This window comes from Epinephelus fuscoguttatus, linkage group LG6, assembly GCF_011397635.1.
Source record: "Epinephelus fuscoguttatus linkage group LG6, E.fuscoguttatus.final_Chr_v1".
Classification (NCBI taxonomy): domain Eukaryota; kingdom Metazoa; phylum Chordata; class Actinopteri; order Perciformes; family Serranidae; genus Epinephelus; species Epinephelus fuscoguttatus.
Genome location: NC_064757.1, coordinates 24,454,747 through 24,580,869, shown reverse-complemented (window position 1 = coordinate 24,580,869; position 126,123 = coordinate 24,454,747). Strand labels below are relative to the sequence as shown.

General features: G+C 40.1%; 2 protein-coding genes across 4 annotated transcripts; one reads left to right on the top strand and one right to left on the bottom strand.

The window, feature by feature from the left end:
• Window positions 1-42,650: 42,650 nt before the first annotated feature.
• stpg2 (sperm-tail PG-rich repeat containing 2) lies at window positions 42,651-123,443 on the bottom strand. 3 transcript variants are annotated; one of them, XM_049578709.1, is made up of 15 exons: window positions 120,377-120,456; window positions 117,814-117,935; window positions 114,822-114,925; window positions 114,517-114,684; window positions 112,302-112,469; window positions 107,562-107,677; window positions 105,566-105,677; window positions 100,427-100,534; window positions 92,656-92,815; window positions 90,405-90,568; window positions 90,183-90,275; window positions 60,752-60,917; window positions 57,781-57,896; window positions 44,673-44,873; window positions 42,651-44,011 (listed from the first exon to the last, which is right to left on the bottom strand). In XM_049578709.1, exons 2-14 carry the CDS (start codon window positions 117,917-117,919, stop codon window positions 44,706-44,708), a joined length of 1,749 nt encoding a protein of 582 aa, XP_049434666.1. In that variant the 5' UTR covers window positions 117,920-117,935; window positions 120,377-120,456; the 3' UTR covers window positions 42,651-44,011; window positions 44,673-44,705. The 3 variants fall into 3 exon arrangements, with proteins under 3 accessions (XP_049434666.1, XP_049434665.1, XP_049434667.1); XM_049578708.1 differs by lacking the exon at window positions 120,377-120,456 and having other exon boundaries at window positions 117,814-118,059; XM_049578710.1 differs by lacking the exons at window positions 114,517-114,684; window positions 114,822-114,925; window positions 117,814-117,935; window positions 120,377-120,456 and adding an exon at window positions 123,347-123,443.
• LOC125890196 (bri3 binding protein) lies at window positions 120,430-125,642 on the top strand. The gene is made up of 3 exons (XM_049578711.1): window positions 120,430-120,753; window positions 123,377-123,479; window positions 123,584-125,642. Exons 1-3 carry the CDS (start codon window positions 120,577-120,579, stop codon window positions 124,003-124,005), a joined length of 702 nt encoding a protein of 233 aa, XP_049434668.1. The 5' UTR covers window positions 120,430-120,576; the 3' UTR covers window positions 124,006-125,642.
• The last annotated feature ends 481 nt before the right edge of the window (window positions 125,643-126,123 follow it).

The following is a 126,123-nucleotide window of genomic DNA, read 5'->3' as shown; positions in this document are numbered from 1 at the left end:
CTCTGCTGCCATTTAGCAGCTAACCAGCAGAGCTGCTAACAGCCAATGCTGCAACTAACAAACTCCACAAATCAAATCTGATAATTTACTGCTGAAATTACTTTAATTTACTTTACAACTCACAACTCGTACCAACAGGTGACACTCCTCTGTGTTTTTGCTAGCTACCAAAACATCCTGGTTTACCAGCCTTTCGCTCATGTGGCTTTTTAAGATAAATGTACACACAGTTGTTCTCAGCTTTTAATGTCCGATAGTCCACCACTAACATTTTTGTCACGTCTTGTCTCATCAACAAAAATGAAGCACAGATTTCGTCTTAGTTTTTATCATCAAGATCTAAATTTAGCTCGTCATCGTCCCGTTTTCATCATGGAAAAAAGGTCATTGATGAAAAATGTCATCATAGTTCTCCTCGACGAAATTAACACTGGCTGGTACCAGTGTAGCGTTTCGACACAAAATGAGTCTTGAAACCATTTCAAATAATCAGAATTAAAATGATTGATAATCAATATTTACAGCAATCAGTATTTACTACAAAGTACCACCACTTCTTGTTCTTCCATTATGAATAATGTTTAAGTGGCAGTAAGACAAACACACTGACATCTGTGTCAGTGCTCATAGCTTGAAAATGGATGTGAAGTATCCATGCACTACAGCATGATCCTAGATTGTGTCACCACCTGTAAGACATTGGTGCGACCTTCCTTCCACTTTTCAGGCCTCATTATTTGACCTTCATTCATCCAGCAGTGATTATTTCAAACCAGGAGCCACATTAAATGTTAGTATTAAAACAGACTAAAAGACATGTTACTATGGTCACCATCCAGCAACTATCCAGACTGAATGTGACCCAATTATTCTAATCATTGGTGAGAATACCTCTTATCATGCTGTTCACTATCTGTCATAATCGCTATCATTATCATTTTTCATTATGTATGAAAAAAATGCAGAAGATGCAAATTACTTTTACAATGAGGTATACTAATTATCATGGCCAGAGCTTGATGACACTCCAGTCATTTGATCCGCTGAATCACGTCCATAACCTCAGAGCTTATTTAAATTTTAATTCACAGAGTTCTAGGTTTAGATTTTATGCAAGGTTTCATTTACTTCACTTCTGAGAGCTGAATTCTGTCAGATGGTAATGTCTTAATGTTATCATGAATTAAATTATAAACTATACACTGCTCTCTGAAGTGAAATATGCCATACACTTAAAGTAGGCCTGTGTTAGATAATGTGAGGATACACAGTATAATTCCAATAGTGGGACATGGAATTAATCACATTTCAGTCCACTTTCATGTTTGATTTCTCTACAGCGGACTAAAGTGTAAAATACAAACTTGAGTAAGTACATAAGATGCACAGAGAAACAGACACTTTTTCAGTTGAATGAAGCGTAAATTACTTTATCAAACTGTATGACGGGAATCTTCAAGGTTGTTGAAGGAATATGGAAAAGAGCTCAGCATGCAGTCCAAAGCCATGGGAGGATGTGAACCTGTGTGCATGTGTGTGTGAGGGTAAGTGTGAGCCTGCGAGTGTGAGTGAGAGAGACGCAGTGTAATCTATCTGAGAGAGACAGGTTTGGGGATTTACTCCACACTGAGCTTAGCTCTGCAGGGGGTTCCAGGGGCCTAGAGACACACTCCCTGCTGCACCACTGGCCATGATGAAGGAGGCAATTTGAAGTTACAGTCTTATTTTTTGTGCGTAGCACAATATGCAAGGGGGAACTGGACAGAGGTGCAAATATATTTGTCCAAATATGCATAAACAGTGGGTGAAAGAGGGAGAGGGAGGGGAAAAAATAGATGAAGAACAGAGAGATGCAGGCTTATAAATATTATTGAAAATGTTTTCAAGAAATAAAAAATAACATCTCCTTCACCTCTTGCACTTCTGCAGTTCACAAAGAGTAACTTTATTCTTAAAGACGAAAGCAACACAAATCATTAAGTGTTTCCCAGCACGAGTTCCGCTAGCTACTTTATCATGCTAATCTTGTCTGGATGCTTTACGCCACACTGCAGATTTAGCACAGCAATGAAATGCAGCAAAACTATGCTGGGTCAGTGAGTGTCTGATTGACTGTATAGTAACATAGCCTATGTGCAGGAGAGTGAAAAAATTATATAGAAAAGGAAGTGTGAATACAGTATTTTGACACAGAGTATCGTTAGCAGAGCTGTTGTTAGTTGAGGAAAGGCGATGAAAATTCAAGGGATGAGTAGAAAGAACACCCACAACTTCAGCCCTGATCAATGTCGACACATATTAATGCTTATAAATGTCAAATCAGAAGCAACAGACAAAGGCTAAAGCAGTTGATGAATACTTAAATTATGGCTCCATTATTTTTTGTTTTTAGGTTTTTATATAAGTCTGTAGCTTCCCAGTGGTGTTCCTGATGTATTTAAATCTGAAATTTAAAATTTTGGTCTAAGTTTGTATGTTTTGGGGTCAAAATGCTATTTTCCTGTACCCTTCCAAAAACTTTTCCCAGGTGACATGCCTTAGGTTTCTGCCTTATGACACTGCCACATACAAAAACCATGCACTGATGTGGACACCACATTAGATTAGACAGTCACACAGTAAAATGAACAAACTAAATGATTGAGGCAGCAGGTAGACCAGCACCTCCTGTGTGCTGTGAGGTAAAATGACTTTTTCTGTCAATGAACTCTGGTGGCTTTACAGAGAGTGATATAAAAACTTCAGTTCCACATCGGAGAGGGCTGTCTGACAGCAAGATAAAATGATAAAAATATTCTAAATAGAGTATACTTGAACTGATGTTTTTTTTTTTTAGGTAGCTGAAATGTTTTGCTGCTGCCCCCGTCTACAGACACCAGACTCCTTTAACAGAAATGGTAATTTCACCTTGCCTCTAATCAGTCTAATTGGTTACGCTATTGTGTGACTTTCATAACTGAACTAATGTGGTGTCCTCAGCAGTGCACTGCTTAGTTTGTGTGCCACACTGCTCCTGTCTGCTTCTCCAAACTGAGAGCATGCAAACATCATCAACTGTAAGTTAAACACTGACAATGGATTTATGAATGTGTTTATACAGTACAAATGCAATATTATGTTATACTAGTTTCAATGTGTCTTTGCTTGGTGCTATTTTATCATTATAAAACCTTTATTAAACCATCTTAATTTGTGCATTTAGTCCTTCTAAGGCAAGCTTAGGGGTTTAGTGTTGCCGGAGCCCACAGGAACAACGGAAGTCATTGCATTCTGCTAACTGCTGATTGAGAATTTCTGTTTAAAAAACACAGAAAAGAACGCAGATGAACACACCCCTTAAAATAGCAGGACTTGTGTTACTGGTGCCAGTAGTAGTGGTATCATTTTTAGACGTAGTATAGCAACCATAATGTTAGAGGTATAACAGCACTAGTAGCGGAGTCAAACAATTCTCTTCATATACAGTCCCTATAGGACCAGTTACTGCAAGAATCCATTACGTCATTTATCACATTTACCAACCTTCAACTGAAGCAAACAATGCCTCATTCAGCTGTTTCCAAATGCGCCTGTGTATCTGCCCCCACCACTCTTATGGAATGTGGCGTATTCACAGTATGTGGTACGAGAGGTAGAGCTCAAACAGACAACTGGTCAAAATGTTAAAGGGTCGCTTCCCTGGTCACATCATTAAATTTCCAGGTGCCCAAGAACACCTGGCTGGAGGTGAACACTGGGTGGTCCCACATCAGCTATTATTGCAAATGTTGTGTTACAGCTGCTTGGGGTAGTAAAGGGCAGATCCCACATCAGATCATTAATGCCTCCTGCAGAGCCGAACCAGAGAGAGGAGGTGGGAGTGAGAAGGAGAAAGAGGGCGTGAGCTAGTGAGGCACATAGACAAGAGGATGATGCCTCTTGAAACCTCTTCTCTCACTCTCCTCTCCTGTCCTCTCATCCCCTCTCCTATAACCTTCAGTATTGGCTGGTGCGAAAGACCCAAAAAACCTATTAGCCTGCCGCAGGATTGGGGACATGTGGATGACTGGCTGGTGAGAGATCACCAAGGTTCTTAAGGTTCTTTATCATGGTGAGGTTCAGTTGCACCTTTTGTCACTGACACTGACCCTTTTGATCACAAAAGAAGAGGAAAAAAGTAAATGGGAAAGAGCACATGTGAGGTCAGCACTGACAATGAGAGAATAACAAGCATGAAACCAGCCAGTCGCACTAATGTCATGTTCAGACCTAAATCAGACCTGCATTAAAACACCACAAGGGGCTGTGGTGGTGGGGTGTGCTGTTAAACAGTGACTTATGAGTCCAGAATAGAGGTGGGCAATAGGGCCCTAAAATAATATTGTGATGTTTATAGTATTTTTGTGATAATGATATTCTTGACAATATGACGAATTAGTAAAAATAAGTTTTATTATTACTCTACGAAAATAAAATTGCAGCAGAATAAGTGATATAGTTTTACAGTTTGCCTTCAGATATTCAGTAAAAACTAAACAGAAATGATCTCTCATTTCTTTAGTTTGTGAACAACAACAGTAACTCAGAGTGAGATTCAGATTCTGTATACACCCTAAGATCTATATAGATAATTCATTAGGTGATTTCCTTCTTTTAGCAAAACCCTAAATGACTGAGTTGGAGTTTTTTCCCACCTGGCCCTTTATGCTCTGCCATTTCTCTTCCAATCATCACTCTGTAACCTGTGACAGGCTGTTATGATAACACAACTATAACACATTCACATATATGCAGTGTTTTGTCGAGCTGCGAGCAACATGTAGATTGACATCACCAAAGGTTTATGACAAAATCACTTGATGACACCTCCATGTGTCCACAGTGAGAGAGGAGAGGGAGAGACGCTATGCTGCTGCCAGAGGAGCCGAATGAGTTCCCTCTGAGCAGTAACTCACTAAAAGAGTCTGAGAAGTGCAGGGCTGTTCATAATTATTCAGGACGACACAGTTCATTCCACACTACTGAAGCTGCTCCTCTTTTTAGAACCACTGCGGAGTCGGTAATACCTTTGCTTTCAGCCATGCTTGTTGTTGCAGTGGGTAACAGTATGACATTAATATGTCAACAAGTCGAAATATCACAAGTACCACAATATGAAATTTTCATATATTAAAAATTATTACGGTACTCACAGCAGTTTCTAACACTAGGAGAAAGGAGTTTCCTACTCTGCAATTTTTTAATCTTATATTGTGACAATCTTGAGGTAAACAGTAGAAACACTGTGTCTGCACTGGCATTCATTTCATTGGCCAAAACCTGAAGCCTGGCTGGATGATGTCCCACTGTGTTGCAGCAAAATTTGAGGCAGGTTCAATGTTTTTTCTAGACAGCCCTTGATTTTTTTCTTTTGTCATCAGAGCTGTCTTCGTTGGTTTCCCTGCTGCTTCACTGGGCTGGCCTCATTCAAATAAGAGAGGGCTGCATTTTTGTTGTCCTCAGTGTGGCCTAATATTGTGTCTATGTGTCTACTTAGCCATTCTACTGTATAGGGCTGCCCACAATGCCATTTTTGCGGTGTCAGTGATAATTACCCTCAAATATTCAAATTTTCAACAGGGGCTGAGGGGGTTAATAGTAATCAGTCATATTCATATACCCTAATCCCATGGTTCCCAATTGTCCAGCCACAGGGTCCAAATCTCTCCTTAGTAATTAGTTCAAGATCCACATGGTTTAATACATTCAGCACCATACTTGCGTTTGGATATGTCATCAACCTAGTAGCTGTCCGTTCGCCACTCACTGAACAGCAGGAAACAGCACTTCAAAATAAAAGCTCTGTGCCGGCACATAATGTTTCTGTAAGTCATTAATAACTCGGAACACCATTGCTGGATGCAAAGGAAGCGCTTCACTACAGTTGCCAGCCACAGAGACCCAGACAGCTCATTTACTTGCTTCAGGCGGGGGTCAGGTGACTGTGCCGAAGTCCTCCACTCGTTTACTGGTGGAGAAAGAACACCAACAAAACTTAAGCATTCGAATACAGATTTGGATGTTGATTACCATGGCAACAACTGAAGCTTCAAAGTATTTGGGTCACCCCTACTACTGTATATAACAATGTTCAAACTAAGCTACATTCACGTGTCCCCACCTGTGTATTCTGTGGTTGTATGCTTTCATTTGAAACTGATTTGCATACCTGTACACATGTGCTTCCCCAACTGAGAAACTTGATTTACATGCAAGAAAGTAATTGCACACTTGGACAAGTACCCAAATAATTAATATGCCTGCCCGCCTGCCTGTGATTGGACAAGCACCATCTTCCAGCTAACATACATGAGTCCATGAGTGGCTACAATTTACAGCTGACAGCTGAATTTACAACTGAAGAATGGCTTCAATGTGACTTACAGTATTTTAGCTACAGATGCTGTAAAAGCCCCTACAGTGATCAGTAGGGTCAATGAGTGTGCGTGTGTGCATGTGCGTGTGCGTGTGCCGTGTGCATGTGTAACTCACGATAAAGATGGAAATGGAGAGAGAAAGAAAGAAGGTGTTGGGGGGGGGGTTGGGGGGGGGGTGGAAAGAGAGAGACATCAATCTTCCCGGTGCCCCCTGTGGTCTGGGGTACCTGTCCTGTTTCTGACATCAACAAAGCCAAGCCTTCTGGGTAGTAATCAATCAGTCACACTCCGACAAGCTGGCGGAACTGAATGGCCTGTGTGCGTTAGTGTGAGTGTGTGTGTCTGTGTGTGAGTCTGTCTTTCTGTGTGAGTATTTAAGTGCGTATTGAAGTGGAGGGGGCACATTACCAGGCAAAGGATGAGCAGAAACAGAGATAATGGAGTGTGGAGGGCGGGGTATGAGAGAAAAACAGAAGTGAAGGAAGACATGTGAAACAAATTTACAGTACAGTATCACGTCTGATAAATTACATACAAAAAGACACTGAATTAATGTAAAGGTTAAGTTTTCCAAAATGTCCCCTGGGAAGAAGTATTTCAGGATCACACCGTCAGTTTTAATTTTCACTCCCATCCTGGTAAAGAGACTTGAAAAAGGTATTGGCTGCGTCCTCTGAGTGACCTCAGCTGTCATGAGAGAGCTTCCTAAGCTCTCGGACAAGACACATGAGCAGCACGGAGATCAGAGATTAATGATGATTACAGCTTTAACATGCAACATTTGGGGATGTTGTATCAGATCTTAGAACAGCTGCTGACTAGTGGCTATAATCTGACCATGTTAACTTCTTATTTTTCTGTGTGCAGGTGAAGAAGGCTGACGGTGTGGATGGACAATGACATAGGAGAAGCAATAAAACTTTAAAGAATAATCACAAAAGCTGTCTCATTGTGTCATATGGATTACTGTTAATTTATCATGTTGATCTGTTCTGTACGACATCTGTTGCACGTCTGTCCGCCCTGGAAGAGGGATCCCTCCTCAGTTGCTCTTCCTGTGGTTTCTACCATTTTTTCCCCTGTTTAAAGGGTTTTTTGGGGGAGTTTTTTCTTATCTGCTGTGAGGATCCTAAGGACAGAGGGATGTTGTATGATGTAAAGCCCTGTGATGCAAATTGTGATTTGTGATATTGGGCTTTGAAAATAAAATTGATTGATTGAACTGATTGAAAAGCGCCTTTAGGGTGCTTCCACACCTGCCCTGTTTGGTTCTGTTCAAGTTTGTTTGCCCTCTAAGTGCAGTTCGTTAGGGCAGGTGTGCACACCGCAGTCTCACTCAGGTGTGCACCTAAACATTAAGGCGAAAACCTTCTTGAAGAGGTGGTTTTGGTCCAATGAACTCTGGTGCAGTTCATACAAATTAATATAAATAAATAAATAACCAAATGATGAAATCAATCCATTAATAAAAAAACTGATTTCATCATTTGGTTATTTATTTATATTAATTTGTATGTTGCCATTTATCGTGCAACCACTGAAAAACTGCGTCAGAGGAATGACTTTGAAAACTGCCTGTAGGGTTGCACTTTTTCAATTAATCAATCCTGGTTCGATCCCGGGTGCGGGAGCCCTTCTGTGTGGAGTTTCCATGTTCTCCCAGTGTCAGTGTGGGTTTTCTCTGGGTACTCCAGCTTCCTCCCACAGTCCAAAGACATGCAGGCTGGGGATAGGTTAATTGGTGACTCTAAATTGTCCGTATGTGTGAATGGTTGTCTGTCTCTATGTGTCAGCCCTGCGATAGTCAGGTGACCTGTCCAGGGTGTACCCTGCCTCTCGCCCGATGTCAGCCGGGATAGGCTCCAGCACCCCAACGACCCTCAAGAGGATAAGCGGTTAGAAAATGGATGGATGGATGGATGGAATAAAAAAAATTTTTTTTTAAAAAGGTAAGAAGCTAGTACATTGCATAGTGATCTCTTTGCACTGTGTGCAGTTAGCCAGGAGGGCTATTATTTTTTTGTAAGAACACTTGATGAATGTTTTAGCAATATATTATAAAAATGGTTTCTTTTTTCAATGCATTAATAGCTTTTATATTCCCATACTTGGTAATTGTGGTTTTTTTTTAAATCTATAGCTCAGACCATGGTATGCTGTGATAATGGCACAGCTAATGGGTGTTTTTCACCCCAACACGAAGTGTCACAACATACCACAGCCTATCATGAGCTATTGCTGAGATTTATCCCTAATTACAGGCCTTTTTTTTTTTTTTTTTTTTTTAAACACATGGTAATGACTTTACTTTAAAATGACATTTTAAGTAGGAAAAGCACAGGTGTTACTACTGACTCAATGATGGCTCTGTTCCCAGTTCCTAGTGTCCTAGTAAGCCATGAAAGTATGATTTCAAGTACGTCATCCAATTAAAATACTGCCATCTCTGTTTTACAGAAGTTCTGCTTGTTTTTTTCTGCCTTTATCTCACTTTGTCTTCGATATGTTCCAGAAACACCATTTTTATTGTACCATAACTTCATTTTATCCATGTTGTTCTTGGCTCTGACTCTTTTTCTTTTTTCTTTACTACATTTTTTTCTTTTAATAGAATGTGCTCTGAACATGATCAATGGGTTTCTGGGTAAAGAGACCAATAAAAAGAAAGCTATAAACTGTGAATGTAAAAGTTAGTTTCCAGTTCAAAAGATTTTAGAAAATGTTAAAAGGCTGTCAGATGTTTATAGTGTTGTGTTCTGTTGAGAGATGTCAGTTCAGATGTTTCCTGAGGTCTCCTTAAAGCCTCTTAGTCATCTCCCAGTGGGGCATTGAACCTCCCAACCCAGCACAACAATAAACTGTCCCTCGTAAATCACCAAGGATCTCTATTGAATTAGCTCTGCAGATCAAATCTAGCATAATTGGTTAAATGCATTATGTTGATTAATCGGTTCCGCTATCTGTAATAAAGTAACAAGCAGCACGAGGAGAGCAGATCTTTGTTTTTCTGTTTCTTTCATCTGTCTTTCGTACTGAGAAATCTTTACAAACGACCTGACAAATGAGAGCTGGTTTCCCCCTCCTACTTTTACTGTCAGCCTCTCACTCAGTTCTCTTTTTCGATTGTTCTTCCATTCTGTATCTCAGGCTTCTGGTAAAAGCTCATTCACCCACCACCCCCTTCTATCTCATTATCTTCCTCTATCTTCTGATGCACAGGCTTTTAGGAATGAAAAACTTTGCAGAGCAACAAAACTGTCCGTTCTAATGAAGAAAGTCACATTCTTCTCTCTAATCACAACTCCTCCATCAGTGAATGCTACTCACATGCTGCCTGTATTTAAAGGAATGCGATTGTGCTTTGAATAATGCCATAATTACGGAGCACTTTTTAGAATAACAGCCAGCAAATCTTTTATTCCAAAGACACTCAATTAATTTGTGCCAAAGAGGAGGAAAACTATTTACAACTGTTAAATACCTCTTCAGCAAAAACCACCTCGTCAGAAACAAGCAAAAAAACCCTTGTCTTTTCACCACTGGTTTGATACTGCTGCTCTATTAAGTGAATGCGGTGAATGCTTATACAGCTAAGTCATGGCGGTATGAGCATCTGCGACTTAAAGCCTCTGGTGATCCAACTTTTACTTCTTGGACTAAATGAAAATCAGCTTAAAACTCTGACGAGTGGCTGGAGCGTGTGTTGCCCAGCAACATTACTAATGGGAGCAGTTGGGGTATCAGCATTTTGGAACCAACCAGCTGGTTCACGAGCCAGTACCAAGGCGCATGCCATAAGGCCTGGCTTACAGCTGCAGATTGCTTAGCAAAATTTGATAGATGGTCAGGGGCGATATGACAACATACTCTGTCATAATGGTTGTATATGAGTAGAGCAGCACCATCATTGCCAGGTTTAGGGGGATTTCGTTACCGCTTCAGGGCACCCAGGCTTTAAATGAACTGTAAGCCACTTCGAATAACAGCATCCACTAAATGCCATATGTTATATTAATGTGGAACAGTTGAGCATGCTGCAAAATTAACTGCAACATTTGCAGAAACATTTCATAATGTCTTTAGAGCATGAAACATTTTACGGCTCCCTAAGGGTATTTTCAGAAGTCAGTGTAAATAAAGCCAAAATAAAATGACAATGTAGTATCTGACGTGCCACATGTTATGTGATGACCAGGGTCTTATATGATCAGTTAAGGGCCTAGGTCAAGATTTTATCATGGCTTAGGTCAAGGATAGATAAGCTAGGTGAAAGGTTGGATTCCATCTAGATTGTCTCTCTGTGACTTGTCAGATTTTGTCTCAAAGTTCATCAAAACAACCAACCTATATATGCAGGGTAAATTGAGCCGTTAGGCAGAGCTGTTCATATTCGCTTTGAACTCTCTCTCAGGCTTCCTAGGTGCTTGATTTGATGCTGTACTTCTTGTAATAAACCTTTTTATATACAAGCAAGACGGTGTCAGCGGAGTGTCCTTCATCATCTTCACATCATTGCTATTTAATAAACAACAACAATATGCCAAAATGGAGAGAATGTACAATACTCAAGGCAAAGGTTTGTATGACTTGGTTATTTACTGTAGCTGTATTTATTCTAATGGGATGCATCTGAGTCATTTACTTCTCGTTCAGGGGCAAGAAGCAAATCTGGCCTCATTTATTGCCTTAAAACCGCTGCTGTACCGTTCCCATTAGGGCACATTAGAATGAATATTTATCATGTCTGTGGAACATGTCCCTCGTCCACAGTGACATTACATAGTCTGTTCCCCCAGCAATCATTTAGCAGCCAAACACCAGGGCCAGTAACCAGCATTCATCCAAAATATCCATCTCTCAGCCGACCTGGAGCTGCAGTGCTGTTACTCCAATGAAACACACCTTTCTCTGCACCACCTTCACAAAAAAGCCTATCTCTACACCATCACCTCTGTCCGCGTCCTCACACAGTCGTGATGCTATTTGATAGATAACGCTTTTACCAGAGTTCTTTGGCGAGATACCAGAAGTATCTATTTCCTGAATAAAAGCTTTAACAGAGTGTCCTTGCCCACTTCAGTCCATATGCAGCTCTTCAGTGAGATCACATCAGTGCTTCCTGTTTACTGCTTTCCAATTGTTTTACTATTTTGAAGCAAAACAAACGAGGACTTCTCATTTGTTGCAACACACACATCTGGGCCTGGTGTGCTCCACATGTAAAAAGCTTATCCCATTGTGTGGTGTCTCTCCGCACCATAATTGACTGCTTCGTAGACTGTTAACGAGCAGTTCGTTTTCACATCACACTGGATGTCAGGAACACTTTAAAGTACTGTTGCTCACATGTGGCTCAAGTTCACAGCCGTGGCATGCTCTGAACTAGTCATGTACAACACCCTTCCATTACTTCACACCATAAAAGAAAGTATGAGCAGTGACCACTGACTGTTTTATCATTATTTCTTTGTGTTTGTATCAAAAACAGTACACGCTCTGAGGGAATTCTCCACTAAAAACTTTTGAGTATCTGACACTCACTCCTCTGTAGCATTCAGAGGTGGCTCTGAAAAGTTTGTAGCAGCTGTATTCATCTTAGTCACCACACAATAGTTACAAAGGCTTCAGTGGCCTAGATTTCACATTTTAAAAGTATTAAAATGTCTATCAAAAATTCTTAAAACAACTTCTGGAGGATAACCCACTTCTCTGCTGTCCAACTTAATGCTCAGTTTATTCTAAACGTCTACGTTCTTGCCAAATGTGCTAAAATTAGCAAATGCACAGCATGCCTTGTTACAACATTTTCTCTCCATCGCTGAAACACTTCAGCAATATTGACATATGTTTTATTTCATTTACTGTTGGACTTGAGTCTCTTTATTATGAGTCCTTAGATTTAGATTTTATAAAGCCTGTAAACAGATCCAAGAGGAGGTGTAGAAGTCTAGTGTCTGGACTGCTGCAGGTTTATCATGGGATTTTTGCCCTGTGATGCCAAAATTAAACTGCCTACCCCAATTTTAACGGAGCTAAGACATGAAAGTTTAATGTATGTTGAGTTATGTGCATGTACTGTACATCTGTGTGTAGACATCTGCTCACACTAGAGGCACCCAAAAGTGAGTGGGTACAGTGACATTCATCCTCTGCACCTTGAAAACACGATATCCCTGTGTGTATACAGCTTGTACACACTGCCCAAATTGAATTTTGACATGCCTTTTTCTCAGAGAGAAAAACAGAGGAACACACACACACACACACACACACACACACACACACACACACACACACACACACACAGCACCTGTCCCTGATCCTTAGTCTTAAGGATGATATATGACCCGTCAATGCTCAGTCAATACCTTGTCTTGTTAGCTAAATAAATGTGGTAGTCAGCCAAATGATGACTGCAGTTGTAATAAAAGCTGATATTTTCACAACCATTAAGTCTAAAAAAAAGTCTCTTAATTAAAACATATTTTTCATTATTCAAAAAAACATAGCTTCATTGCCTGCCTCAGCAGACATGTACTAGTGCAAGACATGCCAAAACTGTAATTGACATCTGTTGTTTGTTTCTCCTTTAAATCTATTCTATTTTTGATGCCTCAGTTTCCTTGATTCTGTCTCAATTTTATCAACTGATTACAACATGAACAGAAACATTCAAACCAGAAACACATTTTCTCTAGTCTTAGTTTTGAGACAGCATTATAAGGAATGCATGATTGGGAAATTCTGGGCCGATACCAGTGTTTAAAATGACAATTCAGACGATAGACACTTTTGTTTGTCTATTTTGTTTTTGTTATCTACTCCCCCTTTTGTGCCAGTTAAACAAAGACATTTTCATTTAAACATTATTCAGCCTTTCATTACACCATCTTTAAATGAGCACAAACCTTAAGGCATCAACGGGAAGATCTCTGTTTTTTTAGGGGGTTTTTTGTCCTTAGGACAACAGGACACCTTTAGTCTGGAGCTTTTAATCCTGCACAAAATTGCATTGGCCATTACCATTGCTAAGTGTTATCATTGATAGGTCGATAGCACTCAAAGTGAATTTTGGCTGATACTGATGTTCAGCTAATAAACTACTGCATTACTAATATCTTTTGTTGTTTTCAGCTTATGTAGAGTAAAGTTTGGGTTAATCAAGTTGTGACTGTTGAACTACACACTGTCTTCTCATTTAAAGATGTCTTAACTGTCCAACGGTCGAGGCTGCTGGGTAAGGGAGTTCGTACCTTTGCGGTAGCTGTTCCAAAGCTCTGGAATAGCCTTCCACTCAAATGCTCCCCCTCCATTGACACTTGTAAGACAAATCTTAAAACGTATATGTTTTCAATGGCCTTTGGTTGTTTGTAGTGGTTTTAATATATTACCATTTTATAATCTTTTTTACGTGTGAATTGTTCTTACTGGTTATTCTGTTTTACACTGAACAAAAATATAAACGCAACACTTTTGTTTTTGCTCCCATTTTTCATGAGCTGGACTCAAAGATCTAAAACTTTTTCTGCATACACAAAAGACCATTTCCCTCAAATATTGTTCAGGAATCTGTCTAAATCTGTGTTAGTGAGCACTTCTCCTTTGCCGAGATAATCCATCCCACCTCACAGGTGTGATATATCAAGATGCTGATTAGACAGCATGAATATTGCACAGGTGTGCCTTAGGCTGGCCACAATAAAAGGCCACTCTAAAATGTTCAGTTTTATCACACAGCACAATGTCACAGATGTCGCAAGTTTTGAGGGAGCGTGCAATTGGCATGCTGACTGCAGGAATGTTGCCCGTGAATTGAATGTTCATTTCTCTACCATTAGCCATCTCCAAAGGCATTTCAGACAATTTGGCAGTACATCCAACCGGCCTCACAACTGCAGACCACGTGTAACCACACCAGCCCAAGACCTCCACATCAAGCATGTTCACCTCCAAGATCGTCTGAGACCAGCCACCCGGACAGCTGCTGCAACAATCAGTTTGCATAACCAAAGAATTTCTGCACAAACTGTCAGAAACCATCTCAGGGAAGCTCATCTGCATGCTCGTCGTCCTCATCGGGGTCTCAACCTGACTGCAGTTCGTCATCGTAACCAACTTGAGTGGGCAAATGCTCACATTCGATGGCGTCTGGCACGTTGGAGAGGTGTTCTCTTCATGGATGAATCCCAGTTTTCACTGTTCAGGGCAGATGGCAGACAGCGTGTGTGGCGTCATGTGGATGAGCAGTTTGCTGATGTCACCGTTGTGGATCGAGTGGCCCATGGTGGCGGTGGGATTATGGTATGGGCAGGCGTATGTTATGGACAACGAACACAGGTGAATTTTATCGATGGCATTTTGAATGCACAGAGATACCGTGACGAGATCCTGAGGCCCATTGTTGTGCCATTCATCCACGACCATCACCTCATGTTGCAGCATGATAATGCACGGCCCCATGTTGCAAGGATCTGTACACAATTCCTGGAAACTGAAAACATCCCAGTTCTTGCATGGCCAGCATACTCACCGGACATGTCACCCATTGAGCATGTTTGGGATGCTCTGGATTTGTGTATACGACAGCGTGTTCCAGTTTCTGCCAATATCCAGCAACTTCGCACAGCCATTGAAGAGGAGTGGACCAACATTCCACAGGCCACAATCAATAACCTGATCAACTCTATGTGAAGGAGATGTGTTGCACTGCGTGAGGCAAATGGTGGTCACACCAGATACTGACTGGTTTTCTGACCCCCCCAATAAAGCAAAACTGCACATTTCAGAGTGGCCTTTTATTGTGGCCAGCCTAAGGCACACCTGTGCAATATTCATGCTGTCTAATCAGCACCTTGATATATCACACCTGTGAGGTGGGATGGATTATCTCGGCAAAGGAGAAGTGCTCACTAACACAGATTTAGACAGATTCGTGAACAATATTTGAGGGAAATGGTCTTTTGTGTGTATAGAAAATGTTTTAGATCTTTGAGTTCAGCTCATGAAAAATGGGAGCAAAAACAAAAGTGTTGCGTTTATATTTTTGTTCAGTGTATATTTGAGTGCATGTTATATTGTTATATATTAGTGTGCGTTTCTTTAACTTGTACAGCACTTTGGTCAACTGCAGTTGTTTTTAAATGTGCTATATAAACAAACTAGATTTGATTTTTTGTTTCTCTTTTCGGTGTTAAAACAATTTATTGAATTTTATGAAACTTCCCTCCAAGGTTTAAAAAACCAACCAGCATTGAGCAACGGAAGAGATATTTCCCTCAGTAGTTGGTGGAGGCCCAAAAAGAGCTAAAAGGAGAGCAATAAATGGCTTTTGATTCACCAGGAGATCAGAAACACAACTTTGAATAAATGTCAATGTTGCTTTTATCTGTTGGATATGAAAATATCAGCAACAGTTTGCTAGCATGTTCCCCGTATTAGCTTAAAGGGTCATAGTATTAGCTCTTACGTTTGGTATAGTCATAGCAAAAAGGATTATTTTGTGAGAATGGAAGTCTGCTTCCCCTCCTCGCTTTACAAAATGGCTCAATGACAGTTTCTTGTCTACATCTTGAAGAAATACAGTACACTCTGTCTAACTCGCTCATCATGTTTTCTGAAATCTGGAGACCCTTTATGGAACATACCAAAAGGATGAGGAGTCAAAGTGACACTGAGCTTCGATCTGCCAGGACACTAGATCTGTTGGACCATCCCTGACCACTCATGATCTTTACCCCATGGATGCTTTCTTTCTGCTTCAACCTTCCTGTGGACACAGTATGAACTGGTGTATAATCACACTGTTTTTCCTCTCACTGTGTGATATCCTCTCTTATAATTTCGCATCATTATTACTACTATTCTTTATTATTATTTTGTTTTTGTCACCATCTCTTTTTTTTCTGTCCTGTTTGTCTTATGTCTGTGTTTGTGCATTGTTAAAGTGTTAAAAACAAACCTGTATGGAAAAAAAGACCATGTGATCATGTGTCAGTCTTGTGTTGACAGGTTGTTTTTTTTCTGCTGCACCCAAGTGGCCAAAAAAAAAAAAAAAAAAAAATCAGTCAATGCCAGTTTAACGCCAGACTTAACATGGCCCTCTTGCATTCAACATACACTCATTGAAACATTCTATTATTAATGTAGCTTGTATTATGTATTAAAGTCCGTTTATCCTCCCAATGGTGATCGATCACACAGCATGCTCATACTGTATTCATCCGACATCCCTCAGTATACTGGTGTTGCCACTGACGGACAGACAGACGGGAGAAATATGAAACCTAATGAACAGATACAAAGCAATGATGATAGCTTTGAAGTCTATTTCACTGGAGAGCCTGGCATGATTAAAAATACCAACATTTCTACCAGCAGATCATGACTGCGAAACATTAGAGGAATTAAATACAGTGTACGCAGTATGACAAAATCTGCATGGAAGTTTGTCCTAGTTGTTACAATTTCATGCTTCCATTGTTTTATCAAATTTTCCTAATTTATTTATTTCTCTAAGATGAAAGTCAAAACTCAATCAGCATTCATCTCATCTCCATCACAAGAGCAGCCAAAAATCGTTGGGTGGTGTCACATCAATTGCAGAGACAGAGTGAATGAAATGAAAAACATTTCAAACAGAAACGCCATCTGCCAAAAATCAGGGTTTAGAAAGTGCATTGTTGTGACACTGATGTAAATTATGTAGCGGCTCATGTCAGTACTTCTGGCTTCATAATTACGATCACAAAGGCAGTGTTTATTTACTGTTAATCCTGGAATCAACTCACACATGACTGCACGAGCACACACACACACAAACACATCCACAGGTGAAATCAAAGTGTAGCTGGGAGAGAAGGAGTAATTCTGATTGCTGACAGCAAAATTGAATAATCAGAGAAGAAGAAGAGAAAATCACATCTTCCGCATAGCTTGGATGTGAAATAATGAAATCCACTTGACCTTCAATCTGTCTGGTGCTTTGAAGCCCTTCATCTCTGTCCATCAATCTCACAGAGAGACGGAGGAATGGATTAACTTCACATTTCTTGTCAAGCACATGTTGCTATGTGTTTCCACAGAGGCATTATTGTCTGGCAAAAAAATGACAGTGAAGTCAGATTTTGACACAATTTCACACCGAGATGGAGAGGTATCACACATATGGCAAATAAATACCAGTTTCCTCTGCAGGTTCGGTGCCTTTTGTCTTCAGTTTAAACCTACAAAGCGCATGTAACCCACTGGTTCAGTCTCATTATTACAGAGGCTAAAAGAGCTGCTTTTCCTCTCCAGCTACAGATTCAGCTGACCCAGCTTTTCAGATATTTGATATCTTTTATTGTCCTTTAGCCTTGTGCACCTGCCCTCGCTGATTCCTCTAACTCCTGCTCATATTCCTCTCTACAAAACTCTTCCTCACCCTAAGATCTGAAATCAAACAATGCATCCGTGCTCTCAGCGAGGCATCCTCGCTACACTGACACACGCTCACCTCTCCCCTGTTTATCGTTAATTAATATGATTTGTTCTCCCACCTGTTTTCATCATTTCTATTATTCAAACACTCTTCGCTGCATCCCTCAGCAAATAGTGCGACTGTTTGTTGTTTTGACTCTGAGCGTGAACTAAAATGAACTTTGTTTCCTCACTGAAGAGTTCCATCTGTCACCTATCTCACTTCAACAAGTCTAAAAAGAGCTTTTTATCTGAATGGCAGATGAAAGTCGTGTTGAAAAGGGACTCCACATATACTGAACTTCAGAAAACGCACATGCACGCACCGTCAAGTTCAAAAATGAGACGTCTAACTTCTCCCAGCCCTTCCCTAAAATAAAGGGCATGTGAGGAGCGTGCAGCAAAAGTGATGATACAGACGTCGGTCGTGCGTCTGTGGAGAATCAGATAAAAGGTTTTCAGGATATTCAAAGCAAAAGCTAATCAGAAAATGCTAATCAGGGTGCTGTTTTGTTGTCCTTTGTCGCAACACAACCCTGATACAATCTGTTTGACAAGACGCTTTGATAATGAAATTGAGATGAACACAGAAGACTGCAAATGAAATCAGACCTCTATTCTTTAACTAAGGTCTCCTGATGAGGGAAGACAGAAGGAGAGGGAGGGGAGTGACGAAAGCAAACAGAAGTACACACATACTGCTCATGATGTGCAGCACTCGACCAGAATGAGTGAAACACAGTAAAAACAGGGTCAACAACATAAAAAGCAAATAGTAACAGTTTGTGAAAACATGACTGGATCTATGAAATCTCTTTAGAAATGTTGGAGAAAAGATGCATTACTGCTGAAATGGTTAATTCATTAAATGATTGAGAGAACATAAACCAAAAAACCTGGTCACAGCTTCTAAAATAATAATGATGATAAAATTAAACCTGTTGTATATCACTTTCAAAAACACAGTTGCAAAGTGCTTCCTGGGGCCTGTATCACGAAGTGAGATCAACCTTTCCTGGGTTACCTAGACCTATCCTGGGTTGACTAACCCTAACAATGGCAATCAGGATAATCGGTATCACGACGCTGGATATCAACTCGGTAACTCAACCCAGAGTTGCTTTATCAAGAGCCGTGAACACGCATGCAGCGGACCAATCACAATCATGAGAAGCGCAGCGTCACTGAGCGTCCTCACAGAGCACCGTGTGTGCGGAGGAAAAAAGTATGTGAGTATCAGAGATTAATTCTACTAAAATATGAGGAGGAGAAAAGCAACATTACAGAAACGGCCAACACCGTGGCAGCTGCAGGAGGAGGAAACATGCGTGGCAACGCATAACGGGATGAATAATGTTTACTTTTAGTTTAGATTAGTTTATTTGCACATAATGTTAAAAATAAAATTTACAAGATTAAAAAAAGAAAAGTGCTGGAGAGGTTAGAAGCCACTAAAAGCTTATCAAAGAAATTCCCCTGTCAAAACATCAATGAAATCACATAATAGAGAAGGAAAAAAAACGAGTAAGGAAAAAAGAAACAGGAGGAGAGAGGGAAAAATCAAGACAAAACAAGGTAGCAAAAAAAATGATGTGTAGGTTAAATTACTCATCACTGGTTCAAGTAGCTACAGTAGGCCTACCTGTACCTGTACATCTGACACTGATCACACCCTTGAATCCCATGAAATCAATGCTGCGCAGATGACTTGCGTGTATTATAATTATCGTCTAACATCATTGCGTCTGATAAATTGGTCTTCTTTGTCATAACGTTATATATGCTACAATAAAGCTTAAAGCTGACGCCACAATTAAATCATATCAACACCAAATTGATAGTCTGAATAAAATCATCCTGATATTAAGATGTGTTAGAAATTAACAGCTGCGCAAAAATATACCTCGTCTCCCTGTTTAAAAAACAAAAAGGAAAATCCCTCAAACACCATGAAGTGTAGACATGATAGGCTACTTTCCACATTTCCAGCAGCAAAGCTGTCAATTAGGCCCATTATCTTTTACAGGGATCGTTTCCTCCAACAGCAAAAAAAATGTTGGCACTAATTAATGGTGCTATTAAGTGTCCACTAATGATCAGTTTCTTTCTTATGAAGGGGTGGGATGAAAGTTCCACTTCTTTCCACTCCTTTTTGAACAATCTTTTCATTGTCTGTTGTTGTTGCTTTCTTTTCTTTTTAAATGTTCAATATAAACTTTCAAATCAAAATCAATCAAATGAATTAAACTTCCCGTCATGACTGGGCTGCATTTCTGTCAGCGGAGTCATTTTTTTCCAAACAGCTGATTGGCCAGTGGGTGGTGCTTTTTATAGGATCAGATTCAACCTTAAAACTTACCCTGCTCCAGAGCAAGTTACCATGGTGATCTACCCCGATAAGAACTGAACCGGCTTCGTGAGACCGAAAACCCAGGGTTAACCCTGAAGTTAAAAATTACGAGGGGGCAAATCTTTATTATGCAACACAGGTTCACACAGTGAGTTATAAAGAGTGCGTAGACGTGCGTAATAGTCGCGCGTAATGACAGCTCGTCGCCGGTGAAACACAATAAACTGCACGTCTTCTTTCATGTTTGTAGACGGATGGACGGAGCAAGTGGCAAATTGGTATGAAAGCTGGTTCAGGGCATATTCGTCCATTTATGAATAAATATGGAGTGGAAACGCTCATGCATGTGCACCAAGTTCCTGTGTTGACATCCTGTTGCTAGGCTACATCATCATCATCTTCTTTTTCTTCTTCTTCTACTGTTTAATGGGGACCCGCGGCGGGACCCAATCCCAATGCAACCCTCTATGTCAGAGTACAAAAGTTACCCGGGCCATGGCCCCCCTGGCCCCCCCCCCCCCGGTTCCACGGTCTATGGGGAGTATACAGATTTATGGTCAGAAAGTCTTCCAGTTTTGAGGAGTGGTTTCTAAGACGGCACTGAGTTTGTGTTTAATGCGAATGTGAGCATTTGCTGCTTTCTCCGGTTTTATATCTTTTGATATTGAATATCCTTGGGTTTGTGGCTACTGGACAGACAAAGCAAGGAATTAAAAGATGTCACCTTGTTAGGCATTTTTCACATTTCAATAGACAATTTATCAAGAATTAATGAAGAGATTCATTAAAATTGTGTTTGCAGCCCTAAAAGAATTCCAGTGTTATGCAAGAACTTATAATTAAGTTTTACCATTATTTTGTATTCACCTTGTAAATTTCTTGTCCTTAGAGAGACTGCATTTAAGATGAAGCATAACTCCTTGAAAAATAATTAACACTATACAGCTGAACTGATGAATCGTAGTACCTGAGGTGTTTAAAGTAACTGAAATACTTGCGTAACAGTAGACAAAGAGGTTGAAGGGATGGTTCAGACTTTTTGAGGTGGGGTTGTATAACATACTTACACCTCATTTCCATTTACACAACCAGAAGTCCATTCATTCCTATGAGAATGACTTTAGCAGGAATGTCGGATATCACGGAGATTCCCTCTGTAGTATTTCGGTACTGAATTTGAACTTTTGCAGTGGATTTTGGAGAGATTGTATGACAGTGTGCTAGCTTAGCTAAGAGGCTGCTAACTGGCAAGTCAGTTGCATGTGTTGATTGTCAAGTGAGTTTGTCTGATTAAAAAGAGCTTGTTTCTCTCGTTGTGACAAATTGTGAATGTGAATAATATTATTTTGATTGTCATTATGACTCATTTAGCCATTCATACCTCTTTTTAATTAAATATTTCACAAAACATGCTCAGTAGATGGCCAACATTTCATTTATTTGTTGCCATGCAATATTGGTCCTGTTTTTGTCCTGGTAATGTTCCAAGCACATATTCTAAACTACTAGATGACGAAAAAATGACTCTCGCGCATGGTTACAGGTAGCTTCTATCAGGTTTCCATCTATCCGTAAAGAAATGCACTTCCTTGCATTGGACGCTAGAGGCATTATTCGTTTAAATCACTTAATGTATGTACTGTATCCTATATGTCTCTTCCATAAACCACTGAAAGTCTGACCCAGTCAGCTGATCTGCAGCGTAATACAGTGTGTGCCATAGTTGTACTTATGTGAAGAAGTATGGGAGTTCCACTGTTGAGAAAATGCAGTGCAAAAAGAAAGAGCGGTCTGACAACAAGGTGAAAATATTCTCAATATAGTGTTGAAATGATTTTTTTTTTTGGGTGGCTAATACGTTGCTGCCGCCCCCATCTACAGCATTACACTGCTGTGCTTCTGTGTCTGCACTCCTGCCTGCTTCTCCAAACTGGGGGCGTGCTGACCATCATGTACTGTAGGTGTTAAATGACTTTGGATAAGTAACTCCCACAAACCCACTTTTAAAACATCTGAACTATCCCTTTAAGTAAACTGCTTTACAAAACAAAATTAAAATGACTACAACGGGGATTGGTACTTATCTAGTCAATCAGCAACTTTTAATATATTGCATTTTACAGAAATGTCCCAAGTGCTGACTCATAGAGATGAGAGAGAGCAGCAGTTTTCACAATCATGTCTATTTGTTTGTCTGTTGTTATGCTGCCATCCCAACCTTACACCTAGAAAACAGAATCTCTCTCCAGTGATTCACTGCTTTGCATGATTTGCAATGATACAACGCTGCTGCTATCTGTCTGAGAATGAGCCCAGATAATGACACCGAGATGAACGCAGCAAAATGTGGAAATGAAATCAGACATCTATTCTTGAACTACAATGCCCTGATGGGGAAAGACAGGGGAGGAGGGGGGAGAGAGGAAGAGTGTGCACAGGTAAATTAGATTGAAAGGGAGAGAGAAGGCCAGGCAGCAGAATGTGGTAGAAACAGAAATAAATCAAAAGTGTGAAAAAGAAATGATATACTGTGGTAAGATGGAAAAAAGAGAGGAGCGTGGTGAGGCGATGGCAGAGGGAGGGCGGTGAGAGAGCTCTGAAGAGGAAATCAGCTGCTTTCTAATGGGCGCTGATTACATCTCCTCCTAAATGTCAAGTACATTTCCATTTAAAGTGCCTAGCTGCTTAAAAAGGCATGAAGAGAGGCACACCCAGACCACACACACACACACACACACACACACACACACGTGTAGGCTGATACATATAGCCACTCAGTCCACAGATGCACAGGTACATACAAGAATGCAAACACACATGAGCAAACAGCACAAACCTACACACACAGTTGACTCAGTATCTGAATGAGGACTGTGACTGTGCGCAAGAACATATGTGCATGCGTCATTTCTCCAAACATCCCTCTTTGTACACCAATGAATCATACCAAAGAGGCACAGTAGCCAGAGTACACCTTAGCATCATCAATAAAATCTACGCATGCACACACACTTCTTTATCCTTCATTTTGACTAGCCCTCAAATCTGCTCCGAACCAATGAGGCGTGTCCTCCCACCGGGGTTCGGTAATGACTGCCAATCAGGATCACCGTAGCCGTGCCCAGCAGCAAAGACCAGGAAGATAGATGAATGGCCCCGAGGCCCGCGCTGCACTGGAGCGAGCAGAGCTTAGGGATGGATTCAATATGTCACAATAACATACACATGCTCCAGCACACACATGGAAAAAGGCTGGTGTGTGTGTGCGCGGCTGCAAACACAAGAACACCTCGTAGCAGTGTCTGCAAGGGCAGCAACTCTCTCATCTTGTCTCTCACATATGCTCAACACAGGAAACTCACAGGCATTCATGAATATGCACAAACACTGCAAACATAAGATGTTTTAAATAAAATACATTCAGCGTTTATGTGGACAGATGTTCCTTTAGAGGGGCCAGTAAATGAAAAACAACTGGAGAGGTTCAGAAGCCGAGTCACACAGGTCATCCAGACAAGTTAGTGTGTAGGACAATGTGTTGTTTTACCAATTAGGTGAACATATTCAGATTTGTAACGCCATTTCATTGTGGTCTTACATGGCAAATCACATAACGTTCAATTAATTGTTAGACAACAGATTTACACTCAATGTGACATTAAAAATATTTCTTAATAAAATGCAGTCAAGTCCATAACGAACATCGCTCTAACGGTGTCAATTAAAACTAATGGTCCAGTGATTCAGAGAGATAAATTGTCATAAACCTGAAAATAACTTGTGTTTTCGTTACCTGCGAATGAATCACATACATCTACAAAGAGAGCAGGTCCTCGTTTATGGAGATGTTGTTTCCACAGTAACCCAGACAAACTTAACACTGGCTACAGACAGGGCTATTCATGTTTTTAGCATTGGCCCCTATACTTAAAAGTAATGCTGTACGATTTGCTAAAAATGTGCGATTACAATTTGACCGGACAATATCGCGATTACAATATAATACATAAATGGTATCATGAGTCTTCTTGCTTGATTCAGTGTTTCCCCTACATTATATTAGGGAGGCACTGACCTGACCTGACATAGTTATTGATATGGACAGTGTGTAAATAACCATCAACAGGCTGCTGTTATGTACCGTCAAACACACTGCTCGCACAGCAGTGCAGCACGGCACTGTACACACAGCGGAGCATTGTCATGTAAATGACAAATTCCAGCACGCCATTAGCCTGAGTGTCAGACTGAAGCTCCCAGAACCTTCAGTCTGACATCGCCTCCTTTGAAGGCGATTTACAAGGGGGAGGGAATTTGATTTTTCCCTAACCAATCAGTAGAGATCAACGACTCACCCAGAATCTGATGTCATTAGTATCCATGCCTCGGGGGTGCCGAAAACAAGCGAGCATTGCCCGTTTAAAATGTCTCCGTCGTCGTGCACACCGAGCTGCATCACTGTTAAATCCAGTTTAGCAGCTTCCTTAATTTGGTCCTCCATTAACGCGAGTAGTGGCGAAATACCTCGATAGCATCGTTAATGTGGTCTGTAGGATCTGTAGCGGTCGCCATTTTTGCTATCCTCACCAGTTACCCACCGGCGTACAGCTTGACATTAGCATGTCGCTGATTGGCTAATCGCTAGACCCACCCCCACCCCCAGCGTTCATTGGTCCGTCCATCGTTTGGACGAGATAAATCGCAAATTCATTGTAGTATGCCAGACCAGAGATGCAAGCCTACTCAGTTGAGTAGGCGGGGTCTATGGTCTGGAACCAGGCTAGCACGCCATAGCACAACACAGCAGCATGTCAGGTGGGCCGTACCCGAGCAAAATTTTGTTGTTTGTTTGTATAGTTTGTTATGGAGTCCGTGATTTCCCTGTGACACTTAAAAATGTTTGCGTAACTGTGCTTGGATGTTGTTTTATGAGGCTCTGGCAGCTTTCAGTTGTCTCTTTGTCTTTTAACGTTACTCAGCTTTTCGCCACCAACTCAGCCTGTTCTTGGTCGTGCTCATGCTCTTCTTCAGCATCTACGTTGGTCACTGCTGCACGCCAGGTGGTCACCTTACCATACATGCTGCACACACCAGGATAGCTTGTGGGCATAATGTGAATAAACTCCACACACTACAGGAGAGGTATTCACGTTCACAGGCGCACACATTAACATTTATTTACATTAAATCACAAATCACAGCCTTTTATTCGATCGCACAGCCTGACATTGCGATTACAACTGCGATTAGATTAATTGTGCAGCACTACTTAAAAGCCCATCTGCAACAGGTAGCATCAGGGAAACACTGATTTATGACGTGAAACTGCTTTATTCTGTGTTTTCACCGGTTTAAATCATGTGGCCCGTTTGTTTTAAAGAGGAGGAGGCCTCTGTGGATAATTCATCTCACAGTAAAAACCTTCTGAACATCTGGATCTTAAATTATCAGAGAAAAAAAGTTGAGCACACAATAGCATGAAGTGGGAGAGCCACCAGTCTACGACATGCCAAACAGCATCAGAGATACTGATCTGTAACGTGAAACTGCTTTATTCAGTGTTTTTAAAGGTCCATTTGTCCATGAAGAGACCTCTGTGGATAATTTGGCCTGCAGTCAAAACCTCCTGAGCTATCAACACTGAAGGAAATCTAACCAAGAGAAGTTTCAGCTGGTTGCAACGTGCAACCCTCACTGCCAGATGCCACGAAATCCTGCTAAATTCAACACACTTAACCTAGGATGTCTTTGTAAAGCGAGAATATGTACTGAGCTGTTATGGATTGCATTAGAGTATACACGAGTACTCAATACAGTGGTATTTGAGTGTATGTTCTCACATCAAAAAGAAACCTCACATACTGTACCACAAATGCATGACTTACTGATATGTCTTTTGCATTTTCTTAGCATACAGCACACACGTATACCACACTACAAAGAGTACAGGCCTGCTCTTCAGGTATGAATCTGTACTAAATGCTAAAAGGGATTTAACGCTGATTACATCATTCACACATCTATGAAGTCACACAAAGACAGCCTGTGAGGCCTGTTCTGTGTTTTTTCCTCATTAAAGAGCACAGCTTAAAAACAAGCATGCAGGAATTCTCATGAGCAACGAGCAGATCTGTTCAAGGTCATTTATAAATCACAGTCAACAGGTACAACAAATAAATGTCAGTGAAGACAGCAGCTTTGAAGCAGCTCTGCAGATACAGAAAGCAGAATTAGCCACACAGAGATATTAAGCTAACCATCAGCAAAGACACCAGAGAACAAAGATGAGACAGAGACAAATATACAGATAGAGTGAGACTCACGTTATTTGACGTCGAAGTTCAGTCCCCTTCATCCTCTTGTCTCCTTTTAAGTACAGTTTAAAACTTGTTTCAGAATAACTCAACTCGTTTCTTCATCAGAGCCCATTTACATTTCTGAAACCGTGTGACAACGACCGCATCAAACTGTTTTATAATTGCACCAGGTGTGTTTTAATCACAGCACGCCAGCTTCACCTGGTGTCCTCTGGGATGACGTCGGTAAAGCTGCAATACCGTGTTTGACCACATAGACTGCTTAACATGGAGCAGACATAACAGCACAGAGGGGCGCTGTTTCCCCCATTTCCTCGAGTATTAAAGACCACATTTATTTGGCATCGTTTGAGATCCTTGATTTGCAATTAGAGCAGCCTGGGTTACACTGGCATTGATTTAAATATACCCCAACATAATAAAACAAAAAATAGTTTCAATATTAGTAATGCTTTTTATGCCATACTCCTATCCTACCTACAGTATTCCAGACAACATTTGGGCTGAAAAATGGGTCCTACATGGGACTGTCCATGGGTTCAGTAATGGCCCCGTGCCAATTCCCCTAATGGATAGGTTTACCCAAATGGGCCATGCATGGGTTATGCTAGGGCTACCTTATTTCCTCAGGCAATTTGTTCCATAGTTCTGGGGCCCGGACTGACTCTGTCCCCCTTAGTTTTCAGTCTGGACTCTGGGACGCATAAAAGGCCTTTGCCCGAGGATCGTAAAGTGCAAGTAGGAGCATATGGTGTTAAAAGGTCTGCGATATCGGTGGATCTTTGAAATATTTCTGAGCTGATAAAAACATGATTGCACTAATTTTGTGGTGTGATATTTGAAGGTAAGATTACTGTCAAACCAGATGCCGAGGTTCCTTGCAGAGGGCTTGACGCATTCTGCAATAGATGGCATCAGTTTATCCTGACTGCTGCAATCCTATAACCAAAACCTCAGTTTTTGCCCCATTCAACTGGAGGAAATTCTCCAACATCCAGTTTTTTATCTCCACAATACAATTTTTCATAGCACCCAACATCCCAGGATCAGTGGTTTCAACTGGTAGATACAGCTGTATGGAGCTACATTAGGGTCAAATGTTTTGTACTTGAAAAAATAAAATCTGAAACTGGAAATTCATGTGTTGATCTTGAATTTTGAAAAATACAACAATGTATTCAAAATAAAAATAAGTGTATGAAACATTTTTTTCAGGTTAAATATAATTTTGATTCACTTTAGTAATTCTTTTGAATGAATAATTTATTTTCACTTTTCACTTCCATATCTATTTTAACATTTGAGGTCTTATTTTTTTCAGTTGCATGTTTTATCTTTTCAGATTCAGATCTTATTTTTTAACAGTTTCAAATCTTATTTTTTCACTTTCAAATCTTATTTTTTCACTATCAAATCTTTTTTTTCAGTTTCAAATCTGTTTTTTTGAGTTTCAGACTTTTGACCCTGATGTGGCGTGGGGGGCGTGGCATCAACTGAGGGGGTGTGGAGTCATGAGTGACAGTGCCTTCAGGGAACGTAGGAACTAAAAAAATTCTGACTCAACACTTATATACACCATAGTCATGTGACTGGCAGTGTAAAAATTGATGCCAGTGACAAATTTCCATTTAGAAATCTGTTTGACAGTACTGAGCACCAATTACGGTATAAGAGCGATAAATTATGCCAGATTTTGCAGATCAACAGCCACATTTTAAGTGCTGATATGTCCGATTTCCACATAGCACTGTGAACGCAGCATAGTGTCCCTTTTGCTTGCGATGATGGCGTCCAGTTGGCCGGTGTTGTGTCCCTACTGGTTTCCAATTTAACTGGTTTCCTTACCGAACAGCCGCAGATGTGCTGCGCCTCCGTCAGCAGATTCGTCACAAATTCACAAACATACACAACATATTACTGGCGATTTTAAAGTCGCAGCCCACATCTACCACAGCGAATATGCTTCTGTAAGTGAGCACTACATACCAGCGACATTAAAAAAAGAAAGGAAAGAAAATATGATATACACAAATTTGCTTCAAGCTGGACTCGATATCACGTCAACAAAAGACAATATAACACTAACCACACGTCTACCTGTGGTAACATTTTGATTTGGACTGACCTGAGACAACTGGTTACCCTCGGCTTGCCTTGAAAATATCCAAGCATATTTATCAGTGTTTCTTGTTCCTTTTCCACGAGTCTACAAACATATTCAGTGATGAGTGATGAGTGTTACATCAGTATGTTTTAATTTAAGTAGGATATTATGCTTCGCTGCATTTTAAATGACTTCATGATCAGTTGAAAATAAAATCATATATATGTATATATATATATATATATATATATATATTTATATATATGATTTTATTTTTTATATCATATATCATATGATATATATCATATACTGATGTAACACTCAAATTAGGTTTTTAAAAAGTGCAAGTACACAAAAAACTAAATGTCAGTCCTTGCTTTTCACCTGTAATGATCCAGTTGCTGTAAGTGCTTGGTTTTTATTTACATATTATTTAGCGTATTTGGAGAGCATTTTCCGAGTTAGATCGTCACTTTTTAAACATGACAGGCTTTGTCATAGTGTGCAGTGTTGTACAGACTGTAATGTGGCACTGAATATGTTTGTAGACTCGTGGAAAAGGAACAAGAAACACTGATAAATATGCTTGGATATTTTCAAGGCAAGCCGAGGGTAACCAGTTGTCTCAGGTCAGTCCAAATCAAAATGTTACCTGGATGCTGACGTAACTTACTAATACCCGAGGAAAGCCATGCACTCTGTGTGTCTCAGTGGCTCACACAGGTAGACGTGCAGTTAGTGTTATATTGTCTTTTGTTGACGTGATATCGAGTCCAGCTTGAAGCAAATTTGTGTATATCATATTTTCTTTCCTTTCTTTTTTTAATGTTGCTGGTATGTAGTGCTCACTTACAGAAGCATATTCGCTGTGGTAGATGTGGGCTGCAACTTTAAAATTGCCAGTAATATGTTGTGTATGTTTGTGAATTTGTGACGAATCTGCTGACGGAGGCGCAGCACATCTGCGGCTGTTCGGTAAGGAAACCAGTTAAATTGGAAACCAGTAGGGACACAACACCTGGTCAATCTGCTGGAGCCCATACATCCAGCACACAGGTGAGAAATGTTATCTAAGCTTTGGGAAATCACAACAAACATTAAGGGGTCGTTTTTGTGACAACATACTTTTTTGTGACGTCTTTCAAGTGGCGAATTTGTCAGAGCTGGAAAGTGTGATTGTCCACAGCTCCATCATCCCGACCCTGTTGATGCTTCCTCATCCAGTAAACGTCTCCCCTGGATGAAACCTTTGAGCTTGGGGAAAAGGAAACAATCCTGAAACACCTCCCTACTCACCTGGTGCCACAAAAATCACCTGGAGCCAGGTCAGGTGAGTAGGGAGGTGTTTTTACTGGATGAGGAAGCATCAACAGGGCCGTGATGATGGAGCTGTGGACAATCACACTTTTCAGCTCTGACAAATTCGCCACTTAAAAGACATCACAAAAAAGTATGTTGTCACAAAAACGACCCCTTAATGTTTGTTATGATTTCCCAAAACTTAGATAACATTTCTCACCTGTGTGCTGGATGTATGGGCTCCAGCAGATTGACCCGACCGACTGGACGCCATCATTGCAAGCAAAACGGACATTACGCTGCGTTCACAGTGCTATGTGGAAATCGGACATATCAGCACTTAAAATGTGGCTGTTGAACTGCAAAATCTGGCATAATTTATCGCTTTTATACCGCAATTGAGTACTGTCTAAAACAGATTTCTAAATGGAAGTTTGTCACTGGCATCAATATTTACACTGCCAGTCACATGAATATGGTGTATATAAGTGTTGAGTCAGAATTTTTTTAGTTCCTACGTTCCCTGAAGGCACTGTCACTCATGATTCCACACCCCTCTCAGTTGATGCCACGCCCCCCACGCAACATCAGGGTCAAAAGTCTGAAACTCAAAAAACAGATTTGAAACTGAAAAAAAAGATGATAGTGAAAAGATAAAACATGCAACTGAAAAAATAAGACCTCAAATGTTAAAATATATATGAAAGTGAAAAGTGAAAATAAATTATTCATTCAAAAGAATTACTAAAGTGAATCAAAATTATATTTAACCTGAAAAAATGTTTCATACACTTATTTTTATTTTGAATACATTGTTGTATTTTTCAAAATTCAAGATCAACACATGAACTTTCAGTTTCAAATTTTATTTTTTCAAGTGCAAAACATTTGACCCTTATGTAGCTCCATACAGCTGTGTATCGTCCATATAAAAATGGAACTGAACCCCATGTCTTTGTATTATGTGCCCCAGGGGAATAATCAACCATGTGGGCAATCGGCATGGGGCCATTGTAGAACCTGTGGACAGTCTCACATAGGGCCCATTTTTCAGCCCACTTGCAACCCTCATGGGCCCCACATAGAAATGAATGCTTAGCTACACTTACCTGCAATTACCCTGACACTCACTCAGAGGCACACATCTGAATTATGGGGAGATACGCAATTTCCAATTTTATGGGGTGTAACACAAAAATAGTAGGGTATAACAAGTAGTGTAATGAATTGCTGTTGGCAGGGAGTGATGGGTAAAGTAATATTATTACTTTTGAAAAGAGTTATGAGTAATATATTACATTTTTAGAGTAACAGGCCCAACTGGGGGCACCCTGAACCAGTCACCAGACTATCACAGGGCTCACACACAGAGACAGACAACCATTCACATGCACACTCACACTTTCAGGCAACTTAGAGTCACTAATTAACCCAACCTGTATGTCCTGTTTTTCACCTGGAGAAAACCCATGGTGACACAAGGAGAACATGCAAAATCCACACAGAAGGGCTGGATTTGAATCTGGAGCCCTCTTGTTGTGAGGCCATAGTTTCCTTAGCAAATATGGGGATTTTTATTTATTCTATTATCTTAAATGGCTTGAAAAATAGTGAATATAGCTGCCATAAATGGGGAAAATCTCCCCGGGGAGCATGCTAAGCCCTCAATGTTACGTCAGGCTCAGCCCCTGCAGTGATCTATCCTGAACGTCCAAATGGCAAGTGCGTTTGGAAGAGCTTTCTTTGACTAAGCATCAAATGTCAGACACTTATTGTAAATATTAATCTTGAGATATAAAGTTGAAAATCCCCCTCAAGTACTCTTTTAAATGTTCACCATTGCTCCACACACATACAGTAGGGATGTGGACTGTATGCGTAAGAGCTGTGTCACATGGAATCAGTGTATCGAGAGCTACAACACACTGTGATTCTGTTTCACCAGTGGTTAAAATAATTACCTCAGTGGAGACATGGCTTTTAATGTGTTGTCACATAAATGTAAGCTAACATGACACATCTGTTGACACACTGTGGAGATAAAGATCGCACCTTGAAGTGACAAAAACAACAAAAAAAGAAATAAAGCCAGGCAAATCCAAAGACAAACAGGGTGTAGGGTGCACATCCAAAACTTTGACAAATCTGCACAATGTATTCAAAGCTTTAATATCCATCATCATGCAGATCACAATCACCTGAGTGATGGATGTATTTGTGTCAATATGTTGCTTGTTCTGCTTTGTGATGGTGATTAGACAATGCCTGATGGAGATCTTTGTTAGATCAAAACGCTGCATGTTAAAACTGCTGGAAGCTTTTAGTACAGTGTGGCTCTCTTGTCCTGTTCATGCATCAGAAATCCACCTGAACTGTCTTTAATTGAAGATTACAGAATGGACAGAAAGAGCACCCTCGGGACCATCACATGAAAAGAAAGGCTTTTAATACAGGCTTTATTTTAAAATCTGCTCTCTAATGTGTATTTGTTTGATTGCTAGGACTAGTTGTCAAAGTGTGAGTAGATGAAATAAATAAATTAAGCATCTCCCATCCTCTTACCACTATGTCTGGCACAGTCCCAGAGCAGCCCACTGAAGCTACACACAGGCCATGTGAGGTCAGATGATGTAAGTTGTTCTAGTTGAGAAGCTCTACTGAAATGTATTAAACTGTGTAAGTATGAAAGCCAAACTCAGCTTTTCCTGGATGAAATAAAGGGAAAACACACATAAGAGGTATTGGTAGCTGACTACTGTAAACCTTTATTGCCTCTGTGTTTGCTCATCAGAGTGTCAATTATTAATGTGTCACTTCTGTGGTACGGGGTTTAAGAAAAATGAAAAAATATTGTTCCAGTCTTTTGGAGTCACCTCAGAGTCTGAGGTCAGCAAACAAAATGTATTGTACAGGAGTTAAAAACGTCCAAATGAGGGAAACAGTTTGTCTCAAGACAAGGGTTTAATAATGTATCAGTAACTTGCAGCTATGGTGGGAAATGAGGAGAGAGTGTTTTTGAAGACTTCTGATGAAGTGATTCAGAGATAATGTGTGTGTGTGTGTGTTTGTGAGAGGGAAGCAGAAAAAAGAATAAGTGCAGCCAAGTGTATAAAATATATTTATTTTAGCTGAGATTTTTGGCCAGCTAGTGTTTGGCAGTGTGTGAAATATGTCTGTATTTTTAACTTTTTAATTAATCAGAAGATTGCTCCATGTACCTGCAACAACAACACGTTGAGAAAGCAGAACTTTTTATCTTGCATACAGCAGACGATGGCGCAGAATGACAGGAAACACAAGAAGCGACAAAGGGACAAAATCAAACTGGGAAAGAGTCACTGAAAACTAGTCGTTGGGCAACTTTAGTATTTTTCTACCTGGACCCTATTTTCCAATTGAAGGATATATCCAGGATGTCAAACTGACTCAGCAGCAACAACAGGTTAAAAAGACAAAGATAGTTAGAAGCTAAAGCCGAACTATAGGCTAGAGATCACAGTGTAAAAGTGAACCACGACATCACTGCTGATCGCCACACAAGACAATGAATATAAAGGAAAACTTTGCTGATATTGAACCAGCTGTGTGGCATCGCAGTGTGTGCAGATGAATGGGGTTTGGCTTCACCCCTGTGCCGCTGCCAGCACCTGGACCTTCGCCACTGGATGGGCAGGGATCTCCAGGGGAAGTCAAACAACGTTTAACTCTGCATACAATGCGATGACACACAGCTGGTTGAATATCAGCAAAGTTTCCCTGCTTCCCTTCACTGGTTCCTGTACAGCAGGGTCGGCCTTTGTTTCACTGTTATAATCATTAAAAAGCAAAAGCAGCATGTGTATACATTCAGTAGGCTATATCTTCAGTAGCTAGCTAGCTAACCCTACACTTTTCAGGGTTTGATTTTGGTTTTGGAACAGGGAGGAAACGTATATCTTTTTCCAACCTCTCCAGGTAACAAGTATCATTAATACACGACGTGCCCCAGGCACAACATTTAGCTCCAAATCCACAAAACCAGCCTGAAAATGAAGGAAATCCGAAACGACTGCATTAGAGTCATAAAACATCATAAAACACATTTAATCTAAAGTTGACATAATCAAAATAAAAGTCACAAAAGTTGTCTTGGTTGGTCTTGTCACTGAGCAATAACCAAACTGCTGTGGATTGGTTGAAATAAACTATTAAGTCACCCAGTTAGATGTGAAAATGTGCTGACTCTTTACAAGCTAAAATAAAATGTTTATTTGAATGGAGTCACATGAGTTTGGCGAGAGCAATTTCAGGGCTATTCCTGGTTAAACAACAACTAACTCACTCGTAACAAAAAGGTCTATCTCTGTAGGGATCCTTTCCTTAATGTTTTCAGACACTTAAAATAATAATCTGAGCCTGTCAGAGGCAAAAACAAGCACTTTTAGTGGAGGTACATTATGGTGTGCAATTGGCCACAGGAATTACAGTGGAGCTGGTTTCATGGCCACCGCCAGCAGCCCTCTCGCTTAATATGGGACCAGTTTCAAAAAGAGTTTTTTCCATGAGTCACTGAGACACAAAAACACGAGAAAACAGGGTCCAGGTTGAAAAATATTGACAACAAACCTGCATGAATTTAAGTCCTTTGCTCTCAAAAACAGGAGTAATCTTTTGATAAATCTAATTTCTACAAAAGTTTGGAACAGCTGCTCTCAAACATGGAGTACCCATAATGCCCTTGTGCACTGCATCAAGGAAAAAATTATCCACGGCAGCTGAAGGCCTAAAGGTGGATAGATATAAGACAGAGTTTAGCAGCGCCTGCCACTGATTGTAACCCTGTCTGGTTCTCCTCTCTGTATCTAAATAAGGCCTCGCTGTCTCTTCTGCCCTTGTCAGCACTTGTTAACCTCCACATTGATTCTTCTACACTACTGTACATCTCCTTTAATTAAAGACACCGGCTAATCTGCCTCTCACCAAGCTGTGTTTGCAAGCGTGAAGCTGTCATCTCAAGATGATTGCGGCTAAATATAGCACTTTACATTTACATGTATTGACAAAATGAGCCATAAAGGTCAGCAGAGGATTGATGAAACTAGTTTCACCTCCGCCAATGACTTCCTCTACTTGCACATACATGTAGCAGAAAAATATTATATATCATTATTATTATACCACCTCTGCGGCACGCTCCACTGTCAATACACATGCTCAGTACCATCCAAACGCTCACAGATGCACCAAAAATACCACTAAATAAACTGCCTCCATCTCAGTCTTCGACATGGTTTGAGCACATTAGTGCAGCCGCCTCATGCTCCCAACTTAAGCATCTGAGTGTCTTTAAAATTCTGCTAAAATCAGTGCACATGTGGAAAGATATGGACAAAATGTCATCTGCACAGCTATGCATCATAATATTTTGGATTTTGAAGCAAAGCTACAAGTTACTGGAACGAAACTCAACTCTAAGCAGAACAAAAACAACATTAAATGTGAGATTTTATCACTTTAAAGTGCAAAGGAATAACATCCATACAAACCATACATACCATTTTGATGAGCTCTAGATAGGTGAACAAGGCCCATACTGTTAACACTTAAAAATCTTCTACAACAAGACAAAATACAGAAGATAGAAAAGATGAAATACAGACTTTAAAGGAATACTCCACCCACAAAATGACCATTTGTAAATCAGTTATGCTGTGTTACCTTGACTTTGTGAAGACAACTTTGTTTTCCTTGCATGCCTCCACAGAAAACGAAAAAATATTGATTTAATGATAGATAAGGAACCACATTTAACAACAGCAAAACTATGTCAAAACATCCATTTACAAACTCTCACACAACTCATGCAGTATAATCCAAATCTCATTTATCCAGTTGTTTGCTCAGTATGTCCATGAGCTGATTATAAGACACAGACATGCAGAGGGCCCCATGGCCTTTCCAGGAGCGTGACACATGATCTTTATATGTGATGAGCCTCTTTTCTGTTGTTGTTTTGTGTGTCCCAACTGACACTACACATCTCCTTGTGGTAATTTAGTGTCTCTTTGTAGCTTTTTGTGTTTGTGGTTATGTTGTGACTTTATGGAGTTGTTTTGGATCTCTTTGTAGTTGTTAAGTGTCTCTTTGTGGTCATTTTGAATGTCATCTTAGCCAATCTGTCTCTCTTTGTGGCTCATTGTTTTGCCCCTTTTAATAGTTTTGAGTCTCTTTATGTCAGTGGTTCCCAACTGGTCCAGCCATGGGGTCCACATTTCTCCTCAGTCAAGAGTTCAAAATCCACACAGTTTAATGCATTCAGTGTCATACTTACATTTGGCCATGTCATCAAGCTAGTTTGCTGTCTCTGTCAAGCAGCTGTCTGACAGTCACTCACTCTACAGCAGGAAACAGCACTTCAAAATAAAAGTTCAGTGTCGAATATTTACTACACTTGACCCTACTACTACCACTACTTCCCAAACACATGCATTTCCACTAAAATCTTACTATTTAAAACTGAACTGAAAGTGCAACTTATCCATGCCCTCTTCAAAGCCAGACTCCAATACTAAGGTTAAGGCAACGCATTCTCACTCCGACCTTGTCACATATCGACGTTTGGTCATGGACCTTCCACGTCCATATGCAATGTGAAAGGTATGAGTGTATTGGTTGTTGATGTTGATGTTCCGTGTAAAGTTCTACCTATTGCATGCATTGTCTTCTTTCAAGACTCCTCCTCCTTTCACAGGAAATGTATCATTTACATACAGTCTCTTTCAAAATAAATGCACTACGTCAGTAATAGGTGGTTGGGTTTAAGCAACAAAAGCATGTGATTAGATTTAGGAAAAAGCACAGGGTTTGGCTTTATAATCTCATGGGATGCAAAGACCACTCTCCTGGTAAAAGTTGGTATTTGTTGGACCCATTCACAAACCCCTCCCGCCCACGCTACTCAGACTTTCAGAACCTTAACTTGTGTTCTTGTCCCACTGCGTTTCCCCCTTATGCCGCAGGGTGCCGTCCAGCCGCTTATCAAGGACGCTTTTTTCGTCAGTGTCTGACGTCCAAAAAAAATGCTTGTTTGAAGTACTGTGCAGAGGACTGGATGAATGAGTTTGCCGTTTTCCGTGGAGGTATGGGAGAAAAAGTTTTCTTCATGAATTTAATATAAGACGACATGACTTACTGATATAATTTGGTGGATATTCCTTTAAATTGTCAGAACAGAAGCCGAGTTACATCTTCAAACTCACCAACTGTCTTTGCCATAGCATTTAAGTGCTGTCATGGGAAACCTGTTAAAAAGCATTGGATCATTTGAAATAAGTGCCAACAACTGCAAACAATCCACTAAAACTCTGCTGGTAATAAAATAATAGAGTGTTTTCACAGAAGATATTGTAACAAAACAATGAAAAAACCCTATCATAATCATGGACTTACAGTAATCTGGGTAGTTATGTATTTTTTAACAGTTGAAATGTTGAAATCCCTTTTAAAACTATGGATATCATGGATTCTGAATATTAATTTCATGCTTGGTTTGGCCAAAAAATTACATTTGCTAAAAACATATTTGGACAACATATGCCCAAACAATTATCTCCCAGCAGCAGTGGTTTCCTGGAAAGAAACTGCAGCTTTTAGCAGCTGCAAGTTGTTTTGAATGTGTTTCATGCAGCAGAGTCTCACTGTACCTGATAAAACCACTGATCAACTTACCTCTGTTTTACAATTATCAAGAGATCTCTCAGGGACCGCTTCAAGGTTTGGCAGAGCTAATTAGATTTAATAATGGCTCAACAGCAGAGACAAAGTGCTTTAGCAAATGAGGTAATAAAAATGCCTTTTGGATGCCTGGGCACAAAGACAATGAAAATGGCCATCATGAGGGGACAATGTAAGGACACAATACAATACGTCTTCATCCCACACAAGACATCTGCAAGTGACGGCGCTTGGTGCTGCGTGAGAGATGAGAACAGAACAGAAAAAAGAGCCCATTTGAGCATCGATCACTTTTATGCCCCTGGTCTGTTTGCATATTTTAGACCTATAAACAACATGAATGATGTGCCGTGTAATGCACCATAATCAAGATTTATTCAATCTCGGGTGGAGGGGGTAGTGGGAGGAGATGTTCACAATCCCAGAATCAGGAGGGGCTGTTGTGGCTGTGTGTGCGTACTTCTGTGTGTGTGCTCTGTGATTTATTTGATTTAATTAGATCGCCGATGTAAAACAGCTCGTGGGGGAAAAAAAAGGTAAAGACGAGTGCCGAGGGAGGCATAAATAACACCAGGCTCCCCTTCCTCTCTGCCTTTCTTTCCTCATCTGCCTCTCGTTTTCTTTCAACTCAGATTTCTCCTCTGCCCATATACAACCTCTCATTTTTCTCCATCTTCCAACTTGCCTTTTTCCTTCACCTCCTTTTTTTTTTTTACTTTGCTTTCTCCTGTCCCCATTTTGCTCTGTAACTCACCATCCTCTCTCTACCCCCTCCCACCTCTCCCCTTCTGTCTCTCCCCTCTCCGTCTCCCTTTGCTCCGCTCCCAGCTGAATAATGATAGGGGGTAAACACCTCATTAGGCTAAAAGGCCCACAGGAACAATCAGAGACATGGCGCTCTGTCGAACCTGTTACTCTGGACGCTCACAGAGACATTTTGAACACAGCATGGAGGGATCCAACACAGGCAGTAAGGGGAGGTAGGGGAATCATTAAACGGGAAAGGTTATTTCAAATCAGCTATGACCAACAACATCAAGATCTACCTGCATTGTGTCATCTGTGCATCTTCCGCACTGATGCCTAAACACTTGTCTTTAAGGAACGGGAACACACACATCCACACACAGCCCTGAATAGCAGATTTACGGTGAGTGATCAGCAGAGAAGAGGAGCATAAATCTATGCTCTCCAGTGGTAACAGCCAGTAAAAGTGGTTTATCTGACACTTTGAACCCCCTGCATCACCTCGTCACAGCCAGCCATCTCTGCCTCTCTGGTGCCAGATGCACAAGGTCAGTGATAGTCAAATAGTATAAGATGATCAAAAGAGACGTGTATATATATATACATACAGTAAGGTAGATGTTAATTTCAAAGCAATACACATTTCTTGATAAGAGTTATTTGAGAGGATTGACACTAATCCCATGTCTGTCTGGTACTTGAATATGAAGCAGCCCACAGCAAATGGATGGATTACTGAATGGGCCTACCTTAGGGGCAAAAAGTGTCAGGGGGGCCCCCTAGCCTTCACATGCAAAAAGTTGGTCTAATTAACAGGTACTGGCCAGGAAGAGACTCCAAATGACCATCAAAAAGACACAAAATGATTACAAAGAGACACAAACAACCAAAAAAGGACACAAAATGACTACAAAAAGACACAAAATGACTTCAATGAGACACAAAATGACTACAAAAAGACTACAAAAAGACACTAACGACCAAAAAAGGCCACAAAATGACTTCAAAGAGACACAAAATGACTACAAAAACCCCAAAAATTACTACACAGAGACACTAATGACCAAAAGACACTAACAACCAAAAAGACACAAAATGACTACAAACAGACACAAAATGACCACAAAAAGACACAAAATGCTACAAAAAGAGACACAAAATGACTACAAAAAAACACAAAATGACTGCAAAGAGACAAAAATGACCAAAATAAGACACAAAAGGCTACAAAGAGACACAAATTATCTACAAAAAGACACAAAATGACAACAAAAAGACACAAAATGCTATAAAAAGAACACAAAATGACTACAAAGAGACACAAAATGACTACAAAATCCCCAAAAATAACTACACAGAGACACTAATGACCAAAAAAGACACTAACGACCAAAATGACTACAAAACTAACACAAAATGACTTCAAAGCAACACAAAAAGACACAAAATGACCACAAAAAGACACAAAATGCTATAAAAAGAACACAAAATGACTACAAAATGACTAGAAAAAAACACAAAATGACTGCAAAGAGACACAAATGACCAAAATAAGACACAAAATACTACAGACACAAATTGTCTACAAAAAGACACAAAATGCTACAAAAAGAACACAAAATGACTACAGAGACACAAAATGTCTACAAAAAGACACAAGATGACTACAAAAAGAACACAAAATGACTACAAAGAGACACAAATTGTCTACAAAAAGACACAAAATCCTTCAAAAAGAACACAAAATGACTACAAAAAGACACAAAATGCTACAAAGAGACACAAAATGTCTACAAAAAGACACTAATGACTACAAAAAGACACAAAATGCTACAAAAAGAACACAAAATGACTACAAAGAGACACAAAATGACTGCAAAAATACACAAAATGACTACTAAAAGACCCAAAATGCTACAAAAAGACACAAAATGCTACAAAAAGAACACAAAATGACTACAAAGAGACACACAATGACTACAAAAAGACACAAAATGCTACAAAGAGACACAACATGACTACAGAAAGAACACAAAATGACTACAAAGAGACACAAAATGCTACAGACACAAAATGTCTACAAAATACACAAAATGACTACAAAAAGACACAAAATGCTACAAAGACACAAAATGACTACAAAGACACACAAAATTACTACAAAAAGACACAAAATGACTACAAACAACATAAAATGTTACAGAGACACTAATGACCAAAAAAGACACAAACAACCAAAAAAATACACAAAATGACCTCTAAGAGACACAAATGCTACAAAGAGACACAAACTGCTACAAAAAGAACACAAAATGACTACAAAGAGACACAAAATGACTACAAAAAGACAAAATGTTACAAAGAGACACAAAATGTCTACAAAATACACAAAATGACTACAAAAACACAAAATGCTACAAAGACACAAAATGACTACAAAAAGAACACAAAATGACTACAAAGAGACACAAATGCCCAAAAAAAGAAACAAAATGACTATGAAAAGACACAATTACCACAAAAATTGCATAACATCTATGAAAATACACAGACACATATACAAAAGAGACAAAAACAAAGAGAGAGAGTTGGCTTAGCTTAGCATAAACTGGAAAAGAAAAAAAAAAGATATCCTGGCTCCGTCTGAAGGGAACAGAATCCACCAGCCAGCACCTCAAAAGCTTGCTAATTAACACGTTTATATCATGTTTGTTTAATCTGTACAAAAACTTAAGTGTAAAAACGCCAAGTTGTGGTTTTACATATGTGCCGGACTATTTCTTGGCAGGCAACAGTCATCACTGTGTGTTTGCCAGGAAATCAGCAGAGACTCACCCCATTAGGCTGCTGGCTGAAGCTTGGAATTTAACCGCCATATGAAATACGAGATGTGTTATAATATACATTAAAATATACAACATACAATTATACAGCTTCTAGATCTTTCAACTATTGGCAAGAAAGTACATACGCTTATTTCCCTAAAGGCTGAACTGTTCCTTTAAGGCATAGTCTCCTCCATCACTCTTCCACAAAACTTTTCTTTGACTCTCCAGCCTCTCTCCTCTTAAAGGTGCGTCAGAGCATTGCACACTTAATATTTCATGCTGTGGTCACACATCAGATCTCTCCTCTACATGCTCAGTTAAGACCAAGTCTAAAGCTCCAAATAATGCCACTGGCTATCGCACCTACAACTCATGTTTGTATTTATAGGCAGAATGTATTTTCTCATGCAGCTGGATGTGTGTTCCTGTATGTTGTGCAGCATGAGTGTGTGTGTGTGTGTGTGTGTGTGTGAAACTATCTGGCAAACACTAAGACGTTAAATAACCAACATCCAATTTAAACGTCCAATAAAGTCATCCTGCTATGATTCAAAGCTATTTCCAAAATTAAAGTTGTGTTGACTTGACGGTAAAGGTCCAGTGTGTAGGACTGAGGGGCACATATTGGCAGAAATGGAATACAATGTTCATAACTATGTTTTCAATGTTTATAATCACCTGAAACTATGAATCGTTGTGTTTTTGTTACCTCAGAATGAGCCGTTATATCTACATATGTAGCGGGCCCTCTCACTCAGAGTCCGCCTTGTTCTACAGTAGCCCAGAACAGGCAAATCAAAATCTGTCTCTAAATTAGGCCATTCGTGTTTCCGCATTTCCAAGTTGGCCACCATAATTCTTCTACAAGCATGGCTCACAGGAGACATTTCAGTTCTGCAACCTCACCAATAGAGACCACTAAATCCTACACACTGGACCTTTAACACAACCGAATAATAAACAACTTCTGATCCACCTGGGACTCAACCCACACTCTCCCCGACAGAAGACCTGCTTTACCCACCGCTTTCTATCTACATGGACTTTGTTACTCTTTATACTACATCACCTGACTTTCTGCCAAAAAACTACAGGCTACTTCTCTCTTGTGCGATTAAAGACAGGACTTTTGGCTCTCACAAACACCACAGGCTTTAAATGATTAGACAGGAATATTATTTCAATTAATCAATCAATCAATCAATCAATCAATCATTTATTTGTCACATAGAATTATACAAAGTACAACTCCAGTGAAATGTGATCACCAAGAACATGGCTGGTTGGTTCTCCTCCCAAACTCGGGCAGTGACTCTGCTGTACGCCAGCTCTGCACAGCGTACTCCTATAGCAGTGATCCAAAGCAGAAATGGAACAGCACCTCACAATTCCACTGTCACACCAGTCCTTATTCACCATAAAGCACAAACCTCCTATTCTTTTCTCTCTACAGTCTTCTGCTCTGTCAAATCGGAATATAGAAAAAAGAGCCTCCTAACTGAATGGCACTGTCCAGGAAAGTTTCCAGTGAATCGAAGGATATTACAGTTCCTGATATCCCGCTGGGAACTGATGTGGCACGAAGTTTATTTTCCAATGCCTTTCCAATTCTAGTAGCTAGCTAGCTAGAAGTCTGCAAAGGAAGACTTTACGGACTGGTGAGATAATTTCCTCACCCTGATGAGTGACCAGTGGCCACATGCCACCAACGTCAAAAGTCAACCACAAAAAGCACCAACAAGACTTGAAAAAGAGACATAAGGGCCTAAGTTTGGCACAAATTTAGCACAAATTAAGCAAAGCTGACAGATATGCAGCTCGAAGCATCTGGGCCTACTTTCGCCAATACAACATCATATTAACGTACGTGCATTTCCTTTTTTTAAAAATTATATGACTAATATTTCCCGGTTTTTAAGAGAAGGTCTGAATGGACCAACAGTGGATGTACTAACAGCATCACCATCTGGCCATCTGCTTCATAACCGCTCTGCAGTTTTTGGCATCCGACCAAACCATTTTTGGTCAGGGACACGACATCACCGTTAGACCAATGTTTGCTGGGTAAAGGTGAGGCTAATTTGATTAATGAGCAAAGCATATCAGTGTACAACAAACCTGGAACATAAGTTATGAGTCTTCTATATGACTTTCACACCTGTTTCTCTGGTAGTCAGCACAAATATACATAATGAATGGCTTCATGATTTATGCATGCTAAGCAATAATGTATAGCTATGAAACCTTTTCTAATTCTTTTTTTTCTAATTGTCTCCTGCACTGGCTCACTGTCATTAAATAAAATATGATTTCTGACCATCCCAGCCTGCAGAAGTTAAGACGTCGACTGTGTGAGTTCAAGTCAAGCTTGAAGCATGTGATCCCGTGCCATCACTGGCCCAGCTCTCCTGTCATAAGCCAATACGAGCAGCACAGTAAAATCTATAACGCAAAACCTTCCCATCATTTTTTATCTTTGTCTTATTTATGTCAGATTGGATCTTTGATTGCTGCTTTAAGAAAACAAAGCACTCGAGGGACGAGATGTCCTTTTAAAGAGTAACATGCTTTTGAAAGACCTCAGGCGATATTCATGCTAATAGCTTTTTAATTGTTATTGATTAACGAAGAGGTTTATACACAGGGAACCAATCCACAAAAACAGCTGAATCAGTGTGTTGAGCTTGTCATTACTGAGAGTGAGGAATGAGGGAACCATCAGCTGTAGACGCAGGCTTCATTGTAGGTCTTTCACTTTGCAACACTGAATAAAGAGCAGTCATCCTCCTCCAGACTGCTGCCTGAAACAATGAAAAAAAGAAAGAAGTTAATCAGTCAGCATTTTGCTTCGATAAATTTTAAGGTTTGAAAAAGTCACAAGTTATTAGCTGCTCTAATTTGTAAATTAACTGTGAAATTAACTGTGAGGGCAATTTCTAACACTTGAAATACTGAAGACTATTACCAAAACAACAGCTCTAGGGATCTGCTGTGTGTTGTTATTTGATAGCAAATTTTGGGCTAAGACACACACACACACACACACACACACACACCAAAACAAACAGAGATTGGACAGACTACTTAAGTGAGTTTTCAGAAAGTGGCAGGGAGCAGAAATATCGCCAACAGAAAGACACTCAGACAAGCTATAAAGTGCTTCAGTGATTATTGTCATTATCGCAATTCATCTAAAAACAGCTTGTTTAGAAGACGTCCTCAAGCTTTATTTTGAATTGCTACACATATTACCACTGCAGTATCCAGATCTCACCACACTGCTGTTCATTCAGTTAATAAACTGAGTAAAGTTACAATTCAATAATTGAAAATAAGCTCACTCATTATCTATTATACATTTAACAGTAATGAACAGATCCATAAATATTCATGAAAATCCAGCTTTCCCCAGAATATGAATTCAAATGTTATGACCTTATGTTAACCTTTTACCCAACTCACCTTTCACCTCTGAACGTTGACCCACAAAGAGCTCTAAGAAGTGTTGGCGCTGATGAAGGTGTTGGGCGCAACAGTCTCATTGGTCTTACGGGCTGTTAAAGGGCCAGAGGCCACACGGGGGGAACAGCAGGGGCCCAGAGGGTTGTTGAGTGTCACATTGAAGGTGCCCTTCAGTACTGTGTTCATGATGCCTTGACTCAGCTGCAGAGATACAAACAGAACAGAGATAAGGGGTGATTAGGGAGGTAATATAAGTCTGTGTCAAATGTAAATACTGAAAATGTAATCAGCAAAATGTGCACAAAAGCCCTGTTCTGAAAATGTTGGCATGCAACCTCATTCTGTGGACGATAAACGAGGTGCAGACTGATAAAGAAGGAAATACAGTGAGTGTTTGATGGAGCAGTGAGTGACAACAACCCTGCCCACATGAAAGAGTACTGACACCAAAAGTGTTTGGTGGAAACGAGGCTAAAATGTGTTGTTTTATACTTGTGTGACATCACACATGTCAGTCCCTTTTTTGCAACCCTCTGAACAGTATCAGATGTGAGACTAATGTTAGGCTGTAGTCGGGTTTCTGTTGAAATGAGGTGCAACTTTCAAACCAAATTTTCAGAAAGTCTACAAAAGAAAATGCAAATGTATGCGTTTTTCTATCCATTACTGTTACGCAAATATTAGGAGTTGGTATTGGGCGCAACAAGATGAATGTAATTAAGTGAGTGCCAGTCAAGCTCAAATGAAGTAAAGCAATGAATGTGTGATAACAGAGAGCACAGTTGACAATGTAAATAGGGAGTTTTGAACAACTAATATTACAGCTCTGTGCTCTTGAAAGATAGTCTGGTAATAGCACTGTGTGCATAAATGAGCAGGTTAAAAACCATCCAGAGACGACTACGAGAGATTGTAGTGGCCTATGCAATGATGGTAACATTGCGCCATCATTAATTTGCTGAATCTGTTTTGATTGCACCAAATCACATTTACCTTTCATTGATAACACATCTTACAAAACAGGCCAAAGAAAGTTGGTATGAATGGAGAAAAATTTGTTTATGGTTGCAAAATGGTGTTGACAGAAACTTTGTTGGACCTACTTTATGACAATGGAGACTTAGAAATATAGAAGCAAACAAACAAAGCTAAACGAATGCATGAATAAATTAGGGAATGAATGGAGGCTATTATGATGCACAGAGTGCAGAGTGATGGGTGGTGGTCCTTTGACTTTAAAACTGGAGTAATCAACAGTTCTTGGCATTTTCCACCAATCATCCTGTTTTTTACTGCGTTTGACTGTCCAATAAAACTTCACATAAACTGTATCCCTTGACAGAGTATGAACCTGTTTGCTAAAGCCAGCAGCTTCATGTCAAACAGATTTACAGTGTCTTCCAGGAAGCCACAAAAACACAGGACTTTTTGAAGAATGGAACCTCGCAGTAGTTCGGGCAGGTATGAAAGTCATTTTTATAGTTGCATGTCCAGTAATACATGTCTACGATCTATCTTTCAGATGCTCCATCACTCTCTTCACTTCACAAGTCTCTGTCTGTATTAACGTTTAGTTGTACATGAATTTTGAATTTCCTTTAAGATGCATTCATGTTCATCAAATGTTCATGAGCAAACCCACTACAAACCCTGAAATTAGTGTCTTGACTGAACTGAAAACTTATCTCTGACTTTATGTGTCACAGTGTAAGCCTGTTATTTTCAACAAATATATATCAACAGTTATTTTCAGACATTTTTTCTTTGTCTTCTTTGTCTGGTCTCTGTTCAGCTCTTGACACCGCTGGGTGTTTGTGGTGTCAGCTGAAAAGGTCACTGGTCTGTTATTTTAAGTAAAAATGACAATTTATTGATCGCTTTACAACCTTCACTTTAAACATACCTCACACCCAAACAATCATTCAAACACACTTCTTTCTGCCATGATTCAAGAGAAAGTGGTCGTTAAGGCTGAATTCACAAACTGTAACATGTAACTGACACACAGTAACACACAAAAATCACTAGTCTGTCTGTCCTCAGTCTTACCGATGGGAACACAAAAACAAAAAAAGAAAATCCTACATGCACTTCAAACTGCCTGAGGAATCCACCTCTACTATGTTAGAAAAGCTCCCCCTCTCTCTTTGTTTCTCCCCCAACCTCCTCCCCTAACCTCCCAGCACACATGCACACATCAGTATGCCAGAGCTGCCACAGTAGGATTTAGGCGCATCGGCGGGGCTGCTCAGATCTCAGTATTGATCCTAATGGGAAAAGGGTTGTGGGTTCAACTCCAGGTCACCCTCAGGGTTGCCCAGGAGGTCGGGGAGATGGGGAAGAGCCCTTGGAAGTGACGACACCACCGGCATAGCAATAATGAGAGAGATTATGGGATGTTTCACTAGGTCATAGAGGAGAGGAGGAAAAAAGGATCTGTGCAGGGCGTTGGTGATGATGTTGCTCAGTATGTATGTAGACATGTACAGGTGTGTGCGCAGGCACAAAGGAGGCAAAGTCTTTCCCACAACACACATACATGAAGCAACAACACAAGCTCCATCCTGTACAAGCATACACATGCCAGCAAAACAAGGGATAGAAATTCTCTGCAGAAATTTGCAAATTCACCAGACAAAAGGAGCTGCCTTTATTCTGCTACATGCACACAAATCTCATTCGTCAGTCCTTAACCACAAAACAGGTTTTTCCTAAGCACTGTCTGATTTGCCACCTCTATTGGTAATGCTGCGTTCACATACAATCACACAAATGGTAAATTAGATATGATTTTAGTGTACCAAAGCAGGACAGTAAAATTAGGTGAGGCTGGCAGAGAGCACTAGCAACGGTAAGGGCAGACTGCACTACTGTCCAAACTTAAAATATTTTAATTGTTGCCATCCACTGCGACACAATTTACAACCGGATGTAAGGTAGATGGCTCATATAAGGAAAAAACATAGGTGATCTGGATAATTACTAGAATTACACAAAATAATAGTTAAGAAATAATTTATTTAATATATTTTATTCCATTCTTTGTTAACAATACGACATCACATCTCAACATATTGTCATTTCGTCCTGCCATTCCATCTGTTTGTATTTCCTGTGCTGTCCAGAAGGTGTTGTCAGTCTGCCATCGGATTCTATGTGAACGCAGCATAAGATGTGGTTTAATAAAGGCAAATTAAACTGCCTGGTTAGCAAAACATGGCTGTTGTGGTTAAAAGAATGCTGCCTCAGCCTTTGCTTCCCCAAAACAGTCATTAGGTTGCGTTTCAGGAACATGTTAACATAGGCAATTTAACATTTTAACAATTATTATGGGGAGAGCGTCATCAGAAAAGCTTTTAGTAGACACAGATGGTTTGATCTCATCAGCAGTTCAGTCAGCAAACATATGAAAAATAGTTCATTATGAGAATGTAGACCAGTGATTCCCAACTGGTGCAGCCACAGAGTCCCAGATTTCTCAACAGTCATTAGTTCAAGTTCCCACAGTTTAATACATTCAGTGTCATACTTGCATTGGGCCATGTTGTTGAGCTAGTGTGCTGTCTCTGTCAAGTAGCCAATGGTTGGTCACACACCCTACAGCAGAAAGCCACACTTCAAAATAAAAGCTCTGTGCTGGAAATTCACTGTACCTAAAAATAAAGTGTGGTGTTTTTTGTTTGTTTTTTTACAAACATGACAGATTTGCAAGTCACTTTTGGTCCATTCAAAATGGGCTCGCAACCCACCAGTTGGAAACCACTGATGACTATGACTAGACTATGTACAACTGTGATGACTGTCATCTAAGCCCTGACCTCCTCACTTCCCAAACACCAAGCTCAGTACAGCAGGAGGTAAGGATTAAAGATAATCATTTCCTGCCTAGCCTTCAGGTGGATGCTGGGGTGGAGGTGGGGCTTATGAAATGCTGTATGAATAGCCACAAATGACAGCATGGCTTTCAAGCAGCAGCATGGCACCGCAGTACGGATGGATTTAAAACAGCATGACTGAATACATCCTGCAGTGAGAAGAGTAGCCATGTGAGAGGGGTGGCGGACTCAAGTTGGTTCAACCTGGTGTATCTCCCATAGAAGTGTCCACTGTGGCTTTATTGGTCATGCCAACTTTACACGCACCATCTTGGTTGTAGTTTTGGTGAAACAAGGACTTGCACAAAATGACGTATATGAGGCAATGTGCATGGCATGGCAAGTTGATCCAGGTGTAGATCCCTATGCAGCTCATCATAAAGGCTTTTCCAGTGGACTTCTTTTTGTGTTTACTTTCCGTATGACTCAGAAACAAGTTTGAAGTGATTAATGTAAAAATCATGTCTAAAGTTGTGGGAGGTTCGGGCAGCTTGTTTCGATATGAGTCCTTGTTTCCCTGAAACTCTGCAACAGAGGTGGTGAGTGCAAAGATGGCATGACCCATGGAGTTACAAAGGCCACATTTCTGGGAAATAGGCCAGGGTAAAAAAAAAAAATCCAGAAATTTTCTTTAACTTTATAATGAAGCTTCAACTGATATCGACCATACACCAACAATTGTTTATTTACTTATTTTTTCCCCATCCACTTTAATTCACCTTTTCAGGGTCCATGCACACACTTGACAGGGACACACACACACACACACACACACACACACACACACACACACACACTGTATAGTCATGCAAACTCGTACATATCTGTAGCAAGTTGGAGTTTTCAACTTTCCAAACACAGTAACAAACAAACACAGAAAGTTTGTACAGAGTGGGAGTGATGAATTGAGATGCAGAAGTGGGGAGACATTTTTGCATTTTAAATTATAAGGATTACCTCACTGTCCTCATCAGAAAAAAGATGAGAACATGATGAGACGATCAGGTGGCAGTGCTTCCCACTTAGAAGCATTAAAAGTAGAACTCCAAAAACTCTCAGACAGAGAGAGCACATGTAGAGACAAAAAGCTCACACCCTGAGGACAGTTTGATGAAATGTCAGCTGTGTTAAGAACACCTTCTGTTCTGACTCATAATGAAAATTACATTCACTCGAGCTTCTTCCTTTTTTTAGCTCTGTATGTGCTGTGCACTCTGCGGCTTTACATATCGGCAAAGATCACAGCATTTAATTAATATTTGTTTCTGCTTGACGTCTGCTCCCGTGTCTTTTTATACCTGTGTTCCAGCCTCTCTCTGTTAAATTAAGCTCAACCAATAAGTGCAGTGTCGTGCGTGAAGAAGGTAATCGAGCCTGCTCTCCCAAAGTATGCACCTCACATTGTGCATTTAATGGCAACACTAAATGAGTCTTCAGTGTGACCTAATGCTGCTCAAGTAGACAGCTTTGTGACATTGCAGGCACATGTATGGATGGACGCATATGTGAACAAACTGATGCTGAAATAGCTACTATTCCATTACGTGGCCGTCTCCCTCAGATTGCAGGCCCTCAGAACACATTTTCAGCTGTTGAATTTAACTACCCTCTTCAGCTGCTCGATTTGCTGCTGTCTGTCTCTCTGCTTCTCTTCCTCAATGCTTCTCCACCACCTTTTCATCACTGTCTCACCTCTATCCCTGTCTCCCCTTTCTCTCATTGCCATCATCCCATTCTCTCAGCATGCTCGTCTTCAACACTCTCTAACCTCTCTCCCTCTCTGCACCACTTCACACCATCTTTAACTCTGTATGGCCTATGGTGTCATATAGATTCAGTCACACAGCTAATTACTGAGAAGAGAACTCAGACATGTATTCCACTGAAAAAAGAGAGAACTGAACCTCCTGAAGCTAAATTGAATCCTGACATGTCACACAATGCGAGGCTTTAGTCTCCATGGGACATGAAGCACAAAATGTTTCTTTGTCAGTATGAGGGTCTTTGTACATGTATGACCCACATCTGGGCTCAAGACACAAAGTTAAATTGTTCGCAGTGCTTCTGTTGGACTAGTTGAAACATGCAACACAAGTTACATTCCTTAAAAGTTGACTCACATTGTCACAAACCATTAAAATGTACATTGTGTGAAGTGAAAGTATGCTGTGCATGCCATTGATTCTACCCATCGAGTTCAGTTTACTCGTCACGAAGAGCATGACTCAGCCTAGAAAACAGCTGTATAATGTCTTAAGTGGCTCTGGAGGGAGCTTTTCAAAGTTTGAGAAAATTACCCTGATGATGTCATCAGCTTAAGACTTAAAATATCTAACAGAAAGCAGCTCAGAGCGTCATTTCACACAGTACGTGAACAGTACTCCCTGCTCCAGGGAAAGTCACTTGAGGTAACTTCCCCTCCTTCATTTTGAAAACCTTGCATCCTCACCAACACAGACATCACTTCCACCTTATGTTACCCTGGTAACATAAACACCATGGATACATTTGTTGAAGCACATCAGCTGTGTTTTATTGTTTGTTCAGTTCTTCTCTACACAGTTCACAGTTCACTTTGAACTGAGCATTTTTTTACTTAACATGGCTGAACACCCTTTGCAGTCCACTTCGCAGGGAACTATTAGGTGTTACAAACTGTGTGGCGTTTAAAGTTATTGGGGGTTTCCAGTCACGAAAGGTCCAGTAAAAAGATACAAAAGTTAGATCGCAGGAAAAGTAGGATCCAGGGTGTCTGGGGCGTGATTCAAACTAGTGGTTAAAAGTCTCTACCTCGGACTCTGCTGCTTTGATTTTGACAGCAATTCTCTAAAACTCTGTTTCTCACAAGCCTTCAACTTGATGAAAGTGCAATATTTGGTCACTGAAGTATCCCTTTGATAGTACATCGGCAAAGACATTTGTGCTGCCATTTGTAGTTTAGGAACTTTCATTAGCTCCACTCAGATGTTCAGTGGATTCACAAGATAAGTTTCTCCATCCATAATCTACAGAATACACACTTATCCTGCTGAGGGTGGCTGAGGCCTCTTCAAGCACACATTGGGCACACTGGGCAGGTAGCCAGTCTGTCAAAGGGCTGACACATTGAAACAGACCACCATTCACACCTACAAGCAATTTCCAATTCACCAAATGTGCATGTCTTTGTACTGAGGGAGAAAACTGGAGCATCCATATAAAACTCATCTAAAGATGGGAGGAACATGCAACTCCACACAAAGAGCCCCCAGCCAACCAGTGGAGTCAAAACCAGCACCCAGGGCCTGAAGCCACATTTCTACCAAAAACATTGGCCATAATAACTTTAGAATTGTATGTAACCTGCAAAGATAGTCCTAGATATGTTTAGCATTTCCACCAGACACACTACTCTTACATAGGTGGGGTTGTTGTCACTCACTGCTCTGGAGTGACAGTCTCTCTTAATGGGATACTTAGAAACAGCAGGTGTTTGCATTAGTTGTGGAGCAAGAGCCGGGGTGTATTGCTGCTGGAGCACTCAGGAACAATGCCCTACCACATTTTGTATTCTCCAAGTAAGAAATACAATATATTTGCTGTTCATATAATACGGATGAAATTTTTTTTAAGCACTTGAAAATCCAATCATCAATAAAGCGTATGTCATCCAAGACACAACAAAAACAAGTGGAATGGTCAAAGTTGTCATACTGACATTTAAAGCAGGATTTATACTTGCGCATCAGCTCTATGCATAGCCTATGCCGTAGCCTACATACGTTGCCTACTTGTGCATTTATACTTGTGGTGTGTCTGTGTCACTCTGCAGTTACACTTCCAAAACACTAGTCAGTGGTGGGGTTTCTGTGAAGTGCTGTAAAGTTTAGTAGATTCAAAACGCACCCAAAACACACATTAAACATGGCTTAATAGAGACAATTTCAAACATGAGCACACAAATCAGCTTCACTATAACTCGCAGCATTCACAGACAAAGCACTTGTCTTTATCTGAACACATTTTCCCCACAAAATACAACATGGTAATATTTTAACACAAGCCTATGGCATTTTACATTGTATAAATTAGCCTAGCGGCTAGTGGACTTTTCCTCTACTCATATGAAGCCAGGGACAACAGTAACATTTAACAAAGGTAACGTTACAAAATTCAGCTCCATTTCAACTGACAAGGTTCACCGACAAAACAACTCCCTTATATTAAAAACGTTTTCCAAACAAATATAACACGGTAACATTATTAGCACAAGCTTATGGCATGTACATTACACTGTATAAATTAGCCTAGAGATTTCCTCTGCTCATGCGAAGCCAGGATAAATCACACACATGACTAATAATGCTATTTTGTGGAGGCTTTATTGTCTTCATAATTTATTGTTTCTTATCTGTGAAATTAAAGTAAATAAAAGCTGGTTTCAGCTTCCAAAAATAGACAGGAGGTCTGTGTCACAGTGACATGTAGTTACATTTCTGGGGAGGTGCACATCAGGCTAAGGTGTAGGGTATGATGTAGGCTGTACGTCATGCAGTGCCTATGCTGTAGGTACGGCATCAATTTGATGCAATAGCGTGTTTATAGACTCACGTCATCAACTCATGCATTGAGTATCATGCAAGAAAACAATCCACTTTGTTGCTGGTAGCTGCCTGCGGTAGCCTTTGAATGGTACAGTGAATTAAATGAAAATTTTCTCAGCCTATAGCTGCTACTTATTAAGTAGTAAAGCTCAAAAGGCAGCAAATCATCCATTAATTTTATAGTTATATTTTACTAATGTATGAAAAGCTTGCCAAGGTATAAACAGTGGTTACATAAGTTTCAAAACCAGCCATAAGTCACCCCTAAGCAATGGTGATGGTTCTCTACTGACCAATTAACAGACTGCAGTGCTTCTAGCTTCACCTTTTAGTATCGGATGTGTGTGCTAGGTACCCCAGCAGAGGGGTGATGAAAAACAGTGTTGTATGGAACAGTTCTATTGATACCATCCACAACTTTTCATAATAGAAATGAGTTTTATTGAGTACTGAACTGAACTGAACAGGACTGCATGGTGGAAAAGAGGCTTTATTTTTTAGTTATTGGTCTGAAATTCAGTCCTGCAGCAGGATGCATTATTATTAGCTTAATTCCACAAACTACCCCATTTTTACTTTGAGGCAATTATCTCCAAACATTAACTCTACTCAGTGCTTTGACTGAAGTGGCTGCAAACACTTAACATGCCCAAATGGAGAATATTGATTTGACTTTTAATTTAATGCCTTAGTTGAATATCTTTTTTTTTTACCTTGCCATACCCTGGGAGAGGAGAGGACAGAAGAGGAGAAGAGGGGAGAGGAGGTCTGTATGAGATACTTCAACAGTTTTACAAGCTGCTGTCATTGGAAATATTCCCGCAGCTACAGTTTCCCCTTAACGCAGAGAGAAATGGAGCAGAGAGACAGTGAGAGGCAGAGAGGGACATGTAGAGCAGATAAAGAGAGGAAAAACATGGCATATGGTGATGAAAGAACAACCACAAGCATACGTCTACGAAGGGTGATAAAGGTTTTAAAAATGTATGTGGAAAAAATATGCACTGCATTCTGCCTACATTACCGAGGTTTAGTACTTACAAAGTGATACACACTGCCACACTCACACACTGGGACGGCTGTGCAACATTAGGATATCTGAAACCTAAAAAGACTTGGCATGTTCCTAACATAACAACTATATTTGCACTAATTACCATACACATGTAGGATTTTTTAAGTTTTGACAGTCAGAAAAAAAGCACAATTTGAATTAAACACAAATTTCATGTTCCTGTACCAAAACAGAAATGGGTGATGATTATAAAAACAGTTTCAAAATGAAATGGAAACATGCAAACTTCAGATGAGATGGTGGATGGAGAGATGCAGGCAAAAAGGATGGTAGGCTCTGCAGAAGAGAGAGATGTAGAGGAATGAACTTCATAAGAATAAGGTGAATTTCAGGTTAGCTGAAACCTGATGAAACCTCATATACAAAGAATCAAATCCAGCGAGAACACATATTCTCACATGTTCCTAAACCAAAATGGATATCCATCAAAACCAGTTTGCCTTGCTAATTTCTGATGCAATTTACGGAGAAAACCAGGAAAAATATATGAGAGAGAGACTGTAGATGCTGAAGAGAGAAGAACTTGAAATAGGTAAACTTCATATGTAGAGGTGAAGTTCCAGTGAGCTCTGGCTATGTACTGAAACCTGATGAGGTGGAATGGAGCATAGTGTAAGTTCAGGCAGCACTTAAGTTGCACTTGCATCATTTAACACCATTTAACCTGACTGGTAATGTCCAATTATATTCAAGCAGGTATACAGCGGAGCCATTATAACCTGACATCTCTCATGATTACTGTGCTTCGCTGTATTATTTTTCCCAATACACAACTGTAGTGGTCCCAAATGCCATCATCAAAATTAAACATTTTTAAAATAACCTGCATGAGAATAATGGGAAGGCAATAGTTCAACAACACACAGTGTGTGATTTTATCTACCAACTGTCAGCACAAACTAAGATTGATCATAACACCCAAACCAAGTGACAGCCTCTGGAACTAAAACATAAAGTCAACGTCCAAATACCAAAAACTACAGTTCCTTGAATGGCCACTTGAGGCTGGCTTTAGAGGCTAGTCAATCAACCAAATGTTAGAATGCCCAACTTTACACCAAAAATAAACATATTTACAGCCTGGTAAAAAAAAAAAAAAAACAGTTTTGGTCTCTATAGATAATTTCCCCCTTCATCACAGCTGTACAGTGGGGTGAATTTTTCCTCACCCGCCTCCATTTTATTGAGGCTTAAAGTTACCAATGATTAAGGCTGTGGCCGTTTTGACAGGCTGTCTGCGGATAGTGTCCTCGGAGTTCTCAATCTGATACACACCTTGCTCCTCCACAGCTCCACCCTCTTGTCCAAACATGGTCACTTCTGGCTCCAAAGCCCAAGATGACTATGGCCAAAATGCCGAATTTAAGGCTTCAAAACGGGAGTCCATAAACCAATGGATGACATCATGGTAGCTACTTCCATTATCATTCAGGCTATGGCCAAAAACATATTTACAACCAGCCCAATAATCATTAGATTTTGCATGTAACTCATTAAACAGTCTCATCCCCCAATCACAGCGTAGGAATAATCAGGTGTTTAAAAATGTGGCAGCTGAAAATAAGCGTCATGTAAATTTCCCACTTCATTAAATTCTCGGTTTAGAGGCCTAGCCGTTAGCGTTTACGACATGGAAAAGAACAAGTAGAAAAACTTCTCTTAACTAGAAATAGAAATGCTGATGTCCCGGGTCTGATTTAAACAGTTGGTTCTATTTGGCAGTCTGCAAAGTGCCATCAAAGGAATTCGGAAAAACGCAGTATGGAGAGAAATTACTGCTGTGGTCCACAGCATTTTAGTGGGCAATCAAACTCCAGCTGAGGTTGTAATATTTAATTTATACAGCCATGACATGAACCAACCTTCAGCCTATATATATCTATAATATTTGTCAATATATTTTATGATATTTATATTGTTATAATGTTTATTTGAAGGTTTATATTTGACCAAGGACGAGGAGCGCGTGGCCTTGCTCTTTGAGTCTGCTTCCATTTCAGGCGTAACAGATGGCAGAGGAGACTCGACAACGACAAAATGTATCACCCAGCCTACAAGTATTTGATTATTATTACAATTATTACATCATTGCAGGGTTTATCCATTTATGCTCTGGCTTGTCAGTGTTTTAAAAATAAAGTTTCAGATGATCAGCCTTTGGTCAGCCTGTAGCCTGTCCCACAGAGCCAGGCAACTACAAGCTAGAACAGAGAGCGCATGGTGATGTAGGCCTTCACAAAATCTAATCTTTCTCATAGGCTACACATTTTTAAGTGATTAATATGTGGTTTCAAATACTTAGATTTGATCGTAGCCTCCACTCATGTCTACACTGATAAATGCCAAGGTTTGCCTGAAAATGGCCGTACGCCCAGTTTTCTGTCATACATTGGTTTCGTAAATAAAATCAATTGTGTGTATGTAGCTATAGGTACTGTAAACCCAGCAGCTGCAGTTTTTTGCTAAATAACCAAAAGAAATCTGGGAGACTGAGAGGAGAGGGGCATGGAAGTGGAAAGAGGTGAAGGCAGTGAGAAGAGAGACAGAGACAGTGAACTGCAGAAGAAAAGAGAGGGAAAGTTGAGGAGATAAATCCACACAGAGACAGCAGACAGATTGGGAGACAGGCAGACAGAGAAGAGAAGAAAGAGCCCTGTGATAACATTACACCCATGGACATGGACATGAACATGACGATGAACTCTGTAGCGAGGTTTAAATCAAACTCAGTGGTTTTGTCTTTGATGTTCACCACTCAAAGTCAGCAGGGACTGGAAGCAACATTAGCTCTTTCAATCATTTCACACTCACGCGCCCGCACAAACATGCACACGCACGCACACGCACGCACACGCACACACACACACACACACACACACACACACACACACACAGATTCACCAGCAGCTGTAACCCAAAGCTGTAATTCCTATTAAAACACACTGAAATGGAGCAGGGAGAGATTAGGTTCTGGTTAGTTTTCATTACAACTGTATTATGCTTCAACCATAAAGTGCATTTTTCTCCGTCAGCAGTCTGGGGTGGCTGCATTAAACAACATAAGACTTAATAAAAATGCATTCAATTTCCCCAGTTTAATTCAAGCAGGCAGGTCATTTAAGAACAAATTCTCCCGCAAAGTGAAAAGCTGCCTTGAGCAGGAAACGGGATCATTCAGCCTCGTGTTGCATCAGTGCAGATTGGATGAAACCACAGAAACTTATTGAAGTTTGGATTTTCCTTACAAAGCAATCAATTTCTTCCGCACAGCTCAAGGTCAGGGAGAGAAATTTGATAGATTCTCTGAGGATCAGAACATGAGATAATGTCAGGCATATATTTGTGGCCTATCATGCAATACACCCGACACACAAACAGGATCTGTGCAAGCACACTCGCGACTCATCATGTTCTCACTCTTAGCTGTACAGAGACACTTTAAAATTCAAGGACACACTAACAGCCATACCTACACTGATGTCGGTGCATGTTGGCTGCTCAAGGAGTCATACACCGGGAGTTTGTCAGGAAGCTAAGAATGTTTCATGAGAGTAACACTTTAAAAGCTTGTTTACCTGATAAGCGCCTGGTCCAGGGTTGGTGTTCACGGAGACTTTGAATCGATCTTCTCTGGAGGAGATCAGAGCCATTTGAGGGAAGGATTTCACACTAGGGTTGTACTGGCCAGGCCCTGATGAACACATGTACACATAATCCACACCTGAATACATCATTTCACATGTAGCTGCTTTAACCGAGGCAGGACAGTACTTCAGACATTTGTGTACTTTACAGCAGAGCACACTTCGACCTTCAGTGTGTGCAGGAAATCCAAAGGTTTCAGAACTGCATCCTAAAAAAGTATTTCTTTCATGATATTACTACAAATTAGATTTTTTTTTTATGTCTATTCAGTCAAGTTTTCAAAGCTGGAGTACGTCGTTTTATTTTGCCTAACAGACCAAAAATCCAATAATAAACTTTTATAATAAAGCATATTGTAATTCAAGTGCTCTGAGAGAACACAAGACTTCTGCACCTCATCTTGGCTCTGTGTTCAGGCTTTAGAAAATCTAGCCCAACTTTGGCCAATCCCAGGTCATCTTAGATAGAGGGGGTGTTCCTCTCGGCTGTTCTACAAGTTGGTATTCCAGCAGTGGCAACAACTGCCTACTGCAACGCAACCAAAAAAAAAAAAAAAGGAAGATGGACTTATCATCAAGAGAGTTTTAAGTCTTACAATAAATGAAATAAAACGTGTCAATATCGGCATAGTGTTTTAGAAATGAAAAGATAATCTGGCTAATAATTTCGCTTTCTGCTAACAGCTAAAATATAACAGCTGTGGTTTCAAGTTTACTGTTATGTAGCTAAAGTTAGCTAAAGCCTCGAATCACAGTGTGTCCTTTACTTCATTTCCCGCCACTCTGAGCAGCTCCAGAGACAGATCTCCAGTCAGCAGCTACAGCAACACTAATACAGCCAGCTCAAACCCCAGCTCCAGGGGACCAGACAGCACCAACTTCACCAGCAATCTTTCCATTGCTGCCATAGCACAGGTCAAATCTGGGGCCGCCACTGGCTGAATCGAGCCACTACAGCTGCCGATCAAAGGTCCATCTTCAGGCTGATTGAAAACTTCACTGTATGGGAAACTATAAGAAGCGCATGCATATGCCCACGGTCGTCTGGGGGAGGGGCTTAGGATGGAGAATGGCAGCTGCAGGGAGAAGGTATATTGCCAAATTCTGATGTCCACCTCCCTTTTCCAGATTTCTGCCTATAGCAGCTTTAAATGTTACAATAACACTGTGGAGGTTGAGTAAGGAGAAATAATTTTGGTTGAGGCTGAAATCTCTAACTTTCTGCATACTCTGCCCTCAGCAATGCTAAAAGGTTTACAGCAAAGTAGCTGTGGCAAGATTGGGATGAATTATTTTGCTCAAGGTTAAAAGATTAACCTGATGTTTGGCTCTTTTTCATACATATTGGGCAACAAAACTCACAGCAGTGTGGGTGCATTGTACAGTATAAATCTGAACTTAGTCTCCAGGGTATGCTATCTTTTTTTTTCCATGGGCTGCATTTTAATGTAACTGGAACTGTCTGAACTATGATCAAAGCTCAGTCTACCAGAATACTGAACCGCACTGCTGTCCACCACAAGACATGGTGTACTGTACAGACAGTTCTGTACAGTTCTGTATAGATCAACCAAAAAGGGATCAGAAATTCTTTTTGTGCTTTTGGAAAAAGTGTCCATGTTATGACTATAATATGAGACAAACACACAAGCAGGTGTGTAGAGATCCATGTGCGTACACACATTCACACACATGCTGATATGATTACAAACGAGCAAAGAGGCACTGACAAAAATTTTCTGAAAAACACCACACACACAACAACATACGCTCACAGTGCAAAAACAAACCTCTTACAAAGCCATTTCCATTCAAAGAAGAAACATTCACAATGAAGGCTAAAAAATGAAAACTGCTCTCAAAATGAAGAAGCTAAGCCTCGGGGGTTTATCCATTACACAACATTGTTTCCATAAACCTTTTTTATTTAAAACCTCAACTGCCAACTTTTCATAAATTATACAAACAACTTTAACAGTCGAATTTAAAATGGTTTAATGGACCCCAGGGCTACAGACTGCAATCAGTGCGTTCAGGATTATGATGAGGAAAGTAAAAAAGAATACATCCATCCATCCAACACAGTTTTACAGTAAGACAACAGCAGGTGCTCGTCGGTGCAGCTAATGACATGAACATAGAGTGACATACAAACACATGAAACGTGCATAAAAAACTCCTTGAGCCATCACTGATGTCACGGACCATTATATGAAATATTGTCATTCTGCAGGGGATGTGTGTGTGTGTGTGTGTGTGTGTGTGTGTGTGTGTCAAAGCTGTTGAATAGTTAAATGCTTTTACATTATAAGAAATGTGGTCTCAGGGGACCCAGCATGATGAGGAATATAATGTTCTATAATGTCCCACATACTGTATGCCTGTTCAAAAATGCAAATTCAATAATGGGCAAAATTATTGTGTGTATGTGTGTGTGTTGCCATGCTATATCAATGTGTGTTTTAATGCGAGCATGTACATGCGCAGGAGTGTCCATATGCTTGTGTCTGCATATCTGCTTCAGTGTGTGTGTGTGTGTGTGTGTGTGTGGCAGTGTGTATGAAGAAGAAACACTATTGCAAACAGTCCAAATCTATTTATATGCAAATTAGATTTTGGTTAAACGGTTTGGGGTGCCTCATGGGTTGAGTCCCTTGGTGAAATGGGGCTAGTCATAAATTATCCAAGTAAGTCATGAATCCATCAATTTTGAAACAACATTTTTCAATGGGAGTGTAATTGAGGTAAATATTAGGTTAGACGCCCGCAGAGATGGAGCTAATTGGACTGCATGATGGTGAAAGGGTGAAGCTGCAAAGTTTTCAAATAGATGTATAGATAGATAGACCTGCTTCTCTTTGTGTGATGTTGTTCAGTATGTGTGCGTGTGTGCATGCGATACCTGGTACAGTGGGGTCACGTTGCAGGAAGGAATTATCCCGCGGTGCAGCAGAGAGGAAGCAGCTCTGTCGTCTCTTAGCTCCTTCATTTCGGGGTTCTAAGTAAGAGCGGCCATTAGCCTTCTCAAATGTCTGACTCACATTATAGCTGTTGGGTGGAGGGGAATCCTGCAGAGGAGAGGAGAGGAGAGGAGAGAAGAGGAGAATGTTTTAGGTTACATGGCTATATGTATGTGCATAACAAGACTACACTACAGGGTGAACTAAGAATATCCTACAATGCACCGTGAAAAAGTAATGTCCAACGGATGGTCACTAACCAAGCATTATACATCATCATGCATTGCGCTGAAGGAACAGACACACAGATGGACGAGAGGAGAGAGAGCAATATGATTGCAACCTGTCGATCCATCCATGAGTTGTGGCGCAAAAAAATTTGGAATGTGAGCAGAGCAGCTCTTCACCACATAAATGGACACAAAGTACTTCATATTTATTAATTTGGTAAAATGCACTCCAGGATTTATTACAAAAAAAATCATGTCACTATTTCTTCTGGAGGTCCACCAGCTGACCTCCGTGGCAAATTTTACTTGTGCAACAGCAATAATGTGATTAATGGTGTAGAGGAAATTAAATAAATAATATAGAATAGGAATAAAATAGAAAATAGAATAGAAAGCGTTTTTGACAGCCGTGCTAGCCGCTCTATGAAGTTAGCTCAATGCTAAAATTAGCATGTCAACATGCTTGAAATGAAAATACTTGGGGCCTGTGTCCACATAGCACCTTTTTCTCAGCGCTGGCATCTTTTTCTCAATTGTTCGCAATGGGGACAGAGCATATGTGGCAAACGAGAGAAAAAGCACCACAGAGGAGAGCACTCCGCCTTTTTTGTGTGCTTTTTCAGAAAGGCACCACCACGTCTATAGCGAGGCTGCTGTCTACTGTCTACTACTACTAAGACAGACAAGCTTATTTTTCCAGCTTGTCATTGACTGTGTAGTCAGCCCTCTGTTAACGTAACATTATGTTTGCTCCTTAGATAATGTTAGTGGTGAGATATTGTTGTCATAGAAACATATCCATGCTGAGCCTGTCATTAAAAAAGTGCTGGGAGCATATCTTTACGAAGTGCTGGGAGGAAGCGCTCCACAGCACCCCACCACCACGAGGAAAAACGCTATGTGGAAACAGGCCCTAACATGCTGATGTTTGCCAGGTGTTATGTTTATCACCATAACATTCACTATCTTAGTTTAAGCATGCTTGAATTTGCAAATTATCACTAAACAAAAAGTATCAATGGGACTGCCAAGTAATTTTGCAGGCATTTGGTCATAAACTTTTTTATTACTAAAGGAAGAATCAGAGTATTACCAGAGTCATTAGACACTGTCCGGGGACTGGGGAATGAACAGTCCAGTCGCCAGGAGAAAGTGTTGCAAACCACAAGTATGTTGCATTTGCACATTTCATACGTATAATATCAGCATTTCTAAAGTGCCATAGTATATGAGCTGACTTTGTCATTGGGAGGTGGATTGCGGCGTCATCTAGGCAAGACGCCACTGTTTGAGAACAACAAACAACAAAACCAGTTGTGATTTAGCTAATAATTGCTGTTTTCAGCAGCTTTTAAAGCACCAACTGCGGGTGTTTTGCAGCAAACCGTCACTGTTGTTTTTTACCAAAACATTGCTGCTCTTCTTGGCAGGACAGTGGCACAAGAAGTGGCTGTTTTTCACAGAGACATCGCTGCTTTTCCAGTGGGGAGTATGCCCTTATACTGGGTATTTCAAGTCAAAATAGGATCTTTTCCAAACCATACCCAAGTGGTTTTTGTGGTTAAAGTCATGGCGGCAGTAGAGGAAAAGTCAAGGTGACACCAAAATCAGTGGGCTAAAAGCAGACACACTTAGCCCATCATTTCTTTATATTGGTAAAAAAGAGATGATGATACTGAAGGAAAAAAAACCTGCACTTTCTCTAACACTGAGAAATGTCTGACAGTGTATCACATAATCACACACACACACACACACACCCCTTATTAGATTACACAACTGACATGTTCACAGTGTAACAGACACACACTCATTATGAATAACAAATGACCCATTCACCCATCTGTTATCAGAACACATTGTCAGACTTGCTACAATATCACCCATGTACAGACATTCATGCATGAATATCGGCGTGCAGAGGCAAGGACATACAGTTCATGTCACATCATCTACATGCAAATGTGGACAAACACACACATGCTGGTATCTCCTCCGTGGTGCAAACGAGTGGTTGTCTCACAGCTGACATTATGCTGTCTCTCCACAGAGGGTGGAGCGATGATATAACATATCACAGGTAATTTCAGATAAATAGCCTTCATAACAAGGCCATTACATTCTTACTCATGAATGAATTGCTAATAATTAAGAGCTAATTCACGGAGGCACTCCTGCTGATGTGAACACGTAATGGATCCCAGTTGTAGAAATTAGGATGTGAAAAGGGAAGTGGATGAATCATGTCACCTGGTTAGAAACTTGCTTTACCACCACTGCGGAGGAATCTCAGTTACTGGGGATTTGTCTTGTCGGTGGGTCTTTGAATAATTGATGGCGAAGGCTGAATATAGCTGCACGATCCATTTATCCTAAACATAGCAGAGCTGTCATTTACCTCAAACTGTCATTTCCCGACTGCTGTTTTCTCCGTCTCCTCCTAGGTAGCCGTCCATCTTTAATCATTGCTAACCCAGGCCATTTAGCTTTTCATTATAGACACAGTGGGAGGAAAGAGGAGGCAAGCACAACATGTGCACGACAACACAACCTTATACACACACACAATTTACAGGCTCACACATGCAGACACAAACGGATTCTGTGTGATGTTGAAAGCAACCGCGGAATGGCTTGAAAATAAGATGAATTGAATGATGGTGAGGAAAATTTGTGTTGTTTCTGGTACTGTTTCTCATGGTGGATTTGATACACACACACACAGACACACACAGAGAAGCACACAGGCACCTGTATGCACATCTGTCACAGATCTATGTAACAGTGCAGAGCAATCATCCTCCAACCTCTGCAACATAACGTGCACATGCACACCTGTCGAGGGACCCTATGGTCTGTAATTATACCTGAACATGGGGCAAACCACTGTTCCCAGTAGCAGTCATCACACCTTGACAGCACTCAGGTTGACTTTAATTACACACCCCCGACATTTAGACAGCTCAATGCTTATCTTCCCACATATACACAGAAACACACGCACAAACACACTTTTTCCTAACGATTCTGTCATATTGCCCTTGACTGTCAGAGTGCATATAGTCTACTGTAGATGCCAGATACACATTTGTGGCAGGCAGGCAGTGACACAGAATAACTGTAATTGAATATTGATGTGATGCCAGCACCAAGACAGATTGTCAGACCTGACAGTATTTTTTAATGAAAGTGAAGCACGCTAAATATAAAAATAAATGTTATTTTTATTGCGTTCAAGACGTTATATATAAACTTGAAGATGTAGTTAGTCAATCAACACAATATAGAATAACCAATCAAGCATGTTGTGAGAGGAAATCAATACATCATGAAGTTACGATAAACACTAAATAAATAACAGCTAAATACTAAATTAAATAAAAGTGAACAATGAGAGGCAACACAGCAGCAGTCCCGAATCTGCTGACTTAGATAAGATACTGTCACACTGGGCATCAACAGTGTTGAGGTCAGCAACAAATCTTAAACATATGTCAAATCACATGTTAAAGCAACATGAAACATTCTCATAAATCCTAGATATGACTATACACACAACAGTGGGTCAGTGGCCCTAAGCTATAACCTATGATGCTCTTGTTACCCCTCTTGCATCAGTTCTGGACACTCACTTGGTCTCCTGCCTATTTCCACTCATTACATACATGGTGTCCTTTCAAAATAAACTTCTGTGTACACAGGACACGTATGTTTTGTCACCTAAGCTACTTAAGGTTGAGGCAACAAAACTACTTGGTTAGGTTTATCAAAAAGATCAAGGTTTGGGTTTAGTACATTTGTTTAGTAAGTACATTTTGATGTAACTTAAGTTAGTTCATAATTATTATAACATATGTCACGTGACACATATGTTACATTATGTTATCTACATAACGTTTGGTTACATTGTAACCTTAGCTCTCACCCATAGTTAATGATATAACTACTGGGTGGGGAGATAATCTCGATATGAGATTGTTTACAACGTAAAACAAAACAAAAAAAAAAAACATTTCACATGGGACACAAACAGCAGTCTGCTGGTTGAAAGTCCTTTGACCCATCCACACTCTTCCCTCCTGCCTCACTCAGACTTTTTCACTCGTTATAGCACATCATTGCCACAGATGGCTTTAAATTGGGGTTAGTGAAAAGCCCAGTGCATGTCATATAGACGCTACAGGGTGCCTTGTGCATCTAAATTAGATGCCAACAGCCACCTACCAAGTTGCCATATTTGACTTGTTCTATCCAAGCAAACCAAACCAAAAGAACCCTGATAAATTCAACAAAATTATGTATTTGAAGTATAAGATTCCCCTGGCTCATGGTCAAAATGACTATGTGTTTCTCTTCTCCTTGAAGGTTTACAAAAGCAAAACTGGATGAATAGATGTGTTTCTCTGGTTCAGTTTCCGTAGGTTGGATCTGACATTGATGAAGGACTTTGCTAAAATTGATTAAAGTTATAACACCTGTCTCGTGTCAGATCACTGTTGCTAGTTTAAAAACAAACCCTCAAGTCACAAAACAGAGCAGCTGCACAATCCCAAGTGTCATTAGAAGTACACAACAGCGGGAGACATCCAAGTTCATCCTTCAAAAGTTTACTCATGAAAGGTGTTCGATGAATTTACAGCAAGGATTTTGCCAATTGCTTAACTGTTTGTTTTAAACATGTCCCATCCTTAATCGCTGAGTGTTTCTTGACTTGAGAGCAGCCTAGAGAATATTTTGAGATCATTTATGTACTTTTTATTGTTCAGCGTTGATAAGTATTGTCAGATACTGATGTCTCCTGGAGAAAATCCATTTGGAAAATCCAAGGAAAGCCAAATTTAGCACATCTTGTAGGGATAAAAATAATGGTGTCCTTCAAGGTACCCATTAAAAGTGGTTTTAAATCAGATTTTTGTATTATTTAAATCTTATCTAATATTCTCTAATTTCTACTATTAAAAATAAACACCAATAAATTTATTGGTGTTTATTTTTAATAGTTGTTGTATTCTTTTTGATACAACATAATGAGCCCTATTTGTAAAACCATTTATGTGCATAAGCCTCTGTTCTCACTTTCCTGTACAAACAAGTGAAAAGAACATTTCTACAGAGATCAGCAACATATCATACTGTACTATCCTGTACATCCGATACAAAATACAAAGCATATTCCCAGTTAACTGGCCCACCTCATAGGAGTTTTAAGAAAACAAAACGCCATCACAACGTCAGATGTTAACTTGTTATCTTCTGACAGAATTTCTTTTACACCAAGTTCTCTCACACTAATGGCCAGGAAAGTTCACCTGACAACCATCATACTAACGGTTTGGCTTAGTATGTTCAGTGACATCTTTGACTAATGGCCAGGCATAACACATGAGATGTAGTGTGCATGTGTGAGTGCACGCGCTACCACCACATCCCATTCTTCATCTTCTCATTACTCTTAAAACCTTTTGTTCTTCCTTGGAGGGCAGAATGCTATTTTCAGACTCTATATTTCCATATATCAGATCATTGTATCACAGTTACTTTATAGACGGGTGACAAATTAAAGAAAAACCCTGAATAAATGAGTGAAGAATGCAGATGCTTCCACACAGGTGCACTGCATGGTACAATTTTCCAATTAACACCCAGTCATGTTCTGTGGCATGTGTAAGAATGCTAAATAGGCGCAGGCGATTCTAACTTTGTATCAAAACGGTAAAAGGAAAAGATTTAAGTGAGCTGGAAAGAAGACTTATTGTTGGGGCACAGATAGCTTCAGTCACACAGACTGCTCAAGTGGCAAGTGTTTCAAGAGGAACAGTGACTAATGTGATATCTGTATTCAGAACTATGGGAAAAACAACAGTAAATAGGGTTGGAAATTGTGGTCAAAAGAGCACTACTGGGATATGTACAGAAAAACAGAAGGGCAACTCTTCCTCAGGTGACTGAGAATCAATGCAGCACGTGATTAGACTGTGTCAGCAAGAACATTCTGTGAACAGTTACACAGAGGGGTATATTATAAAAGAGTTGCAGTGCATAAACCCTTCATTAGAAAGATCAATGCACATTTAAAAGTTCAGCGGTGTAAAAACCATCAGCACTGGTCTACAGAGATGTGGAAAAAAAGTGATATTGTCAGATGAGTCATCCACCATATTCTGACAGGTGGGCGAGTGCATTGCGTACACCAAGAGAGCGGTACAGTCCTGTATGCTCGACCCCTTCCGTGAGGGGATCCGGTGGCTGAGATCTGCTGTGGGGGGCATTTTGCTGGTTGCATGGTTTGGTTCCATTTGTCCCCGGAGAGTGAGACGTCACTGCAAACCAACACAAAGTTGCTCTGAGTGATCACCTTTATCCTAAAAGGAAATGCCTCTGTCCTGTTGGGAGTGGTCTCCTCCAGGATGACAGTGCCCCCATTCATAGAGCACGAAGGCTCGCTGATTGATTGAGTTTGATGAGTATGAAAATGATGTGAATCGTATGCTATGGCCTTCACAGTCATCAGATCTCAACTAAATCTAACACCTATGGAAGATTTTAAAAGCTGCACATCCTTAAACTGGAATCTGCACACTGTCGTCACTCTTGCTGGCATATTATACAGATAATGAACAACTGAATATCCTCATTTAAAGTCTGGTAAGTTCAGACAATTACATCACTTTACTAAAATGCAGCCTTTAAAACCAGGAAAAGACAACACTAACAACAGAACGATATCCAAAATCTACAACAGTATCTAATCTCAGATCACAATATCAATGTAAGAGACCCTTTGACAGTTCGTAAACAGTATGACATTTTTTGGCGGGTGGGACTTAGCTGGAGGCAAAACAAAATTTCCACAGACATTGTTGTTGGCTTGTTTTAGACAACGGAAGAAGATGATGCGAGTGGTGCATTCAGAAATACTCATTCTGAGTGCCGGAGCGCACTCTGGCACAGACTGGACGTTCGTAAATTCAGAGCACTGTCTAAATGTGCCCTTCGGTTATCCACAGCACCGCAGTCTCAGAGTGGCAGAGCACAGTCTCTGAACTCTGTCTGGGGAGACAGAGAGCAGAGCGCCAAGCATAGTGAATGTGTGATTAATGTAAGTATTTGTTAATTCATATAGATATCTAACGCTCCGTTTCTTCGTCACATCCGTCCAGTCATTTTGTCTCATCACATTAAACCTGAGTTGTCTTTATTTTTGTTGACGGACAGTGGCGGCTGGTATGTGATAAAATTTAAGATTTGAGCCATGACTCCTTCTATTCTGGCTCCCAATAACACAACAAGACGACATTTTAAGACTCCTATAGCCTACAGCGGGTACCCGCAAAAACACCTGATTTGCGGGTGGTTTTTAAAAAAACATTTTTTCCCGGGTTCGGATCTGGGTGGAAAAAATAACATGCGGGTCGGATCGCGGGTTTTAGATAAACACATCAGTCATTAGTTTGGTAAACTACAGATAACTATCTTGGTCATTATTTACTCTCTGAGGATCACCTCCACTATTTCACAACGGTCATTGGTTCAGCTGTTAACACAATTTGTGATTGGATGACAGAATCAACATGGCTGCCACCGTCTAACAAGCGCCGCTTCCAAAACAATAAATAATTATTTAGGTATTTGAGAAATAAGTGGATAAAACGTACAACTATCACTTTATAATGTTTCTGAAGTGTTTCCCTGATGGATTACTTCTCTCCTTGATGGATTCTAAAAACACGTGACAGCTCGCAACTGCTGAACATAGCTCTGGACAGAAAGTAAGTCTATTATTACACATGTAAAGTTCCTTTACATAGATTAAAAGTTTAAAAGCATTAAACGTAACAAACGAGCGCTTTTACACTCGTATGGGAGAAGAACACAGAGGGTTGATGATGGAGCTGAAGTCAGGTTTTATTGTGAGAGCTGCTTCATTCAGGTCGTTGTTTACTCACTGGCACCTTAACTGTGGCGATATGCTGTTCAATATTCAGCCAATATGACCCAAAATGATTACTTTAAATCCAGGTTACGGGTCGGGCTGCAGGTCGTGTTTCAACGGGTCGGACAGGGTTGCGGTACTAATTGGCCTGATGCGTGGGTTGACGGTTTGGGTGCGGGTTTGTACGTCGCTGAGTCGGGTCGGGGCGGATCTTGAAAACTGGACCCGTGCAGGACTCTGCCCTGTGGTGGCGAGTTGTGCTTTGCCTCCAGCTAACAAAATGACGCCATTGTAACGCTGCCTCTAAAAGGGTCTATACTGATATATTGCTGTCCCTAGTCCAAAATATAATAATAGTAACATGGGCTCTGCCTCTTAACTCCAGTGTCAGATGAGGTTCATCTGTTTTTCTTAACAGTGAAACTTAATGGCAAGCAAAGGCAGCATGTTTAAAGTGTGCAAAAATACTGCACAATACAGCACAGACTGCAAAACTCAAGGTAACAGTTTCGTGTCCTATGCAGCTAAACTTACATTTGCTTGAATATCAAATGTAAATGTATTGTAAATGTTGCTTCCTCTTAAAATCATTAGCCCTAATCTGAAATCAAAGCCACTAATGATATGCCAAATATAATAACTGATGAAGACAAATTGGGAGAAAAAGATGAGGGCTTTGTGCTCTTTCAGTATTAATATCACTGTGATTAATGTTCATTTTTTAATTCTTATGAATTTTTACTGCTTGTACAAAAACATTTCAGATCAGATACTGTCTACACTTAACCAGACAATGGTTACCAAACCTATTACAAGCATAACATTAAAAAAGTCTGCTGTGTGGCACCATATTTTTTAATTAAGCATTTAATGCTGTGTTTAATTTAGAGTTTGTGTCTGGCTTTATCTTATGTAAGAAAATAGATTGCTAGTATTTAAATGAAAAGTGAACACAGCATTTGTTTGCTTGTTTTCCTCCCAGAATAGACTATCTATGTCATTCTGTGTCATAAGCACAGCTGGTGTCTCATCATAGAGCTTGATAACCATCTGTCTGATTTTAGTAGTGGAGGTGTCATAAGGCCTTAATGAGGTTTTAGACAGGTCTTCATTACAGATGGAATGACAGAGGGAAACCATATGGGTCCCATTCGCTCTCTATTCACATTTTATAGGCAGCAGTTAGTCTAACAATTTGCTGACAGCTACAGTTTTCTGCTGTGTTTTGTGGTCTTGTATATCTTGCTTTCTCCTTCATTTTATTTTGCCCTTGCCTGATATGCTTACCTTTTTATTGCCTTGTCTCTTTTTGTCTTTCTTGCTCTGTATACTCTTTCTCAGTCCATTGTCATTTGATGCCTTCTGCTTGACTGCTTTCTCTTGTTCTTCACCTTCTAATGGTTCAAAAACTCCATCTTCCCTTGCGTCTATCAAATCAACTGTATTTCTGTAGGCCCGCTTGTTACGTTTAAAGCTGTGCGTGGGATTTGGGGGAATGTATCAGCAGAGACTGAATATAATATAAAAAGCCTGTTTTTTGTATAATTACCTAAAAAAGAAGAATGCTTGTGTTTTTACTATCTTAAAATGAGCCTTTTGTATCTACAAAGGGAGCAGGTCGTCATCCACAGAGTCCACCATGTTGCAACACCATGTTTCTACAGCAGCAATAACGGATGAACCAAACACTGACTCGTCATGTTTTTTGCATTTTTGCAACAGCCACGCAGCATTGTAAAAACCCTGTTTTTTTTACCACGAAATTCAGTGTTTTTACTGGGCTAGCAGCCTATCTGCAACAAGCCAAACAGCGTAGAAAAAAACCCGATTTGTAACGTAAAAACTGCTTTATTGAGTGTTTTTCCGAGCTTTAATCACCTGTTTTGTTTGTTTTGTAAAATAAGACACCTCTGAGGGTAATCTGTAGGAGGTACAAACCTCCTAACAATGAAGACTGAGAGAATTCTAAGTGGGAGTTCACATTTGGTACATGGGAGAAGCTTTAGCTGATTGCAATCCTCACTGCTAAATGCCACTAAATCCTACACACTGCTCCTTTAACCTATCTCTATCTCACAAGTGCTCTAACATTTTCTAATTTCAGCACAATTTATGTGGCATTTACATGCACATGTTGACCTGAACAGCTAATCTGATTTTGTGTGGAAGTATCCCAGTTTAGACCTGAACCACAGTGAGTGTAAACCTAGACGCTTTAAAGCCTTGGGTTACTGTAACTGTCTTCCTGTGGCTGATTTATAGACAGTAGTAATCAGTAAGATGTCTGTGGTGTTTGCCAGGTTTAGAGTCAGGTATAAACACTGACACCCACAGCTGGGTCTCTCCTAAGCCGCTAGACCATCCAGCAGAGGTCCAGAAGGCCTGGTTGAGTCAACGCCCAGCCCAGCCCAGGCCTCCTTACATCTTTTTGGGCTTATAGCTCTCCCCGTCGTCCCCCCCAGCCGCCTGGCTCACTGTCTGCTTGGCTCCTAAAATCATCACCTGCTACAAAACAGCTGTCCGTAACCAAACACACACACAACGCACAGCTGCTGCATAAAATCGGTACGGGCTCACACCTGGATATGGGTGCGCGCGCACACACACACACACACACACACACACACACACACACACACAATCACTCACACAATGCACTATACACACAGCTGCTGGCCACAGCTGGCACCCATACCTTGGACAGGGAAATGTACACCGGACACATCCGCTTACCACATGTGCCTACTTTATCCACATGAGGAGTGGGGTGAAGAGAAACAATGGGGGAGACCGAGAGACTTGTTAATGTACACAGAGAAACAAAATACAGATATGTCACAAGATGGCAAGAAAATAGCAGAAAATATATATAGAGAAAACAACAAGTATAACTGGGTGAAGAGGAAAACAAGAAAAAACTGAAACTGAGACAATTGGCAGCAGAAGTAAAACTGAAGCCTGATAATAAACCTAGACAGTATGGAATTAAAGGACCAGGCCTGGTCACATTTCACTTCCTCTAATCCAATATAAAAGGGGAAAATAAGTTTTTAATTTGTTTAAATACTGATCTCTATTCTGGGCAGTGTCACAGGTCTGCAAGCATCTGCTGACGATTCCATTATTCTCAGATAAATAAATACAAATGGGATCCAATCTCTCACATGCTACTGAAGATTTTCAAAAGCAGGTCGATACAAATGAAATTTGGCAGGCGGAGCACGTGGCTGATCCTGACACTGGACAGAAAAGGTGCATCTGAAAGGTTTTATTCATTAAAATTATGTTATTTTACATCAAGTGCTGTGTAAAAGCTGCTACCTGACTGTATTTCTTAATTTGAGTTTGTTTGTGCTGCTCTGTTTTCTTGAACATGTTGCTGGATTTAAGATCAAGAGAGACAGACAACACATGAAAGAAGACATTATCTTCTTTGTGTATGTGCCAGTTGTTTTTGTATGACAGAGAGGAAAAAGGAACTAACAAATCAGTTTAGCTTACTTAAAACAATAAACACAGTTTGCACTGACCCAAATGTGGATTTTTTTTCTTTGTGGAGCTTTTACAGGACTTTCCTCACCAGAGACAGGACGGCAGTTGGTTGTTGTTTGTTTTAACAAGGTCTGTTTAATGCTAACGTTTCTTCTTTACATGGAAATAGTAGCTTGACAGAAAATAACAAGTTATCTTTTTTTTCCCTGAGCTTTCAACAGCATCATTTTCTGCTTTAACAGATGCTGCTGAAAGCTGTTGAAAAAGCTAGTAAATGGACCTTGAGTGGGAGACATTTTGGACAAACAACAAGATGTTGTTTCAAACTTATCCAAGCATTTGTATTGCCTAAATGTAAACTTGCCCTGTTGAGTATTATTGTAAGCAAAGAAAGTTTATGGGTACCTTCAGTGTTTGTGACCAAGACAGTGTTCTTACAAATGTGTTGAGTGCATTTCTTTTCTCAGTGATTACTTGCAAAGGCATTTAAAGACATTTTTAATTCTACACTGTTTGCATCCATGTTTGCTAGTTCGTCTTTTTTGGAGCCTTTGTTGGCACAATACTGCGTTTTTTCGGCATGTTACTTGAAGGGCATCCTCTGAGACTGGAAAATAAAGCCATTGCGAAAGTGCCAAAAACTGCAGTTCATCAAATGGCCACGGGCTGGCTCATGAAGCAAGTCAATCCCCATAGACTCCCATGTTAAAATGTGAAAAAGATTACTATTGGATTAATAGATATTGGTATGAGTCAACAACTTTTGTTTGTGTGCTTGTTTGTTTTTTTCTAATTATCTGTTCATTTTATTTTGCATTTACTCATTTTATCAACAGCATGTTTTCCGAGCAAATTGTTAACCTTATCATTTTGACGATTTGCTGATGAATTATGAGTAATTCATGCATGGTTTGGATAGTAAACAAACGTTTGTAAATGGTGACTTTTTATTATTTCTTATATAATATTCGCTACCTAGTTGAGGCTTTGTGTATGAGTGTTTTTTGTTTAGTTTTTCCTTTATTTGTGCTTTCTTTATTCATTTTGCTTAGTGCGTTGCTTTTTACTTACCAGTTACATGTCACAATGGTATCTCACATCTTGGAAAAAATAAAGTTACAAAAATAAAATAAAATAAAATGTCCAACTTTATAGCAGAAATTAACATGTTTACAGCCTGGTATAAAAAATGGTTTTGGGCTCCATAGCTACAACTGTACAGGGGCTGAATTTATATATAACTCACCTGTTTAAATTTTATAAAGCACAAAGGGTTGCTTTTGTGACAGGCTGTCTGTGAGGCATCGCTACAATCTATGAGTCAAATCCAGCCCATGTTCCTCCACAGCTCCAACCTCTCATTTAAATATTGCCACTTCTGGCTCCAAAAAAAAAAAAAAAAAAAAAAAAAAAAAACAGGATGGTAACAGCCGAAATGCGAAACAGCCCACAAACCACCAGGTCAAGTTACGATGGGTACGTCCATTATCTTATATAGTATATAGTTTTATGGCCACCATAGCGTGAAAACAAAATATCAGGAATGTACGACATGTCAACCAAACGAGGACCAAATCGTAAAAACATTTCTTTGTAGCAACAATCGCAGTGTTAGATTAAAAATGGCTCATATGAATAGTTTCTGTTGTAGTCATATGGATCGTTTTGGAAGGCAATGATGATGGACCATTTGTTTGTTTGTTTTTTATGTATGAGGATTTGTTGGCTTTTGCAGTTAATAACGTATGAGCCCTTACAATTTTACTTCCAATACAATAAGTATTTCAATCGCAAAGCATTTGTGTCAATTTTGACTTAAAAGGTAACACAAACATGGATCGTATCTACCACTGTGTAAACAGAACAAATGTGTGATGGGTATTATCTCAACAGCAACACTGCATTCAGCATACCAATAAAGCATACAGTAGGCATGGACTCCACAAAAGCCTGCTCTGGAGTTGTATGAATGTATGAGAAATCATGTCGCGTTTATCCACTTTAACTTGTAATACGTCTTTTATTTTAAGTCAGGCTGTTTTTGAGGAAGGGCTGTTTTTCAGTTCACTTGTTTTATAACAGCAAGACAGCAGGGAGGTAACAATAACCAGGACTTCACAGCAAGAAAGGGAAGACAAGGAAAAAGGAGAAAAAGAATTTCACCAAGCGTATGTGATCTTTTCCTCCAAGCAATAACTTAGAGAGCATCCACACATCATAAAATCTGAAAGTGCTACACAGACAAGTTCTCCATCTGTGCCCTATCACACATTTTAAGACTTACTTGTTTGGCTCTTTCTTTTCTCTGTCTTTTACTCTGTCGCTCATGCATGCATCCTCATTCTCCACATTTATTCCACTCACTGAAGCTCTGCTTTTACCGGCTACATGGTTAAATAATTTCACTTAGCTTTTACCTCACCGTCCCTCCCTCTCCTGATGGTGTCTTTGTAAATCAAGACAGATTTGGGAAAAAAAATAACAAAAAACAAGTGTTGTTTAAGGATGTCAATGTAATATTTTAATTAGATATGAATCACTTAATATGTGAAGGCAAGAAATTAAGCTGACCACCAAAACTTAATTAGGAGACAGGTGAGGGCGGAAGTGAGGATCAGTCCATACAGCAAGTGGCAAATTAAAAATCTTGTAAAAGACCAATACTCAAACCAGATATTAGGTGACAACTTGTTCACTTCTTTTTTTTTTAAAGATATTTTTTAGGGCATTTTGCCTTTATTGGACAGGGCGGGTGAGCGTGGGGGGACATGCAGCAAAGGGCCACAGGCTGGATTCGAGCCCCGGCCGCTGCGGCAACAGCCTTGTACATGGGGCGCCTGCTCTACCACTAAGCCACCGACGCCCCAACTTGTTTACTTCTTATCTTAACTGACATCTCACAATAACATATTATAGGGAAGCTCAGAAATCTCAACAGCACTGCTTTGTAACATTGTTGTTGACTTCAAAATTAGTTATTATTAGTTATTAATGTGTCTTAATATCAGCCTCTATCATTCTCTCCCAGCCCCCAAAATCTATGTTTTTGGTTTTTGTTAGCCAAACTATTTAACACTGTCCGTAAAAACATTTTAAACGTAAAGTTACTCCCAAAATCTTACCTGTAGTGTTATTTATCATTCTGGAGTGTTTTGGTGTGAGTTGCTGAGTGTTAGAGAGATCACCTCTAAGGCCTACTTTACATTACATGGTTCAAGTGACCTTTTGATGACGTGCTCATGAGCGAGGGAAAGGAAGGAAAGCTGAATAAATCGCACGTCAATCAAAAACTATGAACCAAAAAAAGCACAATCTATCCCGAATGAGACAAACTGCTTGATCCTTATCTCCAGTGTACCAGCAGAGAACCTGCAGAACCGAATCAGCTTTCTACCTGAGCAGCTGAAGCTGCGGCTCACACCCTCAACACAGACACACAGATGGCGCTTCTGCACGTCAGCCAAACGTGTTCGCAACTGTGAGAAATAAATATGTGAGGTGTACGCTGCTTTTCTATCTTTTTTTTCTTTCTTTCTTTCTTTCTTTCCTTCTGTCAGCGACATACACTCCTAAGACAGGACGGGTTGTTTTTATTGACTGAGTTGATTATTAAGCCATAGTGATGCACGGATCGGCTCTGATAACACCCGAATCAGCATGTACGCATCAACCATCCAGCCGCACCTGTCTGCAGCTGCACGGACATTTCCACCGCTATGTTTAGGTTACCTTTTAAATTATGTGGAGCAGCGCCAGCTTTCCAGGTGATTTATTCTTTAGCGATTAACTTCAAATATTTAAAGTTAGTCCTTAAAATTGCTTTCAGTAATGTAAACATTTCCATGCACGCAGTAATGTCACTGTAGCAAATACCGTGGGACATTTACACAGTGGTCAAGAGTGCTGGACCGGAAGTGTCGCACAAAAAAAGCGGAAGCTGGCTACGTTCTGTTTTGCCTCCGTGTTCCCATGAAAAATAAGGTGCATAGAACATGTAAACAGCAGTCAGAAAAAATCGGATATAGGCAACAAATCGGAATTGGGCATCAAGACATGGTGGTGCAAAGGCAGCCTAAGATATCTGCCCTCTCTACAGTATAATGTCACTAGATGTTATTCAGCTTGTGGTGCTCAAAGTGCTAGAAGAATACATCTGAAAGACTAAACAGCAATATGAGTTTCCAGAAAACATGACCCAGTTACTCAAGATAATCCACAGACCTTGTTGTGAGCAGTTTCATGTAGGGACTATTTTCTGTCTACAGAGCTAGAAGGAAGACTACATTCACTGCTAGCCCACCTAGCACTACTGAGCTAGCTAATATGACAGCTAAGGAGCACAAGCCCCTTGTGCATGAGTAGATGCACTCTTCCTTCTGCATGGTGATGTGGTTGGCAGGTGTAGTTCAGTAGAATGAAAGTGCTCACAACAAAGTCTGTGGATTATCTCTAGTAATCAGATCATTATTTCTGAGATTTTGCAGTTGAGTTTTTCAACAAGCCGAGTGCCATCTACTTCCATTTTATTCAAGAGAACACTCCAACATCTCCAACACTCAGCAACTCACATCTTTTATTTTTTTGTTTTTGGTGCGCGGGGTGGGGGTGGGGGTGGGGGGTTGGGGGTGGGGGCGGGGGGGGATTGTCCCTTTAACATTAATGATTAATGTTTCCTTTCCCATTTGCTGATGACACCCTGAGCATATTCATTCATAAACAAATGTTGTTTTGGAGCATTAACTGAAACAACTGAGCTGCCTGTCTTACGAGGACTGTCTGTAAACTGTTATGTAATGTGTTCAAAATATTCTCGCTCCTTGTGACATAATCTGCTTTGATTTTAATGACCTCATGGCCTCTCAAGAGCACCACCATCAAGACAAAGATTATTTAAGAGAAGAAAAATCATTTGCTTAGTATTTGTTGTGTGCAATTCTTACAGTAAATAGTGTGAGGAGTTATGAACACTGCAGCCTGTAATCACTGGCAGAACTCTGTGTCCTCTTATCTCTCTGTCAATCAGCATCAATCACACAGCCTTTTTCTCTGTCTCTGTTGGCTGATCATGATCTGCACATCAGACTTCACCTGTTTGAATTAAAGACTTTTTTTTACACCAGAGACTCACACATCTTTTAACAGACAGCAATCTATAATCTACTTCAATGATAAGTAAAGCAGGAAAAGAGAAAGACAGCTCAGACAGAGGCACTTAAAAAGCCAGACAACAGCCTCAAATAGTTGGTGTATAATATATCTACAAGTAAGAGGGAGATACACAGGAGAAAGCACTGGCCCTGCAGCTTTTACCTCAGACACCACTGTAAAGGGAAATTCACTCTGAGACCTGGGGTGACAAAGCTTTAACTCTACATGGACACTACATTATAGAGTGATAGTTACTGATTGTAACTATAGCTTGATGATGAAAGGTGGAGCCCTCAGTGACCCTGCTGATCTGTGGTTCACTTAAGATCTACTGTGTAAAGGCTCAGAGGCTTTACAGACTGCACAGTCAATGGAACGATGCAATTAGACATGAGTTGGCCCGGGGCTTAATGAATCTACTTCATAAATGTACAGCGAAAACAGACACAAAAGGAGAGACAAGAGGGACATAACAAAAAGAACCATGGTTCCTAGTGAGATCAGTCAGAGGCCGAGCTAAACAAAAACACACAGACACATTCACACAGACAAATTTGGTCCATCTGTTGCTAACTAGCTCACATCTAACACAGAGTTGGCACATTGGATGTTTTGGCCAAATAAACACAACAGCGGTTCAGTGGTCAAATTCGTGTGAATGACACAACACACACTTTTAGGCCGTGGTTGGAAAGACAACAAAAAAAAGTAGCCTTCTCATTCATTTCAGAGAGACCAATTCTCTGTCAAGGACAAAAGCAAAAAAAAAAAAAAACCTCAAGTCTTAGCAACATTATCCAGCAAAGCACTGAGTCGACCAATCAAATACGAGCAAGCGCACATTCCTGTTAGATTAGATGGCTACTTTTTACCTATCCTAAACTAAACTATTGTTTTTATTAGGGCTGGGTTTTTTTGAGGTCCAGATTCAATTGAATTTCTGATTGATTCAATTCTATTGGGGATATTTCAAGCACAACATCAATTTTGCATGGAAGAGATACTCAGAGAACTAATGCTGTAAATTGTACAATGTACAATTAAAAATATTAATGTTTACATTATGAATTGACCCCAAAGCAGTTACAATAATGTATATTTTATTCAACATAGAAGCACAACAGCAGTCAACACAACAACGTGCAACCCCACAGACTTAACAGTCAGTACTGAGTGACCAGAAATCCCCATATCCCTGCTGTGTCTTGTTAAATGGTTTTAAAGATTTGTGATTTTTCCCACAATGTTTCACCACAGTTTTGCACATCTTACATATGCTTTTGCTTTTGTCCAGCTCTGCTCTTTTGTCATAGTTCTTAAATCCGAAATGCAGCCAGACACCTGCCTTAAGGCTTGGTGGGGCCTTCAGTGGAGCAGCTCCAGGCATGTTTTGGTTCAGCTGAGGTTTGACTGTCTCTCTCGTGGACACATCCCAAGGTAAAGGCATACATTAAAAGATCAATAGCAGGGTTTTTTTTAATCGATATCAGCCAATTCAAATTAAGATCGACTGGAATCAGTAAATCGATTTTTTAACCTTGCCCTAGTTTCCATTCTCACTGTGATAAAACACAGATTGTATAACAGAAATGGGCAGAAACAACGTGACATCACCAATCAGTTTATGGACTACTTTTTCAAAGCCTCAAGTTTAAGATCTTGATTTTTTTGGAGCCTGGGGTCTGTTTTGAGAACCGGAGGATGCTGCTGTGGTAGCCACTTGTCAATCACAGGGTAGCCATGCCCTAAGGCACTGGTTCCCAACCTAGGGGTCCTGACCCCTATTAGGGGTCACCAAAGCTTCACAGGTGGGGCAGGCTAAATCTCAGATTTCATTCATTTCTAGAAAACTAAATGAAATTGTTATTTTTAAAGTTTAGAATGTCATTAAAATAGAAACTTAGAATACATCTCACAGGATAAAGGCACACTGAAGACCTGAACACAAGATATATTCACAGAGACTTCACTCTGCTAAACAGCCTCACCTTACATCAGAAAAGTGCGCAGTTCAAATAACTGAAGAAAACACTGAATTTGTCGAAAAAGAAGCCAATTAAGCATGTGTGACTCTTACAAATTAAATTAATACATAATAATAAAGACAGAGAATCATCTAAAAAAAGTTACTGGGGATATCAGAAAAAACAATCTCTGATGCAATAATCACAGGAAATAATTTGCTCAAAATTCATCCATTTTTACAACATTTTCCTGCAGTTATTGTGTTGACTATTTGGGTAAATTATACAGTTTATGGATTCTTCTTTGCTGTTTTTGGTATTGTTGTTCTTGTTGCTATGCATTAAACATAATATGAAATTTCCATAAAATATGCCACTCAGTCATCAGTTAACTCAACCATAGAGAAGGGGTCCCTTAACAAAAAAAGATGGGAACCACCTGCCCTAAAGCATACCCTGCTTTAGTGTCTTTTTTACTGTCTTACTAACTCTAAATGCTGTATTGAAAAAGACTTGAAACTAGTAATTGAGACCATAAACACATCAGGAGAGAAGGTCTTCTTTTTGCAACCCTGCTGGCTGTTGGAAAAAATGCAGGTTTAAGGCACTTTGGCAACGGCTTCACTTTTCAGACCCAGAAAACCCTTTGATTAAACAACTTTGCAGTGTTGTGGCTCATGGATCTGTCTAAAATCAGCCTCCGAATTCACATTTAATTGTCTCATTGGTGGCTATAACAATACTCCTACACCAGTGCTGCCTCTTTATTTTAACACAGTGCTGTTTTCAGTTTTAATGCATAATTCAGTCTTAATCTTTAAAGACAGTAGATAAAGAGACAGATAGGTAGATTAAGTGTTGCTTAAGGCTTTTAATTGCTGGTACTTTTTGAAATATTATTCTAAACAGCTGCACCAATTAAAATCCAGCTTTGCTGAGCAATATGTTTAGAGGCAAGTGGTGAAGCCAAAGCAGATAGGTAGCTAGGGTAGGTAGATGGGTAAATCAGCTGTCAGAGAGGCACATGGCCACATCTAAACATTGACATACTGACAGATTCTAACGGAAAATCATTGCGTATTACTTCTTTTGGTTCTTTGTTTTTCTATAGCTGAGAGCAAATGAGAAAAAGGTGTGAAGGAGGAAAAAAAACAATGAAAAAGGGAGTCAAAAATTCTTGTCATAAAGACTTGTCAATAAAGCTACTGGATATGAAAACACCCCTTCTGTTTGTAGCCTCGGGGTGGAGGTGTCAGTGAGCACTTCTTCTCATTCTGTCACTTAATTGTGCATGTGTGCCTCCTGTGTATGTGGTGTGCATTCATAAGCACATGCATACACATTATGAAATGTAAATGTACATTCTGGGTATAGTTAAATGAATATATGTGTATCTGTGTGTTTATGGGCACATTCTGAGTGAGTCACTTGTGTATGTGGCCACGTTCAAATTCTCACAGGGACTCACATCATCATCATTACCCTGACAGCTGACAGTAAAATCCATATCAAATCTATAACTCTGTTTTCCTGTTTTTGTTCTTTGCTTTCATCACCTGACTCCCTTGTCTCCCATAAATAGAGGCTGCACCGTGACATGCCATTAGCTGTCCATGGATATATCATAAAAATGCAATGAAACACAGAGACAAAAAGTCAATAAGTGACAAACCCTGGGCTGCTGCATATTTTCCTATTCCAGATACTTCAAGAAAATCTCGCCCATGGCAATACCCTCCATGCAACTGTCACACTCTTTGTCTGACTCACATGGCTTTTTATTTATGTATCACCTTTATCTCTCAAGAGCCACAGACAGCAGTGCCTCACTTCTTCTCATCGCTTCTGTCTTTCTTCTGTCCACAGGGTCAAGCTCTCTCTCTTTCTCTCTGTCCCTTTTGCTCACTCATTCCTCCATGCCTTTGTCAATCTCATCACCCCCTTTCATTCTCAGTATAATGTCACCTCCTGGATTTTTGTCATTCGGTTCATTCTGCAGAGCAGGGGGGTGATGATGTGCTTCAGTTTGATAAATGTATGTTTAGCAAACACTCTAATTATCTCAACCAGAGCTAATAGGATAGATAATTACACATTATACACAGAGGCTCTCTCTCTCATCCTCTTTGTCTTTCCTTCATTCCCTCCCACTGCTTCTTCCATTCAGTTTCATCTCTCCTCTCTTTCTCCGTCATTCTCGAGCCCTTTGTGCGTGGTATCTTTTTCTGAGAGCAATGTGGTGTTTTTCCACTCGTAATTGACATTGATGAGGTTTTCCTTGACTGTGTGTGAATGATGTCTGTTTGTGTTGCTGGACCAGAAACACAATACAGTGGCTACTGAATATGATTTTATGTTGTTTATGAGTTTTATGAAGATAAGTGGCATCGGATAAAAAGGTAGGAGGGAAACAAAGCAAGCCAGTCTCTATAGCCCACATTCAGTAGCTCCTACTTAAGTTATATTTTTGAGGAGCTGCACCTTAACACTGATGAACTCTATGTACCTATAGAACTACCTCCCATACATCATTACCTGACACATAATTCAATCCTTACTAAATTACTATAATTCCTATATTACCTGTTAATCCTGGTAACAACTGTGCAAAATTATAAAGTATAAGTAAATGTACAAGGAGTTGCTATAGAGAAAAAATCATTTACATTGCCGTGGCATTGGAAGTCACTATATTTCTGTACATCCACCAGCAACAGCAAGAGATGCCAAGTGACGGATGTCTCAAGTGCCTCCTTCCTCTATTTGTTTTTATTATTATTCTCACGCTGTTGACATTATGAATCCTGCCTGCAATCACTGTCAGCGGTACATGCAATAAAGCCGTGTATTAATATATTCCGTCTGATTCCATCAAGCCAGCTAATACGCAGTGAGGAAAGAAAATTATAAAGTGTTGTTCGCTATCAGTGCAAGAGATGTTAGTGCAGATAAACTGAAGTTTGTTTGACTGGCAGAGACATTATTGCCTGGTTTGCTGACAAACCTGCTGACCGAGGACTTTTTAACTGTCAAATATTTGGCTTTTTGGACCAGAATAAAATTGAAAATTGATTTTTATTTACTGATATTCAGGGTTATATGAAATACTTTCATAAAATATTGCTTATGAAAACTTGTCAAAACTATGTTTTAAATTTCTTTTCAAAGTTACAATCACTCTCACACTAGCTGATTTCATTCAATCACATGTAAGCAGTGGTTATGGAAATATACTATAATTAGAGAGCAAACAAGTTAATGAATCTGAGGCGTTTTGTATGTGACTGTGGCCATGCCCTTAAAATGTAGCAGGTTTTGTGGTTGTGATGCAGTAATGTTCTTAGAAGAAATAGAAGAAGTAATTAGCGTTAAAGGAGCTATCTACCTGCACACAACTCTCACCTCATATGTCACAAGGCGCTAACAATGGCAACGGTGCTGACAGTAGGGGTTACGTTTCTGCAACAACACCATCCCACATTGTCCACAGTAACCACAGTATGAGCGCAGTGCAGAGTGGCGACCCTTTGCTGGCCAGTGGGTCATGAAGTGAGGGACTGACAAGCACATGCAGCTGGGCCGTCTACCACAACAAAAAAACAACAACACAGAAGCTCGAACTACAGCACACACAGAGGGAGTGTGACTTCAATCTCTGACTGGGACGCCATTAGTCCACCAGATCTTTACGTAGCAAATAATAGTTGCTGCTATATTATTCCTCAAAATCTTACAGCAGGTTTTTCTTTACAATGTCACACACATTGTTTTCGCAAACATGAATAATCAAACTTCAGAGCTGATGGGGGCGGCAGTAGCTCAGTCCATAGGGACTTGGGTTGGGAACTGGAGGGTCGCCTCTTCGAGTCCTTGTCCGGACCAAAAAAAATATGGAGCGTGGACTGGTGGCTGGAGAGGTGCCAGTTCACCTCCTGGGCACTGCCGAGGTGCCCTTGAGCAAGGCACCGAACCCCCCAACCACTCGGGGCGCCTGACCAAAGGGCAGCCCCCTCACTCTGACATCTCTCCACTTTGTGCATGTATAGGTCCTGTTTGTGCATGTGTGTGTCTTTTGGACCTGTGTGTAATTGACAAGCAAGAGTGAAAACATTGAATTTCCCCTCAGGGGGATTAATAAAGTAAATAAACTTAAACTTAAATGTTCTTTTAGATAGTTTCTGTTGATTGATATATTTGTTCAAGTACAATTAAAAAAACTCTGATACCAGTAAAATTTGCTCCTGCATTGTTTTCAAGAGTGCTGTTTTTGTGGTTGCCATGGTCACACAGTGAGCGGCAGTGGCAAGTTTTTTTTTTGTTTTTGTTTTTGTTTTTTAAAAAGCCCACTCCAGCAGCATGGCTCCTGTCATGGTTATGTTTGAAACAACAATGGCAGTGGCAGCTGCTTGCTTTCTGAAATTACTTCTATATAAATAAAAATTATATAGAGGAGCATTGAGGCTACTATTGTTGGAGAAATCTGTGAGTCTGCTTCTCCTTCAAGGGATTTCTTTAACTGTCGTAGTGGTGCAACATGGTGACCCTGAGGTATCAGTTGAATCTATAAACATTGTGTACTCACACTGTGTATTTTATTACTTGATATGTTTAAGTCATGGATAATCTTGTGTACAAACTGATGCGACAGTCGATTAAAAGTGAAGATTTAATCTGCTGCTCACAATTCACTGATAGTGCACTTATAAGTGAACACGCACTTCTTATTAAAGCTATTCCTAACACCTCATTATTGAACCAGTGCCCTTGCCGCTGACAATGCCTCACTCTCACTGAGTATAACAATAACCGTCCATCAAGACCTCTATTAATCTCAACATCATTGGCAACAGAACAAAATCGACAGAGGCAGACATGTATTAGTAAAAACTGACTGACAGATGGACAAAACGCCATGTCAAACCTCCCTGCTGTCGCTTCAAGGGACAAGGCAATATTTCACTGATCTATAGGACAGGAATTCCACTGCCTCGGGGTAAAACATAGGTCCAAATTAAATTCCACACTCATTCTCTCCCAGCGCTGCCTGAGGGTATCCCACGACCTCAGCAACAGAAAGGTCATTATCAGGAAGGGTTGGCCAGGAGAAAGGAAATGAAGACAGGAGGTGGAGAGGAGGGAATGTGGAAAGTAGGGTAGAGGGAGGATGGAAAGAGGGATGGAAAGAAAAGAAGAAAAAGAGAAGAGGGAGGAGACAACAGAGGAAGGAAAAGAGAGAGATGAGGATCAGGAGAAATAACACTGGAAAAGAGCCCTGGATTAAACGGGAGAGAAAAGCAAACTCTCATTTGAGATATGCTCCACTCATAATCATCTCTTCTTGCAGATCTGTCATTTCTCAACAACATGTCTGGCTCTTTCTTCTCCACAGACAGGTAATCAACTGCTATCAGATCCAGACCTGCAGCTAAAGTACAGATCTGACATAGCCTCAAATATTTGAACTAGTCGAGGTGTGTTTGAGTTAGACTGTCAGAAATCTAAGCATCCTTTGAATTCGGACACACCACAAGATAAGGAAAAAATCAACTTGAATAAATCATGCCGTGCCTATTATTCAATATGTATTTAACCAGTGTTTGTCAATCTAATCCTAAAAATTGGAAAATAAAAAGAAGAGCAGCTAAAATTGAGCATACACTGTGGGATTTGAGACCGCTTTGGAAATTATATTGTTGAATTCCAATTCACACTGTACAAGTAAATCATCTGCGATGGAAATCCAAAGCTTACAATTTATGTGCTCACACTGTTCGTGTAAAATAGACAATACAACGGCCCATGAGCCCTACCAGACCGTAGGAGGCAGGTAAGGTAAAGGCAGGTAAACGTTTGTTTGTAGTTTGAGATCTAACAGTACAACAGCACAGTCCACAATTGGCAACATTTCTCTTGTTCATATTGGTCATGATAGGCAGGGGAGCAAACATCAAAGAGGTACGAATACTGTTGCCACCAGGCTGCTAAGAAGTGTGCCGGGCTTTGAAGCGTATTTTGGTAGAGGCTAAACACCGTAATTACACCGTCACGTGATGCTATGCCGCCCAGAGGGACTTTTTCCCATAGACTTATATGGCGAAAAAAACATCTGTGATCATGATCTCATGATCATGACCGTTTCCTAATTAGACACTTTTAATATCTGTCCCAGTGGGGGGGCCGTTACCAGGGATACAGCCTAGGCTGCAGCACGGCATGTGGCTAACTGTTACAGCTAAGACGTCCCAGGGTGATTTTTCATTAACTGGTCATAAAGGAGGCTCTGTGTGGAGCCATTACAAGTGGCCTTAGATCTACTCTACGGAGCACTTAGACGTACAAACCAGAAAGAAAAAAAACAGCAAGACAATAAGGGAAATATTAGGGTAATATTGTGTATCTAAAAGAAAGTTTAATATGTTATTATTTTGTTTCTGTTTTGTCTATTTTTTGTCAGTTTTGTCCCAATTTAGAAAGTCCAAACCCTGTGCACTGCAGTCCTTATCACAGCTAACCCTCGAGGAATGCTGTAGATAGACATGTGCCACCTTTGTGTCACATGGTGCCGCCAGCCGTTTCTTTTCACCTTGACCAGCTCCCCACCTGCGATTGCAGCCAATTATGTTTGTGTGAACACAAAGCCACACTGGAGGCACTGCTACTTGAAAATGAACCAAGCTGAAGCACTTGTTAAATATTTGATCATCTTGTGTGTCCAGCATTGAATGACAGTATCACTGACCATTTGAACTTGCAGACCTTCAACATCCAGATCTATACTGCAGCTACATCATATTATATTGCCTGGCAATGTGAAACACAGACATTACATGGATTGTGTGCAGTATGGCTGTCAAGTTTTCTACGGTCTGTATTAGGATTTAGCACACCATGGATTCTGAGTAAGCCTGATCATCCATCAGCACAATATACTGCAGCCTGACAGAAAACTACACGAAGCCATTGTCATGAAAAATGGCAAACGGCGCCGACAGATATATGAGGTAGAGACTATTACAGAGGTGATCAGCACCAGAATTCTTAATGGATCATTCTCAGTTTTCTAATGAGGCTCATCACACTCGCTTAAGTTCATTTGTGGTGTGCACAAAATGTGAGTGATCCACATTATCTGAATGCATCAACAATGTAACACTAACAATAATGTAAATGTAGAAATATACACAAGTTGGGGACTAAGTTTTTCCAAACTGCCGCACAAAATAGCAAGAGTGTAAAAACTGAAACTGTAGCAGATGCCATGCTCTGCCCATTCTTTTATTAGTTGCAGAGCGATATACAGTACAGCTCAAGAGGACAGCAAGCATGATATGCCTTACTATCCAAAGAGTTTTATGACATTCTACTATCCTGGGCACAGCAGGGCGGCACAGGGAATAAAGTGAGCAAAGCTGACCCTGACCCTGACCAATTTCCCCTATGGAGGTCTCTGATGTATAACATTGGCATGCTCACTCAAAAGGAATACTTCGCCAACTTTCAGCCAGCTTTGTATGACAAAAATTAAGGTAGTATGTGGGGTGCCATACTGTTTCCTGCATAGTGAAAACAGAGGCTGAAAAACTTGTGATCAACCCATAAAACTTGCAGCACTGATCAAATATGAACCAAAATTCTGTTACCAACTTGCCGACTTCTCACCTCAAATGTTTTTAGAAAAAAACATTTTAGCTTATTTAACTGTAACATGAGAGTGTTTGTTACCACATAATTTCACATTACGTCACTAACCAGTGAGAGTGTTTATTGGTCTGGTGCAGCGCACTGCATTCTAGTACTTGTACATTTTCTACCTCTAAAGATAAAGCAAATGCCACAGTCATTTTCCTTTGTTTTCCCTGGTCATTTAGCACCAATTTCAAAGTATTTGCATCTTTCTATTGCGTAGAAAGCCAGTTTTATGAAAAGGTCATTTTTCCAGCGGAAAAACATTTTCACATGTGACACTTGTGTATTTCTCAGGCTCTGCTCCTCATTTGCTTGGGCAGTAGTTCTCAATCCTGCTCCTCTAGATGCAGAGTCGTGCTGGTTTTATGTCCTACCAGGTATTTAATTGCATTCACTTGGTATCCGAGGTGTAAATCACTCCCTGATTAAACAGCAGGAATGAAAAGCAGCAGGGCTCTGTGTCCTTACGGTGACGACTGATAACGGCTGGGCTGAAACCAGCAAAGTACTGTTCTCCAACTTATAAAACATCATTTCACAAATGTACTTTTTGATCGCTAAGTTTTCCTGTTTTCTATTGCTGAGGTAGGGGAGGAAAGAAATCTGATTTCTAAAGCTTGATATCTCTTGGTGAACAACAATTTCCTATTCATGTATGTGAGTAACTGAGTTTCTAATGTGCTGTTTACATGAACGCATGAGCACATCAGTGACTTCAGACATGGAAAAACTGTAACAGCTGAGAAAGAGAATGAAAAGAGGCATACTTGCGCTTACAGATGCATCTTCATATTTGAAATAATTCCATCCAAATTCAAACTTAAACTCAAACTATCCCAGAGTAGCCTCTATAAGTCTATCTGACAAATGCTGAGACATTTCTGCTGTGAGTAAAAGCTGTGCTCTCTGCCAGTCCGTCTTTCTATCCTGTCACTGCGCCGTCAGTCTGCTTAAACACACACACTACCCTAGAAAAAGTCAAGGGACAGCATCTTCTATTACTAATGGTTAAAAAAGCTTCATAATAGGGTTGGAGCTATGGGAAAAAAACTATATCTTTGTAACCAGGGAATGTGCTCTAAATTTAAATGACTACCTACCTACTTTCATTAGTGTGTGTAAATGTACTGCTGAGGGAAATCACCTGCTGTGTTACTGAGAGGAAGTCAGTCACATCAGCAGCGAGATATGTATGAAAGCTACAAGATGACAGGAACTAAACCCAGGGATGTGGAGCAGCACACCTACAATTTTCTGCCCTCTGTGATGAGTGCCAAATTACCCTTTAAACTCTGTCTTTCTGGAGAGCAGCATAGTTTGCAGTGTTAAGATCAGTTCTGGAGACCTTTGCCTCGAGATTTAGATAACACTTCTAACCTTTGGAGTTAATCAGAGTAAACACCAGCTGGTACCCAGAAGGGTACTTGAAAATACAAATTGTGTATCTTGAATATTAAAATGCTGTAGTATACACTTTAGCAGGAAATTTACATAATTTCCTCCTAGAACATTTTTTTAATACTAGAGTCAGTACGTAGCTGCTAACCCTCACATCCAGCTGCTTCTCTTTGTTTCTTCATTAGCACATTATTTATATGCAAGTAAAAACCATCCTGTGACAAAGACTTTTAAATGACAAATTCACTGAAACCTGTTTGGATCTAAGGTTTAGATAAATTAGTCCCTGTAAGACACTCTAGTGTATCATTGTCTTAAAGGGATAGTAAACCTAAAATACTTATTTTGCCTCTTACCTGTTGGACTATTTATCAGTCTAGCTTGTTTTGGTGTGAGTTGCAGAGTGTTGGAGATATCAGCCATAGAGATGTCTGCCTTCTTTGGAATATGATGGAACTATAGACGGCACTCGGCTTGTGGTGCTCAAAGTGCAACAAAAAAAAAAGAACATTTGAAATACATTTGTCTTTCCAGTCATCGGGTCATGACAACTGCCAATCGTATCACCGCAAAGAAGGAAGCGTGCATTCACCCCTTCTACATGGTGATACAGTTGGCAGGTGCAGTTCAGTAGAAAGAAAATAGTTCCTTAAATGAAACTGCTCACAACAAGGTCTGTGGATTATCTTGAGTAAACGGGTCATGATTTCTGGAAAGTAACATTGCTACTGAGTTTTTCAAATTTATTTTTTTAGTGCTTCGAGCACCACAAGCTGAGTGCCATCTAGTTCCTTTATATTCAAGAGAAGACAGACATCTCTACGGCTGATATCTCCAACACTCGGCAGCTTACACCAAAATAGTCTAGATTGATAAATAGCATTACATGTAAAAGGAATATTTATTTTTGATTTGGGGTGAACTGTCCCTTTAAGATCAATGCTCAGTGGTTACAGAACTGAATCATTAAATAAAAGTAGAGGTTGTTTTAGGAAATACTAAGTTTGGTCATGAATAAAAAGGAAAATAATTATTTTGAAATACAACTAAAGTTCTACTTTGGAGTGGAAAGAGTGTAAATATATTACATTAAGTTTATATTAACATCAGTTTAAGAGAAATAAAGTCAGGAAAGTGGGCAAGGGAAAGGAACAGGCAAAATCACAGCAAAGGGAAAGGAATATGGCAGAGGAACAAGAAGCTAATTATCACAAATTGTGACCTGTTTTCTTCAGCATCAATGAGCATTAGGAGGAAAAAGGAACAGAAGAAAAGAAGCAGTCAAAGAAAATTAACTGCTGGAAAACAGGACCCTTGGCATAGTGGGTCAGATGCTACCGCTGTGATGGCCCATTTAAGAAAGTAAAAACTTGGCGTGTAGAGCTGTTTTACTTCATCTTCGACTCCTCTGTTAAGTAGGTTTTAACGGCTTTACAACAGAAACTTGGTGTGAGGATAAGAAAGAGTGAAACAAAGACAACTGCAGGGGATGCTGCTGGGAGAGGGAGGGAAGCAGACTTACTTTAGCCAGGAGTGATAATGCCAGACGTTGTGTGGCTGATTTGAAAGCTGCAGTGTGCTGTTTTTTGTAGTCCTCCTCTGTCTTCTTCTCTGTCTGAATGCAAACAGCATTCACACACAAGCACAAACATTGCAATGATGACATGAGTAATAGAGCTTTATTCGTCCTAATTATTATCAGAAAAATGAATTTCTGATAAGATACATTGATGGATCTTCCTACCTCATACTGCCATGGACTTGGGGCCTCTGCCAAATTCTTGTTGTTGAAGATGGTGTTGCGTTGAGCAGTGGAGCCAAAGCCTCCCTTTGTGGTTCTTCCTAAAACTGCCTTTTTTAAACTGTCCTGGGCTACACCATGCTGGAACACATTATAAGACGCTGGACCTGCACAGAGTACATAAAGGTGGGATTACTATATGTATCTGTTTAGAGAACGTTTTTATACAGTCCTTAAAACAGTCCTGAGATTAACACTCCAAGATAATGTCCTTTTCCTCAAACCTATTAGTTCTGTTCAAGCCTCTACGATAATGAAGAAGGAGTTCACATGGACTTAAAATGAAGACAAAGGCATTAGACACATGAAGCATAGGTATAACTTTGGCTTTGTGTCTGTAGTTTTGGCAGTGCGTATGTAGAGTTGGCTTTCACTCAAAATGATGCCTGCGCTACACCTGCACTACACAAAATTTCATATGGAGACACTCATGTAGAACTGTTATTTTAATGGCTGTCTCCACAGCAGCACAGTCGCATGTCTGCATGTGTAAGTGCCTGTTTTAGTAAGAGACTGAAAAGAAAAAAATCCCTTAATACTCAGAAGAATGGTTCTCCTTTTTTTATATCACCATGGCTGAGAAAGCCCGGAGTACTGCATCTTAAGCATCTATTGTGTAGGGTTTAGTGATATCTAGCGGTGAGGTTGAATATTAAAACCAACTGAAAATTTTCCTGTGTGCCAAGCATGTAGAAGAACTAATGTAGCCGATGTGAAAACGCAAAATTTGGGAATGGCCAGTGTTTGGTTTGTCCGTTCTGGGCTACTGCAGAACACCATGGCGAACTCCATAAAAAAGGTGTAGATATAAATGGCTCATTCTATGGTAACAAAAACATAACAATTCGTAGTTTCAGGTGAATATACACTAATGAAAACAGTTGTGAATATTATATACTATTTCTATCAAATGCTGGACCTTTAAGAAAACACTCAACAATTCAGAGAACCAAACAAATGGAGAAAACATGTTCCTCAATGTGACGACAACAACACGGTATCCAGAATTCATAAACATGATACAAATAAAGAAAACACGAGTAAACAAAAGAGCACAACATGATGCAAAACAGCACTGGCAAACAGCAAAATGTAAAAAAAAAAAAAGACAAGATCGGATTTTAGAAATTGATCACTAACAAAGTACTGGTAACAATTACCCCAAACCTAATGAGATGACAATGAAAAATGGAGGGCCCTTAAAATCAGCCATGTGGTACAACATTTTAGGAATAAGGAGGAATCTCACTTCTTAATTCTCCTCCACAATCTGTATGTCAAACTCTCTTTCAGACCTGAAATTTAACACCACACAGTGTAGATCTTTCCAGAAGATCAAAATAAGCCTTCAAATTCAGAAACGTTTTGAGAAGGGACCGCAAAAACAGGTCTAAATGTTAGTGTGGTGGTAAAGTCTGGAGGAGTCTGAAGATTTTTTTTCCACATAAATGGCTGCTGTTTAGTATAATATATACAGTGCAGTACAGGGATTAAAAAATACACCTAGCATTTTATGCTATTTTATGTCATTGGTTAATATTCTGAGCTCTGATTTGTAAGATTAAAACAGAAAATGAAAAAAATATAATTTTAAACCTATTTCAGACCACCGTGATTTCAAGGGCTAACTGCAAAACTGGGCACAGGAAATGACTCATACCTCTCAACATGATGGTTCACAAGAAGAGCACACACACACACACACACACACACACACACACACACACAGTAACCACAGTTCCCCTTCAGTTCAATTCAAAATGTTAATACAAGCTACAAAGTAGTACTTATTCTTAATTATGACTTGTTAGATTAAATATAATGGACATGTCAAATCAAAATCTGAACTTTAAAAGGATCATAGGTTGTTTGAAAATGAAAAGAGAGCAAAATTCAGACTTTAAATCCCCCAAAAAAGGCTAACACATTCTGTTCTCAGATATTATAAGGTGACACTCAGGTGCAAATGATGTCTGACAGGATGACTCTAAGGACTGGATTCATGCTGAGAAATCTATTCATGTAGAAAAAATCAGTGTGAATATATCTTATCACAAACAGAACAATGCTAGATCTCTTTAAAAGATAAAACTGGATCACATCTATAAAATATAACAACATACAGATATCAAGGAGAAGTATCACTTTGAACAGCATCCAACTTGAGCGCACTCTGAACCACACACACACTGACCTGGTGCGGAGCATGTTTTGTGGTTATGAGGGAAGCGCACTGAAGTGATGCCAAATGGGCTTTTCTTTACTCCTGTGGTCCTCTTCAGCAGCTCCAGGGCAGAGCGTGGGTCATTGTACACACCAACAGGGGGCGACAATTCTTTTGCAGAGCTAAACCTCTAATGGAGGAACATGAAAGGGAATGAGACAAATAAAGGTTAGAATAAGACACTAAAATGTAATGATTAAAAGCACTTTCTATTTATGAAACTGAGATCAGCACTGTTTTAAATATATAAATAACCCATTTATTTTCTCTGAACAGTGCCCATCTGGAACACCAAAACAAATCCAGCTGTGAATATTTGCTTTATCCACAGGAGCAAAAAATGACAGAGCAGCGTATCCCTTCATAGTCAGAGATACCAAGCAGAGACAGAACCTGACCAAATTCAGCCTAACTGCCCACATGTAGACAAGACTAACAGGCTATAATCACACTATCTGCCTTGTGGCGTTTTACTGCTCATTACACACGAGAAGGCAAAATTGGGGGATGGATGATGGATGGAAAGGAGTGTGTTTATCTTTAGTGCCCATCGTAGGACATCTTCAGGTTCTGCTTGACATCACTAAACTTTGAGGCTTGTAAGACACAAAAAGAATCCATTTATTCCATAAGCAAAAGGTGACATGTAGGGGACTGCTGATTTTGGCTACACACAGCTGACACTATGTTTTGAAAAGCCTGGATTCAAGAGTGCAAACCCTTTTCTAATTACCTTCACCAAGGAGGTTATGTTTTCAGTTTGGTTTGTTTGTCTGCTTGTCAGTAGGATTACAGAAAAACCACCAGCCTGATTTTCATGAAACTTGGTGGCAGGATGTAGCATGGGCCAAGGAAGATCCCATTAAATTCTGGAGTGGATCAGAGTGGAGCAGATGCACAAATTATTTTTCAGTTCCACAAATACTACAATATGAAGCATTTGGCCTTGGCAGAGGAAATGCCAAACATCTTCAAATGCAGTAGATAAAATTAAAGTTAAATCATGACAAACATAGCCAATTGTAGAAATACGATGATTCCGTATCACAATCATAGACTGTATACAATAATGGACGTAGCTATCATGACTTCACCCCGTTTGTGAACTGCCATTTTGAAGCCTTAAGTTCGGTGTTTCAGCCATTGCAACTTGGCCATATTTGGATGAGGTTGGAAATGTGAAGGAGTGAAGGGTGGATCTGACTCATATTCTAAATATAGCCGGAACTTAAACTGGTATAGAGTTTTTTAGGTGTTCCTTTTTTTTAAGGTGGCTAAAAACAAGTGTTAAATTTTTGTCAATGACCCTGATGAGGCGAGACATGACGGAAATGTTAGTGGTGGACTATCAGATATTGAAAGCTGAGAAGGACCATGCTTGTTGCATGAGTGACAGGCGGGTAAATTCCAGTAAATAGTCTGCCCCAGGATGTATCGCTAGCCACTAAAAACACTCACAAACCGAAACAGCGCGAGGAGCTAGTGTTAGCTGTAATTCAGCAGTAGATCATCAGTTTCATGAACACTGCAATATGAGGCATTTGGCCTTGGCAGAATAAAAGCCATACATCTTAAAATCCAGTAGGTGATATTAAAGTTAAATCATGACAAACATAGCCAATTGTAGATATACGATGACTCCATTATTGTCATTGACTGTATACAATAATGGACGTAGCTATTGTGACTTCACCCCGTTTGTGAACTGTCGTTTTGAAGCCTTGAGTTCTGCATTTCAGTCATTGCGATTTTCTTTTTTTTGGAGCCAACCCTCACCTATGGTCATGAGCTCTGGGTAGTGACCAGACGAATGAGATCATGGATAGAAGTGACTGGGCTCAGCCTTAGAGATAGGGTGAGGAGCTCGGACATCCGGAGTAGAGTCGCTGCTGCTCCTATGTGCCAAAAGGGATCAGTTGAGGTGGTTCGGACATCTGAGCAGGATGCCTCCTGGGCGCCTCCCAGTGGAAGGAGTAGAACACACTGGAGGGATTACATATCTCGTCTGACCTGGGAACGCCTTGGGGTCCCCACAGGAGGAGCTGGAAAGCATTGCTGGGGAGAGGGATGTCTGGGGTGCTTTGCTCGGCCTGCTGCCCCTGCATCCCAGCCCCGGATAAGCAGATGAAATGGATGGATGGATGGATGGATGGATGGATGGATGGAGCCAAAAGTGACCATACCTGGATGAGGTAGGAAATGGGGAGGAGCGAGGGGTGGATCTGACTTATAAACTGCGACGCCTCGCAAACAGCCTGTCACTCACGGCCCCACTCTTAAATATGCATAATTTTTAGCCTTAAATAAAATGTAAACAGTCGTGGTAAATAAAAATTCACCCCCAGTTGTCACGGACGGTTAAATTAGCTATAGAGACCAAAACCATTTTTTGTACCAGGCTGTAAACATATTGATTTCTGCTGTAAACTTGGGCATTTTAACATGGGTGTCCATGGGGATTGACTTCTGAAGCCAACCCCAAGTGGCCATTCAAAGAACTGCAGTTTTTAGCACTTCTGAGTTGGCTTCATGTCTCAGCCACGGAGGATGCCGCTTGATCACAATCCACATTCAAGGGTACCAGTAATCCTCTTGGGTTTCCTACACATGTAGCTGCTCAAACTTCATACAGAAAGCAGTCATTATGGAGCACTTGTTTAACATAATTCTAATTGCTTTGGAAATATATCCAGACATACACAGTGGTTGTGCTTGCTTATTTGCATATCATAGAAGACTGGAGTATTGGCCTTGGCGGACATCTGCGCTCTCTGAGTGCCCTTCTAGTTCTTTGATACTTGCGTCTGGACCACAGCAGTGGACCTACCGACAGATAGACAGATTGACAATAACATTCATGGAGCCGTACCACCAGTCTGCTGCCTTACGATCCCAATTGTATGCAGAAACTTTAGAAGCAGTCTCAGAAAAACAGAAAGGACAAAAAAGAAAGACTGAGAAAAAAGAAATGCATGAGAGAAACAGTAAAGGAGAGTAAAATGAATACAGACAGAACAAAGTGGTAGGATGAGAAGAGAGAAGATGAGATGGGGTAAACAGCATCTCCAACTCAAAAATAATGATGCACACAATCAGGTATGTAATGTTCTTTGACTATTTTGCTGATATCAGAGCTGATTCAGCTCTGCAACTGCTTGCCAGCTTTACTTCCAGGGTATAAATGTGTTTATCTGATTGCCTATTATAACAACACAGGCAATCATGGGGCCAAAGCAGATAAGTTGCCTTCTCAGTCAAAATTACTGAGGGTGAACTGTGTTTCAGTGTAACTCCAAATTTCTCTTCAGCCTCTCACAACTGAACCATTCAGCTGGTTGTTATCAAAAGCAATAGGGGGATAAAAAGAACTTGATTACCGCAAATACCAGCATGTCTACATTCACAATGCAATGCCCCACACACACATACACACTATGAGTCAGTCGTTCAAACTATAAGAATGAGCCTAAATTTCACCCATTTTTTGGGAAACATGGCACTCATTGATTTGCATTTTCTGTCTAAACAAGATGCGGCATATGGAAAATTTGTTTTGGTGTAATGTAAATGGTGTTAGTAATGCACAGGTCAATTATTGAGCTTTTAGTTAAAAAGGAGAAATAAGAGGAAAAGAAGAACTCAAAAAGAGGTGTAGCTTAGGGAGGAAATAGAGGAGAGGAAAATGACTAAGAGGAGAATTATTTGCATTAGAAATGAAGTGAGTATTTGAAGTGAAGAACGAAGAGGAGCAGGAATTAAGAGACATGCTGTTTCAAGGCCAAAACAAACTGTGTTCATTCAAAGTCACGGTAAAGTTGGGGTTGTGACCATCTGTCAATCCATCGCTGCCTTACTGGTTTTGATTACATCTTATCATGTGCACCTCTTTTTCTCTCTTGACCTGACTGAATGAGTTTTGTTAGCATTTCACATATAGTACGATGGGAAATGCCTGCAGGAGCACTTATGATAATCAAGTCAAGAGCCAACATGTTGTCCATGCGAGGTGCCTCTGTGGGTACCTAAGTGACAGAATGTCTTAACATCTGTTAATGTAGATTAATGACACCACAGTGATGGAACAATAGAAGTAGTGTAAGTGCCCACATGCCCCTCTGGCACCAAATGAAACCCCACTTTAACTGTTAAATATGAGTTAAGGCAGAGCGTGAAGAGAATTTTAGAGGCTGTATAACAACATATACAAAGACACAAATCCGCCCTGGGCTAGACAAAAAAAAAAAAAAAAAAAAAAGGCAAAGATGGCAGGTTAAAAAAGATAGACAAACACACCCTCAGTTCTATAGACTGAATCACACTGCAGTGACACTGCAAAATCACTTCTGGGTGGACAGCTGGTAACTGATTTCAATTGTAGAGACATGTGAAATCTACAACTGGTTTATTTCTGTTGTCATTTTCAGCCAAAATTGTTACATTTAAAGATATACTGTTAAACACAGTGGTCCAACCTATCTGATGTGTCTGCATTATTTTATGTACTGTGTTGCTTTGTTAGCATCTTTGATAAACCAAATCTACTGCCACTGAAGCTTAGTAATGTACTGCTGTGGAGGGGAGCAGCAGCATAATGTATTTAAGCCACCTAAAAACAACCACCAAAAAAAGTAATGTAATGCTGTATTTGGAATATTTTCTCAGCTTTACCTTACACATTCACCAATCAAGGCAGCAGTAGACCAACAACTCTTGTTCTGCAAAGTAAGATTGCAGTTTTTGTCAATAGAGTCTCGTGGCTTCAAGGTAACGGCCTCAGTTTTTCATTCTCGAGAGGACAGAGCACAGAGTCAGCTGCAGAGCAGTTAAGGACTGAGTGTTTCAGGATTTCGAATGGGTGTCATGGGTATAGGACTTCATGCTGCTTGCTGCTGCTGCTTTATGAGTTTTCACTCATAAATACATAAAAATAAAAATTTGAACATTCGCAGCACATGCTTCTAATTAAACTATGTGGCTTTTAATGTTTTTTATTCCCACATTACAAATGTTTGTGCCTTTTTTTTTTATTTCATACAAAATGTTGAAAACCAAGAGAGAGGACGGTTTCAAGAGGGACACGAGGGACTCAAGGATGAAACAACATGTGAATAAAAAGGATGGGGTTGAGAGAAAAATAACCATAAATGAGGAAATAGAAGAAGGGCGTAGAATAGAAGAGAGGGAAATACAACGATAAATGAGGGAAACAAAAGAGTCTGATAACCTTAAAAACATTGCAAAATAGAAGAAGTAATAGAGTGGGGGCTAATGGAGAAATGGGAAGAAGGGAACAAAAAGGGGAATGGAGAATGAGTGGGGGAGCAAGGGCAAGGAGAATCGAGGAAAAGGCATGTTTTCACAAATTGGCGGATGCTTTGATATTAGGAAATCAGGAAGGGAGGAGAGAGGGGCGAGAGCTGGGAGATTTCAGCTGTTCCTCTTATCTTTCCCTCCCTCCCTCCTTCCTTCACTCCCTCGTTTCCTCTACATCCGACCGCAGGGTAACAGTGTCAGATGGAGCCGGACTCACAGGGAGACGAAGATCTAAGAAAACTGTCGCTCTTAGTTCTGCATGGGAGATGACTTGTGACACGTGTGCACACACACACACACACACACACACACACACACGCACCCGGGTTCCTTGGTGGGTGTCAGTGACGACATCACAGGGTCGACGCACTAACACAGCATGTGGCCATGGAAATTAGGTCAGAGCAAACTATGACACACACACACACACACACACAGATCAAATGCACCCAAGTATCTTGCATCAGTTGTTTACACCAGGAAACTACCAAGATGTTTTATGTTTTCAGACGTCATTAAGGTAATTTCAGAGAACGAGTGTGTGTGTGTGTGTGTGTGTGTGTCTATACATAAAAAAGGTAGGCGTGTTCATTTGCATGCGTGTCAGCTGTACTTGTGAACCTGTCTGTCTCGTGTCTATATCTGTCTGCAGATAGGTCTGAATTTTTGATGTGTGCGTGTGTGTGTGTGTGAGCACACACCGTCACATTGTGCGTGTGTGTCAGAGTGATAATTAAAACATCAGTCAGAGAGTTTTCACAGGAGTGAATCTGTGGGGCAGTGCCACAGAGGAGTCCAGCTATTCCTGAGACGTAAAACTACACATTTTCACATCCTTCATCTCCGCTCCTCTGAGCCTCTTAATAAACTCATCTTCACCCTCATCTGAAGAAACCCTCCACTCCCAGCACATCAATTAAACAAGCAAAGCCCGGCTCAGTGTCTTGGATCTGTAACTTAATCTTAAATATTCCATATTAAAATCCACTGTCCTTTGAGAAACTGTAAATTGAATATATTTGCCTCTCATAGATTATGTCTGAAAAGTCTTTTCAATATGGTGCGATTGTTTACTCTGTGTATAGTGCATTATGTAGAGTAATACCACTAAATCTATGGATCTAAATTTGTTTGTGTTAGCCAGATAACACGAGATTAAGATGCTGAATTAGTTTTATGCACAGCTATAGGTACCTTAATCAGGTTACAGAGCCACTTGTTGCAGGTGTCACTCATAGTGACAAACCAAGCGACAACCTCTGGGGCTGAAAAATGAAGCCAACATGAAGCGCCAAAAACAACAGCTCTTTGAATGGCAGCTTGAGCAGGTTAATCCCTAATTCACCTGTTTACATTTGACTATGCCTTAAAGTTACCCATAATTAAGTGCGTGGCCGCTTTGAGTGACAGGCTCAAAACTAAAAACTAAAAGTAGAGTGACTATTAGATTTTCATTTCCCAGCTTACCAGAAACACAACACCTAAGGAGTCCTAATCTGCTGTGAGTAGGTAACTGTTTGGAAACAGTTTTGCTTCATATGGAAATATGTCAGTGTTGCATTTACAGCTTTTTGCTCTGCCCCCAAGTGGCCAAAACTTTAATGAATGCAGATTTAAACACAAAGCCCACGTACTTAAGCTACAGTACAAGAGGTTCACTTAGCAATCAGTAATGAGGACTTAAGACAGGCAGACACTGTGCGGATTCTGCTAGATTCAAACTCAACACTGGGTGCCCCCAACTAATTTTGGAATTGGGCAAAATTTCTGCCAGATCAGTGGTCATTTACCATGCAGTTTGAGGGAGGTCATGACGCCCGATCTATTGCCCGAGTAATCAATACTCTGGCTCTTGGACAATCGGTTGATTTTTTTCTTTTCAACCGTTGGTTCTGTGCTTACGTTCATTGTGAGCACACTCGCTGTGGCCAGTCAATAGATCTATACAGTATGAGCGTAACAGTTGCAAATTCAGAAAGGCCAATTAAAACACAAAGTGTGAGTTAATATACAAGCTTTAAAAACCTACAATGTTGTTCTTAGATTAAGTGAAAACTAACATTTATTCAAAATAAATGTTCATATTTACACAAGGCTATTTTTACTTATAGGTGACTTCACTTAATTATGATTTATAGACAAACGTAACAGGTCTCATAATTCCTGGAAAGAGAACCCTGTAGTTTGGGAGTCTTGTACTGCTGACTGCACGCAGACATTAAATCAATGCAGTGGGAAGGTGAAAGCACAAAACACCAAACCTGAAATAGACCCTGGTGGACAAAAGCAGCGCTAAAGTTGCTTGAGAAAAAAACCTGCTCTATACAGTACAACCTGATTCACCCGAAAATGCACCCACAGGCCTCCACACAGAGTACTGAATGGCTTACTGTGAACTACTGTATGTCTAGTTCTGTTTACGTTGTACCTCAGTCTGAGAGAGGAAGGGGTAGGTGACCTTTGGCTGGTTACCACTGGACTTCACAGGCTGCTCAAACTGACTTCTGATGTGGTAATGGCCCGGACCAGGAACTCCCTGATGGGAAGCAGAAAGCAAGACATGTTCAGCAAGTACAAGGTGATATTTGTGGTCAGATGCTTTGGCAATATCACCCTTCATGTAGCTGTGTCAAATAGAAGATAAGGAGAGAGCATGAAGAAGCAAAAGGGTGAAAAGGATAGAGTTTGATTTCTGTCTGTTTCTGAGGTAAATGAAGGACACACAGAGGAGGTAAAGACTATTATAAAGATTAAATAAAAGGCACAGCAGACAAAATGAAGCATTGCCAGTTGAGTGAGCAACTTGTGAAAACAGAGAAAGCGCAGTAACAATAAGCCTTTTTTTCCCCAGCTCTGCAATTAAGTCATTAATGTTAAAAACAGACAGAGAGTGGAAGAGAAACTACACACCTCTGCATGTTTCCATAGGAAACAGTCATGTCATGTGCCAACTCAAGACGACTGCACCATTTCCGTGCAGTAATTACTGTAACTAGCAAACCAGCTAATAACACCAGACCTCACACTCACAGAGATGCTGACACTGAGTGTGGTAACGAAACACACACACACACACACACACACACACACACACACACACACACACACATTTCCACATTGTCTAGTGCAGAGCCAGGGCATTTTTGTATTTGTGGTCAACCCACAAGGTTACTGGGCCAGAGGTGGTTTAACTAGGTTTGCAGTAAAACTGCATGGATTTCTGTGGAGATTGTTCGTGATTACATCCAGATCTTGAGGGGAAACAGTAGTGAATATCAGCACAATATGTCTTCCCCAGACCTTAGGACAGCTCAATCTTTATTCATGAACATTGACTACAGTGTCGTCCTGCCAGAAACTAGTTTCTTGTCTTCAGACTGTGAAATATCCCATAAAGACATACAGTATGCTGATGCACAATAAAGCTGCCATTGAGAACGCTTTCTTAGGATAAAATGTATAGTTTTCTGAAATAAAAATGCAGGGAGCAAGACCACTTGTTTCGATCATTTTCAGCTCTTTGCCAGATCTGCCTGGAGTCAAAGACATTTTTGTTTCCCTGAAGCTGAAGTATTTCTTTGTGACATGCTGGGCTGTACACCTTGTCTCTGTCATTCATAAAATCTTGTGTTATAGTTTCTCTCTGTGACCCTTGACTAAAAAGGAAACTCTCAACACAACTCTGGATGCAGAAATAAATTCTTAAACAGTTTCACTATTCTTTCTTTCTATCGGCCAAAAAGATGAATAAGTGGATCTCCATGCTTGGCCAACTGTACTCTTTCATTGCAAGGTGAAAATATATCGGCTCAAATAAAGGTCAATATGATTTTGAGCTTGTAAAATTAAAGGTTTAAAAAAACTTAATGATGTCCATTATTTAAATCCATAAAGATACAGTAGAATTTAACTTAATGTATAGAGTCTGTCTCAGTTGTTGCTCAGTTTTAAGGAAGATAACCTCAAACCCAGTATTATATAGCCTAGTTGTGTCTACAGGTCGACCAATTTATCGATTAGGCTGTTTTTTCTTTTTTTTTTAAGATTTTACGAACTATTGTCATTGGTGGAACTTGCCTCCGATAGTGGTCAATGGCTGTGCAGCCTCCACCAGTCATGCATGGACATAACTTACATCACCAACCGGAACTGAAGACGACAGAGTTGCATCAACTGGAGCAAAAAGGAGCTTGATCAGTGGGTGCAGCTCCAGAGAAAGCAGGTCCTTTCTGCTGTGAGAGTGTGCCTTAGCGCTCAGTCCATAGTTTTAACTTGTATTTACACTTGTATTCATATTTTTGCCTGGACCACCACAGCCAGTCCAATAGTGTAGCACTATTAGCGCTAGAACTAAAGTCTATTAGTCCATGACTACTCTGGTATAGTCAAAATAATCTTCTTTCCTAAACACTTTTCCTTGACCTCAATGGAAATCATGATGAAACTTCAAGGAAAAATGTGAATGAGAATTCAAAAGGACTTAGGATTTTAGTTCGCAAGCCACATACAGTCCAATTTGATTGCAGGTGCGCCGTAGCTGTAAAACCATTGCCTAATAGCCTATAAATAACAGACACCTTCGAATTTTTCCCTTTCTTTTGTTTAAAGAAATACATTTTAAATAAACACTAATCCATTCACAAAACAGATGACAAACAGCCTGTGGTGTCCTCAGAAGAATAAATGCGTCTCAATAATAGTATTTTTGTTTTTCCACATTCAGGCAGTTTACTACTCACAGTCATTACATCTGCATCTATCCATATGTGTAGTAATCCTGACATCACCACACCAAACTAAAGTGAAAGAAAAGAGCTGTATTATGGTCGGGGTGGAAAAGCCTCTGAAGCTGCATTTTACATGAGGAAAGCTACTCAATGCTTAACCTGCTCCTAAAACCTGGCACGTCTTAGCCTTCACAACTGCATCACTATTAGGTGTGCAAGGTCATCCAGTGGGCTGGATTGGACCCTTTGGCCCCCAGGCTGTGTGTTTGACACCACTGGCTTAGAGAATCCAACTGCACTCAGGTTACACTAGGCTCTGTAATTATGTGACGGTGGACGTCATTGACATGGGTCTGCTGTGATGAAGCTACAATGTTCCGAAGATGGACTAACCTGCTAAGAGCGCATTTTCAAATTGGTTTTTAGACACAAGATTGTTTTTGTTTGTTTGATTTTTTATGTTTTCTTTTAAAACCTGATGATTTAATGACTTATCTGTTTTATTTTGCTGCCTTCTTGCAGCACTTTGTAATGTGGATCTTGAAAAGGCAGTGAAAATAGACTATCGTTCTTAAAGCAATCTTTAAAAAGATCCAATATCTGTCGACCTCTAGTTACGCCAAGCTTTTTCTATCTTCTTTTTTCCCTGTGGCAGAAATACTGCTTCCCCATGTCTAAAAATAAATAGTGCTGCAGACATAACATCATCATCCTTGCTTACGTGAGCATGGAACATGGAATATGCAACATATTTATGATGAACTGACAGTGAACTTCATATTCACAGGGTAATACCAGGCATTGCTTTGGTACAAGTCTGTTTTGCTTTTGATAGCAATAATGGTTTGTTAAAGTGCCTTGCTCAATGGACATGGCAGAATGCCTATTCAATCAGGAAATCACGGACTCTTAAACTCTATGGGACACAAGCAGCCCCGAGCCATTAGAGGCAGACTGTCTGCTGATCTCTAGGAAGTAAAGGTGTTTGTCCTGAGTGTCCCTGCTGTGGGTAATGACCCATCTGGTCAGTGCATGTGTGTGTGGGAGTACATGTGAGTTGAGGTGTCAGGTACTAATGATGATGGATAGAGGTGCCGCCATCACGGTAGGGGGTCCAAATACAGCATGGTGCATACATGCAAGCATAGGCAGAAGGCGAAGTTGTTGATTCAAAGTCAAAGGATAATCTATAGTGTGCCGGAAAATATTTGTAGTCATTTTAGTAGCCAGTAGTTAACAAAAGAATAAGAGATAAAAATTACTTTGTGCTACCAAAAACATGACCTGAAATGGAATTCACTACAATAACTCACACAACTCGCAAGATTCTACAATCTGAGTGTAATTAATGCACTACTGTATTGCACTGTCAGTAGGCTTTGTTTCGTATTATGTTGAAAGTGAGCACATGCAGATGGATATGTGAATATATCTAGTATACTGTATGTGCTAATGTTTGAAGGTTATATGTGTGTTTGTAAGCATGAATGTGTCAAATTGTTTATGAATTATTGCTTGCTTTAAGTGTTTTTAATGTGGACACTTGGGAGATTAGTCAACGAGCTACAAGAGATCCAGATAAAAAATCAAATCAAGTAGCCATATGTTACATAAATAGAGATGAAACAAATGCAGTGCTTGTATAATGATGCACGATTACATGAACTAAAACCTAAAAAGGAGGAGAGGCAGCAGAGCAAAGTGTTTAAGGAAAGAGAGGACGAGAAGAGAACAGCGTAGGTGCGAGTCCTTGACAGAAAGGATACGTTCACCCCTCTCTCCACAAATCCAGTCCAACATTTTTCAGACTCACCCACTCTACCCCTCCGACCAGAGAAATAAGGCATCACAAAGCATTACTCTGCCAGCACACTCAAGTTCATATGCAGGTGAGTAACTCCCCTCCACCACCTCCAATGTATCAATGTGTGTTTGTGTGTTTGTGTGTGTGTGTGTGTGTGTGTGTGTGTGTTTGGTTGCCAGTCTGTGATTAAATCTTATGTTCTACTGCCCTCTATGGGTGAACAGATAAACTGATGAATTACACTAAGACGGGGAGGAGGGGTTGAATCATTTCCTCTTTAATCAACTGTACTTGAATAAGTCATGAATAAATCCAAAGTACTTACCTTGACTCTGTTCCCACTGTAAATCACCATGCTCTACCTCGACTCATTCTCAATCTGCTGTTTTCAAAACCTATTTTGTTCAGAATTTATTTGAATCAAAGTGCAGTGATGAGGGACAAGCTGTTAAACTGCCAAAGAAAACCGATCACTTCTTAAGCACTGAAATACTCCTGATACATATTTTTTTCATTTAGTGTTTTAGCATGATTACAACAACTTTACATTATATGCTAAAATAGACAGAATCAGAATCTGAAGGTTAGAGGTTCCAGAAACAATTGCACACAAACTACAGTAGCACTATGGAAGACAGAGGTATAAGGAAAGAGAATATTGGACTTATATAACTCAGGTGGCCAGAAACCTGACTCCAAGTGAATGCCACTGATAAAAAAAACACCTGTTTCCTTACAAATTCAACATATCAACTTTAATAAAGTGATAACATGTCAATCTTGTGCTTACAGCTTGTTGCACTGACCCTGAGTGCCCAAAAAATTCAATAATGCAGGTTTAACTGCCACTTGTGGTCGCAGCGGCCACTGCTAAGCAAGTTACATAGGCTCACTTTAAAGGACTATGTCCCCTACGGGGGGCAAGCTTCACATTGATCCCAGTCCTCCAAAGCTTTTATCTCTTACACGTCTCATTCATCTGAGCTAAATATGTACCGCACCACATGGACACAAACTCCCACCAACACACACTCACCTTCTTTTCCTCTTGCTTGGGCAACAGCTCGTGGTACCGAGGGATGATAAGCTCAGCTCTGCCTTTCTGCTGCTTCTGAAGGTTCACATTCTCATACTGTATTTCTAGGATTCTGAAACATACACAGACAACGACAATGTCTTTGAGAATAGAAGACACAGACAAACAATTAAAAGAAAAAAAATATAGAGCAAGAGAACGGTGTTGTTTAAAAACTTACAAAATAGAAGAGAATAAAGTAGGAGAAATGGGGAGATTCTACATATTGAATGAGAGGGGAAGAGAGGTGTGTAATGGAAAAGTAAATGGGAAGAGATTAACAAAGCAAAAACAGATGGGAGAGAGAATGGATGACTTGAGAAGGAGGAGTGAAGGGAAGAAAAGAAAACAGACAAAACAACTGCTGTCAGCAACTGTAACAGGAAGAAAGACATTTTTAAATGGTTCCAGTAATCACATGTGTATCACAGATGTGTGTATGAGCGTGTAAATGTCAGCTTACACCTATGTGTGCACAGTATGATCACTCACATGGACATTTTCCCTTCTATTACTTAGTCGATTCCTTTATGCATAGCTGAGCTGGGTGTGTGCCCACCAATGCAGAAGTGCTTAGTAAGGCCCATCCTCCATGGCCATCAATAGAAATGCTATGTGAGAAATGTCAAACATAATGCCCCGGCTGTAGGATCAAAGCAATATTTCACTTTGGTGGAACAGCTTCTCTGTTCAGCATACGTCTCTGTAAGAGCTCAAGAGCAGTGAACTTCTGAGAATAGATGCCCTGGAGCATCTAATCTAACCAGCCTTTATCCATGTTTCAAAATGTGATTTTGTGAAGGTTTTTATTCCAAATTCTGAAGGTTATCCATCAAAATCAGTTCAGAATATCTTATAATCACAGATGATGCTACATACTTGTTTACTTAGCAAACTTCCTAAAGTACTGATACCTTCAGCAGTTTATAGTGAACTTAAATGCTAGTCATTATTTTGTTTGAGATTTCCTGAGATTTCAGTTAAACATCATTCCCAAACAGATAAATCATTCCCCGAGCTGACTACAGCTTTCTGTATATGTTTTCATTTTGTTGTCAAAAGGTTACAAATTCAAACAGAAGAAAAATAACACTGTACAAGCCTGTATAGGTCCAGTGTGTAGGATTTAGGGGCATCTATTGGCAGAAATGATACATAATATTCATAACTGTGATTTCATTAGTTTATAATCCCTGTAAATAGGAATCGCTGTGTTTTTGTTACTTAACAATGAGCTGTTTATATCTACATATGGTGTGGGTCCTCTCCCACAGTCTGCCATGTTATTCTACAGTAAACCAGCAGGGACAAATCAAAGCTGGCTCCAGATAGCGCCATCCACATTTTCTCATCAGCCACCATAGTTTTCCTCCACGCATGGCACATGGAAGAAGTTTCAGTTCTGCAACCTCACCACTAGATGCCACAAAATCCCACAAACTAGACCTTAAGTTACAGTTTATAGCCATAGTTTGACATTTTGGGCAATGCGCTAATTTCTTGCTGAGCGTTACATGAGAATATTGATACAGCTATCATGTCTGAAGGGTAAATAAAAGGCTAAAGCCAGCAGATGGTTAGCTTAGCTTAGCAAAAAGACTGGCAAGAAATAGTCCAGCACATACAGTAATCCTCCCATGAACCTATAGATTAAACCAGGCTAGCTGTTTTCCAAGCTGTCATGCTAAGCTAAGCTAAGGTAGGCTAAGCTAAGCTTGCCATTGGCTGTAGTCTTTGCAGCATGTTCAAGCTTTCTGGCCAGGACGCAGGCGATGTGAGGCAGCGCAACAGTTGGCTTTCATTGCCACTAGTTCTTTTATGTTGCTTTAGTGTGTCTGGGCCTTAACATGTTGCCAGGTAAAATCATGACGATCCATGCTGTTGCTCTAATGCCACTGATACTGAATACTGTAATATTGTAGTAGTGTGATATTGTACCATGACAGGTCATACTTACATCTCAGGATAATATTGTCCTGGACCCGGTCCTTCCTGCACTGTCACCTCCCCTCTCCTCCCTGTCATGTTGCCAAAGTGGACTCCTTTATATTTCTGTGCAGAACTCTTCTCTGACTACAGAAAGAGAGAGCAGACAGAAACCAAAGAGTGGAGGATGAAAGAAGGGATTGGCCAGGGGAAAAGATGAGAAAAAGAAGATGGTAGGAGAGAGATAACATGAGGATAAATGGATGAACAAAGAAGGAGAAAATAGAATTGACTCATTCACACTTATCTGGTTTCTTTTCCAGCCAGGGCTCATGAAGTTGGGGTTGAATGAAATGTGAAGTTCAGCCAAATGCCAGAGTATGTCAGAGATCTAGGGGAGACCCTCCGTCCTTTCTTATCTCTCTGAGTTTACAGCATGCTTCCTCTGCCTCCGGCCTTTCAGATAGGACCAGTCCACTCTGCAGCTTAACTACTGAGAGAGGCTATGTCTGGAAATGAGCTGGCCAGGTGTCACCAAACACATTAAAGAGATACTATGTTTGAGATTTTCTCAAATATATATTGCACGTTTGCGCAAAGTAAAGAAAAATAAACAAGACTATGGGATTTTCAATGCCTGCACTACTCTGTCTTGGAAAAAGGTGAGTTATTCATCAACAAGACTCAGAGCCTATAAAGTGTTTGTATTGTAATACCTATTTTGAACTTATTAAATCATGCCCCTGACAAATACCCCCCATAATATAAAACATGGGACAAATCACAGGGACAGGGAAAATTTTATATAATTGTGATACATAAAGAAAGCCAGACACTGGAGTTTTTTTACTGTGGGATATTAAGGATTTTTAAAGACCAGATTTGACTATGAGATAACCAAATTCCTAATTCTCCGAATTGACTTCAATTCGCATTCCAGACACTGAAAGATATTTGCTGCTTGTCCTTCAAAAATGAAACCACCTGTGCTAAAATGAAACAGACATGTAAGAAAAAGCTTCCCTTACTGAATAAAAAATCAAAGCATCTAAAACTCTTCCCTTTCTTTTCTAACTTTTCCTTGACCCAACTGTCAGCGTCTACTCTGTGAGGCAGGTTATGTGAGGATTGGCAGGGAGTCTCAAAAAGTTTTTAACTCCATGTGGTGCCTGTCTCCTTATCTCAACTTCAACAGTGACTGGAGGGCGAGATCTGAGGTTCCGTCCCCTGTGATCTACCAATCCACTTTTGAGGAAGGGATATAGGAAACAGGGATGTTCAAATGCTTGGAGTTAAAAAGGAAAAATATAACTGTTCTGCATCGCACGCAGTCACATACAAGCACCGTGATGGTATCGCAGCTGGTGTTGAGTTCAGAGGCACAAATTACCTATTTCTGTCAAGGAGAGCTTTTAAAAGCAAAACAGAAACACAGCTAGTGGGTATAAACATATTCATTCAATTTTAATAAAATGCAATGGCAGGCCATTTATTATTTAAATGAGAATAAGTTTTTGTCAGTACAGTTGCGTGTGGGCAGGATCCGCAGGCTGAAATTGTTGGTGTGCTCTCTATAAACATACACATAACACAGCATGGGTTTGAATCTAATTCAGGTTATATTGATAGGACAATCCTGCCCGTGTCTCTATTTACATCTCACATCTTAACACCAAATACTGATTCTGTGTAAAGACTGACCAATACTTGATGTGTAGGGCACAGTATCTACAGACTATTAAACTACTATTCACAGACTCTTCAAAAATAATTCAAAAATATTAAATTAAACTGAGTTAAGTTAAGTTAAGTTAAGTTAAGGTAAATTAAATTAAATTAAAATAATATACTATGGAAGAATTGTGTTCATCCCTCTGGTACAGTGCAGGGCTTTAGCCAGAGTTGAGAAATTAGTAAAGTCACGATTTTTTTCTTTTAATGTAGCCTATTTTACTGCATTTCTGGTCGAGCAAAATTCCTACCAAAATGAGACCTACCAACAAACACAAGCAAAGCTATAGGTGGTCGAATTTTCTTTGAAGACTGCCCATTCAAGGAAGAAACATATCTCTCCTCTTCCTGGACATATTATATAATAAAAGTCTTGTTGGTTACAATTGGTTGCCTTGTATGTTTTGCACTATTTACTAAACTTCTGTCTTGGCTTATATAGAGCAGTTACTGGCATTCACTGATATTCACTTTTCAGGTATGTTTATAAGAAAGTGTTAACATATGACAGGGGTGTCCAAACTTTTTTCAACGGGGGATAATGTGAAAATACCTAAGGGCTAGCTGTTTCTTGCATCATATGTGTCACTGATAAACAAACAAACATAAAAATGAGACAAACACAGCTGTTTCCTTTTTCAGTGAAAAATTATTCAACTTTCTATTGCTTCTGACAGCAGCAGCCCTCACTGTTGACTTACTGCTTCTTTGCTGAGGCCATGTCTGCTACCTGGCAGGAATGTCTGCTGTGGTTGTTTACTTGTGTACTGTCTGTTTATGGAAACACATTAGTTCTGCCTGTGTAGTTCCTATTTGGTGCATGTCTACAAAAATGTGATGGTCTTGAACGAAAAAAGCAAAGTTATCTTGCTTGATTAACCGATATTGTGTGGTGAGCAACATACAATATATTTTGAAAGACAAGCCGGGGGCCGTTAAAAATCAGTCTACTGGCCACAGTTGGCCCCCAGGCCTGACTTTGGACATGCTTGACATGAGAAAACATTAGGATGTGAGCAGTGGTGGAAGATGTATTCAGATCCTTTATTTAAGTTAATTATTTAATTATTAATTTGTTAATTGTTAATTATTTTATTTAAGTTGTGAAAACCACAAATCTCTAAAAAGTCAACTTTTCATGGTGTCAGAAAAACAGCCCTGTTTTCAGCTTTGTGATGATGCATTTTCCAGCTGATCCAAAAGAGTCTTTAAAGAGTTTATTTAATTTATTAAGTATTTTAAGAATGATCTCAACACATAAAGGAGCACATCGTCCTTTGGTTTATCACAAGCATTCAGATTCAGAGATACATGGTTTACACTGGACAGGAAGACCTGCAGAACCTATGCAAAGGAGTATACAGCTGTTCTGGTGGCTTATGGTGGCCCAGTATCTGACTTAAATACTTAATGCTGGTTTTTCCTTTAAATTGTTACCCACCTGTAGCACCTATTTTAGTAAATTGAAAGTCAACATGATCTAAGTTTAGGCAGGCATATCATCATTAATTGTAAGCAGCAACATAAGCTTAAAAATGTTGACTTTTTTCCTCCCAATGCGAACCCCAGCCTCACAAAACATACTTTAATTTTCAATACAGGGATTACAGCAGTGCTGTACACTTGTTTCCATCATATCAGCTGTGAGAACTGGACATGTTGAGCACAGCAGAAAGCTGGTAGAAACAAAAACATATCTCTACAACAGATTTTGGTGTGGGAACCACTGCTATGTTACCACTTGTATGATCTGACATGGATGCAGCTCACTCACTCATTGACCAATTGTAAAGTGCTGCAATGTTTATTTTTCACAATGTCCCAAACTGATCGGGCTGCTCTGTCTCCTATATCATAACACAGTCTGTGCTCCATATCACCATCCGGCCAGCTGTGTTATGATAATCTGACAAATATAAAGCTACACAGTCTGAACTAACAAAATATCTCATGGTGATGCTGTTTCTAAATTAGCCCAAGAGCTTTTTACTGCATTATGCACAGTCATGTTTTAGCAATCATATGTGCCTGTACCAGTGTATCTGTGATAAGCCCATATTGGCCTACAACTACTCACTATTCCAGCATTTAATTCTGAGTATGAAGTCGTAAATATCAGTGGATGCAGTAGAGTAATTGTTCAGTCAATACCGACGTGAACCATAAGTTTAGGGTCAGTGGACATAACCGATTAAGATGTTTTTGTTTCACTCAATAACATTCAGGCAGAAAACAAAGTTATGCTCTTTGATTCCAGTCTCATGTCTTATCATTCAAAGGTTAACCCGGCCACTTTGAAGTTACGTCCTCAGACAACCACTTAATTCTGCCTCTCTTTCCCTCTTTTGAACTCAGTCGGAGCACGGGGCGGGGGAAGTGTTTGAGTTTAAAGAAATGAGTGTGTCAGATGGAGAGACAGAGGGAGGAAGACAGACAGAGACAAAGGTTGAACTTTCAAAGGGAGAGCAACAGAAGTTGAGGCAGAAAAAAAAAGCTGTGGATGGATGCACTGCTGATAGCCCTAAATCACAGCGCGCCTCTGTGCCTGCGCCGGTGTGTTGACACAACCTCGGCCAACACTCAAGGACGCTGTTGACTTCCTCTGGTCATTAACAGATGAAAAATGACTTAATTGAGAGCCAGACCAGCAGGCGTGTGCATTATTTTAAGTGAATATTGTAATATAGCTTGAAGAATAATTACTAATGGCTCTCTTTGTTGGCATGTAAAATGGATGAGCATTGGTGCGTTGTGGCTTTTTTAAAGTGGAGCTGCATTCATTAGCTATGGAAATGGGTTTTGGGCCAACTGAATGGGGTGGGGTGGGGGTTCAGCGGTGCATTAGATCTGCCTAGCACTTATGGACCTCGCCTCGCGGGCAGAGTAAGTACACTCAGACACACACTCATACAGAGTAATGAAAGCACACATGCGTGCACAAATGAGCACTTCACATCCTGTGATGGATGTATATTCAAACTTCAACATGACTGTGCACGTGTGTGTGTGTGTGTGTGTGTGTGTGTGTATCTGTCCTTACCAGCAGCGGATTGTAGTAGGCTGGCCCCAGGGTAGTGTCCCTGGGAGGGGGTGGCTGCTTGAGGAGCACACCCAGGGCATCTTCCTCATAGCCATAGGCCTGGCCCGGGGAAGGAATGGATGGGATATCTGACTGACGAACCAGCCGGAGACTTTTAGCCTGAAGACACTGCGCAGGGAGAAAAGGCAGGAAACAGAAGACAGAGAGAAGTCAGGATTTGTGATGGAAAGGATGCCCTGGCTTACAAAGTAGCTGAGCACTGCCTGGGGTTAATAAAGTGTGAGACTGAGGGAGGGACAGAGACAGAGAGAGAGAGAGGAAGAGCGAGGAGGGTAAGCAGAAGATAAGAAACAAAAGAGGAAAAGGGAAAGGGAAGACAGAAGTAGAAGTTTAGGGGAAGGAACTGAGAGAACAGGATACAAAGGCCATTTCAGTCAAAATGAGGGACAGCCATTCCACTAATTTTCTATAGCTGGAAGTAAGGTGTGTGTGTGTGTGTGTGTGTGTGTGTGTGTGTGTGTGTGTGTGTGTGTGCATACTATTCAGATAATTACAGCGAGCACAGAAGGAGGAAAATGTGAACATAACCTCTTGTGGGACTCTCATAATTGGTCAGGTCTGGGAGTGAAAGTATCAGTCAAGATCAGATTAAACTCAGAGCTTCAAAGCTTTTTTATATGCGTATACTCTGGAAATAAACTTAACACAGGTGGCGAATGGAAAGACTTTACATATCATCCTAATATCATCTCAGTTCACTGCAAGGCTGAACTTTATGTGTTTCACTATCATGGTATCACTGCTGGTGAATCTGGAGGAGGCTACTGAACAGGCCCCACGATCTAAAATTGAACATCTTTTCTCCACAGTGCATTGGAAGATATTTCGTTAGCTAAAAGATGAAATTGTTTGGTTGTTTTGTAATTACTTTGTTTTGAGCTCTCAAACCCCCTGAGACATTTGAAGTGCTCACTGTGCCAAATGTGGATTCACAAAGCCACAAGGCACTTCTATTTGTTGAATGTGATGAATGGTAATTATTAACCTGTCAAGGGTGCTTACCAAAACCTCCTTGTGTGTGTGAACGCCAAACACAAAAGGGTGAGCAAAGTTTCAGAAGCTCACAAAGAACAGAGGTAAAATAAACACAGTCGTCTTCAGTCCGACATATCCTGAACAAAATTAGGTTTGACTTTGCCAATGTATTTTATGAAAAACATACTCAACCTAATACAACTTTTGTCACAATGTTACAGCGGCATATAGAAAACAATTCATGTCAGAAAACTAGCTCATTCTCCCTGTGCTTAACATCCTCTTTCTCATTTTAATATTCAGGATAAAGATAACCCTCACTTAAACCATTAAAATCAAATTAATCAACTTGAGCCTCTGTTGCTTAATCAGAATGGCTTTTACATAAATAAGAGGCTTTACATTGTAAGCTGTGATAGAGTGTCTGACTTATTACGGACACAAGATGTCATATTCTGTCCTTCCTTTGTTTCTCCTCCCATGTTCAAAGTATGCCTTACTGAATGCAACACATTTTCAAACGTTCTTTTTATAACGTTTAAGTTTTTTTTTTCCTCTCAAAGGTTTTAAAAATAGCAGTCTCTGTTGAGTGGTGTTGAGCGGTCTGCAGATGGCAGAACTGCTACAGATAAGGGCTAAGGTACTGGCAAGGTACTGTCTCTGTGAGTACTGGCAGTCACCACTTTTGGAGGAAGCCCTTTTATTCATATCTTTTGTTTGACACAGATAAAGCACATCACACTACACAGTGCTGAGGAGAGTTTTACATTTTATTGTATTTTTATTGTATGTGTGAAAATAAAATGTTTAACTCTGTGTGTGTGTGTGTGTGTGTGTGTGTGTGTGTGTGTGTGTGTGTAGTGCTCAGAGAGGATGAGACACTGCACTGGTTTGGAAAAGGATGACCTCACCAGTACAGAGGAATATTTCAGTTCAATATGAGGCTGACTGATTATACACAGGAAAGAAGCATCTGATTACTAGGAGTAGATACGCCAAGAGTGCAAAAGTAAAAGCCTGCATGGCTAAACTCGATGCCTATCTTTTGTACAGTATAAGATTTTCTGATTCACGGTGGATTCCACATATATTCTTATATTTACAAAGGACATACTGTATAAAAGTCATCTAAATGTACTGCTCATTTACTTTGCCCAAATAACTTCACCCATATGCCTACCGTTTTCCTGCCAAGCTTCTCAGCCTGTCCTGCTTTAGCCGTTACAGCCCTTAGCATGTTTCCCGAGGCAGGCAGTACATTGTAGGCCCCGGGGCCTGGAACCTTCGAAATTACATCCTCAAAACGCTTAGAGCGGTTCTGCAGACTGCGGCCACCATGGATGTTTGACTGAAGAGACATTGGTTCAACAGGGAAACAAGCACACACAGTGAGGCTGCAATCAAGAAAGATTCCCTCAACAACATACAGTACTTTCCTCAACAGATCCTCCTCCTTGCTCTCATCTGGTATTATAAGTACACTACCTTGACAGGTGAGGAGTCATACTGTCCAGGTCCTGGTGTAATCTCACCGGACTGACTGAATACTGACTGTCTGTCCGTCAAGGTCAGGAATGGCGCGTAGCCACCTACAATAATGAAAGACATACAAAAGTAGAATATACAAGTTGCTGATTGATTCATTCATTATGTTAGTTTAGATAGTGGATTTTATGTTTGTGTTTGTATTGCATTGGTGCAATTGTGTTTAAAGTACTACAGTCAATAAACAAAATAACAGGAACAGGAAAAATTTAAACTTGGCAGGGGATGACATGCTGCAAAGGGCCACAGGTTGGATTCGCACCCAGGCTGCTGCCAAGGACTCAGCTTACGTGAGGTGCACACTCTACCAGGTGAGCAGGAGGTCACCCCAATATTGAATGTGGTGTCATATTTATAATAAATTAATAAATCACTTAAATTTGGACTTTGTCACTGTCAAGCAAAAGTTGAAAGTAACTAAGTACATTTAATAAAGTACTGTACTTAACCACAATTTTGAGGCACTTGTGCTATAATTACTGTTTTTATACTTTATTCTACTTTATACTTATACTTCACTACATTTCAGAGTCAAATGTACTTTTTACTCAACTACATTTATTTGATAACTTAAGTTACAAGCTACTTTGCAGATTCAGACTATCAATACTAAAAATAAATCAACTAATAAATTAAGATGCCTGCAGCAGTCAACATTGAGTTAACATTCGCCCCACCTTTACCAGCTTCAACATTAAAGCAGTTTATAAATTGTGCTTTATTAATTATAATCCAGTAATAGAATATATATGGTTCTGAAATGGGCCATTAGGGACTGTTTGGTCCTTATGAGAGGGGAGGGGGTAGTGCAAAATGTGGGAGGCACTTTAAATATTTTTTAAGTACTGGGGAGGGAGTTAGGCTATGTTTTTTAATTTGGCTTAGGGGAGGAACATTCAACTTTAAATGGTTGTATCTTGTATTTATTTTAAATAAATAATTTAAATAACCGTATTTCACAGTTTCTGACTGTGACAACTGGTGTAATTTAAAAGATTTTTAACATGCTTTTTCTGAGGGTATTTAAACATAATCATACATAAACCGAGCAACAGAATGGGAAAGAAAGGTGATTTAAGTGACTCTGAATGTGACATGGTTGTCTGGTTGTCAAACGTTGCCTGGTCTGATGAATCTGGATTTCTGCTGCCACATTCAGATGGTAGGGTCAGAATTTGGTGTTACAACATGAAAGCATGGATCCATCCTGCCTTGTATCAACGGTTCAGGCTGGTGGTGGTGGTGTAATGATGTGGGGGATATTTACTTGGCTCACTTTGGGCCCCTTAGTACCAACTGAGCATGGTTTAAACACCACAGCCTACCTGAGTATTGTTGCTGACCGTGTCCATCCCTTTATGACCACAGTGTACCCATCTTCTGATGGCTACTTCCAGCAGGATAACGCACCATGTCACAAAGCTCAAATCGGGGCGTCGGCAGCGTAGTGAATAGTGCCGGTGTTGCACCGAAATCTGTGACCATCGGAATCTGTGACCGCTGTACAGCCATCACAATATGACCTCTGTGTTTCTATCTCTGTGATGATCCCAAATACAAATATATGTGTCCATATTGATGTGAGAGGATGACAGAAGGATTGAAAACAGTTATTTTGAGGTTTAAACTCATTATTATGCAGATTCAGTGAGGTCACATATTCTGATGGCTGTGCATCTAGCTCTTTACAGTTAAACTTTGAAATGAAAATAAATCTGTCCAAATATTGAGGCAATAACAGAGCACCTGTGTCGATGTTTACTCATTTATTAAACAGTGCATACATTATCACACAAAACGTTGTTATAATAAAAGTAATTTACAACATCTACCTTAAGGCTATCTACTTTCCATTGCCATTGCTGATGGCCACACACGCAGACAATGTGCAACATCGCCCCCTACGGTCACAGATTCCGACGGTCACAGATTTCGGTGCAACACCTGGCGCCCCATGTACAGAGGTGACGCCTCCCTGCAGCGGTCGCAGGATCGACTCCGGCTTGCAACCCTTTGCTGCATGTCAACCCCCACTCTCTCTCTCTCTCATCCCATTTCAATCTGTCCTGTCCATTAAAGGCAAAAAGCCCCCCAAAAAATAACCTTTAAAAAAAAAAAAAACCTCAAATCATCTCAAACTGGATTCTTGAATATGACAATGAGTTCACTGTACTCCAATGGCCTCCACAGTCACCAGATCTCAATCCAATAGAGCACCTTTGGGATGTGGTGGAACGCGAGATTCACATCATGGATGTGCAGCTGACAAATTCGGAACAACTGTGTGATGCTATCATGTCAATATGGACCAAAATCTCTGAGGAATGTTTCAGCACCTTGTTGAATCTGTGCCACCAAGTTAAGGCAGTTCTGAAGGCAAAAGGGGTCCAACCTGGTACTAGCATGGTGTACCAAAGTGGCCAGTGTGTGTGTGTGTGTGTGTGTGTGTGTGTGTGTGTGTGTTAGATAGATAGATAGATAGATAGATAGATAGATAGATAGATAGATACCACAGCCACCCCCTACTCTAATAAATTAAGGCTACTTTTACTGTTTTTACATTAGGTATATTTCAATGTTAACATTACATAACATTTTAAATTCCTGACTTTTACTTGTAAATGAGTATTTTACACTGTGGTATTCCTACTTGTATTTCAGTAAAAGACTATGGTACAAGACCAAAGTACTAATGTTAGCTTGCGGGTTTCCGGTAGGGTTAGCATTAGCATTTTAACATCCTAGATAAAGTTCAGTTGATTTTAATCATTATAGTTCTATGATTTTAATAATGTGCATTGTGGCAAACATTTTCTCTCAAGCTGTAAAACAACAAGCAGGTTATGTTCATGATTTGAAACGAGACTTGAGTAGCCTGATGTTATAACTTTGTCCCTCAAATCTTAATTGTTGCTAATTAGCTAATTCCTACCTGATATCTTAGGACTGCTTGTTGTGACGTCGTACGAGCCCGGGCCAACTGTTGATGAAGTGCCGGCTGCTGACAGGAAAGTCACTCTTGGAGCTCGTCCGTACATTTCAACTCGCCTTACCCTGAAAACAGACTGGTAGCTTAGCTAAACTTCATTTGTACAACTCGGACACCTGCTACAATCGTCTCTGAAACCGAATAATAGTGTCACTTCATCACATTTTTAAGCGTCAAGGTTAAAACAGTCCTCTGTCCGTTACTAACTTTGCGTGCGTCGTTGCTAGGATACCACATACCGTCACTTGCCGCAGTCACACAGGGACTGATGTCACAAATCAGATGCACACAGAGGGAAACCAAAATGAGTGTGGTACCAAAATTTAGGCCAACAAGATATTTATGTTTTCTACCACCTGTATCACCTGAATATTTTCATAACTCCAATAAATTGCATTGCCTTTATTATAATTGTTTGTGCTTGCATTTTTGTGAAATCACCTTAAATCTGTTTTTCATCTACAGTAAAGTATTCCTACAATTAGTCTATTTTACATTAATCCCGCGCATATTTTAATATTTAGTGATGTCAAGGGGCAACCATAGTTCATCATAAAAAAATCCTAATCAAATTTCAGCAACACACTGCTTGTTTCTGTAGTACTGTTCCTGCATGTGGCCACTTGTCACCACTGCTGTTATCATTATTTGCCGTCTTGACCTACTTCCTCCAGCACTATTAGCTGGCCTCACATTGTAGTTAAGATATGGATAATGAGAACTCAGGGGAAAGCTATCCAAGTAACAAATACCTCGCTGGAGCAGCAGTGAACTGTGTCCTTATTTGAACTTCCTGTCATATCTCAGAGGCAGAAGGTTTGTTCTGCACACTGGTAGTCGATTTGACAAATTATAATAGGCTTAATCCACAGGAGGAAAAGTTAGTCGGACAAGAGGGCATCCAACAATTCAGCAGCAACAATAATAATCATATATAAGGGAGACATATATTGCATTTTATTAATGATGTGATCACTTTAATTGTAGTGGGCAGCTTCTCACTGGTGGAAAGTGAAAGTGGAAAGTCTATCAGTTAGTCACAGAAAACAGTCATCCATATGCTCAAGGTGATATCCTGTTCCCCTAAAACTCACATTATAATGTCTCCCCTCAGACTTCACTCACATCTAAAGGCTGCCAAGTCAGTAAGACTGGAACAGAAGACGTTTTCTGAAAGAATTATACATCTGAAAATGTCATAAAGATAGACTTTGTTGTTGTTGGTTTTTTTTTAACTCCTTTTCTTGTTTTATTCTCTTTTATCTGTTAAACTTTTTTACAACATGCACAGTGCCAGAGCGAGCCCTATCACACAACATGATAGAGCACCTTTTTTTAAACTGTGTGCACCTTGGTATATACATATTTATTTACAGACTTGTTAAGCAAATACATTTTAGCACATTCTTGCCATAGCCTGTCTATTCGTGCAACTACTGATTTATATCACTCACTTCATATATTATTTATGTTATATTTTATCCTTTATTTTAACTTGTACTACCATATATCCTTATATCTGTATTCTCTTTTTGTTCCTACTTGTGTGATCTTACGATTCTCCTATTATTATTATTTTACATACAGCCTATTTGAATTGCATTGTTGGAGTTTACCAAGTTTTTCGATGGCAAAGACCGCTCTTGTAATTGTTGTTTGTTTGACAATAAATAACCTTGCTACCTTGAGATACTGACCATATCATAGCCAGAAACATGTGTTGTCAGGGATCTGGGTGTAAGCCAAGTTTAGAAAGGATTTTAGATCATTGTTTGAAAAAATATGGCATGTAACCTTTTCTGCATCAGAAGAGCTAATTTTCTTGTAAAATTTAAAAAAAAAAATGGATTGGGCTATCAATATTCTCTTTCCTTATGAACAATACACATAGGCTACATGTAAATATTTTTAAAAAGCATTATTTACATGGAGAGTGAATAACACACAGCTTTGGCTTACACTACCTGATTAGAGAAGAAAATCAGACAAAACTAGGCATAAGTAATAATTTTGTTTCTAATTGATGAGGACAGTTACAAAAAAGTTGATCGCTAAGAACTGGGGTAATTATTTACTAAATTATTTGGTTAGTAGTTTAATTTTGTCATTATAGACATCAGTATTGGGAGAGTGAATGATGCAATCATGCAGATATGTTTCATACAAGCATGATAGAGTTTCTATGACATAAGAAATTAGTTTGGTGTACAGGAATGGGAGGCAAAAATGAGGGAGACCATTGAGATGACTTCACCACTCGAGGGCAGCAGTGAGCTTCACATGAGTCTGTCCTGCTTCATAGACCGTGAACACAAGAGAGGCGTTTAAGGGTAATCGGAAATGTTGAAACCTGAGCTATGATATGTGTTTCAAACGGCAAATTAATAATAAAATAAATATGAATTTGTTGATTTGGTACTCTATATAGTTTTGATGGGTCTTTTTTCACAGCTGGCATGCGCATGCTTACAGCAAACAGAAGGAAAAATCGAAGGCGTTTACTCACACGAAAAGGCATATTTGGGCGCTGGAAACAGAGTTTACGAGGCGTCCCTCAAGGCAGCACGGGTTATCACCACCATCATAGTCAGCGTCTCATCCCCCACCAAGGTGTCACTCCAGGCAGCTAACAGTCAGTCTTATCCCGCGTTTAATTGAACCATTTTGATACACATTTCTGCGCGACATCTCGGGACTGCTGGGGCCATGAAGGGAATCAGGTTTTTCGTGGTTTTCTTGGTGCTTTCCGCGTTTCTGTCGTGCACAGCCGAAGCGGCCAGGAGCAGGACCAGCAACCAGAACAGCTTCCGACGGGCAGCTAACGGCATCTACCAGACCCTGAGCAGTGTCTTCGGAGAGGACAACATCAGAGGGTTGTACAAGGTGAGTGAAAGACATGTTTTGACAACATAACAGCTCCTTTTTGTATTTTGGAGAAGCTAGCCCAGAAAGCGGTCTTGTGGTGTGAGTGTGGTGAACAGGAAACAAGCACGCCCGGGCCTGGCCAACAATTTCACGGATGCCATTTTGAAAAATTAGCCATTATACCATGTTTTATCCGTCTCTAAGAGATGTCATATGATGTAACGCTGCCCTGCATGATAAAAAAGGGTGTGTTTTCATACAGTAACACTTAAATTGTGCAATGTATCGTGTAGCCAATATTCTCATTCATTGTTCCTGGTGTTTCAGCAAGTGCATCTAATGTCACAGATTGCATGTACGGTGGTCCAGGCCGGGACAGCTGTTTCTTTATGTCGACCTCCTCTCCAAATTATTAGAAATGCTGCTCTTGCTAATGTAACACATGAGCTTGTATGCTCTCAAGTGGATGTATACATTCATGTCTCATCGTTGCGGCACTTCCTGCATTTTGAAATCTAATGATAGTTCCTGTTTGTAGCCGCCAAATGAAACCAAAGTGACATGTGTGAGGATACTGTACACTCGTGATAAGACACTGCCTGACTGCACCCAGCAGGTGTAGCTATATTGTAAAAATATTTACTCAGATATGCCCATGTGAATTAATTAGTTATTAATGAATGACTTTAATTTGAGCAAATTAAAATATAAAAAATAAAACATCAACAGACACAAAGAGTAGGAACAAGTGTACTCTTATGTAATCCTACCCCCTTCTCACTATTCATGTCTTATTTAAAAAGGAAATTGTCAACAACTATCCCAAACTTATTTACAATAAACAGTCTTAGATATAAGACATACAAACCCCATCTCAACCAAGCCCAGATAAATAGATAAACCAATCCATCAGCATCACCCCTCTTCATCTGCATACCTCCTACATATACTGTGTCTGTACATCTTTTTAAAGTGCTCCATAGTTGTGCTTCCCTTTAAAAATGAATAATGAAAGTCTTGTATTACTGATAACAACAGGCAAACAAATAATGGCTGATTAAAGTTATGGAGAAATGATCATTTGCACACAGTGCACCAAACTCCTCTTTTCGCAACTCCTACCAAACATGGCTGAGATTATCTTATTAAATAAGATACCACCTATTAAGTTAAGTGGTTCCCAACTGGTGGGTCACGGTCCAAAAGTGGGTTGCGGGTCCATTCTAAATGGGCAGCAAGTGACTCACTTGGAAAAAAACACACTTTATTTTGAAGTACTATGAATTTCCAGCACAGGGTTTTTATTTTGAAGTGCCATTTCCCTACTGTAGAATAAGTGACTAGCTACTAGCTACTTGACAGAGACAGCAAACTGTCTCAACGACATGGCCAAATGCAAGTATGACGCTGCATATATTAAAGTTTATGGACCTTGAACTAATGAATAAGGAGAAATCTGGACCTCGTGGCTGGACCAGTTAGGAACCACTGCTTTAGTTAGTCTGCATTTTAACTTATGTTGACTTTCAAGTGACACCGAATTGACCAATAGACTTATTGTCGTGGGGATAACTTTATTTTGAGTAGGACTGCAACGATTAGTCGACCAAATGATGACTAATCGACTATCAAAATAATCAGGAACTATTTTAGTAGTTGACTAATTGGGTTGAGTCTTTTTTTTTTTTTCTCCTATAGACAAATTCTATAAAAGTACCCCAAAATACTCTTATTGCAGCTACTTACATTCAAATATTGGCAGCTTTACACACTCTCCCATGACAGTGAACTAAAACTCTTTGGCGTGAGTACAAAACAAGACAGTAGATGACATAATTTTGGGGTTTGGGATAGACATACCGACAAATTTTCAACATTTTAACACATTTTTCGATAAAATGATTAGTTGACTAATCGAAGAAATAATCGACAGATTAGCCGACAATGAAAATAATTTTTAGTTGCAGCCTCAATTTTGAGTTGGCAAAAATGTGCATTTGTTTGTAGGTAGTCACACGGATTGCTTCCTATGAACAGTCTGCTTTCACACTGTGAGAAAGGCACGTGCTCAGTCTTTTTAACTTTTTACTGATGTATGAACATGGTTGGTTGGAGAAGTAGTAAACAGTTATTTAATTTATAGCCTCATAGGCTATTAACAGAGTCATAGAGATGAATTTCCCCTCAGGGGGATTAATAAAGTATATAAAATTAAAATAAATAAATAAAATTTAAAAAAATATATAAATTGCATGGTGTTGTACATATGCATTGCTCAAAAGACTGTAATGATTTTCTGTAGTGTCAAGTTCTAATGCGGTCCACTTCATATTGTAGGCTTCAAAAGACATTATAGTAAGCAGCTAGAGCAATTAGTGTTTAATAGCAAAATGAGTATTAACTGTGGATAATGCCAACAAAACTTGGCTAACAGGCTACTGTGATACATAAGGCAGCTACTGCAAACACAGAGTGGCTCTCTTGTTGACAGTAGATTGGAGAATAATCTGTTAATCATGACTGTTGCACAACTGCATGACTGCAATTGTGGTTGACGCCCCTCTTTTCTTTTTACTCTTGCTAAAAATGTAATGTGATGAAACAGTCTCACCCTTCTCTCCTTATTTTTGGGGTTCTGTAGTTTTTCTCCAAAACGACGGAGCGGTTTGTCCATGGCGTGGACTCTTTTCTGGACACCATCTGGAAGATCTGGTCAGATTTGCTGGATGTGATGGGCATTGACTGTGAGTTTAAAATTTCTTATGACACTTCTACAAAGAAAGATGAGCACAAAGAAGGGGACATATTGTAAGACTTTATCCTTTCTGTCTTTTTCTCTCCTGTGTAGCCTCAAACCTCAGCCACTACTTCAGCGCCACATCTCTCACCAACTCTCCGGCACGCGCCCTGCTCCTGGTGGCCGCCGTGCTTGTGGCCTACTGGTTCCTCTCCATGTTCCTGGGGGGTTTCTTTTACCTGCTGCACGCTGTGTTCGGCCGCTTCTTCTGGCTAGCGCGCGTCACACTCTTCGCTCTGTCCTGCCTCTACATCCTGCAGAAGTTCGAGGGTGACCCGGAGCGCGCGGTGCTGCCACTTTGCTTTATCATGGCGGTGTACTTCATGACGGGGCCCGTGGGAGCGTACTGGCGTCGGGGAGGCGGTGCAGGTTCACTGGAAGAGAAGATCGACCACCTGGACACTCAGATCAGGTTGCTTAACATCAGGCTGAGCCGCGTCATAGACGGCCTGGAACGCACTGGGGACCAGTAGGTAGCAGCGAGGATGATGGGGAGGGAGGGGATATCGTACAACCAGCTGCAGCTGATGGCAGAATGCTGTTTCCAGTACACATCTGCAGCAACACAACTACTGGGTATTTACTATTATCAGATGGGAGACAAACTAGATTTGAAATCAGTATTTTAATGGCTTGAGTTTATTTTAGTTACAGGATACCTAAAAAATCCTCAGAGGTCGGACAGTTCACTCGGAGCTAACACAAATCAACCAAACACTTTTTCTGTTTGTTTTTCGAGGCTTTGATCGAAAGCTTTTTGCTACATTTGTGAGGAAGTTATCAGAGGGATGTCTACTTTTTTTCTAAATGCTGGCCTAATTCTACACCTCAGCTATTTTTGAGAAATTCCCAAGCTGAGGTTTGAATTTTTGAGGTTTGGATAAGCATCATCAATGCTTTTGCTAAATGAATAATCATATTTTATGTATGTTTGTTTGTTTCTATCCTTGTGAATAGCCTGGGGGTTACGATTCTTACACAGGTTTGTCCACAAACATGTATTCCCCTTTTTGAACCTACTGAAGGTTTGGGTTGGGTTCGGGTGTATGATGCAGGGGCCCGATATAAACATTGTATTTCTAATATGTAAAAAAAAAAAAAAAAAAAAAAAATCCTCAAGATGTTGGATAGTTGTTCATAGTAAGATTTATTTATTCCATTTTCCATCCAAAATGTTGAAATCATGTAGTCCTAGTTTGTTTCATGAAGTCACCGTCCCATAATGGCAATAGTTTGACATCAGGACCTCTTTTTCATTGTGTGTGTTTTTGTGTATGGGTGCATGAGCAGATGAACCTGGGTGACCTACTCAAAGGTGTGTACAAATGCATTATTGTTTTGTGTGTGTGTGTGTGTGTGTGTGTGTGTGTGTGTGTGTGTGTGTTTCAAGCTTGTGAAATGGAAAAGCACTGTATCAAAAAGTCACCATCAGAGTAGGAGAAAATGCAGACAGGCAGCAATATCTCAGGGACTCAACCTACACACATAGAATTGGAAAAGAGATATCAAGTATATTAAAATCATGTCTTGGTCTCTTTGAGCCACTTTACAGCTTTTCCGATATGGTTTTAAATCTGTCTCAGTATCTTACAACACTTATTGATAAATGGGTGCACAGTTTGTGTTCTTGCATCATGTTGAAAAGTTAAATGTCTTATGTCATGACCAAATCCAGCTTTTTGATACTAGCATGGAATAAGTGTAGGGATTAGAACTGCAGCTTTGGAAAGCATTGTTAATACTTACTGTACATGTGTGAACGCACAAGCAAATTATCCACAAAAATGCTTTAGAAAAAAAATACTCAAGTTGTTGTAAGTCACACTGGTTTGAAGCATGTCTTAATACATCTTTTTGGGTGAGGATTTTTAGCATAAACTGGATCAATTTCTCAACTTGATTACACATTAAATTAGGGCTAGTGCCTTTGATGCTGTGGCAAAAATACAAGCTTGTACTGTAAAACCCCATTTAGCTCTGTGTTGGAAAATTTAAAGCTGTGCGATATTTTAAATTGCTTCATGTTAATATGTGATAAAAGCTCTCACCACAGATCTACAACCAGCCTGATTGATACATACAGTATGTCTTATTAAAGCTGTGTTTTACACACAGGCTTGGTGTGCATCACTGTAGCCAACGCTAGTGAGTTAGATTTATAGGGCTTTTTATGTCTTCATTATTTCTGCCAATTAATTTTTATATTTCCTCATCATGTGCCATTATATAAGAGTGGGACTTTCCTTGCCATGCTTCTCCTTGTTTAACATTTATGTCTTCAGCTATTCATATTCCCCTTCTGCATAGTTTTTGCAATTTCAATGTATAAAATCTGGACTCTGTGAACACATTACAAATGACCCTAATGCTGTGCAAGTTTAGAAAAATGTTGCTTTTAGTTTCATCTTAAGGATACAAGTCATTGTGGCCAGGCTCTCTTGGTGCACCTGTGACACACCTAGGGGGGTGGAATCAGAAAGAACACATCATTATCACTACTTCACCCCCTTTAATCACAGAGCTCCATCCGTCGTGACACACCGACAGTTTGGGAATCCTGCAGAGAGTTTTCCTTAGAGGAAACTTGTTAT

What these genes read in the sequence shown, in the direction of transcription:
- LOC125890196 (XM_049578711.1), top strand. Translation starts at nt 120,577, where the DNA reads ATGAAGGGAATCAGGTTTTTCGTGGTTTTCTTGGTGCTTTCCGCGTTT. An exon ending in ACATCAGAGGGTTGTACAAG is followed by an intron (nt 120,754 to 123,376) that starts GTGAGTGAAAGA and finishes GGGGTTCTGTAG; the next exon opens with TTTTTCTCCAAAACGACGGA. An exon ending in GGATGTGATGGGCATTGACT is followed by an intron (nt 123,480 to 123,583) that starts GTGAGTTTAAAA and finishes TCTCCTGTGTAG; the next exon opens with CCTCAAACCTCAGCCACTAC.
- stpg2 (XM_049578709.1), bottom strand. Translation starts at nt 117,919, where the DNA reads ATGTACGGACGAGCTCCAAGAGTGACTTTCCTGTCAGCAGCCGGCACT. An exon ending in AAGCAGTCCTAAGATATCAG is followed by an intron (nt 114,926 to 117,813) that starts GTAGGAATTAGC and finishes TCATTATTGTAG; the next exon opens with GTGGCTACGCGCCATTCCTG. An exon ending in CATTATCACTCCTGGCTAAA is followed by an intron (nt 60,918 to 90,182) that starts GTAAGTCTGCTT and finishes TCTCCTCTGCAG; the next exon opens with GATTCCCCTCCACCCAACAG.